The sequence below is a fragment of the Harpegnathos saltator genome, unplaced genomic scaffold, assembly GCF_003227715.2.
Source record: "Harpegnathos saltator strain DR-91 unplaced genomic scaffold, Hsal_v8.6 scaffold235, whole genome shotgun sequence".
NCBI lineage: Eukaryota > Metazoa > Arthropoda > Insecta > Hymenoptera > Formicidae > Harpegnathos > Harpegnathos saltator.
In genome coordinates, this window is record NW_020230023.1 from 531,749 (window position 1) to 660,000 (window position 128,252).

At 44.7% G+C, this 128,252-nt stretch overlaps 14 protein-coding genes across 32 annotated transcripts in view; 4 read left to right on the top strand and 10 right to left on the bottom strand.

The window, feature by feature from the left end:
* Window positions 1–19, bottom strand: part of LOC105191238 (holotricin-3) — a 1,388-nt gene extending 1,369 nt beyond the window's left edge. Inside the window, exon 1 of the mRNA XM_011154495.3 lies at window positions 1–19. This exon is cut by the window's left edge and continues 205 nt beyond it. The gene's annotated coding sequence lies outside the window, so the exon portion shown is untranslated.
* Window positions 20–3,773: 3,754 nt separating this feature from the next.
* Window positions 3,774–8,962, bottom strand: LOC105191239 (uncharacterized). The gene is made up of 4 exons (XM_011154496.2): window positions 8,284–8,962; window positions 7,151–7,638; window positions 6,295–6,716; window positions 3,774–4,758 (listed from the first exon to the last, which is right to left on the bottom strand). Exons 1-4 carry the CDS (start codon window positions 8,798–8,800, stop codon window positions 4,725–4,727), a joined length of 1,461 nt encoding a protein of 486 aa, XP_011152798.2. The 5' UTR covers window positions 8,801–8,962; the 3' UTR covers window positions 3,774–4,724.
* Window positions 8,963–15,944: 6,982 nt separating this feature from the next.
* LOC105191240 (uncharacterized) lies at window positions 15,945–18,811 on the bottom strand. 5 transcript variants are annotated; one of them, XM_011154501.3, is made up of 4 exons: window positions 18,631–18,811; window positions 17,084–17,210; window positions 16,630–16,858; window positions 15,945–16,162 (listed from the first exon to the last, which is right to left on the bottom strand). In XM_011154501.3, the coding sequence occupies exons 2-4, from the start codon at window positions 17,163–17,165 to the stop codon at window positions 16,153–16,155; spliced, it is 321 nt and encodes a 106-aa protein (XP_011152803.1). In that variant the 5' UTR covers window positions 17,166–17,210; window positions 18,631–18,811; the 3' UTR covers window positions 15,945–16,152. The 5 variants fall into 5 exon arrangements, with proteins under 5 accessions (XP_011152803.1, XP_025154497.1, XP_011152799.1 ...); XM_025298712.1 differs by having other exon boundaries at window positions 15,945–16,125; window positions 17,090–17,210; window positions 18,631–18,810; XM_011154497.3 differs by having other exon boundaries at window positions 15,945–16,125; window positions 18,631–18,810.
* A 685-nt stretch (window positions 18,812–19,496) lies between these two features.
* Window positions 19,497–24,335, bottom strand: LOC105191242 (ATP-dependent RNA helicase A). The gene is made up of 4 exons (XM_011154502.2): window positions 24,133–24,335; window positions 23,629–23,806; window positions 23,114–23,318; window positions 19,497–20,950 (listed from the first exon to the last, which is right to left on the bottom strand). The coding sequence occupies exons 1-3, from the start codon at window positions 24,269–24,271 to the stop codon at window positions 23,126–23,128; spliced, it is 510 nt and encodes a 169-aa protein (XP_011152804.1). The 5' UTR covers window positions 24,272–24,335; the 3' UTR covers window positions 19,497–20,950; window positions 23,114–23,125.
* A 601-nt stretch (window positions 24,336–24,936) lies between these two features.
* Window positions 24,937–33,681, bottom strand: LOC105191243 (uncharacterized PE-PGRS family protein PE_PGRS54). Of its 4 annotated transcripts, none has more exons than XM_011154504.3 (5): window positions 33,451–33,664; window positions 32,527–32,700; window positions 31,469–32,029; window positions 28,865–30,436; window positions 24,937–28,090 (listed from the first exon to the last, which is right to left on the bottom strand). In XM_011154504.3, exons 1-5 carry the CDS (start codon window positions 33,518–33,520, stop codon window positions 27,801–27,803), a joined length of 2,667 nt encoding a protein of 888 aa, XP_011152806.2. In that variant the 5' UTR covers window positions 33,521–33,664; the 3' UTR covers window positions 24,937–27,800. The 4 variants fall into 4 exon arrangements, with proteins under 4 accessions (XP_011152806.2, XP_011152805.2, XP_011152809.2 ...); XM_011154503.3 differs by having other exon boundaries at window positions 32,527–32,835; XM_011154505.3 differs by having other exon boundaries at window positions 27,898–28,187; window positions 32,527–32,835; window positions 33,451–33,681.
* A 6,674-nt stretch (window positions 33,682–40,355) lies between these two features.
* On the bottom strand, window positions 40,356–53,613 carry GLS (glutaminase). 3 transcript variants are annotated; one of them, XM_011154510.2, is made up of 13 exons: window positions 53,535–53,612; window positions 53,088–53,471; window positions 51,742–51,839; window positions 48,623–48,658; window positions 48,054–48,153; window positions 47,831–47,973; window positions 47,338–47,711; window positions 46,873–47,153; window positions 46,393–46,569; window positions 45,760–45,920; window positions 45,245–45,370; window positions 44,500–44,640; window positions 40,357–44,294 (listed from the first exon to the last, which is right to left on the bottom strand). In XM_011154510.2, the coding sequence occupies exons 2-13, from the start codon at window positions 53,145–53,147 to the stop codon at window positions 44,114–44,116; spliced, it is 1,878 nt and encodes a 625-aa protein (XP_011152812.1). In that variant the 5' UTR covers window positions 53,148–53,471; window positions 53,535–53,612; the 3' UTR covers window positions 40,357–44,113. The 3 variants fall into 3 exon arrangements, with proteins under 3 accessions (XP_011152814.1, XP_011152813.1, XP_011152812.1); XM_011154512.3 differs by lacking the exon at window positions 48,623–48,658 and having other exon boundaries at window positions 40,356–44,294; window positions 53,088–53,613; XM_011154511.3 differs by lacking the exons at window positions 48,623–48,658; window positions 51,742–51,839; window positions 53,088–53,471; window positions 53,535–53,612 and adding an exon at window positions 48,729–50,473 and having other exon boundaries at window positions 40,356–44,294.
* Window positions 53,614–55,346: 1,733 nt separating this feature from the next.
* Window positions 55,347–67,520, bottom strand: NKAIN (sodium/potassium-transporting ATPase subunit beta-1-interacting protein). 6 transcript variants are annotated; one of them, XM_011154517.3, is made up of 7 exons: window positions 67,157–67,518; window positions 65,698–65,835; window positions 65,265–65,345; window positions 64,901–65,092; window positions 64,732–64,792; window positions 64,132–64,165; window positions 59,098–59,229 (listed from the first exon to the last, which is right to left on the bottom strand). In XM_011154517.3, exons 1-7 carry the CDS (start codon window positions 67,208–67,210, stop codon window positions 59,220–59,222), a joined length of 570 nt encoding a protein of 189 aa, XP_011152819.1. In that variant the 5' UTR covers window positions 67,211–67,518; the 3' UTR covers window positions 59,098–59,219. The 6 variants fall into 6 exon arrangements, with proteins under 6 accessions (XP_011152818.1, XP_025154480.1, XP_011152815.1 ...); XM_011154518.3 differs by lacking the exon at window positions 59,098–59,229 and adding an exon at window positions 63,329–63,396; XM_011154516.3 differs by lacking the exons at window positions 64,132–64,165; window positions 67,157–67,518 and adding an exon at window positions 66,519–66,802 and having other exon boundaries at window positions 55,347–59,229.
* A 2,476-nt stretch (window positions 67,521–69,996) lies between these two features.
* On the top strand, window positions 69,997–70,835 carry LOC105191255 (uncharacterized). The gene is made up of 2 exons (XM_011154531.2): window positions 69,997–70,092; window positions 70,505–70,835. Exons 1-2 carry the CDS (start codon window positions 70,027–70,029, stop codon window positions 70,823–70,825), a joined length of 387 nt encoding a protein of 128 aa, XP_011152833.1. The 5' UTR covers window positions 69,997–70,026; the 3' UTR covers window positions 70,826–70,835.
* A 167-nt stretch (window positions 70,836–71,002) lies between these two features.
* LOC105191248 (retinol dehydrogenase 10) lies at window positions 71,003–97,770 on the bottom strand. Of its 4 annotated transcripts, none has more exons than XM_011154522.3 (8): window positions 97,585–97,770; window positions 79,700–79,876; window positions 75,792–76,022; window positions 74,875–75,240; window positions 74,114–74,231; window positions 73,938–74,022; window positions 73,707–73,817; window positions 71,003–71,512 (listed from the first exon to the last, which is right to left on the bottom strand). In XM_011154522.3, the coding sequence occupies exons 3-8, from the start codon at window positions 75,978–75,980 to the stop codon at window positions 71,473–71,475; spliced, it is 909 nt and encodes a 302-aa protein (XP_011152824.1). In that variant the 5' UTR covers window positions 75,981–76,022; window positions 79,700–79,876; window positions 97,585–97,770; the 3' UTR covers window positions 71,003–71,472. The 4 variants fall into 4 exon arrangements, with proteins under 4 accessions (XP_011152824.1, XP_025154487.1, XP_011152823.1 ...); XM_025298702.1 differs by lacking the exon at window positions 97,585–97,770 and adding an exon at window positions 92,263–92,807; XM_011154521.3 differs by lacking the exon at window positions 97,585–97,770 and adding an exon at window positions 81,475–81,681.
* Window positions 84,604–88,226, bottom strand: firl (firelighter). The gene is made up of 7 exons (XM_011154519.3): window positions 87,452–88,226; window positions 87,200–87,337; window positions 86,583–86,777; window positions 86,202–86,331; window positions 85,999–86,116; window positions 85,045–85,170; window positions 84,604–84,854 (listed from the first exon to the last, which is right to left on the bottom strand). The coding sequence occupies exons 1-7, from the start codon at window positions 87,608–87,610 to the stop codon at window positions 84,764–84,766; spliced, it is 957 nt and encodes a 318-aa protein (XP_011152821.1). The 5' UTR covers window positions 87,611–88,226; the 3' UTR covers window positions 84,604–84,763.
* Window positions 89,065–96,891, top strand: LOC105191256 (ATP-binding cassette sub-family A member 3). The gene is made up of 13 exons (XM_019845106.1): window positions 89,065–89,256; window positions 89,707–90,097; window positions 90,290–90,447; window positions 92,203–92,419; window positions 92,703–92,876; window positions 93,545–93,822; window positions 94,405–94,636; window positions 94,718–94,923; window positions 95,441–95,596; window positions 95,736–95,807; window positions 95,911–96,049; window positions 96,244–96,490; window positions 96,735–96,891. Exons 1-13 carry the CDS (start codon window positions 89,065–89,067, stop codon window positions 96,889–96,891), a joined length of 2,619 nt encoding a protein of 872 aa, XP_019700665.1.
* Window positions 95,572–97,913, top strand: LOC112588516 (uncharacterized). 2 transcript variants are annotated; one of them, XM_025298704.1, is made up of 5 exons: window positions 95,572–95,807; window positions 96,244–96,835; window positions 96,916–97,028; window positions 97,114–97,190; window positions 97,638–97,913. In XM_025298704.1, exons 3-5 carry the CDS (start codon window positions 96,972–96,974, stop codon window positions 97,849–97,851), a joined length of 348 nt encoding a protein of 115 aa, XP_025154489.1. In that variant the 5' UTR covers window positions 95,572–95,807; window positions 96,244–96,835; window positions 96,916–96,971; the 3' UTR covers window positions 97,852–97,913. The 2 variants fall into 2 exon arrangements, with proteins under 2 accessions (XP_025154489.1, XP_025154488.1); XM_025298703.1 differs by having other exon boundaries at window positions 96,244–97,028.
* A 4,582-nt stretch (window positions 97,914–102,495) lies between these two features.
* LOC109504613 (ATP-binding cassette sub-family A member 3-like) lies at window positions 102,496–106,046 on the top strand. The gene is made up of 8 exons (XM_025298708.1): window positions 102,496–102,657; window positions 102,911–103,123; window positions 103,208–103,468; window positions 103,605–103,918; window positions 104,263–104,475; window positions 104,506–104,741; window positions 104,819–105,035; window positions 105,736–106,046. Exons 1-8 carry the CDS (start codon window positions 102,522–102,524, stop codon window positions 105,961–105,963), a joined length of 1,818 nt encoding a protein of 605 aa, XP_025154493.1. The 5' UTR covers window positions 102,496–102,521; the 3' UTR covers window positions 105,964–106,046.
* Window positions 106,047–106,057: 11 nt separating this feature from the next.
* On the bottom strand, window positions 106,058–108,935 carry LOC105191249 (uncharacterized). Its single transcript, XM_011154523.3, has 3 exons — window positions 108,430–108,935; window positions 107,741–108,225; window positions 106,058–107,279 (listed from the first exon to the last, which is right to left on the bottom strand). Exons 1-3 carry the CDS (start codon window positions 108,497–108,499, stop codon window positions 106,188–106,190), a joined length of 1,647 nt encoding a protein of 548 aa, XP_011152825.1. The 5' UTR covers window positions 108,500–108,935; the 3' UTR covers window positions 106,058–106,187.
* Window positions 108,936–128,252: the final 19,317 nt, after the last annotated feature.

A 128,252-nucleotide genomic window follows, 5' to 3' on the forward strand; every position in this document is an offset into this window, starting at 1 on the left:
ATGACGGTGAGAAAATCGACCAGGCAGTCTTTATATACGGCGCGAGTCGTCTGTGCAAACGGGATACCCCGTTTCGCCGGAGCGTTTACGAAAGCTGCCACGAAACGGCCGCTTTCGGCCGCGACGAATCGCCGCATATCATTAGCCGACCGACGGGTCTCTTTGTCGGTGTGCGGGGCGATGATGCGCCGCCGTGTCCCTGGAGCTGGATTTCCTGCTTGTCCAGACAGAACGTCACTTTGTGACAGGCTCGAGCAGTCTTCGATAGCGCAGGAGATTCATCATGCCGATCTCACATTGGTTTTCACACGTCGGAAACGATGGAGGAGGACCGCGAGAAGACCACGGGGGTGAGTCCTTGACGCGGCGTTATTGCGTGAATCTTGTCGGCTGCTTGCAAAAATGTCAGAAGTTTCGAGTCTCGAGAGTCTCGAGGTCTGTTGCCAGATCGTTCGGGGGTGATCCCTCCTCTGCCTAGGAATGCGTAAAAAGATGCCGTGTTCAATTTATCGTTAGTTATCGTTAGAGAGAGAGAGAGAGAGAGAGAGAGAGAAAGAGTGAGAGAGAAATCGTGAAAGAGAGAGAAAAATATCTAAACGATACTTTCCCGCAACGGAGAGCCTTCGAACCGGAGGAGAACGAAGCCGAGCGGTTTGGGAACCGCTGGTCAGGATGATCGCGCGGATTGTTCTTTTTTTTTTTTTTCCAAATGGCGAAGTTCCGAAAATAAGAGAGCGAAAAAATAAAGGAGCCGAAGAGGATGAACGGGCAAAGGTTCTATCTGGGATTTTGTTTTCTTTTTTCTATAGAGCGAGTGAGAAATCGCGGGTCGAGCGGGAGAGTTCAACGATTGGTGGAGTCGTGATCGTGCGCGCATATATCTTCGGGCTTTTTTATTCGGCCTCGTCGTTTTACCTATTTTCGTCTTGTTGGCGGGAATAAGGACCTCTTCCGCGTCCCCGATAAATCACGATGTACTTCACGCGCGTAATTAATGCCTGACACGTCGCTCGCGATATTCTCGGGCGAATTGTGTCCCGAACGAGACACGAGGCGCAGGATGTATCCTCGCGGATAATACATGTCTACGGATTTTACTAGGATATGTTTTTACGCATCTCGCGCTGTTCGCGGGTCTTCGCGATGTTCGCGCTAATGCCACGCGCTAATGTTTTTCTTGTCGAGGCGACGCGCCAAAGCGCGATTAACAATGGTAAGCGCGAAAAGGAAATTCCACGCTTATTGTAAGATTACGAGAGGCGATTCGCAGATCAGTCGTAAATCAAACAATGACGTACTCCAAAGACGACGATATTTTCTCGATTTGCACGCGCGAAAATATTTTCCACCGTTCTCCCGCCCCCCTCTCCCCTAATACCTTCTCGCAATTGCGTCGTTGTATAATCCGTGTACTTAACAACATCATTTGTCAAAACGTCGCTGCGTGCTGCGTTACGCCTAAACGCCGCTCTAATCGACGCTCGGTGCCTAACGCTCATCGGAATCGAAATCACGCGGCATGCTTTAAAAACCGTAAAACGCTTCTCGCCCGGTAGATTCATTAACGGCCAAAGAGGAGACCTTGGGGCTCTCTCGGGGCTTCACGGTCTTGGGTCGACGAACGAAGGCGCGTCGGGATTCCCACCTGGGCAACCTGACAACGTAATTCCGCGATTCACGGTCCATGTTTGTCTCTCCCTCTCGTCTCTCTGTCCTTCTGTGCGTTTTCTGGACGCTTGAACTTTAATATTCCAATTGGGACATCGATCGCAACGTAAACTCCGATCGAGACAAGGAGAGAAACATATATATACTGATCAAAATTTCAAATTATGCCACGTCTGTATACAATTCCTGTATAATTTGGTTTGCAACTTACACAACTTTAAATTCCACCGATGCCCCGTGGTTCCTTCTGCCTTGCGTAACTTTGTTTATACACACAGTTCGCGTATAATAATTAGTAGGCACTTAGGAGACTCACTTAACGACGGGGAAATAAATCCCTGTGTCGCGCTGTTGAATTTTGATTTATTATACAACGAATTTAATGGCACGATCCTCAGTTGACATTTTAGCACCTGTTCATCCTGCAAGTTTATCGGACTTGGGGATCTTCATAGAGGATGGTGCAGGTTGAAAGGTGGGGCGAAAAGAATGATAATGAATGATAAATGAAAAATATAAAGATAAACATAGCGGTTGTGGAAATATCAGTAGGGATTTAAATTTGCTGAATGCAAGTAAAGAAAAGACATTCAAATTGAAATCTGCTGGCCAAGTAGCTTTAGCAAAGACATAATAATAAATAATAACAATAAATTGACATTTGCCAGCTGACTTGGGCGCGGTATTCATAGTTGTAAATTACTTACGTTCTTTGATCGAGAACATGTCAATTACAAATTCGTGTCCATGGATCGTTATTTGGCCGCTTGGATCGGCATTTCTTTCTGTACGAGAAGTAGCATAGATAAATGAGCGATATTGGAAATTCGACTATGAAGCTGTGATTATTTATTAAATAATAACGAATCGTGAACGGCGGCCTTGAATTAAATTGATTCTCAACTTTGACTCGAATATCTTTATGTTTCGGTAAGATCGCGTCAAACGTTAAAATCCGAGATATGTAATAATTGATATTATATTGACATATAATAATTGCACATACTTGGAAATGATGTTGTTGTCTACATCCTAGCGTTCTGTGACGTCTTTCGTCCTTCGGCTTTCAGGTCCAAGTCCATCTTTCTCCAGGTTGTTTCATTGGATTTTGGACAGACACACACACACACACACACACACACACACACACTGCACTTTTGCAGATACGGTTCGATGGAGAAACGAATATAATCAAGGCGTTGCCGACGGAAGGCAAATGAAAAAATTTACGAATCATTTTTAACCGGTATTTTTAAGATTCGAAAAGGGAATGCGGACTGACGCGTACTCCGCGGAATTTGCGTCACTCGACTCGAGACGTAATAATTCAGTTACAGGAAGAGTTCGCAACGCATGAGAATTCCAACAGAAATTCTCATTTCGACATCTGTTAACATCATTTAACGTCAAGAAACAAATAACGAATAATTAATACGAAGCTATGTTTATTTAGTAGCGACACGAGAAGGACGGCCTAAATTTCAGCTTGCGTTACTCACGTGGCTGCTCGTTAATTATGTCGTTGCGTAAACTTTGTCGCACTGTTACAACATTGCAAAATCTCACGGAAGTCGGACCTTGGTCCGACAGATTCCTTCAGATCGGAAAGATAGGACGAACGTTCGCACGTATGTTGCGCTACGGAGACTCGAGAGGTCTTGAAAGTGACGTCAGCTGCTTAAATTTGGGATTACCAACGGAAGGAGAAGCGAGCGTTATACGTGACAACTCGCATATCCTTTACTCGAGACGAGTGCATAGAGGAGTGCTACTAATTACTAATAATAAGGTGACTCGAGATAATCTCGCAGACTCTGGTCAATCTCAAGGACGAAATTTTCGGCGCAGCGCTCCTTCCTTCACGCAGACGATCGTTTCTCACCGAGCTTGCTTTTTCTGCTCTCGCAAAAAACGGAGCTCAGCTTTCCTGTTTGGCAAAAGCCGATTCTCCTTTTATTTTCGGCGCGAGATTAATAAACGCCGATATCTCGCCGCGGCGCTCTCAAATCGCGCGGAATGATCCCAGCGTGCGTTACGTAAAGCGGACAACCATTGTAATTTGTCATTTTTGTGGATCAACGAGTCGAAGGACACACGGTGCGTAGGATGAATAAGAACGGAGTCTTTCGTTTTTAATACTTTTTATTGCGTCAGAATTAACTTACGTGCTTAACCGGAAAGTGGACCGACGTGGACTGTCGAACGCGCGAGGGAATACTGACTTTCGTCTTAGAGACTGTTTCAAGGCTTTGGATTTCGGTGTCGTCAAGTAATCGGTTTATTGTAACATAAGTGCTCGCAAGAATCGGACGTGAAGAAGTGCAACGTCACGTTCGAATTCGGAATGTCTCTTTCGGTTAGATTTTCCACCCGAGCAGGTATTCGGCTCTCCGAGGAGAATTTCAAATCTCAAGTGGTCGACGCAGCTGTGATCGTCGCGCGGATACTTAACAGTATAGTTCTAGTTTACGGAAATACACGCTACGACTGCGAAATAACGCTAATATTGTCTCCTTGCGTGCTGCTATAAATTACGGTAGTATTACGTCCCAACTAAAGAGGCTGCTACGAGTGTGCGTTCGATTCTTCTCAAATGAAATCTGTGTCATCTAAATTTGCACACGGTAAACATACAATGGACGGACGGGAGAACAATCTCCGAAAAATCGCGAGGACGAGAACCGTGTGGAACCGTTATGACTTCGTCTGTAAATTCAGAGCGAAGCGGTAATTCGAAGCTCGTCGTGATCCACCAGAAACTGCGAAATTGCAAATTTCCACTCGCTTTAACGAAGTGCCTCGACAATTTACGACAATCGATCAATTCTTACTTTCCAATTAACTTGGTTCGTTCGCCGAAGATATTTAGGCGACGGTCGTCCGCGTGTTATTCTTCGTTAAGTGTTCGTGATTCGGAGATGAGAAAGTTCGGTGAATATAACGCGCGAGAAATCCGGCGGAGATCGCAGCTTCGGTGTGTTTACCTTTCTCAGGTGTTCAGGCGGTGACGACTTGATCTTTCAACTTGCCGATGAAATCGATCGCTCTACTAGGAGCTATTCCTCGGACGGCTGCGAGCGTCGTTTCTTTCTAACGGAAGTGCGTGCGACAAGACGTGTTAGCTTGCACGAATCTATTATTATACGTTCGAGCAGCGTATTTGTTTCGCACAACAAATACGCCACTCGAACTTAAATAATTCATCATCGAAATCGACTGCGTGTGTTTTTTAACCCTTTAACGCCCGACATTTTTTATAAGTGTTTTAAGAATTGAGTTGAGAAAATTTGAGTTTTTTTGAACTGAGACTATAAGTAGCGATAACCAAAAAAGACATCAGAATTTTATATCTACGAAAAACTACCTTTCCGATGTAAAGTAATGTAAAGTAAAATGTAAAGCAATAGTCTGCTTCTGAACGAAAAAATTTTTTTTTGCAAATACAACGGTAAAAATGATAAACATGGACACACTCAGAGATGATTATTCAGATGGAAAAACCGTGAAACAATTACACGGAAAATCAGCATCAATCGTTTACTTCTGAATAAATGAGTGCATGAAGTTTCCGCTCTTCGTTTGTTGGTCTCGTTAGTTTGGTTTTTTTATCGTTCGTTTTTTGTTCATCGGTAAATATGACTTGAATTCTAAAAGCATATACGAAATCAGCAACCTATACAGAGAAAAATGAAGGATAATCTATACGACATAACTCTGATAGTCAGCTTGACATTTTTGAGCTGAAACTTTACTATATTTGTGAGTGAAGTTTATCATCCAGAGCGTCAAGCTTACTATTTCAGAGGAATATCTTAGAAGTCACCATTTAGATAGTCAATCGTGCCTTCATTTTTCGCCGCATAAAAAATTGTAGATCACCAGGTTTCATGAAAATAAGTTGATTTCTTGATTTTCGTGTCCACCATATTGGATTCGTCATTTTGAATTTATGTATTCTTTGAATTTCACATTTTGCATCTGAGAAAGCTTCCAAATGTATAAAATTATAACAGATATCAATCTGTTCATTTATAGTGCACTTCTAGATGTCAGTAACAATGCTAACTCTATACCTACTTGGAATTTGACAAAACATGTCATCATTAAAAGTGAGCTAAAAACAGACTAAACCGAATCTACATACAATCCACATACTATTTTTTAGAAGAAGAATTCATCTTTACAGTGGTGCAAAGAAAACGAAAATTCTTTTTTGACTAAATTATGGATTCTTAAATGCGTTTCTGGTAACTATGGTTACCAGTAGGCGTTAAAGGGTTAATCCGATTTTCCTCGATGAATTCTTCGGCTACTACGTCCTGCGCTTAACGTTCGTCTGAACGCGCGACGTAATGGAACTCGTTAACACTCAAGCAATTGCACGATTCAATAAATATAATAATTTTGACAAGCATATACTTGGAAATTGCAAACATCTTAATAATCTTGACGCGTTTTAGTACTTCATAATTCAATATTTCATATTTCAGTTGGATGATTTTTAACGATGCGAAAATAATCCTTCTTCAGCAGTTATCTCGGGAAATGATTTCTTACGAGCTATCCCTGTTACCCTAACCGTGTAAAGCTGAGGAGAATCGATGTTAATAAGAAATTTCGACTTACCCAGCAGGAGATCCGCCATACGCAGTCGCCACCGAGCTGGCAACCCCGCCTTTCCCTGTGGAGTAACTATTCGCAATAGCAGTGATGGCTCCAGGAGGGGAGCCGGCGGATCCGGCGCGAGTAGCCACTCTCGGGAAGCTGAAGACCATGGGGAAGAAGTTGTTCAGATTAGGATATCCCTGACGACGCCGGTTGCCCTTAAAAGGTACGAACGGCGCGGCCGGCCCGTCGTCTTGCTCGTCAGCCTCGTCGTCGTCATCGTCGTCGTCATCGTTGTCCACGATCACGGGTGTCTTTTGCGTTTTCTTGGTGTTGTGCACCTTCGGCCGCGTCACCGACACTTCCGTGCTGGCCGCGATCGGCCCCTCCGCCGGCTGCGCGATATCCGTCGTCGACGGGATTTGCTCCGGCTCGTGGTGTTCCTGTAAATGAAAGATAATGCTGGATGCAGCGTTTGATGGAAGCACCGCGCCATGTGTATCTCAGGAATGAACCGACGTATTGTTATGCGGAGGGTTTGAAGAGTTACAAATTAATAGATCCGTAGCATAAAATGCAAAGAAAGGATGGAGTATGAGTTTCTAGTAATGTTTTAAACATTAAAGGATAAACATCACTAAATAACATAATGAAGAAAAAAGAATGTCACAGATAGATTTTCGATCGGTTTTCAACGCTCACGGGTTACGGAGATTGCTGCCTTCTTGAAACACGAACTGGACAAAATGGTTGCTACGAATTATGAACCGACTGGACTCTCGCTCCGAATCCTTCATCCCGTCTCTCTTGCAGACTTATTTGCCTCGAATACGACTTCACGTACGTTGAATAACTGCAAAACCCGCGAACACTATACCTGAGGGTTTAGAGAGTCCTGCTGATGCCGGTGATGATGCTCGTCGCGATGATGCTGTTCCTCTTCGTCGTGGCGGTGGTGCTCGCGATGGTGCTCCTCTTGTTGATGATGATGATGATGATGTTCCTGATGATACGGGTGATGCTCCTGCGGCGGCGGCTGCTGCTCCTGATGCCGTTCCTCGTCGTTGTAAACCTCATCGGACGCGGGCGCCGCTTGAGCCTCGGCACTGGACACTTCCGATTCTTCGATCGGCTCCGGGCCACCCCCGAGGTGCGGCGTATGCATCCCGCTGAAGAAGGCCTCGCCGCTCACGGCGTTCCCCTGAGCGAAGACGCCAGTCGCTTGGCCGCCATTGTTATTCGAGCGACGCACCGGCCTGTAATATCCGGTGAACATCATCGCCCGTTGCGGATAAGGGTGCACGGCCGTTCTCTTCTCTCTCAGGAACATTATGGGATTGCCATAAGCGTCCAGCATAACGGAGACTGCGGAAGAAAGGGCGGAATGCAAGCTTCTCAATTATTTATTTTATTCTGTTTAATATTTATGTTTATGTTATTTACATATAATTTGGATTATATCTTAGATTTATATTATTTTTAATTATTTCTTTTTATTTTAGATTGAGTTTACGTCGCACGTATCTCGAAACTGACTCTGGAGATTCTCCGCAGTCGGAAAAGCTGACAGGTGATCTTCCAAATCTCCAATTTTCCAATATTTCGGATTCCCCAAGTTTGAAAGATATAAGAGTAAAAATTGTTATATAGAAAACATACAATGAAAGAAAGTAATATGTTATAAAATTATCGATTATTTATAAGTTGTATAAAAAAAATGGAACAATACGAATTTTTATATTTCCTTATTATTATAGAATATTATTATAGAAAAGGCGTCTCTCTCTCTCTCTCTCTCTCTCTCTCTCTCTCTCTCTCTCTCTCTCTCTCTCTCTCTCTCAAAATATCTCCCTCAAGAAATATTATGTGAAACTCGAAAGAGAGTCGATTTTAAAAACTTTTCTAGTTTAAGAAACTGCAACATGATACCCGTAGCTTGAAAAATAATGGCGAAAGTCACTAAATAACGTATGAGAAAGTAACATAGATTTATCAATTTTCAGCTCTTACTAGGCTCGGCCGGAATCACCCTCGACTCGGCCATTGCGATCGTCGACGCGATCGCGACGAGAACGAAGCTCAAGCAACCGGCCATCGTCGCCCGGGTTCTTTTTCTCGAGTTCCTTGCCGCGCAACGACCCGCTACTTTCGACCACACTCGAGATTTCCCTGTCGAGGCTTCCTCCGGCAGGCACCGACTTCTTGCGCGGTCGGACGGAAAATCGCGGTGATCGACGGGGCTCACTTCCACCGATCTCTCCACGCTGCTGTACGCGATACCGACGATACCGACTTTTTGCACGATGCTGCTAGTCCTCGTCGACACGCAATTGCTTTTATACCATGAAACACACGGACACGGGACGGACAGGCACATGTCCGTCGACACGGGGGTATGGGTATGGGTATGGGTCGGAGGGACTCGTCGGTGGGACACGGGGGATGTGGGATCGAGCCGGATCCCCCCACTAGGCGTCGTCAGGTGGTCGCTTGTACGCCAGGATCGCCGTAAAGCAAACGCACGCATCGTTCAACGGTACGTGATCCCCATGACCGATGCGGCACATGCTGAATCTGATGCATTAATTGTGATCCGCGCCGATGGCAATCTGGATTCGAGGGATCGGACGCCGGCGATCGGGATATAGAGATGGCTGCGACGATGTCCTGCCGCGCTCAATCAAAATCCTCCTCGAGTGTGCCCCGCGTGAGCGCGCGCGCGCGCGCGCGCGCGCGAACGAAGAAAGGAGAATGCCGAATTCCGCATCGGGATGCGCGTTTATCGCGCGTCCTTCTGCCAATCAAAAGTCTCCGGGACGAGTAATTGTTCAAAGGGATCTCAGATCCTTTAGACGCTTGGATCCTGGATAATTTAGATTAGAGACGCTTTACCTTGTTATTTCTTGCTGAATTTCTGCGCGATGTTCTTTGTGATTTCAGTTCTGCCGCAGAACAGCGGAAGGAGAAAACACATCGAGCACCCGATAAATCCTGCGAGCGAGAAACAACACTCGAAGGCTGGCTCGAAGTCTCAGGCTCATGACTGAAACAAGGTGTTTGTAATGAATTCGCTTGGGAAACGGCGGGAATGTGAATGGGCGATGGTTGACGAATGTCGCGGAGGGCCGATGGCCCGTCACTTTTCCTCTTTCACGACGTGAGTTACTGAGTCACGGATCGAGGCGCGATAAAGGGATCTCTAGACGAGCAGGCTCGAGGATAGATTCATACATTTTCAATCGTTCTATAAATATGTTCCTCCGAGAGGAACGAGAGAACCCCGAGAGGTTTCTCTGCTTATCCGCCATTATTTTCTCGGTCAATACCTCCTGGAGAGGTCTTCGGGATGCCCGTGTGTTCGTTTGCAAACGCAGGTCTCACCGACTGAAGGAGCCGACAACGCGATTCTCAGGACAATTTCAAATATGAGCAATGCATATTGTGGCAGAAATAAATCAGAAGATCGACGAAAATAAAAATGACTCGCGATTAGGTGCGTTGAGATATGATGAAACGACAGTAAGGGGTAACACCGTAGCGACTCATAACGAGATGAGACCTAAACCCGAGGAAGTTTTACGACCGTGCGCGACGCGGAGCTGCATTCGTCACAAACATAAAGCGTGAATAGCAGAGCGCGGGGCCGCGCAAAGAGAGCGCGTCGCTCCCTTAGTACCGATCCGCGATCGCAGTTTCGCTCCTCTCCGCTTGCCTTTGAGGCTGATGAAGCGTGTAGAAGGGACAGTGACACGTCAAGGCGGATCCAACTGTGAGAAGAGCGAGAGCGAGAGAGAGAGAGAGAGAGAGACCGCTTGTTTTACGATTCCGGACACGACGACCACGGCCACCACCACATTGGACTCTTACGGACTCCTGATCGTCCCCAAGAATTATCGTCGCCTCTGACCAGTCGTACCCGCGGACGCTCAGCCGAGTATGACTGACATAATATTAATATTAAGAGGTTGTACGCACATCGTATGGAGACGTTACGTCAAACACGCGTCGTTATACCTGGCCGATGAAGGGACTATCCATCGCGGCAACGTTGCGTGCATCATTCGAAATCCAAGTCGAGCCACGCTAGAAACGGCTCATCGCCCAGAATCGCTCAGAAAACGGGAACGGAAATAACGAGAGCGCAGCTGAGATTGCTCGAAAAACACACTTCGTATCAATAGCGGCAGAATAAAAATCGAGGAAACGGGGAGTAAAGCAAGCGGGCAGGTCAACAATTTAAGCGACGCGTTCGAGCTGAGCTTTCGAGTCCGCTAAACGATCCAGCAAGGATCAAGACAAAAGATGCTCGAGCGCGGATCGCGATTTCGCAGGTCGGGACTCGAGCGAGACCGACTGGGTCTCAAGGAGAGAAGGGCGTCGCGAATATGCAACGGAGATGGATCTCGATGCTCCCCGACAGAAGGAACATATTCCAGCGGAATGATGCACGAATTTGGCGATACCGATCGCGACGCAGCTCAGTGCCTCGTCCTGGGCCCGGCGTGCCTCGCTTCTTGGTGCGGCCGATCACGACCGAAAATACGAGACGCGTGACTTGAAAACCGCAGCCGATTTCGGGCTTGATTCATGAAATAACGCGTTGTATCCTTCGCGTATACAACATCCGGTAGCGGTGTACAAGCGCGACAAAGTCGATAAGGCTTTCTCGGCCGGCTTGAACGTAGCGGCGAACGCTATCGTGAGCTGAAAGCAATCGAGTCGCGAAGAAGAGTGTGGAATTTTAGAGGGCCCGGAGATGCGGACGACAAAGTCGCGGAGGATCGACGTGAGACCTCAAGGTCGTGCGGTGGTACACTGCCGTAATATGATGCGCGCAACGCGCATTGTGTAATTTGGTAGAGATTTTCATAAACAGCCCCGATTCTCCGTCTTTGTTCAAGCGACGGGGGTGGAACTTGGACTCTCTCCGACCAATCGATATATCTCTCGGAACAGAGCCGATCTAACGCGATATAATTCAAGTGAGTTTAAGAGACCTTTCAATGAGACTCAGTATTACGGTGGAACAAGTTCAACGACCGCGCGGTATGTTCGGTACCGATTTGCAGGTAAGACCTTTTCGAACGAGGCCGACGACGAGCGCGAGCTCGTGGATTTAGCGTCGTTGAATTATTCAGTTTCTCCCGCGCGAATCAGATTCTCGCGTATTAACCCTGTTCAATTATTTATTTACTCGGCGAGCGCGATAAATTCATATCTCGTGTGTGCGCAGCCGACGGAGCTCTCCTCCGGCGCGGAATTAAAAGCAGAGATTCCCAGGATTCCCAGGATTTCGCGGTACGCTCTCGTCTTCTGTTTTCGCGAACGTCTACGCGGGAACGTTTGCCGACGGAATCTCATTTGGTGCCATCGCGTAAGCTGAATTAAGATTAGCCAATGTCGAATTACACGTGCTGTGCAACGACACACGCTTTCACACACACACACACACACACACACACACACACACACACACACACACACACACACACACACACGCGCGCGCGCGCGTACCGGCGATCGGAGATCACGCGCGGAGACCGTTGGAATGTCAGACGCGCGAATCATACTATTTCGGCAGTCTCGCCCGACAGATTTCGGCGAGCGATCCCTTCGGAAGCGATACCGATTAATTCGTGAAGCATTTCACATCGATGAGCGAGACGCACGAGCGAGTCCGTCGAGTGAATTCTTACGAGGCTTCGCGGAGTGTCATCATTGCCTTGAGATCACCTTGAAGCTTTTGCTCGCTTTTTCACTCCGTGAAAACTAACGCGCGAATCCCGAAGAGATTGATCGTCGAGTATCTCCGGAAAGATCGAGAAAAGGAAAACCAGCCACGGATATCATCAGGACGTCACGTTGATCTCTCTCTCTCTCTCTCGACGCGCATCTGTGAGGTCTCTCCACGTCTTTTATTATCTCTTATTATAGAGAGTTAAGCAAGCTTCAGGATTTACAGGATTTTCAGGATTTACAAGATTGTACGCTGAATCAAATAATGATCTCAATAAATACAAGGAAAATGGATACTATTAAAGCTGCGACTAAAGGGGATTTTCGGTGTTGGCAGCGCGAATGAGACTAGCTCTTGCTCGTTTGTTTGTCACACACGGTGCAGAAATAAAGGATTACCTTACCGTATTTTCGCGGACTTCGACTGAATCCGCGAGAGATTCTTCTCCAGCGAGCAGGTGAACATCCACATGATCGATTCCCAGCTGAGTTTCCACAAAGCATCGACTCCGCGCGCATCCCGCACATATACGGGTAGGCAGGCAGGCAGGCAAGCAGACAGGCAGCGATATCCTATTTGGAAACGAATCACGAATAGCAATCCGGTAAGTCCGGTAAGCACGGCGGGTTGAAAGACCGCGTAACATCTCGCCTGCGGATTGCGCTCATTTTGCAAATTTTCAGAAGAGAACAGAGGAAATTTGTGCTTGTATCGGACCGACGGTATGGCACGTATTATCTTAGACGCGTATCCTGTTCAGTGGCGTAGCCAGGACGAAAGGATAGGATCTTATCGCGGATATTCCTCGAGAAACCCGAGAAACTGCTGGCAGCGGCAGAATTACCAACGAATGACCGCGCGTCTTCGATCGAATTGAAAAAAGTATCGAAAATACGGTAAAAGAAACCGAAAAGTTTGGATCCCCGCGTCCGATCTCTTTCGCGTAACATTATTTCGCTGATCGTCTGAGAAAAGGATCGAGGATAAAACTGAGATAAAAATATAAAAGTAGTTAGCGCGTTCGAGCTACTCATTTGATCGATTGTAAATTTTCGTCTATTTTCGTAATGTCGCTCGACACTGGCTCTCGGATCTCCGTTTCGAGATTCGTTAACGCGAGCTGCGCCATTGATGCCGCGGGCTCTGATCAGCAGTCAGCGGATCGACGACGGATACCCGTTTGGGATTTAGTGTCCAGCTTTTCCAGGGAAGACATAAAATAGTCGCAGGTGCACCGTCGACCGACATAAACGCCCGCGCGTCGCACGGGCCGTGATGTACGTACACCAAGACGAACACTACGGATTCTGCATCGCGATAAGAGGTTCGACGCGAATCCGAGATCGAGCCGAAGAGGACGAGAAACCTGTGCGTCGGGCTTCGTTCTTCATCGACCGCTGAGGAACAATTGATCGGCCGGATTTGTATTCGGCTTCCAGCCTGGATCAGCCGACAATAAAAGCTCCGAAAAAGCTGCGAACCCTTCGCCGTCAAAATGAAAATTCTTCGTTGTCTCTCGCGAAATATTTTTGTCTTCATTCGTCCATTTCTCGGTAGAGAAAAATTTTTAATATCAGAGTTCTCTTGGACACATAGTTAATATTAAATAATGTCTTAAGTTAATGTTGAATAACGCCTTAGGAAGTTTTTCTAACATTCTTTCTGTGAAGATTAGAGCGACACGCTTTCGTCTTCATCGAACCCAACAGTTTTGCGAAAGGACATCGTATGAAAGGAGGAAACGAAGTATGCGCGTTAGATCTAAAGTCAACGTCGGATTATCACCATCGCTCGGCCAATTATAGATATTTTTGCTTGCGTGTCGCAACACCGAAGAAGTATGACAGACGTACGAATACTTCAGCACCTGCGAGAGTCTGGCCACGAAATCGCCATAAAATATATGATGCTGGTCGGACTTAATGTTCGGAATGCGAGATTTCCCTGCTTTCCACGCGCGAAACGAACAATCCGCCGTTCGCGACATAACACCTCGATCGTAAGTCAAAATTCAAGAGTCTTCCGGCACGCGATCGTTTTCGAGAAAAGTCGCGAGATTCTTCTTCCCTTCGCACGCATCGCGCACGCAGAGGAACAATCAGTTAGGGATGTAAAATACTGTTCCATTTGGCAGAGACGATTACTTATACGACTACTTTCGCGTACATTATCGCGTTATCGCTCACGAACGCATCACGATAACGCAAGTATCAGCTATTCGTGAACGAAAATAACAAGAATACATAAATATATACTCTCACCTCTTTTCCGGGAATTCGACGACCGTTGCCACGTAAACCATCGTTTATTTTTCACTACCGAAAACTGTGAGGGAAGTTATGCATGTGTCACGTTCTGAAAGCCGCGAGAAACTACACGTCATATTTATAACATCGATATTCTAACAGATCGACGCGATGTTTGTCATATGTGCGACGTAAGGCGATATATATCGACATAGAGATATAGATCGATTCTTACAAAAGAAAGAGCAATGATGGACGGTAAGGGGAGGATATACAAACTTCGATCAACTTCGCGACGATTCGAGAATCGGTTCGGTTATGATATACGTATGAAGTTAAGAATAAACGACAGTTCCGCGAATCGCTGATCGCGAGGACGTAACTCCTCGTGATAATGAATTACGCGATTAAAAGCTTGGATGGTTCGACGTGTTTTGGACGTGCGTGTCACGTGCTGTGGTTGAATCGGCCGGTACGGTACGGTACGGTACGGTATGCTGCGGCGCGACGCATCGCGATGTCGGCTGCCTTTTGAGCGCCTCTTGCGATATTTCAGCCAACCGATTTTTTTTCGACTCGCATACGCACGCGGAATGCCTGACAATCGGCCATTGCGGCGGTCGCATTGTGCGACCGTGATGTATTGTCTATAAGAACACATTTGCAAGAAGTGCCGCGTATTCAAATCGCATTTATCTGCATTTATCGCAAAAATTTATCCCGTGTCATTCTGCTTGAGTCTCCATTTGTATTCTGCTAATGATTATGACATGATTGTGCTTAAAGTTAGCACTATTTGCTCTTAAAAATATACAATTTACAATCGCTAATCTCGTGTCACGAGAACATTGATCGCGAACGATACGTCGTGATGACTTCTTGTAGTGTAACATAGTGCATGTAGTATGATTGGAAAAATTATTTGAATATTTATGCACTTACAAAGACAAGTACATAGCATCAGATGCGTGCAAAATTAAATATTAAATATTAAATATTGTAAATTAAGCGAATTACCGATATCTTGTTGCTCACAAGATATAGATTTAAAGAAAGACCAGGTTTCAAGTAGCTGATTTCGCGGCGGGATGGAACTAATGGGAGTCAAGAGTATTCTGGCGCAGAAAAATGAACGGATATTACTATTTACAGTCTGTAAAGTAAGAGCGTGCACGGGTTAATGTGTAGAGAAATTTATTTTTAATGATTTTTAAGTACATGGATTTGCTGTAGTCCATGAGAAGAAAAACGCTATACCATTAATAACGAGTCCAGCGACCACCACCGGCATTGATAATTGCCTGGCATCTATCGAGGCATACTTTCCACTAAGTTGACTGCGTATTCGTTCGGTAAAGACCTCCAAATGAGACGAATTTGTCGTGTCAGCTGCTTCAAAGTGCACACTCTTTTTCGTCGAAGCTTGTGCTTGAGATATGCCTCACAAAATACGGCTCACAAAAAAAACTAGGACGCTATTTGAAGCCAATGCTATTTATGCCGTATACACGCTCTTACTTTACAGACTGTATATGTAGCATCGAACGTACGTGCGAAATTAAACGCCGCGTGCACAAGTTCGACAATTACATGTCTCTCGTTCCGCGCGAAGCATGGATTTGAGAAAAGTCGAGAATTAAAAGAGTACGATCCTGTGACCGTGACCGAAATGATAAGAAACTGGGGGGTGTTATGACACAGAAGAATTTTATTGTTCCTTTTTTGTTACATGAGCCGTGGTCCAAAAGTTCGTCGAAAGAGGTGTGATCACAGATGAGGGTGTGAGGGTCGTGCGGTTGTCCTCGGGGTCGAATTTTTCACCGTTTCCGAGATTTCAGCAGGTATCCCGCGACGCCCAAATCCAGATACCTGATTGAGATTACGTATAAATCAAATTCATACGCAACTTCGCAAACAGATTAACGTTTAATTAAAATACACCAACAATTCAAACGCGTTTTAATTAATCTCGCCCCTCGATTAATAGCTTTTTCATCGGTAAACCACTCAGGATACACGTGTTTTTATTATCAAATGCAAATCTGCACTTTGAAAATTTTACACTACTCGCAGTTATGCATACATAATTGACGATAATTTAGTCAGCAGCAAGCAGCAATATCGAGTAAACACGTTCAGGATTTAGTACAATTTATTTTTGCGGGATGATTTTGCGGCGAAATATTATCAGTCAGTTGATACCTGATGAAATTCTTTCTCGCTCGCCGTTCGAAGATAACTACGAATCTAGGCGATTTAAATGGTAATCTGATCTCTATCGCGATCTCGGTATCACTGAGTCGGGTTTTGATCGATTCAGGCTTCACTCCGCCGGCAAATCGGTTTCGGAACTTGTACTTTTCGTCGATTTACCTCCTTCGCGCTGTAAGAATGTCCCGCTTCTCCCTTTTGTCTGGCGTTATACGGCTTCCATCGGCGGAAACGAGCCTGGATGCGATTGCAGTCGGCTTTTCCGGCGGACCGGTGGTCCCTGACGGCACGTTCGACAGTAATCTTTTGCCCTGACGGTTCTCTTTTGATTTCCTTCTGACGTTTAAGTCCGACGACACGATGATCTCATCGAACGTTTGGCCGAAATGCCCTACGTGATTAAACAGAAAATTAGACACGTTTTTCAGTGCCCTGTAGCATTTTTCTTAACTTTTAGTTTTTTAGTTTATACTAAAAGCTTTTGCGTGCGAGTTTACCTTTCGTGCGTGTGTAAGATACACTGAAACTCAATAAATGATTGCGTAATTTTTCAAACGTGAAACGTTTTCATAAGCGTGAAAATTCCATGATTAGTATTCTTTTGCCGTTCACTTACGCTTACCATCAGATGTCTCCTCTTGAGAGTTGATTATGACGCAGACCGAACTGAGTACCAGAAGGACTAATACTTTTATCATCTTGCAACGGGAATTTTTATGTCCAGAGGTCGAAATGTTTGTACCCTGCAAAATGAACGAACAGAAGTGAGAGGCAAAAATCGAAATATCGTTCTGATAGCAATTTGCATCATCAAATTGCACTTTTTCGACGGACGGCTGATAATTGAAAATAATGTAACGGATTCTATAATTATTTAAAGAACGCAATATTTTCACGGCCGCTCTCTATTGTCGGTAAAAATTGAACGAGGATTCAATTATAATTATTAAGTTATAATTAAAGTGAAGAGATCAGTCCTGGGAAAATCGCAAACGAAGAAGCAGATTTTTAACATATAATTGCAGAAATTACACTCTATATATGGCGAGAAATTACACTCGTTCTCGGTTCCGTAGAAAGTCGCGTTGTTACAATCGTGTTTCGTATCTCGGAAACTCTCGGTATTTATGGATCTCGAGAAGAAAGTCGTTCGGATATTCCTCGACGACGATTCCGCAATCGGCATTTGCAGGAACGCAAGTTCCAGGCGTTACTGATTGAGCTACTTTCTAGAGCAATCAGCGTTGGCGTAATCTTACGTAAAAGCGTCGTCGACAGTGACTGCGCAACTCGGCGGAGATATCGTGACTGATCGCGCTGACATTGATGTTGCGAAATATAAATTATACGCATGTACACACTACAATTAAATATCTCGGAAGATGTTATTCATCGAAGACTGTTCGCTGATGATTTTACATGAAAGCCGCAAATTAAGAAATTATTCTGATGCAACTTTCAATTACATCTTTTTACCTCTTTCCCTTTTTTTCGTTCTTCTTCGTGGAAGAAGCGCTGTAAAAGATTATTTTATCTAACGAAACGTGCCTCAAAAGACAAGATATCAGCGATTTTAAAGAAGAGGCCAACATTTCAATATTTTCACCACGTTCGCGTGGATTTCTAGACGGTCGGTCGGTCAATTTTCTCGAACGCTTGATCATTCGTGTACAAAATCTCAATGGTGCACTCTCTTTTACACAAAAAGCAAGCTCTCCTCTTACGCGCGTACATCCTAGAAAGTTAAAAAAGATCTACAATCGAACAATCGAGACAACTCCGAAATCCGAGATTCTAACCCGTTCGAAGCTTTTTAAACGTTTGAAAAATCGGAATATCTCGCGGCAAACGTGTCTCATCTACAACCAGCGCGCAAACCGCGAAGAAAATGCACCGACATTAGGTACATCAGAATAATTACATTCGCTCGTTGTCGAGTCGGTTCTCAGTTTCCGAGCAGGACAAGTCATGGCAGGGTTCAACATCGCGATCGCTTTCTATCACTCCTATCACGCGCGACGACACCCGCGACACCCTTCGCGACCTCGCAAGCGCGGCAAGACAGGGACGATACGTCCTCCTTACGATTCGATACCTCCTTACGGAACTTCACTTCTGTACCGAAGGGCCGTCGAACTTAGAGCAATACGTGTCTCGACTTACCGGCGTTAAGTTGAAGGATACTTTCCGAGTCGACAACCGCACGAGAAATGCGAGCGCATTGGCGCGGGAGCCTTCAAGAGAGCGTCGTGGCTTTGCTATAGTGCATGAAGAACAGGAACAGGCCCCGGCTGTTCCACCGCAGGAGGAGGCGCTTTAAAGGCGTCATAGACTGTAGTCTGTTGCACCGGCCGGACCACTTTCTATTTCATTTTTTTCCTCACGGATCTCTCCCTCTCCTTATCCCCTTTTCCTCTCTCGTACTCTTCTCTATCTCTTTCTTTCTTTTCCTCTCTCTCTCTCTGTGTGTGTGTGTGTGTGTGTGTCCCTCCATCTCTCTCGCTCTCTCCATTCAAACGATTCTTTCTCTTTCTTTCTCTTTCTTTCTCTCTCTCTCTCTCTCTCTCTCTCTCTCTCGCTCTCTTTATCGCTCTTTTTGCTCAGACAGAGGGACTGGTTTACCGGCTGGCAGGGCCGTAGGTGCCCAGGAGCGGCTAAACAATGGTTAACGACAGGACGGACCTTTAACGAGCCTCTTTGACGCGTTTCGAGTGTCGCATCCTCGGGATGGATGTCGCCGTGTGATTCGGGATTGTCGGGGGGGATCTTATCCGAGAGAAGAGCTCGACCGCGACGATACCCCAGGCTTGTCTTTCTTTCATAAATCGGCAAGACGAATTGTACGATCGGCTCGTTAGCTCGGGGGATGGGGACGTGACGTTAACGACGACGAGTCGAATGGAGTTAACGAATAGTTTTCGCTAGCTTCACTTTCGTCGTACAATACTCTCCTGGCGAAAAGAGAATTGGACTCCTTCTCTCTCTCTCTCTCTCTCTCTCTCTCTCTTTCTTTCCCTTTCTCTCTCTTTCTCCCTCCCCCTTCCTTTCTCCACCCCCCTCCTTCTCTCACGGACTCTTTGCCACGGTCTTTGTGCATCTCCGGACGATCTCGCGGCGCGAAGGATAACACGCGTCGAACGGTGCTTCGTGCTTTGCAAAATAACAGGGTAGCTCGTCTGGTAAGCAGCAGTTAACATCAAAGCAGAAACTTAACGAGCGAGCGTAATTTCTCAGAATTAAAGTAATTCCTCGAGCGTCTCCTCGAGCTTCTGGCCGCCGCTATGGCTGAGCGTTCCCATCGCGATTGTTTCGTCACGAAGAAATGCAACGGATAATGAGAATACGGCGGATGTGCAAACTCGCGAGAACGCACATGAGAAGCGCAATCGCGGTGATTTATTATTGGCATTACATGTAATTAAACAAAGACTCGAATCGTGCGAACTCCGTTCGGCGGGACACTTACTTGCCCTTTTACAAGCGTTTTATGCAAATGGCACGGGCAAAAGAATTCGCTTTCTCAGCGAACACGTCGGCTACACGAGTAACTCTGATCCATCGGCTTACATAAGCAAATTTACATAAACTCCCGTTCCGTTTGTTCTCCTCGGGAATCATTCTTTCCTCTTACAAATCACTCCGCGATACATCTAAATAATTAACTAAATTATAAGATTAGAATGAGAAAGTCTCTCTTTCGCTATAAATAGGCCGGCGACGCTCATCGACGAGCACATCCTATGCGTTCGTCCTCGACAGGGCACCGCTCCTTCTGGAGGTGCGTCCTCTTCGAAAGAAAGAGAGCAAGGGGAAGGGAGAGAGAAAGAGAGGAGGAACGAGCAGAGTATCGTGAATCGAAGGATCCAGCGAGGATCGCGTGTGCGAAGGATCGGCCGGTCATTGCACGGGGCTTTTCGAATCTCGATTTCAGGCCCTTCGCTCTTTACAGGGCCCTCCTCCTTTTGGCTTCCTATCCCTTTATGACGTTTATCCAGCTTTACCCTCCGTCTCGCGGCCTCATCTCTTCTTCTTCTTTTCCTCCTCCTCCTCCTCTCCTCTTCATCGTGGTCGTCGTCATCATCGTCGTCGTCGTCGACCTCCTCCTCCTCCTCCTCCTCCTCCTCGTCGTTCCTCGATCCCTCTCTTCATCCTTGTCGCTCTCTTGTCGGGTTTGTCCTCGGTCCTTGTCGCTCGCACGCGAATCGCACGGCGCTACCTCGCGATATTTTGTCGGTTTTATTTTCAGGAACATCTGGTGGCTGGCATGCGGACAAAGGAAACTTGCTCTCTCAGGAAATCTCTCAGGAGGCAAGGGGGTGGCGGCTCGTCCTGCTTTGACGCGCACGCGGTTAGGCTTATTTGCTTGCGTCTAGTGACGTAGAATGTTTGTAAACAATGGGCCCACGTTGATGGCGCGGGGCCCGATGACGATGAAATAAATTAGGGACGTTTTTCGGGGTGAATCCGCGTAGCTTGCTGGGACCTGCGGGAGAAACAGACAGAGTTGCTCGTTATCGCGTCGTTCGCTTCCACTGGCGTGATCGTGTCAAACCGATTAATGCAAATATAATGCAAATATAATGTAAATGTAATAAAGGAACGATAACAATGTTAAATGAGTAGATAATAGTAGATGCGCCGTAGAGAATGAGGAATCTCGTTCGCCGACGTTGATCTCTCTCTCTCTCTCTCTCTCTCTCTCTCTCTCTCTCTCTCTCTCTCTCTCTCTTGCGGTGGCAAAACAGTCGCACGAATTTACCCGTAATTCAAGTCGCAACGGTAGTTGCATCCTGCGGCGCGCCTGCTCCTTCATTCCCTACTTCGAGCCCGGATGAGTCATGTTTTAATGAAAAGAAATAATCCCGCGGCAATCCCGCAGCCATTGCTTAACGATTGCGTGGCGCGTGGCGAGAATCTGCGTGGATCGCCGCGCAAATTGCATACGTCTACTCGAATTACGAGCGAGACGGGCGTATCATTGTCTACTGATAATAGCGTAAGGCTAATGAAAACGCAGTTACGCAAAGGACGAATGAAAAATACAAATGGTCGACGACGGTCGGAATCGAGCGGCTTCCGGCGCTTACTTTACGATGTAACTCGCGAAACACTTATCGTTACTTACGGTTACTTACGGTAGCGTCAAGTGATCCGCGATGCGCGGGATGGCGGATCACTTGACGCTAATTCCAGAGACGCGATTTCGTCGGACGGTCACCGTAAGAAGATTTAAAAGTCGCAGCGAAGTAACCCCGATGTGCAAACACACAGCGACCCGAGGGCTGGTGAGGGTCCGCCACCACGGTGGAGGGGGGAGGAGACACAAGGGACTAAAAAATTGTAATCGATTTCGCCATGCGCATTTTCTACGTCGGCAATCTGGAACGACCTGATTTAAAACTCGCTCGCCGGAGCCTCGCGAGACGGCACCCCTCTGACTGCCTCCGGACGAACAATGGCCATTTACTGCATGTCCAAGCGTCGCAAGTGTGTGCATAATCGACACTCCGATTCGCGTGTAGGTGCATCTCTCGAGATGAAAACAGACCGGTTCGACGCTTGCCGCGCGCGCGCGCGCGAAAGAGAGTAGACCGGCAGAGATGGAGAGAAGAGAACGTCGTCGTCCTCGTCGCCGTCGCGTCGTCGTACCTACGGGGCCCAAAACAACAATATGGCGTCTGGCGTCCCTTTAAAACGAGTTAATCCGTCTGTCTGGCCGTCTGCCGATCGCCTGAGAACCAAGAAGATTCATTTCCCCTTTGTTCATTCTTTTTCACACGTAGCCCGAAAGGGCCGCGCCTCGCCTTCAATGGCACAATGCCGCGAATGCATGGTCCTCTCTCTCTCTCTCTCTCTCTCTCTCTCTCTCTCTCTATCCATCTCCCTCCCTCTCCCTCTCGCTCGCTCGCTCGCTCGCCGATTCGCGCGCGGGGCTTCTTTCCGGGCAGGTCCCACACACACGACGCGCGCGCCTGTAATCGCCGCTCACGCTCGCGCTCGCGTATGTACACCCGAGCGAAAGTGAAATACGCCCGTGTACCCGGTGCTGCGGCAGGAGATTGTTGCGTCTTCAAGCAGCGCGCGTTCGGTCCCGCCGTCGGTCCGCTCCGCTCCGCTCTGCGCCGCTCTGCGCCGGACAGATGTTTCGGGCCCGTTTCCTCCGCGATCGGTCAGCGCGCGGACAACGGAGGAGTCAGAGGGAGGAGAGAAAGAGAGAGAGAGAGAGAGAGAGAGGGAGAGAGAGGGAGAGAGAGAGAGAGAGAGAGAGAGAGAGGGTATCCGGCGAGATCTCGCGGCAATATAATGCGAATCGCGGATTCCCGGAGCCGACCCGCCCGGGCCCGGGTTCGATGACCTTTCGCCTCGAGCGAGCCCGGCCGCGATTTCGTGGGCGGCTGTGTTAGCCTCGCGTCGCGGACGTTACGGACAGCATCCTTGAATTTTGATCTCCTTTAAAAGGAAGCGCGGCCGTAAAATAGCGCGCCGGTGAATATTTTGCCTGTCGATGGGTCGTTAAGTAGGCTCCTCTGGCTCGTAAACGGTGATAAATCACCGTTGTTCTTGGCGGAACGCGTTCTTGCGCGAATATTTTTCGCGTATTGACTTAAATGCGAAGGAAACGAAAGTCTAAGTGGAGGATGCTCACTTCTGCGGAAGTTTAGTATCTTCCGCGTCCTGACGAGGACTGAGCGACGCTGAACGTGGCCGAGTACGGGCCGAAGTTGAAGCTCGCGCTCTGCGCGTTCGCTTGGCTGTGTCCTCCGTAAGGACCTCCGCCTCCGCCTACTGATCCCGCCGATGCTGTTGCGAAGGAACCTCCTTGCCCGCCGTGGTAGTGGCCGCCGCCGTACCTGCGTGATTTGGGGAGGAAGCGAAATGCGAACAGTTATATTTCTCTCGCGTGCTTCTCTCTCACCGGGAAAGAATTCCCAAAAAGTTCCGCAAAATGTTAGCGTTGAATTATCGTTCTTAAAAAATTTTTCACTTGTCAAATGAAGAAATCGATTGTTCATTTTCTTCAACAGGTGTCTTCAACGAGGTAGATCGAACATCTAAGAGTGCCAATCTTGTCAAGAAAGATGCAATGATAATACCGTGATCGCATGTAAGAATTTTTCGTGGTCGTTTTATTTGTTGAAACAAGCGATATCTTATACGTACCCTCCGCAGCCGTAACCGCGACATCCGTATCCTCCGATAAGACCGAAAGGCTTGTGCGGTTTATGAAGTTTTCTTTTGTGTCCGAAATGATAATGACGCAAACCATCGTCGTAATCGGAATAGTCGTCATAATCGCCTGATAAACCGAACAGTGGCGACCTTTGCTCCCGCGTGGTGTCTAGAAAAGAAGTAAGTTTATTTTCTGGGAGGATCGTGCACTAATATCGGAATAATAACGAAACTGAATTATCAATTATCAACGCTGTGATCCTCTCACGGATTAAAAATCCACACTTAATTCTAGCTAATTGCAATTAACAGTAAGTCGTAATTCGATGGTTCGTTATTTAAAATTAGTCAGTGAATCAATTAATCATTGACTTTGCTTAAGGTAAATAAAACACTTTCTTCTAGCGATACAACTAATCTTTCGGACATTCGTGAGGAGTTTCGGATAATGTCTTGATAATATCGATGAAATTGTTATTATTCACGGGTACCGACCTGTTTCCGACGAGTCTTTCGCAGCCACAGCAGCGGGATCCAACGTATCTGGACTTGTTGCGAGTTCCGTCGGTTTCCCGAAAATTTCTCTCAGAGAGATTACGCTCAGCAATGTAATTAAAAGTAGATCTTTCCTCATCGTGGAACGGTGACGTGTCGCTGTTACTTGTCGAACGTCTGAAAAACGATTCGGAGCTGATCTTACGTTTCGTGCGCTTTTATAGGAAATCCCTTCACTATCGAAATTCAAGGAAGGCACCGTAATGCCGTAACGTCGGTAACTAAGAATGTTAGGATGGTCCTCAGAGAGTGGACGACCTTCCGTTTCAGGGACGACCGGAAGTAGACCGGAGATAAACATACGTGTGCACACTGGCGAGATTCCGATGTGAATAGACCTCAATGTGATTTCGAACGTTCGTTCTAAAGTAACGCGTGACTGCTTGCAAGGCTGCTCTTCCGCCGAATATTCACACAGGTTTCTCAGTCTTTTAGGAGAAATAATCTCAAAATTGAAAACCATTCTTTCCTCTATATTATACTATATTAATATTATCCTATATTAATATTGTACCATATTAATATTGAGTTATGTCATATGTACTTTCGGATTTTGCAGATATAATAAAACGTTTATATTTTTATGTCGTTATAATTTTATGAAACAATATACGCGATAAATTGCACAAGATCGGAATAGCGCACGCGTTGTCTCATAAAATTTCATTGCAACATAAAATACAATCGTCTCATTTTTCGTGAGAAATCCGAAATTAATTATTACACAACTCAATAACAACGATATCTTGTATCACGAAGTCTTTATTTTTAGCCTGAAGAAAATATACATTCCTACAATGCCGTACAATTTGTTATTAACGCCAAGAAAATTCTACGTGTTGAAGGGAAAGGATAGGTTCTTTTTACAATTACGTTTAATAATACTCGCGAGCTAAGTAAGGTATACGAAATCGCTGAAGGAAATTTATTCGACGGTAATCGGGAAAGATGATAATAATAGTTATTATTATTTGTTTCCACGCTGATTCAAGGTGCGCAAGTAGTATTTAAAAATCGCTTAAGAATGATAATATCTCTAAACGTCCGTTGCAGGAAACTGTGCGGCGAGATTATACTTTTATATAATTTTTATCATCTCCAAAGGTGAGCAGCATACTCTCGCAATTTTAATTATTCATCAGTACTAGCGAAAGATACGTAAGAAAAATGTTACGAGGTACCTTGGTTTATTTATACGCGAGATTATCAATGCGAATGCTCGACGTGTAATTTTTACGATAAAAAGAAAGCGGAAGGGCTCTCGTCTTTTGTCGAATTGCACAATAGGCGCTTTGGCCCCGAGGTCGTTTACCTTTCCATTCATTCGCTAGGGGCAGCATGCTCATCGTACACGTGTCTAAAAATCATGAGCTCTAAAGTTAGCATATAAATATTTATAAAACTCTTTAAGAATGGAATTATTTCCCTTATCTCTGTTTTAATTAAATGATTGAGCAAAATCGAACGTCTCTAAACCGTGTAAAACACTGTTAGACGCGTATGGAAAAACCAAGCCGATGAGCTCAAAACAAGCTCAAAATTTATTATGCACAGCGCATAATAAATTAAACATGGTAAACGTGATCAGCGTTGCACGCACGACTGATTACGTCTTCGCGCTTACTTTTTTTATCATTTCTCTTTTATCACGTTCCAATGAAAATTGTGTCTTCATGTTTCACGGACATTATATATTATCATAAATCATTAATTACATCAAGTTACTTAAGATTCATAATGTCAATCGCCCTCTGTAAGAATAAGGCACGAAGACCAGGCAGCTTGTTAAAACGCAGACGCGGTTCTATCGAAAAAAAAAATCACAAACTTTATTGAACTCTTACATATGCGTGTTCACACACGTCGCGCAATAATATATTACATAAGAATGGATGAGGAAAAGACAGAGACGAGAAAAAAAAAAAACATACGGGAAATACATGTATATTTTCATGCGTATTTTCGCGCGATAACGCGTGACAATCAACGATAATTCCGCAAATACCGCTGAATAAATGACTTAGGTGCGATGTAAAAGAGAAAAAAAAAAACGATTATCAGTAATCACGCATTAATCGCGAGATTCGCGTGAGGAGTCGCGGGATCGCACGGACGTCGCGAACGAGTGGATCGATCGATGATCCTCCTACAGCAGCGTCGGCGTATCTCACTTCTTCATTTCTCTCTCCGCGTCTCTTCGCGATTCTCTCTTCCGTTCTTCTTGTTCGCGCTCTCGCGGAACAAGTCCGACGAGTTTTTATCCCTGTTGTTTTCGATACACGAGAGACGTCTGACGTCGTGAGAATAGAGACAAAGAGAGCTTGAGGTAGAGAGACAGAAAGAGAGACAGAGAGTGGGAGAAAAAATACCACCGACACTAATCGTCGCGACTCTCTTCTCTTTCGCAAGGTGGTAAATATGAAGAACACTCTCCCGGTTCTCAGCAATTATTCTTACGAGTGGCACAACAGAGATCGCACTTATCCCTCGAGATCTGAAGCAATGATCGAAGCGACATTCTTTCTTTTTTTATCTTAATGCATCGCACGAGGCAAAGCCGCAAATTAGCAAAAGCGAATAGACGATAGTCGTCTGGGTCGGGTTTCAAGTTTGATCGATCAGATCTGCACGTGTCGTACAATTTGTATTACTTTTATTATCGCTATATTATTGTATATATATATATATATATATATATATATATATATATATATATATATACGTTAAAACATTGTGACGCGTCTCGTGCGAATCACAGATTCAGAGTTCAAGAGAGGCGATCTGCACAGCTTCGACGTCGCATCGAAATCACACGGTAGTATATAATCTAAAAATACGCTTATAAATATATCATACATAGGTATATATAGAGAGAGAGACACAGAGTATTAAATTAAGGCGTCTTAAAAGCGTTCCTCTAAATACTGCACTATGTTACCCGCTTAGAGGAAAAATGTACAAATCGGCGTATATTATAAAAATCACACCGATCATCGTAGAACGCATGAGTATAAGAGTGATATAGTCAGAGGCGGATGCGAGGTCATCGGCGACCGGCCTATTGAACTGTTCAATCGAAAAGATTTCGTCTGTGTGTGTGTATGTGTGTGTGTGTATGCATTATATTTTCCACTTACATCCAATGAAAAGCGTTCGTCTTAAGTACTTTAATCTTAGTCGAGCACGAAAAGTCGTGAAATACCAGCCAAGATTCGATCTGCCTCCGACTTGATTCGCGGTACGAATACGAGCGAGAGCTTGTTCTCCTGGTCTGACAATCATTTCCGCTTCGAGTCAATCCGTTAAAAAAGAGTCCCAGTTGTTCGCAAATTATTCGGATTCTCGTGAGCGCACGTTCGCGTCTATAACTCGCGATTATAAATTCGAACGTTCCACGAACGCGACGCACTGCGCGACACGCTTCCCGCTGACTCTCGTCGAGGATGGTTCAAGTCACAAGAACAGAACACCCGCGTCGTGCTCGTACCGACGACCGTGCTCGCGGAACAGCGAAAGACGCAAAACGGAGTATTAAGTCGCTATTGAGCGCGCGAGGGCATTCCCTTGGAGAAGCTCGCCGGTCCGCTACGGTATCACAAGATTATCGATTAGCTGAAGATCAACATGTCCCTGGTGTCGACGCTGGCCGACGCTTGGCTCGACGCCGAGCTCTTCGAGCCCAGTCCAACTGCTGACGCGTTCGCGTTCGCGTTTGCGCTCGCCGATCCTGATCCCCCGTGGTTCTGTGCGGACGCCTTGCTGGAGCTGTTCGCCGATGCCGATCCGCCGTTGGAAGACGCGCTAGACGAGGCGTCGGAGATGACTTTGGACAAGCCACCGCCACCTCCGGACGCGATCGCGTTCGACGACGAGGACGCTTGAGCGTTGGCGTTTGAGCCTGCGGCAGGGAATAGGCAATCATTTAATTACGATCAGTCCGGACGCGAGGGCCTCCGCCATGGACGTCGCTGTCGTCTTGTCCTCGGCGTTCAGGCCTGCGAAATGGAACACGAATAGCTCGATTACGATGAAGGTCGGGACAAAGACGCAGGAGAGTGTATCTCGCTTATGAAATGAACGTGCCGCCCATCGGATCCTCCAAGTGGCGGTGAATAGTCCTTCGGCCCCTTCGACGTTCGACGGTGCCGAGTCCGGTCATCCGGCGGCGCATGCAACTTGGGTGCGAGTGGAGGGAGATGGACACGTTTCACGGTGGTGTTGAATCGTCGAGCCTGGTGAACTCGGTGTTAATCGACGATGATGTTTACGGTTTAGAATGACACCCACCTCTGGTGCGGTGTGCGGGATTAATGATGCGTCGGGGGATTACGAGGAAAAGCGCGTTCCGACGATCGATCGGCACGCGGATATTTACATGTAATTGGACGTTACGTGTACGATGAAGACGAACGTCGACGTGGGTGGGTGGGTTACGTAAGAATGGCGATAACGCGAGCGATTGATCGATCGCGGAGATGATTCGTGCTGGTTGGGACCAGTTTGCGAGCGGGATGACGATGATGCGGGCTTGTGTCAGGTTCCAACACCTTGTGATCGGGCTCCTGATTGTCGGGCTGTTAATTCGAAGTTAATTTGAGTGGGTTCTTGCGGATGAATCCAATGAGCACACAACGCAAGTGCGGTCAGGTTTACGTGTAGAACACGTATATACCTCCGAATGATCCGCCGTGTCCTAATCCTGCGCCCGATCCTTTCACGCCACCTCCGTATCCCCCGTATCCTCCGGCTCCGCCGGAGCCGCCAGCGTTGGCGTTGGCGTTAGCGCTTGCGTCAGCGTTGGCACTCGCGCCTCCGTTCCCGCCGTGAATAATACCGGGCGAACCTCCTTGTCCGAATCCGCTGTTTCCTTGACCGAAGGAACCGCCACCGCCGCCGCCGCCGCCGAATCCTCCGTGACCACCGTCGGATCCTCCACTTCCGCCAGTGGCTCCAGCATTAGCGTTAGCGTTCGCGTTAGCGTTCGCGCCAGCGTTCGCACCGGCCGACCCGCCGCCGAAACCTCCACCGTTGTTGCCGTAACCTCCGGTGCCTAACTCGCCAGTACCCTGACCGCCGAACGAGCCTCCGTCGTAGCCGCCTTGACCTCCGTGACCCCCGGAGCCTCCGATAATATGGCCACTTCCGCCAGTTGCACCAGCGTTAGCGTTAGCGTTCGCGCCAGCGTTCGCACCGGCCGAACCGCCGCCGAAACCTCCACCGTTGTTGCCGTAGCCTCCGGTGCCTGACCCGCCAGTACCCTGACCGCCGAACGAGCCTCCGTCGTAGCCGCCTTGACCTCCGTGACCTCCGGAGCCTCCGATAACATGGCCACTTCCGCCAGTGGCTCCAGCATTAGCGTTAGCGTTCGCGCCAGCGTTCGCACCGGCCGAACCGCCGCCGAAACCTCCACCGTTGTTGCCGTAGCCTCCGGTACCTGACCCGCCAGTACCCTGACCGCCGAACGAGCCTCCGTCGTAGCCGCCTTGACCTCCGTGACCTCCGGAGCCCCCGATTACATGGCCACTTCCGCCAGTGGCTCCAGCGTTAGCGTTAGCGTTCGCGCCCGCGTTGGCACCCGCCGAACCACTTCCGAGTCCACCTCCGTAGTTCGGACCGGACCCGCCGCCTGTTCCGGAAGAGCCTCCATAACCGCCGAGAGCCCCGTCGCCATATCCTCCGGGTGCCGGGGCTTCCTTAATCGGTCCGCCGTATCCTCCGGCACCGGCACCGGCGTTGGCGTTCGCGCCGGCGTTAGATCCCGTCGAGCCTCCGAAAGAATCCGGATATTGTCCCGGATAGGTGGTGGGAATTCCCTTGGGTTTGTCGTTGAGAACGTGGACGTTAACTCCCGGTGTCCCCGTATGACCTTGGAACATGCCGCCCTGGAGGAACGGATTGTGCGCGCCTATCGGTCCTTGTCCGCCGGCTCCGGCGTTAGCGTTAGCGTTAGCATTAGCGTTGGCAGAGGCTCCAGCGTTAGCGTTGCCACCCGAGTGTCCGCCGCCATTTAGAAAAAGGTTGTGATCGCCGATCGGGGTGATGCCTGATGAGTCCACCGGGTAACCACCGCTGTGCGGATATCTTCCTCTGCCTCCTTGAGCGTTAGCGTTGGCGTCAGCGTTGGCGTTAGCGTTGGCGTTCGCATTCGAGCCTGCTCCGCCCGATAAGAAGGGGTTGCCGTGGCCGCCTCCGTGAGGTCGTTGGGGGTAGTTTCCGTGAGTGATGCCGTTTCCGTAGCTGCCGGCTGTGAAAAATATCGGTCGTTAGTTCTCTCTTAGTTGTTACGTCCATTGGCTCTGAAAACTGTTCGAACACTTTGTTGGGTGTAATTCGGAAGGTAGCGTATGTCCAGTGAGACAGTCCCTTTCTGGGGCTTTTCTACGGCAAAGACTCTCATCGGACAATCGGCTGTGTTGCGAACTTTATCGCAAAATGCTTGTTTGAACCGTTTCGAGAGCCGGTGTTGGTGCGATTGATAATACATTGACAACGTTATGAATGAGACGACACAGAAACATGCCGAGATGCTGTACATGAAAGGCTGTGTGAATTAGCACGTATGGTGGGTGTGTACGAAAATCACAGGGCTCACGCTCTCAGTCTCAGCTGAAACGTTTAGCGTCCGATTCTTCGTTTTCGTGTTTCTTCAATTCGATTAAGATGAGGAAAGCGGGAAAGACAGGTGCATTATCCGTTGTGTTCGTTCCTCGCTTGCCGTTTGGCGACGGGGACGACGTGCTATGAAGGAGTGCTGGTTACGAAACACACACAGTGCAATTCGCCTCACCCGAGTCTCGGGTCGATCGAGATGCAACACACACATACGGGATACCTTTCCCCATATCTTTCACGTATCTTCGATCGCGGTCGGACGGGTCGCGGTTTGACGCGATGAAAAAGTGCGTGCGAAGTGCCATGATCAAGACGAGTGCATAGGTGAAATTCGTGCGTTACACGCATTGCTTGCACGAAAGGGAGTACAACGAAGCCATACGAATTTCCAAGTTCCAAAAGCGATTATCACTTCAGTTGTCACGCTTCAGTAATCGCCGCGTGCGCGCGCACGCTAAGACACGTGGCGAGACGTGTACGAGAAGCGTCGAACAATCAATTAAACACGATTATGCCAGCCAAGAGATATTTCGCGTTCGCCCGAACACGAAAACCACATAGCCGTGGAGTTCTCTCGGTGAGAATGCAATGGGATTAGAATCCGATCCACTCGTGACACATGACGATGACAATCGGGGGCTGACAATCGATCGTGAAGCATCACCTTGACCAGACGCCGGCTCCTCGATGACGATGACTTCGATCGGTTCTTGCTTCGATTTATGGTGATGGTAATGCGGCCGGCGGCGGTGATGTGGACGATATTTAGGTGTCGCGGGTACTTCTTCGACTACGATTATCGGTATCACGTCGTCCTGAGGAGGTGAGGAAGGACGGCCATGGGGGATCGGATAGGTGTGAGGTCTATTATACATCGGCGGCATTGGTCGAGGTTGTTGGACCGTGATGGGAATGACCTCTATTTGACCTGCCCCGGGATAAGTGGCACCCGGGTAACGAACGGGGATCGTGTTCGCACCGCCGTTCGCGGCCGCGGCCGCGTTCGCGGCCGCTTGAGCGTTGGCGTTGGCGTTGGCGTCGCCGACGGCCTTGGGTCGAGAGGGTATCGAATGAGGATAGTAAGAGGGACCAGTAAGAGCGCCTCCGATGTTGCCTGCGGCGTTAGCGTTCGCATCGGCGTTCGCGTTTGCGTTGGACTGAGAACCATAACTTCCGTAACCTGGCTGATAACCGTCATAGCCGCCGGGATAAGCACCTGAGGAACCTATGTTGAAAGTGTGTAGCTCGTTAACATTCCAATGGTGATCACTTGGGAGAGGGTGAATTTCATGTACGTGCGGGTGTAATACGAGAACGTTGTTGAGAATAAATTAATATGGTGTGCGAGAAATTATCGATAACGAGTTCGATGATGCTTAAATTATCAACGATCAGGGTAGGTTACAGGGTACAGGGTAGGGGGGAGAAAAGATAGGAGAATGAGATTAAACTGAAGAGGAAATTAAAATTTCGTCTAATAAAGATCGCGTATAATCGAATCCTTATGGAATACAGGAAATGATTGGTCACGAGATCAACGGGACCGTATAGGTGCTTAAAATGAATGCTGAGGAAATTAATTCAAGATATTAAAATGCTTGTGGAGGAGGAATAATGGGAAAATCGAAGGACGCTCGAGAAGAGATGAAAATGAAGATCACGATGAAGATCACGTATGATCGAATTCTCATTTCTGTGAATCAGACACGAATGTATATATACCTTGCGCGTTAGCGTTCGCGGAGGCTTGTGCGTTCGCGTTGGAGCCGCCGTATCCGTCATATCCGTAGGCTTGAGCATCCGCCTTCGCCAAGGCCGAGGCTGAACCGCCGCCGGCGGCGTTCGCCGACGATGAGGCCGACGCCGAGGACAAGCCGCCGCCGAAAGCGATCGGTCCTAGATGCAAACCGGCTGCTAGAGATTGAGCGTTGCTACTAGCATAGCTATCCGAGTTCTCGTATCCCTTAGGCTTGAAGAGTCCCAAAGGATTCAATATACCAACGCCGGTTGCAGCTAAATCGCCTAGTATACCTTCGTACGAATATACAAAATATACCGATCAAATCTTCAGATATTTGCCAATTATATCGTTTAAGCCATGTCCTGCGTTAATTTGCGACTTAGTTAGTTAGTTAGTTAGTTTTCCATCTATATCGCTGTTAATACTGTATTAAGATTCTCGTGTTGCGGCTTTGCGCTCAAAATCAAACGTCGGAGACAAGTTTGTCCATTTTTTATTTTTGATGACGAGCGTCTGGTTCGTAAAAATTTTAGTATCTCCGATTACGTTGGCACTTTTAAAGATACCACCAGAAGAATAACGCTTGAAGAGAGTTGTTAATTGTATTAGGGAGCCATGCACATTCTTTTTCGAGCTTGCAGCACAGATAATCGTTCGCGATCAAGATCGTTAGAAAATTTTATTTTTTTCTTTCCTAAATCATAAGCGGTTAAATAAACGTTTAAATTACGACGGTTGCCGGGTCTCAAAAGCTCCAACATATGCAAAAACTGCGTCAATTCTGCGCGTGTTCAATTCAAACCTGTCAGACTGTCGTGTACACAAATATCGAGAAAGCTCTACTAGGCGTTAGAGACACTCGAATTGCTGCGAGACAAAGAGGAACGGGATTTCTGGAAACTCACCAGGTCTTGCGCTGGAGTCCCTAATTAACAGCAGCACCACCACCGGCACCAAACACTCCAACAACTTCATGGTGTGGCCTTTCACACTTGTTACGATAAACTGATTCCTCTGTCACACACAAGGTGTCCTTTTATTTTCCTTGTCTCACCGATGTTTCGATGGTCGGAGAGTCAAGAGCGACTGAAGCTCTTCGACGAGACAACATCTTATATACGACACACGCGTGGATTTTACGTCGGCTAATAATTGACCGTCTCTCTCTCTCTCTCCCTCTCTCTCGCTCGCTCGCTCTTTCTCGCTCTCCGTCTCTCGTCGCGCTCGTCGGCATCGCGATTCCTCTGCGTTTCCGTTCAGGATACCTCGTTCTCCTCCGCGAGATCGACGTCGACGAGCCCGTGAAACATTGTATTTTGGAAGCCGGACATTTTCGCGTTAATTGCATTAATGTGTTTTCAACGTCGGCCTTTCAGAATCCGTAAGAATGAGATTCCGAGCGAACGACAATAGTTCTGCCGCCGCACGAGCGGACTCGGTCATCAAGGTTCTCTCATTTCGACGAAGCGTTTTACGCTTCTTCCATCCTGGGGTATCCCTCTTCGCCGATTCGATTAGTGGTTTAAACGCGATCTGCGTATTCACCAGGAATTTCTGCTTAATCTCGCGATGGGGGATTTCATATACCTGCGATCTGTCATAAACGAGGCTCTTTTCGCGAATTGTTTGGAACAGAACATACGTTGTGTGTGAGTTGGGACTTTAATTGAGAGAGAAAAGATATTCCGATGTAAGTCGTGTGACTCACAAAGCTACCTTTCTCACAAATCCTTCATTAATTCTTTCGCATGCATATGGATTCGATTTTTACGATTTCGACTTTGTCCAAAGAGGAGTTTTTACTTAAAGAAATATCTCACTATGAATAATGTCTCGTGCCGCACATATACTGTTAACTATTATTCCGCCGTTGCATCGTTATCGCTCTTGGCATTATCATGTACGTATTTTTACGCGCGTACGTTTATAATATATAATACCGCCAAGTCGCGTAAATAATAAATTAACAGCAAAATAAAAATCAACGGAAACATACAAACGCGTTCGGGTTTATCTGTATTTTATGCAAAACAAGGTAACATTCTCCCAGCGATGGAGTCTGCGGCATTAAGCGGTATTTCTGGTAAATTAAAGACTCACCGGCACATTATTCCCAGCTCTTACATAAGCTATAATAAATTCAATAGAAGAAAAATATTGATTCCCAAACAGTCGCGACGATATAGCGGCGTCATTTGCACTTTAAGCAGTTGACGATGCGTTCGCGTACACGTGGATTTCATTGAATAGCTGTACCTTTTTATATCGATGACTGTGACAATTTGTAATCGTGAGCGGATGATCTTATTAGAGGAAGATCTTATTGGAAATTCGAAGGGTGTTTGAAACCGCGCGGAAAATACGAAGCTTGAATTTTTCGCAGACTGCATTTTTCGCAAATACCGCGACTATGATCTCGTGAAACGCGTGTGGGCGAAATTAACGAAAGCAATATTGCATCGCGAGGAGCGTGCGTTTATTTATAATTCTTGTGGCCATTTCCATGAAAATTTGCAACTCAAAGAGTATCATGAATTTATGAGAATTATAACGGAGTAAATTTATGGCTTAATAAGTGTGGTTAGGAAAAAGTTGCGGTCATATAAATGATTAATTTATATTTAACGCGATATTGCATAGTCACTACTCAATTGAAATGAGAAAAAAATTCAATTAGAAGTAGACACAGGATAGAAGAGAAGTGCAATAGAAATTAAAAAGAAATACGGACGTAATTGATACATCTTGATGCATTAATCACAGAATTTCACATTGATCGAAGAATATGTATGCGCTAATCTCATAAGATTATCTCATAAGATTCGGTCCGGTTTTGTGTGGGAAGTATTTCGAGAGCGCGCGAGACGCGCAAAATCGTGCAAAAATTCGCTTTGTGACGCTTACGTACACGAGTCAACGCTGAACGAAAGAAGAACCATCATGCGTCTCTCGTCTCTCTCGCTTCTCCGTTTCCTCGCAAACAAATTAACATAAGTGACCGCAAGCAACGTACGTAAATACACACGTCCGTACAAGCGCCGTCTTTGCATTTTTAACGTTTCACCTACGTTTCACACATGCACACGTATACACACACACACACACACACACACACACGTATACCTACACCTACACACACATCTGCATCTATCTTAAAAGAAAGAAATCGCAATGGCACACACTCAGAGCAGAGCGATTAGCATGTAATTGAGACGTAGTTCTCCCGTGTGCTTCCCTTTTTATTCATTCTATGTTATTCTATGATCTCCGTGAGAAAACCGCGTTTAATAATCCCTATCAAAGCACCTGTGCGAGACGCGACGAGAAAAAATCTATCGGTATGCAGGGGAAAACCAATGAACGCATGGCGGTAACGACATGGCTGATGACTCGAACGAGCGAGAAGAGAAACGAAAACCGCACCTCATGGTCCTCGAGGTACTCTCTCGTTCTGGCGCGCGAATCTGGTAATTCCTGTTGGCGAGAACCTATATCAGGTCAAGGAAAGTAACGCGAAGTGTGCGTAAGGTTAAACTGCAAAAGAACACAACACATGAAAGGTGAAAGGAAGAAGATAAAACAAGTCGGGCTTTTCCCAGAAATATATTACAATTAGCTACATAAAATTATAGAATTAATTATAAATAATTAAGGTCACGTTTGTTTTGTTGAATAAAGAACTTCGGGGCATGAAGCGAATCTGCTTTGCCATGAACATCAGTAAAAGTACTTACTTAAAAAACAAGGAAAAATAAAGAGAAAAGCATTGATTGTGTACGAAAGGCGGAACTGCGGCTTTGGCCACTTTGCTCTTTTTCCGGATAAAAACTCGACGCTTGAAGATACACGTCAAAGAAAAGAGAACGGTTTTCCTGCACGCTCGATTCAGCTTAGCACCAAGGCCAAATGTCGAAGATGTCGTTGTTGCCTAACGGCATAAGTTATAGATCCTCGTTACAGTCGATGCCACACGAAAGAACGATTTTGTAAGTGTTTCGCGGAAGCGCATTTCGTAAATAACGCAAGTCGAAAGTTACCTTGATGATCACGGCGAGGTCTTCTTCTATAACAAGCCGACGCTGAGTCCATTGCGGTGAGCGATAACGATGTTAAGCGGTCAGTCAATCGATCGTTCAGTTGATCCATCGCAATCGGCGACAACCGATAATTAATTTAACCGAGCACCGAGACTGCTTCCCATAGACTCTATTTTTGAGCGAAGCCTCTTGCGAAACCAGTATCGTTCCGGTTCTTCAAGGTCAGGTTCAACGACTGGCCTCTAACCATCGTTCGGACTAACGGGCTAGCCGTGAAGCCCAGATAACGCCCAGAAATCGCGAAGCTCTCTCTCGTCGAAATCTCGCGGCTTTGCGAAACATCGGCGCATCCGTTACATCCGGTTGAGCTCGAGCCGCACTTTTGTATTCTCTCCGGCGGTGCTTTAACTGCGGACTTCTCGGTACGTGTCAAATCCCACACGTCATGTCGCCGCGGCTCTTATTTACACATTCGGGATTGTCGCGCGTCAGTAAGAAGAAATTCATCGGGAATTATTACGTAGAATCAGCTGGAATAATACCGATCGAAATAATGCCGGAAGAAGAATTATCTGCGAGGATAGCCGGCAGGCGGCCTTGTGTGCGTTACCAATCAAGAAGACGCACTGATGTTCGCGTACGTAATGCGCGCGCGTCTGATTTCCACTCGGCGATAATAGTTTGTTATGTCCGTCTCCATCATCGTAATTACCAGACCGACGCTAACGAACTACTTAATATCATCGTCAATCCAAACACGCGGCTCTCTTCCTAATCGTATTTTATTCGAATTGTAATATATCCGCGAGAGAGATTTCCATCGCATTCTAGCCAACCGGGGAATCCCCGTGACGTGGCCGAGGTTGTTGCAAAGTAAACGACATTTTTATTTTAAACTCACCTGTTGACGTCATTAGCCCTCGGTGTACTATGCGGTAATAGTGAGAGATTAAAAGATTGATTTCTTTCATTAAAACAGAAAGTAAATTTTTGCTTCGTTCTTTGGAAAAGATTTCTAAGAGAGAATGAAATATCAATTCTTACAAGCGTGTAGAACTGCTCACGAGAAAGAAAACTCAAAAATTGAGCCCGGTGGATCTTGGTGGTATGTGAAAAATTAAGGGGATTGGAGGGTCAGATTGCTGAAAAATCGTGTTTGTTTTTGATAATATTTTGTGACGAACTGAATAAATGTGCAAGAATGAAAATTTTAGGTATAGTTATACAAAATATGAAGAGTAGAAAAATTTTATTTATTAACAAATATTCGTATAAATGTACGATATATATAGCTGAAATATACTCTCCTTTTTTTTTCAAGTTATCGTTTTTGCAGTAATATCTCGGCTCTCGGTGGTCCGATCAGAGCGAATTTTAGCTAGAAATCTTGAGGAGGCTTATCATTATCCGATGAGCCACAGAAAAAAAATCGAACGAAATTAACAAAACGGTAAGCTATTATTAGGAAAAAATTCAAATTTTTCAGTTCTTTTACAATAAAAGAAATTAATATCTCGAAATGAAATATTTTGACGGAGTTGTCCATGGCTCATCTGACAGCCACATGAACAAATATTATCGCTTTAAAATTTCAAATCGATACGAAGCTCAGTTTCGAAGAAATCACTGCAAAAAGTTGAACAGTTGAAAATTTCGAGAAAAGCACGTTTAAAATTTAAGTGGACGTATATTTATATGAATATTTGTTTAAAAACACAACTTTTCTACTCTTCATGTGTTATAACATATGAACAAATATATGTAAAATCTGCATTCTTCCACATGTATTCAGTTCATCACAAAATTATTATCAAAAACAACCACGATTTTTCAGTTTCATCTGACCCTCCAGTCCCCTTAAAGCGTGAATTCCCTTCTACCTGTCGTCGAGAATTTATCTATTGAAAATGAATCACGCCGCAAAAAGCAGCGAGAAAAAGACAATGACTCGCTCCAGCGCCAGCGCGACAAATGGAGCTTGAATCAGGCGTCGCTATTACGAAATGTGCCGCACAGTATGAATCCGTACACAGAACCAACGGGGAACCTTTTGGCGTCTTCAGTGATTCATCCCGCGCGAGCGCGACTATGGCCGAACGGCAAAATTTGGCGTCGATCAGGAAAACCCAACCGTTTGTTGGCTCACGTGCTTCAACTGCGGTATTAGCGCGGTGCGCTCATATTCTCTATACTTAGATGACACACACGGCCAGTGTGATGTAACTCGTAAGTGTATATACGCGTACATGGACAGCGAGGAGTGATTAATCACCCGTTGTTTAAGATCATCTCTGATTTTCCCAGCGTTTATGCTACATGTAACTCATTATAGGAAATTAACATATTACGAGCCGTGTGCACATATTGTGTATTTCAGTCAACCGGGACTTTTACGGTCGATTCCTTCAGACACGGTTGAACTTATTGATTGAAATTATTTCTTTATCATCAACAATACCGCGTGTATACACTAGCTAAATAAATCCGTGTTTAAAATGAAGAAATGTTATCGCCTTTTGTCTTTTCAATTGTTGCGATATCCTTTTTGCGCCTGACGCAGAAAGTGTCTTAATGAGTGCTATAATGTCTGAGAATGAACATACGACTGGTAAAGAGTTGAGATAAAATCTATTCAAAATTTTCTTTACTTATTTTCAAATTTTATCTAATTCTGGAGGAAGTCTTTGAGGGAGGAATATTTATAGTCTGTAATCGGACTTTATATAATCAGAGAAAATTATATATCAATATTTGAAATATCTGTTTCCAGCGATGAAGAAATAAAGTAAAAGTGGCAAAATAAAAATAAAAATAGAACGAAAGTAAAAATAAAAGAGTAAAACTAAAAATAAAATAAATATGTATGTTACTTTGTATTCGCGTGGCGGACACGCAACTCCTACCACCGGTAGATGTACTCGATAATCAGTGACAATGTAGTTCCCCTTCTTTAATTAATAACGCCGCTGTTCGACGTCCTGTTCGACATCCGACACAGGCATCTACAAATGCGCGGGCAATACATATCTCACATCGTGCCAGCTATCACTGCGCGTGCTTTACTGCAACCGACTGCAATGGCAACGATTAGTCGCGCTTACTTGCTTGCTTACTTCGTTTCGCGTCGTCTCTTGATTATCAACTACACTCACATGTTTGGATAAAATCAAGAAGCAATGTCGCGTGTGCAATGTCGAGGTCGTAGCCAGTCTCTGTTTTTCGATATTACTTTTTGCCACTGTCACGTTTTGCATTCTCAGTCGTGATATTACGTCATGGGAGTACGTTTGATACGCTTGAGGATTTGTCTCTTTATTGCTATCGCTAAAATATTATGCATCTCGTATATTTTACGATCGTCTGATTAGCGCGTTAAATGGAAACGCTGAGAATTAAAACGTGGAAACACAATCGGCAAGTCTCAGCAAGACGCAATTTGCGTTTTTCCTTTTTCTTTTTTCCTTTTTCTTCTTTGTTAAATTCGGTTGATTGCGCGCGATTTTATGTTGCTGTCGGCCTTGTGATGAAGAATAATATTCATTATTAAAACGATAAAGAACAATTGTGATTTTAAATTAAATATATAAAATATCCGACATATTTACTCAACATAAGCGGTCGATAAATCTAAACTAGTCTCTAATCTAGTGGAGTATTAATAAGAGAAATTAATTATTTTTAACATTCGTGTTATATAGACACAAAAATTACATTAAAAATGTTAGACGTTCCCAATGTTATCATCAAGAATGACTAGGGAGGTGCGACAAATGCGACGAAAAAATCAATTTCTTAAACATTTTATTTCCTAGACAGAGCAAATACATTGGCGGATGCATCATTGACTTGATTGACAAAATTATACGAGACTGCTCATGCGAACACACGAGCAAGCCTCTCTAAGAAGTAACGTGAATATTTCCTCCAGACAATCATACAAAAATACGCAAAGATGATCTCTCGTCGTGAAACTTATCGTTGATCTACTAATACTGCAACTAATTCTCGCGCGAACGGTACGAAACGGAAAAGAAACGAGAGACTTTGTGATGTTCGTCACAAAAATTTCAACTATAAATCTCTCTCGCGTGCTTTCACGTTCTCGCGCAACGCGAAATATGCATAATATAATAATAGTAACGATATTATTGTCATCTTTTCATTTTGCTTTATTTTGTCCATTTGGAGAAAATATAAGATTAGGTCTCCCTCTCTACACGAAGCAATCCTAGCTACCGTTCAAAAATATTTGCCTAACGTCGAGTATACAGATCGCAAGCCCTGGATAATGCGCATTGCGAAAAATTGACTCTTCCAGCCTTGCGTTTGTCGGCTTGTTTATTATAATATAAGAGCACGACACTCCCCCGGGTGCCGCGATGAGGTCGTGCGATTGTGCTCCGATTTGTCCGAGAACTGTTAGACTATGGAACGACATGTGTACTTCTATATATCGTCGATGATATATTACGGAGATGTGTCGTAACAGTACATCTCCCGTCGCGTCGTGTCTCGCGTCAATATCCGTTCTTCGTGATTATCTCAACGACGTAAGTGTACTAAGAGCTATCGAGATCATCTACTTTCTCTCTCTTTCTGTCTCTCTCTCTCTCCCTCTCTCTCTCTCATCCGAGTGAAAAATGCAAACGATAACGCAACAGAAAAAATGAAAACGTATACAGTGCAGAGAGCGGATGATTCGACGAAAGGCAAATGTGTAACTTCGGTGCCTCCGAGGAATCGTTGAAACGTGTTAAAAGATATATTAGAAAAGAAAGAATCCGTTTAACGCATAATTTATGCGCAACCCGTTACGAAGAATCCCCGCGAGATAGTATCTGTAGTTCCCGACCGACTCGTAATCCGTGTATTTTACGTGCCGTTATGACAGAATGGATTATAATCTGCACAATTAAATAGAGGAATAATAAGCTGCGTCGAGAGATGACTAATTTGCCGAATCGTTGATTGTACTTCGTGTAAAATCGGAGAATCTGAAGAGCGGAGTGAGATTGGGGAAACGAGAGAGAAAATATGGAAATATATCATTAGTGTTGTTAATTAAAGCGTGCAAAATGAATCGTCAGGCGAAAACAACCCGACTCTATCCTTGAAGGCTACGTTTACTCTCGTCCAGTAAGGCAAACCCCGTGTCGAAAGCTTCGAAGAAACTTCGTCCTCTTGTTCTTTTACATATTCTATCCCATAAGAATAAATGACCGAGTGTAATCTAAAGAAATCTTTTTACAAAGATTGATGGCGAATTCACCACGTGACACCACGTTGTCCCATTGATATCTGCTGAACGAATAAACCGTACGAAAAAGATCCCATCGAATTTGAAGACCATACCGAGTCGTATCTCCGTTATTCTTCACTGATCTGATATGTAAGTCGGAAATCTTTATCGCGTTTATTATTAAGTGTACATTAAAAAGAAACATATCAAAGTATACTCTAAAGAGGGAAGAGTAGCCCCTCCGTCTCTGCGATAGTGAAGGATGCGAGGTAGAAGTAAAAATATAAATTAAGAAGAAAGATAAAACGAGCAAGTGTCGAGCCCTTCACTGCCACAGTTGGTTCCTTGAAACGTTGTGCTGAACAATGGAAAGAAACCACGTGTGGCAAATACGCACATAATATCAATCACAGTTACCGTTAATCCGAGCGCGCTTAGATAACTATACATCGCGCATAAATGGGACGAGGTCACGGCCAGAGAGTTTTAAAAACTCGTTATTGTCTCTTCAAAGTCGACGTGTGAACGAATCCCTTCAGCCCAGCGCGAAGATCGTATCGAGTTCGTCAAGTGAAACACGAGCGTTCGGTAGTGTCGCGAATAATCGTGCGAAATTAATGAGATTACGTACACCGTTGCGTTCCTTAAATAATACAATACAAAAGAAAACAGCGAAATATAGGACACTCATATAGGATAGCCAGACGTTACAATAAAACCCACGCTTGACCGATCACAGCTGCACAGTTATTGGCCAAAAATTTGTCATTCAATATCGGTGCGTTACCGGCGAAAAATTGGACACTTTCTCGCGTCGTTTATAATTTTTAACGCAGTTTGTAATTATTAAGAATAATTTTTGGGCTCATATAATATCGGAATGATAACGAAAGATGCATTCTCTGCAACAGGATTCATCGCAAAATCGAAATCATAGATTTATCTTCAGCCCGCGAGATCGCAAAATTGATCGATCGCACAGAGAGGCGGTCCTCCCTTCACCGGAAGCGGGACCATCTCAGCTTTCGAGTGCAATTTACTCCATGTCGCTACGATTATTTTACATGAGGATATCGACGAGCGGCGAACGTTGTTTGATCGGCGACTAACGCCCGGTTACAATGTTGCGTGCCGTTGCTTTCAGCGCCGAACGCACCGCCGCGAGCCGCTACAATGTGTCACGCGCGTCGGTCGGCGGTAAAAGATCGCTCAAGTGCACCGCTCACACCTCAAACGAAACTTAAAGCGGCCGTATCTCGCCGAAAAATCGACGTACGAGCGCGAAACAAAAACCATTCTTCTCGGTGTCTCGCGCGGTACAAGCTCGCGCTTCTCGCGTATGCCCTTGTCATGACACATATGTGCGATCGCGACACGTGGTGCTCGCGCCATATATCGTTCGTTGTTTATATTATACCGAGATTATTTCTGACTCGGTGTGTACGGAAATTATTTTATACTTTTGATCCCGAAAGTTAACGCTTTAGACACCGAAATATTTAGACAAGGAAATTCCGCGATGCTCAATGTGCGCTCGCGAACGCTCGGTCTAGAATTGGTTGTCGTTTTTGCACTCTTGAATTATCGAACTCGACTGTGGAACTCGACGTCGGAAACATGACACTTATTAACCCCTTGACATACAAATAAAACGGGACTTGATGCTTCCGAAAAATACTATTTAATTTCGCTCAACTGAACAGTGATGTGGAAGGTGAGAAAGAGTACATTTTATTTATCGACGCACGAGTGAAGCAACATAGTTTATTTATATACTGCACGGCGTCCGCTGAAAACAGCTTTTGACGAGTCAGACTCGTCAAAGTCTACAGTGGCACATGAAACGAATAGACGACCCTAACTCGTCATTGTATGTCAAGGGATTAATGACCCGACATAGGGTCGAACGTCAGGACGATCGGAGACCCGGTACTAACGTGGTTCCTCCGGCCGTCCTAGCTGACCCCGAGGAAAGGCATTCCGGTGGGGTTTTAGCCGGTAAGAGTCCGGCATAACTCTCGCCACCCCCAAGGGGCGAGAGTATCCATGAGGATTTTCCCATCGTGAACAAAAAAAAAAAAGAAAAAGGGTCGAACGTAAGATCTTGCATGGGTACTCTCGTTATCTACGGCGAGAACGCGTTTCTCCTCTCTGTGACCTCGTACCCCCAATCACCGCGATCGATACGCCGTCTCTCGCGCCTCTGTCTCGTCTCGCGACAGCTTCCTTTTGTCTCCACCCTCGCACAGCCGTCGCGTCTCAGTCTCGCGCAAATTCGTCGTCGCTGGTCGTTCACGGTAACGGCGATTGCACCGCTTTCTCCGCCGTTTTGCACGACTCGCTGTCATCATTGATGCACTCGTTCTGCTTGTTCTCGAGCTCGGTGTTGTGCGCGAGGGCGTAGTTGTTGAGATACTCCACCACCTGCGTGTGCCCGAAAGTCTCGGCTTCGTCGACCGGTCGTTTGCCCCATCTGGAAGAAAGATGAGACGACGCGTACAGTTCGCGAAGCTGCGCTCGCGGAGTAAATCCATGGGGAACCCGAGAGAGAGAGAGAGAGAGAGAGAGAGAGAGAGAGAGAGAGAGAGAGAACGAGAGCGTCGTCCATTAAATGGCTGTAATAATCTCGCGATCTCGAGGCGTTCGCGGGTTCGAGAGCGGCACGACGCGGCATTTACCTGTCCTTGGGATCGTGTGGGACACCGCATTGCTCGATCAGAAACTCGACGCAATCCAGATGGCCTTCGCTCGCGGCCAAGTGCAACGCGGTTCTGCCGTCGTAGTCCGACAAAGTCATGTCCATTCCGCTCAGCCGGTGTCTAAAATTAAACACGCGAGAATGTTGATAATGTTGAACGTGACTGAGAAAACACTAGCTCGAAATGTCGAGTCCGGTCCCAAAAATGAAACACAATTCTTCTTCCTTTTCGTTGAGAAATTTCCCACGTCGCATTTCAATTTATAACCCAAAAGGAATGGTCTTTATTATTCTGTGCGCGCCGCAATATTTAACGTATTCTATAAGAACTGTATCTTAATTATTTCTCTTTGTCTCATATTATAATTATGTTGCAATCACGTCATATCCGTGTTATAACTTGGATAAAAATGACAAATTCGTTCCGTAAACGATACGATTACGATAGATTCCTCTTATTGAATTGAACACGCGAAGTTATCTCGTTATTCTCCTAAGATCAGTCAGTAGAGTGACGCGAGTCTCCGTATTTTTTCGGAATTTGTGATAATCTCGTTGCGATGACCGCGCACGCACATCGTATGACACAACGCGACATCGTCTCGCCGTGTTAAAGTTCACGCCGCAGCCGGCACGCATACACGTGTCTCCCAAGAGGCATCGGACAAAAAAATACCTCACGGGCGCTCATCTTTATTAAACAGGTTCTGCAAAGCGTATCTCACCTCCTCATCGCGGTGACGTCACCGCTGGCAGCGCTGAACAGGAGATTAACGATCGAGAGGCCTTTCGTCTCATACTTGTGCCGTCTAGGATCCTTTTTGTTCGTCGCGTGCTTCAAATTGTCGTACCTGCGATCGCAACGAGCGAGTTAAGCCGAGAGAGAAAGCCCGATGAGAGCGACTCGAGAAAAATATATTCGTGTTCGTTGAGTCTCGCGCCAACGACGTCTACGATCGATGACGCAGACGTGAGAGCGACACGCGAGAGACTGAGACGAATGTCCGAAAAAATATTCCAATAGTCAAAATATATTCCAAGTTAAGAAGCATTGTAGTAAAGATATACTTAATACCGTATATATCGAATATTGTGTTTGGAATGATTGAGAAAGATATATATATATATATATATATTTCTCTCAATAATGCATTAGATAATAATCTAATCTCTTATAATATCTCTCTTCATCGTGGTTAATTCGCGTTCGTCTAACTTCCGACAAATAGGATCGTTATACCTGTGAAAATTAAATTCGCGCACGAGTTCCTCGCAAAACTGGACACCGCGGCAGGAATTTCCAAGCGGGTCTAAAGGCGGGGACCATGTGCAAATTCCCATGACATTCGGAATTACCACCAGTAGACACCCCGATACGCCGGACTTCGCCGGTATACCAACCTAGAATATGATGTAATATTAATGTTTGTAATTATGGAGGGAAAGACCAAATTTTTTTATTGAATTTAAATATGTCGAGGAAGGTTTGCGCTAAAGAGCATCGTCTTTTATTCAGAAGTAGACTGATCGATAATTTCGAGTCAGCGTTTCCTTCAACTTCGGTCATATTATCGAATTTTCATGTGTTTCTTTTTTTAACAATCAGTTTCATCCACTTATCGGTATATGAGCAAAGAGAAGTTCTGCTCTTTTCTTTAAATTTATCCATTTATAAAATACCTCACGCTAAATGTAGTATGTATTTATCAAAACTAGCATATCTCCAATTAATAAGCGACTTGTCGATTCTCCGCTACGTTTGTAAAAAGTAAATATTTGCCACATCCGTCAGCAGTTATTTACGAGCAACTACTCGTCTTGCAACAGTCCGCCCGAAGATGTCAGGCGTGAATTTAGCGTTCATTAAGCTTACTTTGAATGCGAATTGTCCGCTGTAGTCGTACATGCCGCAGCTATGCATGAGACTCAATACGTCACGGACGCTGTCCGGTTTTAGGACCTTCTCCTCGGTGATCGGACAAATACCGCCGTTCGCTAAAGTCGCAGCCATCACTGCCATCGTCTCGCAGTTCGCTTCCATGGCGCAGCACTTGCCAATAAAAATAAAATTCATTGTGAGCGACATATGCGCGCGGTTCGTGTCGCCGAAATAGAAACAGCATAGACTCCGGTTTACACCGGTCCGTGCGTCTTCCAGACTACGTCATAGACTACGTGAAACTACGATAAGTTATAAATTGCGAAACACGATCAGCTATTCACCATAGAATATCGCGTGTTTACTCGTGTTTGCTTATCGATTTAAAAAAGAATCGCGCTTCGAAAGCTGGTTTGTAACATTTTGCTTAAATTCTCCTTCTTGGTTACAAGAAAAAAAGAACGAAATAGCTACCTGGAAGTAAAAGTCCATAATGTCGCGCAGATTTGATCTGTCCGGGTAACACTGGTGCTCCCTCATGTAAAATCCTAACGCGTAATTTCGGTCGGCCGCCTCTCGCTCCGACAGGAAGACCGCGTTGTTGAAGCCGAGATTTTCGCCGCCGGCCAGTCTCTTGAAATAGTCCATTGTGAAGTCGAATTTCTCAGCCTGCGCCATTTCCGGCTTGATTAAAGCTTTCAACAGCGAGCAGATCAATATCGCGCCGGCGTTGATCATCGGGTTGTGCGGTTTCTCTAAAACGAAAAGTCGGTATAAAAAAAAAAGTTGCAAATGAAGAAACTGAAAGGTCGGCCTTGAGGAGAAGATCCGTGTTGGAAACTGGGAAGGTGATTGATCTACGCAAAAGAGACCGGGAAACAAAGTAAAATAAAATAAAACACTCGGGATGAGTTAATCGTCGGATCGAGCGACACTCACTGTTGTAATCCAACACAAGCTCGTTGAAATTTCTGCCAGACGGCTCCTGGCCGACGTACTGATGCACCACTTCTTGACCCAGACTGTCCAAGGCTATCGCATATGTCAGCGGTTTGCTGCAACTTTGAAGGGTGAACGGTATCGAGGTGTCGCCGATGCTGAATCGCTGGCCGTCGATCGTGCACAAGGAGACACCCCAATATTCGGGGCTCATTCTGGCTAACTGCGGTATGTAGGAGGCCACTTTGCCCTCGGTGTTCGTCTTGCATTTCCAGTAGAAGTCCTCCATGTGCTTCGTGAAGCCGGCCCAGTCGGGAATTATAAATTGGTGCCTGAACGCCCGCGAGATCAGGACAATGTTGGGATTTATGATTCTGGAAAAGGGCATCGAATTAGAAAGATAGTTGTATTAAAGAGTTCTCCGCATTTCTTTCTTTTCTTATTTTACTTGAAACAAACAAACAAACATCCTCGGGGCTCCTCGGAGGCTCACCTTCTGAATTGCTCTCTGTCGAGCTTTTGCGTTTCGTGCGAGACACCCTCATGGCCGTCGGTTTTGATGTGCTCCTTCTTCAGATTGTCCGAGAACTCCTGAAGTCGAGGATCGTTCTTCCGCAAGCCGGTCGTTCTTAGAGCCTTGAAGATGGTATTTTAGGGATATAAATATAGTACAGTAGTCGCAGTATAACGACCGCCGAAATAACGATTGTACGTACAGCTAAAAATTTTCCCACCGATAAGAGACCGGTATCCTCGTTCTTGAACATGTCGAACAAGACATCCTCCGCGTTCGTGGCTTGATCCTGATCTCGAGTGCTGCAAGACGTAGAACAGTCCAAGGTTATGCAAAGACAAATAACACACTCGTGACGTTTGTTAATGAAGATACAGTTGCTATAATATACGAACGAAAATACCGACATGGTATACGAAGATACCATTGCCGTTATTAATTGATCTAACTAAAAAACTTTTCACCTACATCCTACTGCTCCACATGTACCACTCGACAACGTGAGACTTTTCACTTAAAAATCTCAGACGTGTTGTGTCGTTTTTTATTTTTTTTAATTGCAAAGCTCTCCGTGCATTAATTATTATAAGCGAAAAGCGACAAAGTCGAGTATCGCAGTGAGAAAAGAAAAGTTAGAGGCAAAGTGTCGTCGCAAAATTCCCTCGCCATTGTCGCCGTAATGAAGTGACTCGAAGCGTCAAGCATTATTTTGTTAATCGCGATGAAATTAACCATGCCACGCCATGCATTAATATAGCACATAGTACTCACTACATGTAGTGGCTGTCATGAATGAAGCTGTATTCGCTGTAACGAAAAGCAAGACAAACGATCTCGCATTAGTGGTGATAATACAAGTTGTTAATGCGGCTGTTACCTAAGGAAACGCGCCAGCATCCTGGTCGACTGCTCATCCTTTTTCTCCAACCAAATCGAGCACGCGATTTTCGACTTGATCGCATAATCTTCCGAAAGTTTTGCCAGCTGGAGATTAGATTCGGCGGGTTTGGAATCGCAATCGATCGACTCGATGTAAGGCATCGTGATTGTCTCGCGCTTCAGACGTCAAAGATCAGCGCGATGATATATATATATAAACTTGTTTATAAATACTAATTGGGATATTGATTGGAGTTTATCGATTGTATTCCGGCTCGATTTGATCCTCTGTTAATTGTTCCGTTATATCTGCACAGTTATGTAGATCAGACTGAGCGTCAAGTCTAATCGTCGTCCCGACTAATAATTAAAATTATTCATGCACGTTCGCGGTGATCGACGCGTCCAACTCGCAGATTTTTGCAAAAGGGCATCTCGCGACGTGTACTCTTTACGTTGTAATCCACTGTGATCACAAGATACGTCCGAGGGAGTCACTGGTTCTCGCACATAGCATATAATCCAAGAAATTCAACGAATTCCGTGCGGGATGTGATTGACTCCTTCTTCCTTTTCTCCTTTTTACGCGAAATCTAAGAGATTCGCTCGGCAAAGCGGCTGCCTGGTCCTCGCGACGAGGTCTATTGGACGCGAGGGCATCATCGTCGGCTCTTATATTAGCCGAACGAAGAAAACAACCTTTCGACCTCCCGTTCGCGCGATGATAAAAGGCGGATCCTAAAATAGTGTCGTATTTGCGTCGGCGGAGCAGGTGGTATCCCGGCAGCGAGCGAGAACATGCAATTCGCGCCCGATAACGAACAATTGTAACAAACAGAAGCCACTGGCAAATAATTGCTTCGCACATTAGAGCCGATTAGAGCTATAAAGGCTCCGCGTGGGGGAGGAAGGAGGAGACGAAGGTCAGCCGGTCGGTAGGAAGCGGAGGATATTTATATTTCGAGACCGTCGTGAACAACAAACTGTATCTTGCAACAGCGTGGATGGCGTCTTTCGAGCGCGAAATGTCGAGCGTTCGAAGTATCTCATGTGAAATCGCAATTTTCGCACGAATGTCCGCAGAATTTCCAGTTGCTGGTTGTAGGTCTCGGATGAGAGGAAGTCGATCGACCACCGCGAAACATTCGGCGTAGCGACGGAAGACGATCGCGAAGACGATCTAGAAGAGATCGTCTCGCGACCTTGCGCTTTTTCTCCGCTCCGTTGTAGCTCCAGATAGAATGACGATCCGAGGGATCACATGTTGCATCGAGCATGTTTAAATGATGGCCAATAATAACTCCTAACGACCTGACAATTGCGACGGGTCAACAGATCGCGGTGGAAAACGCGTTGGTATCGATCGTTTCGGTTCACTCGATGCGAGACGATCACGATGCCTCCCATGTGAGAAATCTCTGCGCGACGCGCGCGCGTCGGTGCGTGTCGTTTGTAATCCGGATATACGATTACACCCCGCGCATATCTGCGCTCTCAAATTTCGCGCAGCAGCGTAACGTTACCTTCGCGTCACGCGAGCACGAGCGTATGTCGCGAATGAAGTCGCGAATCAGATTCTTTCTTTCGTCGTATCAATCTGCAGCGAAAAGTTCTTCGTAAAAATATTTGTAAATTTGCCCTGAATGCATTTTATATTTCATCCCGTTCAATTCTCACATCGCACGAGCTGTGCGCTGTCGATGTATTGGGTCTGTGCATAATTCCGTAGCGAAAATCGAATAAATTTCAAACGCAAGATATTTAGCAAAAAAAGCGATTTTAATACTAAACTAAATATATTCCATTCTGTTCAGTGACTTTCTGCCAGCTCTCCACGAGCTTCATGATCCCTCTTTCATAGAAGTCCTGAGATCTTTTGGCAAAGAAGTCATCCAAGTGGTTTTGAGGTTGAGAGGACGCCCAGGGAACTGAAGGTTTTATTATTCAAATTGTTCTGTTGCGCCCGGACCAAGTGATCGTCTGAAGGTGCAAGGTCCTATACGATGGGTCCACCAAAACATCCCACCTAAGCCGCAATAACTTTTGCCGGGTCATCAGAGAAACGTGTGGTCTAGCGTTGTCCCGGTGGAACACAACACCCTTTCTATTGCCAATTCGGGCCGCTTCTGATCGATTGCTCGCTTTAATTTGGCCAGTGCTTTAATTCGTGAGCAGCACTTCAATCGAATCAATCGTTTTGTTGGGTGGCAGCAACTCATAATAGACGATTTCTTTCCAATCCCACCAGATACAGAGCGTGAGCTTCTTCGAGTATAATCCAGCCTTTGCGACCGTCTTAGCAGCCTCCTGCCCGCGCTTCGGTCATGATCTTTTTCGACTGACATTGTTGTAGACAATCCACTTTTCATCGCCAGTGATCATCCGCTTTAAAAATGGTTCGTTTTGACGTGTGGCGTTTGAGCAGCAAATCGCAAGCTGAAATTCGGTCCATAAAATTCTTTTCGCTCAGTTCATGCGGCATCCAAGCATCAAGCTTGTTTATCATCCCAAGCTTCCGTAAATGTCTCGAAATAGTTGATTGGTTGGATCAATGTTGAGGTTATATCCGATCTCTGTAGTCGTCAAGTGTCGGTCGGAGTCGATTAAAGCCTTGATTTGATCGACATCGGAACCAGAGCGAGGAGCATCTTGGAGATGAAGATCTCCGCAACGAAATTTCGCAGACCACTTCCGACACACACTTTCGCTTACGGCATTCCCTCCGTACACGGCGCATATCTTTTTGTGAGTTTGCGACGCGTTTTTGCCTTCCCACTTCAAAATAAAAAAGCGAAATGCACCGAAACGTAATACACGTTTTTTCCTTCCCTCTTCAAAATACAATTAAACTTCGTATACGTCACGATGAATACTTTCTTAAAATGTCGGCACAAATTTCAGCTTTCACTTAATGTACGACACTTCTTCTCGAGCGGAAAAACAACTGCGAACGACATCTGTCGGAATTTCGCTACGGAATTATGCATGGACCCAATGGATGTTCTTTTTACCGTGTCTGAGAATATTCCGATTCCACTGTGGTTCCGAATGCGGCGTCCAGATATTTCGCGCTTCCGAGTCTCGTCGACGCCGGCATCGCAGCATGCTTCTGTAAAATCGCGAGTATCGTTTTGTAGAGAAGCACGGAAAGTCATTGTAGTTGCTTCGAAGTCGCGTGAGATGGAACTTGCTCGAGTGAACAATACGTGGCGACTTTATTCTCGTTGAAGAAAGGAAACAAAAAAGTAAGAACGAGAGAACGAATCGGAATAAATGATTGACGAGTCGAGCATTTGGAGATGGCCGCATGGAAGGACCGCGTCGGTTGCTAAGCAGCTCTGTATTGATCCTTCGATGAATCAACTTCTAGTACTCTAAGCGGAATCCTTCCACGTGCCACCCTAATTCGGATCAGGCGCAAACGCATGTGTGGCGCGTAACGCATGGACCTAATGGAAATTGAAGGGTCGCTCGATCGTAGGGTGGGATTCATGAAAAATTGCTCTCATCGTGCGCCTAATCACGATCAATCGATACTCGGAAAATCACATTTCCATTCCATCGCGATGATAAAAATATCTCGCTGCTAACACATTCATCTCTCGAGAATTTTCGAAAATTGACAAATAAATCGCCGATCTTCGGAGAAAACCGAGTACCTCCACGAAGAGTCGGAAAAGATCGAAAAGTCGCTCCAGCTTCGTAATTATTTCACGGATTTCGGAACGGATTTCGGAAAGCGCGGAAATATCGTTCGCACATTTACGTTATTTTCCCGATTAAAAACGTCTCAGAGAAATTCTTTAATAATCTTTATCTCATATATCTCATCAGTCTCTCCCAAGGTGACAGCGGAATAAATTTAATCAATTTGAACGCAATACGCGTACGGATATGCCAGCGATATAATTCCTCATAATTAGCGATGATTTCTCATGCGCGAGCTGCTAACCAAGCGAGGCTAAATCGAGCACCTCGGTGGCACGTCGGACGCGTGTCAGCTATGACAAGTGCAAAAGTATTTTTGTCACCGATATAGGCCATTGCCGTCGCCCACGTGGTCACGATCGTGGACATTGATCAGTCGTCGACTCGCGCGATTTCTCGGCAACGTAACGCCGAATTAGTGGCACAAGTCACCGATTGCCGTCGTGAACTCTCGCGAAGACATTTCCAGTGTTGCGTAACGCAACGTAAGCGCGAACGCCATGTTCGACGTGCTCTCTGTCTCTCTCTTTCTCTCTCGCTCGTTCGAACATTCACGCGAATGTTACAATTTTATGCGTTCCCGTCATCGTGCGAGTCACTTGCTCAAATTTGTCCTCCTCTTGTCACCTTTCGCGCGTCACGTCCTTACCTTCCCGCTGGAGTGCAATCTTCTGAGCCCGATCACTCCGACCCTCACGATTTTCAGCATCCTTGTACCTCGTAGCACCACAACAGCCTAGCTCAGCACTAAAGTCCCTCTCGCTAATGTGTCACCCGATAACTCCGTTCGACGTGACAATTTTTCGGACAGGGCAGTTGCGAGAGCAATCCGCGACGATTCGTGAGATCGCGAATATACGTTTAACTCGCGCTTAAAAAACAGTCCTTTCGAATCCTCTGCTGACGTCCGAAATTTTCCGATCGATGTCGCGTCCGCTGCTTCGTCACTTGAATCTTTTGGATATTCACTCGTACCTACACGAGTCCATATTCGCGGGTAATAACCTTTTCCGACTCGAGCTGCTCTCCACCCCTGCAAACGACAAGTCCACACCGCGAATTACCGCCGATTGACGCTCGTGCACTTTTTACTCACGACAATGACGACAACGGCGGACGATGGGAGACGACCGACCCTCGGCGATTCGACGACCAGCGTCTACTGCATCGAGGGTCGTGCGAACGCCCGTGGAAAAACCGGCCGGTGGGACATGCGCGATTTGGGGATGACACGCCGGGAGTCTCGCGATATAGCCGACGTGCGACACGTCGCCGTGAACTCGTGGTCGCTCGGTCGCGAGGCCGTCGCGCAGATTATCCTGTAGGAAGCTAAGACCACGAAACGACCTCACGACGCGTTATCTCGCTATAGAGAATTCTGTTACGACAGCGTGGAATTATATCGGCGTTGTGTGACTTGATAAAAACGTGGGCAAATATATGTAGAAAAGGGTACACCTTACCGATCCTTTTCATTTTGAAATATGTTATAAAGGACGAAATTCTGAGTGACTTTTTTTTCCTAATAGAATTATATGGGGATCGCTTATAGTTTCTGAGATATTTGACTTTAAAGCTTTATAATTGTACGTTGAAGTATATTTGAAGTAGACAAGCAGTTTTCATTCACTTTAAATATAGGAAGCAGTACATGTAAGCGTGGGAGGGGCGGAGCCCCTCCCCCGCAACCCCTCCCCAAACAAATCCTAACTTAATCTAAGTTATTGCATCTTTATATATTTTTGGACATTGTTGAAAAAAGTTCTCTTAAGATCTGTCACCTGGCTCAACTTAACTTATTACAATATCTGCATATAATTAAATGTTGTGGCTTTTAAGGAGATCTTTTCAACATCGCCCAACAATATATAAAGATGCGATAAGTTAGGTTAGATTAGGATTTTTTGGGAAGGGGGAGCCCCTCTACCACTTATATGTACTGTTTCCTATATTTCTATGTGTACACTATGTTTGGATTAACTGTTTGGATTGTACTGTAAATAACGTCAGTTTGTGATATCTGGAATTTAATTCCAGGATAATCAAAATTCCAAAACTTTAAAATCAAATATCTCGAAAACTATAAGCGACTCCCATATAGTTGTATATCAGGAAGTCACTCAGAATTTCATCCTTTATAACATATTTCAAAATGAAAGAAACCGAAGAGGTGTACTCCTTTCTGTATATTTACCTCTCCTTCAAATATACATACTTCAACGTACAATTATAAAACTTTAAAGTCAAATGTCTCAGAAACTACAAGCGATCCCCATATAATTGTATCAGGAAAAGTCACTCAGAATTGCATCCTTTATAATATATTTCAAAATGAAAAAAATCGGTAAGGTGTACCCTTTTCTATATATTTACCAAAACGTGACATAGATATCTTAAAGATAAAAGGAACAGCTATACGACGAGTGAAGTGACGAGGACTCACTGAAACATGGGAAACAATTCGATGATAAACACAACTTTAACCCGGAAACCGAAATAAATATTATTTCACGCCGTGAAAACCGCAGATATCATTGTGACGCATAAACGAGACGAGAATCTACGGGGAATTGAGGCCGATAAATAGATTAATGAACACTTATTGTTTATTGTCTCGCAATTGCTACACGATAATACATTGCGAAGTAAATGTGAAATTCGGACAATATAATTGTCATATCGAATAATATTGTATCCTATCTCAGTGTGTAATTACTCGTAATAACAAATTATCGTCGTAGACTCCTCTGTCGTTTAAAACAAGAAAAGTTAAAGCAAGATGTGATATGTGAAGGGTCGTCTTAATAAAAAAACGTCAAGTGCACTGATAGTGATAATAATAATATTAATAATATCATTAATATATTATTGATAATAATATTATGGAAAATATTGTTATTAATAATATCAATAATCATATTAAAAATATTAATAATTCATAAAATATTAAGTACGCTCCGTTACATATGCAAACGTCGTTAAAACAGCTGCTTTGCATACAAAATTATCCTACTACTTAGTCGTGACTGTAATTCACCGACTAAGAAAAATATTATTCGAAGAATTACGAGAGTATTCTTATGAGTAACGAGAGTGCGGCTTTGCAACTCGTTTTGTCACGTTACATTTCGAAAAACACATCGAACTATTAGTCTCAAAAATTAATTCTAGATTGTACAATAATCGCACGAAACGAGTGAGGCAGTTTCAGAGTTTATACATCTTAAGTTTATATCGATATTTAATACACTTTGGTTTTCATCTTCTTCTTACTCGAAATTCACGACGCACTTGCAGGCAAGTGAACTTTTCTACAATATAAACTTGTATTAATATTTGTAAAGAAAAAGACACGTCTCATATAAAATTATTCAGTTTCCAATAGACCTCTTATCGAACCACCGTCTTCATCAAATTAATTATTAGAGAGAAATTTATATTTTGTCAAGATTCTTTCTTTCGCTACCAGTAGATTCAAGTTCGAGATTGATGGGTTTCCAAAAAGTCCAAAAATAAAAATATCTCACGATGACGTGTAGATCATTAGCAAAGAATCATTTCGGTTGCGTCGGGAGTTAATTGCAATTTCTCAGCGGTACGTATATATTGTCGTAACTATATTTCGCGATTTTAAACGTTTCTGTAAAACAGACGGTATTGCACGCATCACAATATTATACGCGATTATTGCCGTTCTATATAAATTATCACTTGTCGTTAGTACAGACTGAGGCGAGTGAAAAATTGCAGGCTCAGTCCTTATTATCTGCCGAAGAATATCATCTAAGCGACCGAAGCGAATAGCCCTCTCTCTTTGAGATCGATTGTTAAGTATTCGTTCACATTTAAGAAATACATAATCTTACTCTTTCTCTCCCCTGCTTTCGACAGGCGCGTTTTTTTTTTTCTATAAAACTGAGATTGCTGTCGAGAGATGCTTGGACGATATTCCCCGTGCAGCTTGCGATATCCGATAAAAACTGGAAGACTGGAAACGTCCGGAGACATAAACGCGCGAGTCGTACGTATATGAACTGTAGAAAATAGTAGATTTGAAAATAGCGTGAATTTCAAAAACGTCAGTAACCTCTTAAATTGGCAATCGCCGTTAAAGCGTCTAAAATAGCGCGAACAGGCTGCTCGTGAAGATTCATAAGAACCGTAAGAGTGAAGTCGATTGTCTCTCCGATTGTCTGTCCGAAGACGCACTTTCGAGAGTGTCGGGCGAGATTATAAATCTATATTTACAGATGATGCGATGATCCTTTTTGATTTTATGCGCAGAACAAAAGAAACCTCAGGGTTCTATGATATAAATAGGATGAATGGGAAGATGACGAAGGGGAATAAAGAAATTATTGCGACGAAATCCTCCCGTGGAGGAGTTCTCGATAACTCGAGGTGATGACAAGAGAGTGGTTCTCGCGCTTAAGAATTCTACGCCGATTCGCTTAAGACCACCGTCTTTTAAGTACACTAATACGTCACATACGTCAGTCGGGTAAATCTATCCTGAGAGCGAAGGCAACCTTCATTGTAACCGCGTGCGAGCCGTTTCGCGAGTGACGCGATTGTTCGATTTGTACGTATATCGTAAGATCTATGCATTCTCGAAACGTAAAAACGAGGCGTCCCGCCTCGACCGCCCGCGTTTCTCCGCGAGGTCAGTTTGCACCAATCTCTAAATGAGCTCGCGTGAAATCGACCGCGCCGGATCCGCGGTCGATTGTCGCTTACACTACGTCGGCTGATCGCACCGTAAACGCGAACGAACTTCGAACTCTTACAAAGTCCTACAAAGTGCTATCCAAAGGGATAACCTGCGTGAACGAGTTTCCTCGAGTCTTCGAGGAAGTCACGTGAAGTCACGTGCTCTTCATGTACACCTGCTTTCAATACGGTTTGGCGAATCTCCAGCTCTCCTCCCCCCTCTCTCTCTCTCTCTCTCTCTCTCTCTCTCTCTCGCTGCAGCTTGAAACGCAACCAACAGTCGGATAAGAAAACTTGTTTCTGATTAACACCTTTGTCACCAGAGTTTAGTTTAGAAACCCTCCCCACATGCCACCTCGTATCCTTTTCTACATAAATGTGCAAAACAGATTTACGGTTTGATCGTGTGGACATAGGAAAATAATGCTGTCTCACGCTATATAACGCTGATCTCTCACGATAGATCGTCAGACGTCACACGTCAGACATGCGTAATATGCGTCAGACATTGGTTTAACGGACACGTTAATATCCGGAAATTAATTTCTGGAAATTAACACGTCTCTCATTGAACCGGTAGACTGTGTTCTGAGCTGCAGCGTGAGGAAACTTTCATTGAGACATGTTGAAAGCAAGTGCACACGTTGATCGCTTACCGCGGCGCATCACGACGCGATGCGATACCGGTGGATACCTGTCGCGTCGCGTCGACTCGTACGAAGTAAAGCTCTAAAATCATCGAAAAGTCGCGTCTCCCTCTTTGATCCTTCTTCCAGCGTTGAGAATAATGTAGCTTAAACTGTAACTATAACATTGTAGTGAATTAATTAGTTATAGTATAAATGTAGTCGAACAACCGTGACGGAACCATGGTGAAGGTGAATAACGGTTCAGCCGCCGACGAATCGAAGGTGCAGGAATTCTCAAAAGTGCTAAAAATCGTTTCAATCGGCACGGTGGAAGGAGGATCACAACAGCGCGCTCTCTTCAACTACGTATCGCTCTCGTAAAAGCCACTGTCGCGTTCTCTCGGCAGAATCGAAAGGATAGCGCTATCAAAAATAATACCGTTCTCACTACGAGACGGTTCTACGAGAGGTGGTCGCTCACGAGCGACCACACCCCGTTGACTGTGAGTATCACATCGTGGATCAACGGTAGATAGGATTCAGCGAAGGATTCCGTTGCTTCGTCATGCTCTCGCGACTCGCTCGTCTCTCGAACGATGCCTTTCGGAGCGAGTTGTCAACAGAGAGCGTCCCGTTAGCTCGCTTTGATTAGCGCCACGTGTCAAATCACCGTGTCCTGATAAGCGGGTGGACCGCTGAGGACGAACTGTCGCTGGCTCTGTCTGACCACGTCAGTCCGATTGGGCACCTGCGGCGTCGCCCTGACGCCGTGGTAGTTGCTGTAGCTCGACCTAGCGCTGGCTGGTCGATTGCCATACAGCTCCTCGAGGTCCTCGCCGTTCAAGCTCTGCGTGCTCGTTTGCTGGAACGTGGGGTTGCTCTGACCTTGCCACTGCATCGGGCTGAGCTCGGTCGAGGTCTGCCAGTTGTCAGTGAGGTTGCGCGTGGAGCTACTCCCAGCCTGATCCCAGTCCGACGAGCTCTGCAGTTGGCTCGGATAGCTGGACGTGTTCGAGTAGTTGTTGGGCAAGTCCTGGGACCACAAGGTCGGCGACGACACCGCCATGTTGACTGCCTCCGGCTGCCAGTTGGCGTTGCGCGAGTCGCGGTCCCAGCCGACCGACGAGATTCGATCGTAGTTGAGGGAGCCTGATTGCGAGTTGAGCGTGTTGACGTTCTGGTTCGTCAGTTGGCTGATGGACGCGGTGTTGGCGTACAGGTTCTCCTGATGGTCCATGATGCGATTCACCGGGTTCTTCCGACGTGATTGACGCACCGAGCTGCGCCGGCTCGAGCGGCGCGTGCCGTCCCGCGAGATCACCGAGCGTCGTTTCACCCTGCGCGGGGTCATCGGCTTCGGCGAAACGCTGTCGTCCTGCACCGGCGGCTCCGGCTGCGAATACTCGATGCTGTACAGCGGCCGCGGCTGCTTCTTCCGTCGCTTAGTTCGTACTGTCGAAGAAACAGAGCAGTCGGTCAGATCGGTCTCGGGCGCGAGAGGATCGATTTGCGGGTTTTCGCGAGCGGGGGGTGAAAGTCGCGGCGGGCTGCGAGAGCCATTTGGTCACACTCGCGCTGATCAAACGACGGATGTTAGGGCAGACGTCAGTCGCGCGAAAGCGAGATCGGTTATTCGGACGCGTGCGACTTTTCTGGCGAGAGACATCCGAGCGATCGTTTGCGTTACTGATGATTACGTTGATGAGATCGTTACGCGTCCTTGAGATTTCTGTCTCCTACAGCGACAGTCTTTTTTCTCGCAAGGTACCTCTTACTATGGAATATACATATCAAAAAATGATCTCTGCAAAGTATTAAAGGAAAACGTCAACGTCAAAACTGAATTGACTTGAAACAAAACTGTAGAAAAAAAAAAGAAAAAAAAAAAGAAAAAGAAAAACTGATTAAGAAAGAAGATTCCCCAGAAACCGCACAGTAGGAAGTTGTTAGAGAAGGAAAAGAAAAAAGAATGAGGGGTTAATAAATAAAAAAGCAAGCAGTAGCAGCATTGCACATTTATTGTTCCCAATTAACTGCACCAAAGTAAACAACGTGATACAGTGGTTAAATACAAAACGAATTCGTGACGGTCTTAAAAAAATATAAATATGTACTGTACAAGCTCGAAGGGGTGCTCGATAGACTGTACCTTGTGCTCCGAGATATGAATCTGAAGTGACAAAGAAACCTTGCGTCGAGGTTTCCTTCTTACCTCACCTCTCGCGCGCGCATCGGTTATATGTTATGCTCTCTTTACTTACATGTTTATTCTTGTATATATCTCTCTGATAAATAAATTTCTCTGTGTAAGTACTATGCAAAAATAGGTATATATATATATATATATATATATATATATATATATGTATATGTATGTATATATACACAGCATGACGCGTTTAATATATGATCTCTTTATCGTTACGTTCCATAAATAGGATATCGTATCAGTGAAATCGTATGCAACTAGCAAAGATAACAATCCTCATAATACGACGCACCCGGCACATATTCTAAAATACACGTCTAATTAATAAATAATTGCTGTCTCTTCACTTGTTGATATAAAAATTAAGCTGTTCTAACATACGCATCTACATCTTCCTGGCAGTCTTTTTTTTCAACATATTTATATGTATATATATATATATATACGCACTAGCTAACTTCTTAATTTATACACAAAACGATCCAAACATAGTCCACTATATAAATATATATTCCGCGTGATGTCACTTCAGATTTTGTATCGAGTCGTACAATGTAACGCAAGGATGTACGTATATATATATCTCAGTCAGCGATGTAAGAGCCGTTAAAGCGGGTAGAAACCTCTAAATGCGTTTTTGCCACGAAGCTTTCGAAATTACACGAGAAAAGAGAAAAAATCCCATTCAAAATTTCTTTCCACATACAGAAGAAAAAAAAAAACGAATAATCCACATACACACGCGTGTAATTAAGTCTAAAGAATTGGATGCTACGATCTGTCTCCTACGGAGGCTAGACTACGTCGCGGTAGAATCAGTGAAGTATCATACGTGTGACAATACTGAGCGGAAAATGACGAAAACAAAAGACGCAACCAAAATCACCATGCATTATTAAGTCTTCCTAAGTATCGTACGATAAAACTGTTCGTAGCACCGGGTCAAACTCCTAACCGATTCGCAGCTATGTATAAAATAAGCCGATCAAGTGCAGTCTACTTGCTTCGGAAAGCAATCGGCTCTCCGACGCCGTTATTCATTCGTTCAACACAAGTCGTGTATACTCATCACATGACAGTTTTTCTTTTTTTCTCTTTTTCTCTCCTAACGAAGGAGGAGTCTATTGCTCTTGACACACGGGAGAATCTACGAGTAAAACTACAGCGCAAAACAACAACGTGGAGATCCCGTCGACCTCGGGGTTTTCTCGCACGTCAACTCAACAGGGGATATGGTTGTTAGACAAAAGCTGTAGAGATACAAAACTCGCCACACTCTCAAGAGCAGTACAGTTCAGTCATGCCGTAACTTTTACCACCAAACACTCTCCTCTACGTAGCGTGCAAACAAAATAAAATCTGTCCCAATGCGAATGATTGTCAACGTACCGCTACAATCTCGAGTCTCTCTCTCTCTCTCTCTCTCTCTCTCTCTCTCTCTCTCTCTCTCTCTCTCTCTCTCTCTCTCTCTCTCTCTCTCTCTCTCAGTACTACATTATATGTAGAACGACATAAATATTCTGCGTGATCGTCTCTCATAACAACTTCTATTAAATATATATATATATATCACAGTATATGCATCAAGGCAAGTGTCTCTCCGTTAACGTATGCGTCACATGGACCGTGATGCAGGATGGTCCACGCTTATCATCCAGTTGGTCTAACTTTGGAGAAGAATTACGCGCACGTGTAAATTAAACAATAGCATTTACCTATTACTTATCGTTATAGAGATGTGTACATACAAGCGACTTATTTCTCAGCCTCTCTCGCGACAAGGGATCCCAATTCACGAGAGGAGAGCGTCAGCGTTCACCTCGTATCTCGCGTAATCGCCGAATTGATACTCGAGATCAATCCGATCGCTTTGTTCGCGCGCGCGCGTTAGACAAGAAAAGTTGGTTAAAGAAGCGAATGGTAATTGTGAAGTGATCCTACACGCGGTGTGGTAGTCACGCAAGGTCTATGAATTAGTTGGTTAAGTCACACCGATCGTTCGTGACGAACGAGCGAAACTACTACTTGAATACACACACACACACACACACACACATATAGCTCGACAATGAGTCGATTGTAATGATGCAAAAAAAATGAAAAGAAAAGAAACACTAGAACACAGTCGATATGTTACATGATAAAAGTTACACATGTAAGACGAAAGAGAACGACTCTGGTGGTTGTTAGGCTGATTGATCGATTGACTGACTGACTGATTGATCGATTGCCAAAGGGGAGGGAACACCTAAGCTAGCTGGCTACGCTAATTGTTCTATCTATTTGGCAAGTACAGAAATGAACAAACAAACGTTTTTAACACGTACCGCTCACCGTAGACGCCGTGTACGCGCGGGTTGGGCGGGGCGGGGCGGGGCGTTATAGAGAGAAAGAGAGAGAAAGAGAGAGAAAGAGAGAGAGAGAGATATATATATATATATAGAAAGAGAAGCTCGTATCTAAGCTAATTCGCAACTTGGAACACTCGGCTACGCATCCACCTCGTTAGAGACAGCAGAAGACGGCGAGGGCCATTTCGCGGACGGTCTCGTTCGTGGCTGATTTCCCGTTCGCGAAGAAGGGAAGTGTCCTTTCCGTGCCGCGAGCGAATTTGCAAGAACGAGCGATGAGCATATGTATATAGACATACATATATACATATATATATATATATGCGCGCGCGAAAGTGCAGGATGAGCCGGTCGACGGTCAAAAGTTACTCGCGTACAGGGACAAGGGTCGGCTGTCGCGCTTCGACTGGGACGATCTGTCGCGCTCGCTCGTGGATTGATGCTGCTCGACGGCCAATCTCGGGTCGGAGTAAAAGGACCTCAGGGGCTGATCGCGCACGTGGTCGGCGAAGAGCCGCGGCTTGCCGTGGCCGCTTTTGCCGGCGGCCTGCTGCTGCTGCTTCGCCGCGGCAGGGCGCAGCTTGATACGCGCTACCGGACTGTACTTGGCCGAGTGCGGGTAGTACAGCCGGTTTTTCTGATATCTCAGCTTAGCCGCGCTGTCCAACGAGTCGTACTCGTCGTACGACGGCGACACCGGCCGCTGCAAGTGGTCCAGCGGATTCGAGTAGTCGGTGGTGTAGTCCACCACCCCCGGGTAATCGCGACTCGACGAGCGGTTACTGCGGACCGTGCCGCCGTCGCCGGCGTGCCTCAGAGCGTTCGCTACGCTCGCCGCGCCGCGCGCCGAGCCGCTCAGCAGCTTCTCGCCGCCGCCGCGTTTCGGGAAGCTCGACTCGCGACAGGTGGACTGGTGCGAGCTAGCCGTGCCGGTCGGGTAATTGAGGGTGGAATTTTTTTGGGAGTAGGCGGGTGGTGGAAGAGCCGAGTAGCTAACGTACATAGGATGCAACGGTGTGTGGCCTGCCAGCCCAAAGTCGTCGCCTCCGACAAAGTCAACTGAAAGATCATTCAAGAATCCATCGTATTAGAGAAAGAGAGAGAGAGAGAGAGAGAGAGAGAGAGAGAAAGAGGGGGTGAGGAGGGGGGAAGGAAAAGGGAGAAAGAGGTCGCGTTAAACGCGTTCGATCGAGGAGATGTGTACGCGACCGATTGAGCAACCGACCGAATTGTTGTGTCGCGCCGAAAACAAAGCCGACTGTGAAGCGCTGCGCGGCTTCATCGTTTCCCGCCTTCCTCTCGTATCTTCCCCGTCGGCGTGTCACGGAAGAAGAACAAAGAGAAAGATACGTCTCGTATCTCTTTCGACAGCCTCGTTCGTCGTGTAGCCGATCTAATTGCGTGGCACAGTCTGCTTTTGTCTTTATAATCATGTTTATGAGATTCTTTGCCGCTGAAGGTATAATCGTCTATTGTACTACATTGATACGCAATACCATTCCGTTCATGCGAAGATAAAGAAACTCTGCTACTCGTGGCGGTATTGTATATAACAATAGCGATGATAACGATAATAAATACGAGTCACAACCCCAAGATGCAGAAAATTTTACACCGATATATATATATATATATACATATATACATATATATATATATATATATGTTCAAACATAATGGTACACTCTGCAACTTCATGACCGTACTAGAAAAAATTATCTCGTCGTGCTAAGATAAACAAATATAGAAATGTACAATGGCGTGCAATTGATAAACATGATTAAGCGGACTTACCAAAATGGAGGATCAAATCCACCAATGAAATCAACTGTAACCGACAACCCTCTTTTCAAGCAATAATGAATAATCGCGTGTACTTACATAATTTTTAGTGAATATCAATGTGAATTTAGTTATTTATTATTGAACAAAGTTGAAAGGGTGTGCTCTTACAAGTGGAGCGTAATTTCCCAGATGGTTTCAGTGCAAATTTCGGGTATATATACGCTACTGTGCAATTGAGAATATCAGCTAACGAAAGCACGCGTGATAATTAAGAAAAATCTAGCGCTTGTGCAATTGCAGCTTTCGTTCTTCTCTTTATTGTACTCCATTCTCCGAATGGTAAAAATGATACTTGATCAATCTTTGTATTTTCCGTTATCCAATCGTTTAAATACTTGATAATAATTTTAAAGAATCTTTTATCACGAGTATCATAATTTATCTTTTTTGAATATATAGAGCGATATTGTGAAGGGATCTCTTCCGTTGAAAACTTTACGATCAAAATGCACCCGAAGTCTTGCGAACATTCCGATGTAATTCGTCACAGAAACCTTAAACCATTTTAAGCTAATTGGATAATATAATTGCTAAATCGCGTATACTCACAGCTATCATCTTCCTCGAGGAACACTTTACTCAGACAGATCCCGCCGACGATCGCCATTAACTGAAACGTACAGAGTGATCTTCGCAACTTTCCAACGGAAATTAAGTCCAATACCAGTCTGCCGTTATGACGCGCAGCGTATTGCACGAAAGTGAATTCTCTACTTACACCTAAGATACATTGTATCGAGGCGTGCAAAATTTCTATCACTTCGTAGTCCAGCACGCAGTCAGTCACATTAGTGGGACGCGCAGGTCGGAAAAGCTCCGGCTCCATAACATCGTAAACAGCTTTGCAGCCTGGTCCGTTCACGTGCCACCATGAAAAACTGCCGGTGCCAAGGTTGAGAATATCGCTATCCTGAAAAACGATACCGCGACATTATATCCAATGCGCTTATATAATCTGATATCTTAGATAACGGTTCACGTAGCATTGCACGGACGCAGGTGTTATTAGTTCGGGATATCATGTGTATACAGTGGAGAGATATTATGTATATAATTGCATTGCCCTCTCTCTCTCTACTTACTTTGTCCAGTACTCCTACACTGAGGTAAAAGCATATTATAAATATGTTCCATCCTAGCCACAATGTGTTCCACACACAATACTGAAACAAAATTATTTATATCATTATTGTGTTATAATAGCACAATATTATTATTATTATTATTATTATTATTATAGTATTCAAACGAAGGAATATTCTTACTGGTAAACAAAACAAAATTATCATGGATATTCTTGCTCTTCTCGATAAAGCTGTACATTTTTTGTTTGTTGTCGCATGCTAATTTTCACTTCAATGGACACACATTTGCATCGTGTTTTGTTTCTTATCGCACTGATAAAAGTTACCTCGCGATTAGACCCTTCATCAGATTTCTTCGATTATGTATCGACAGAGCCTTGAATTATCTTCTTTCTTGTAAAATGCTTTTTCATAATATCTATCTACGTACCGATATGATATACTTGGGTCTGTATTGAAAGGCCCCGAAGAATCCTAGAATCACGAAGATTATGTTGAAGAAATTGACCAGTATCGGAGCCCACATAAACCCCAGGAAGTCAAACACTTGGCGCTCTATCGTGGTGATCTGTAAATAAAAGTAAAAACGGCTGATTAACCGCACGGAGTATACGTACAATAAGCGCCAGACGTGGAATGTACATAACACAAAGTAATGACCGCGGTGACAACGAGCGTCTCAACTTCTGCTTGACTCCTTTTCGTGCGCGTTCTTAATCTACGACAATTGTCCTGTGTTCTAAATACGCGGTTAATTACCCATTCTGAGTCACAGCATGATAGTGGCGACGTCTAACACACATATGTGTGTATGTACATGAAACATCGTTCAAAGTTCTTGATTTCCTATAACTTTCCTCATAAGATGATTTATTTCGTGCATTATCGCTATCGTCGACAACATTTAAATATTATTATCGAAAATAAGATGTGCAGAATAAAATATTAGATATACTCATTAAAAAAATAATACACAAACTACACAAACCTTGTGTACGAAAGTAGTAGGATGTGTAGGAAAAGTAGTGAGAAAAATGCAACAACAGAATAAACGAATATTTCTTCGTGGCCGATCTACCTTTCGCATAAACTTGTGCCAAAGTAGTTCTTACAAAAGATGCATGACAAAGATCTTTCATCATACCGGGTACGTCAATCGTGTGACGATCAATTGTTAAAAACTCGACAGTTATCCCCGGTGCCCCAGCAGTCACCCGAAGAAAAACCCCGCATCCTGCTCGTCGCAATTACCTTCTCGCGATCGTAGGATGAAAAAGCATGCGAGTCTGCTCGCTGCGTGCCGCGATGTGTACAAAAATTGCACTCGGAGTGCACTCATCCCGACGCCAGCGGCGTCCATCGGGCGAGAGAGGAAAATCCGCGAGATACGAGGCTGGAATAATTTCCTCGAGGTAAACCGCGCATGACTCAGGTCGATAGAACCGAAACGATCCACTCACGTCACCTTTGTCAGCTAGACAAAGGCGTGCGCGGCGCGTCCGTACGCACGGCAGCCGGCGATTTCGCCAAAATTTCCCGAATTTTCCGGCGAGAGCGCGCCCGAGAACGTGCGCGCGCTCGCGTTTACGCGACTAACCGGATATACCGTGACTAACGACCGTATCGCGGAATTCTCGGGAGAGGAGAACAAAAAGAAAGCCAGACGTGAGAGCGAGTCGCAGATAAGAACGCGCTGCGCTCGTATTATACATGTATGTGTGCGCAGGTAGTACTCAAGGTACTCAAGCGGCAGGCACGCACTCACGCACAGCACGGCACAGTTCGACCGCGTGTTATTGCGATTATCCACACAGCGACGCGTGCGGTTCTCTCTCTCTCTCTCTTTCTCTCTCTCTCTCTCTCTCTCTCTCTCTCTCTCTCTCTCTCACCAGTTGAAGAACGCATATCGTCAGTAGAAAGTGCCTTCTGCTACAAATTCCCATGTCATCTGGCCGCGCTCCGCTCAGTCACGAGCGAGCTCATGCGGGACGATCGGAGCACGCAACGATACGGCCGCGCACTGCATCACTAACTATTCTGGCACGTTCCGATGCGCCGTCGCCGCCATCTTCCTCTGACCCTGTAGCTCGGCGTGGACACTTGTTCCTCTCGCCCTTCGGCCGCCGAGACACTGGCGTGTGCTCCGCTCGTAGCCAGGTGGCACGCTCGTCTATCCGTTCCCCCCGTCGTTGAAATACGTGCAGGTCGACGAACGGCCAGCAACTGCCGCCAACGCTGCACATGCGAGCGTTCCTGCTACGCCTGCACCTGCGCGCGGGCGCACGTGACACGGTCACGTGACGACCGCAACTTATGAATCTAGGCGGGCCGCGTTCGATTAACGATTAGCTTCGTTGCGACACGAATTTCGACGGGAGACTTCGCGAGCGAGAGGATACACGAGAGTTTAGAGTTCAAGCTTTTGCTGCATTTGTCGCACGACGAGAAACTTCGATTTGTTTCGACGAATTTGCGTGCACGGGGCACCGGAGTCTCTCGAGACGGCCCTGCGAGCAGGCCTACCAACCGACACCGGTGCGAATTTTCCCGCCGCTGACGAAGAAGAAGATCTACGTGAAAATATATTTTTGAGTCGGAGAGACGCGCGTTGGACCATATCGATAGTTGTATCGTGAAAATACTGTGTTCACGTCGCAGGATGTCACATTGCGCAGGACCATGCACGCGCGAAGCCGCGATTTATCGTGAGATTATCGTATTCAACATGGGGAACGTGATTTGCCATAACGATGTAAAAGTCGCTGCCAACGACTGAAGAATGCTCGACAACGCGAGGTCCCTTCATTTTCGAGGATAAATTCAGCGAAACGGCTCTTCAGCGTCAACACTGTCGAAGTTACCGAAAGCTCTCCGCCTGCCGTGCTTGTGGTGCTTTCACTCATGTACACGCGCCCTCGAAGACGGTAAAACCGCACAGAATCGTTGTCACGCGATTGCTCGACACAGTCACAGCATAATCGACACGCGGAAATCTGCGACGGCAAAGACAAACCTCTCTATTGACGAGAATGCAAACCTCGTGACATAAGTTGCCACGTAAAGCTTTCGATTTCGAAGCGACAAGAGAAACAAGACGCGCTCGATTTTCAGAAGATCGCGATTGCCATCGCGTATTACTCAAGAATGAGAAGAAACGCAGTCCCGACGAGGCGGAGCGTTTCTTGGATCGTGGAGACACCAAAGTCGTCGACATTTTCCCGAAGACCCGCGCGGCCAGGAGCGGTTCTTCATGGCGAACTAACTGGGTCTGCAACGCGCAAACCTCATGTGCAAGAGCTAGTCGAGCGAAGCGTATCCGCGGAGAGCCCGAAAAATCCGGAGAAGGTTGTCTACGGAGAATCGCGAGCGCCTGATTAAGTTACCTAATTAAGAGTCCCTCTTCAATGCAGGTTGCACCTTAATATGAAATAAGAGCGCGTCTTGGCGTTGAAGCGAACAAAAGTTTCTCGCAGCAGAGCCAGATTAGCTGAAAGGAATAGGGACGCAACGCGAACGTTAAGCACGTCTCCTTAATTCCAAGCTTTTCTCACACAAGCTTCGCGCGTAGCGTTGTTTCTCAGCTCGAGAACCGGAAAGACGTACTTAACGTTTGATACGCGTTCAGACTGGAGGTCTATTCTGTAACTTTGAGCGACGTTGATCGTTATCGTTACGTTGCCATCGCGCAGTTTCTCCGCCACGCACCGACACCGTCGTTGAAAGCAACAAGATAGGCCTAGAGCTTCGTTATCACGATTACGTTCACGGCGCTAAATCCGATCGTTCGGTCTGAAACTTCGATTCCCTCCTCCTCCCTTATTTCTCTCTTCTGAGTGATGGTGTCGAACGACTCGCGTCCCCGGCGTGTGCTCGTGACTAGGGATGCAACGATTTCTCAAAATATCGATAACGATATTTTATCGTCATTCAGAACCATCGATAACGATAATATCGATAATTTTGAATAATATCGATATTTATATAAAAAAATGTATACATATAAGAGTATGTGTATAAAGAGTATACACGAAAAATTTAGAAAGATCTTTTAACAATTTTTATCTTCATATAATTTATTGTCGTATTCTTATTAGCAAATATATGACAAACCGCAGTCGTTTGCCGGAGATCATCGCATACATGCAGGAGCAGGAGATCCATTACGGTTCAACGAGATGAAAATTGAGATGAAAATGATGAAAATGAGCGAATTTACTAGACATCGACCAATCACATAATACATATCCCAGTGAATTCACTCACTTTTGTAATTTTCATCTCGGTCGTAGAGCCGTAATAGGCCCCCAGAACTGTGACTGAAAAATTACGAAATTCAGTAAAATTCATGTCGATATATCGATTTTATCGGAGACAAAAAAAATATCGATAAATATCCGATATTTGTCTCTCGATGTATCGATATGTCGATATTATCGATTTATCGTTGCATCCCTATTCGTGACGCGGCGATCACCCAGAACTCCCCAAGTCACGACTCCGCTTGATCCGCAGAGCGGATCGAGCATTTCTCCACACCGCGAAAGCCCGAAACGTCGAGTCGCGATTTTGCCCGGCGCGAATGAAAAATCTGTCTTGGTCTCGAGGAGCAGCCGAGGGACGAGGCGCCGCGCGGCCGCATTTAGCACCGAACATGCGATCGACGCAATGCATGTGCGACGGATTCTTCGCAGGTACGGCTCCATTAAGGTGCAACGAGGGCACGTTTCGCGTGCGCAAGATATACGGCGATGGTAATTGCATGTTCCGTGCGATCAGCTACATTCTGTGGCGAAATGAGGAAGAGCACCGCTCGCTCCGAGCCATGGTCAGTCCGTAATTAATGCAAACGTTGTAGCGCGCCGAGCGAAGAGCGAACGAGCAAAGAGAACGGGAATCGCGACGCTCGTGTAAAAAATCGCGACGAGAGTGACGAGAGTCATCGACGCGACGCGACACCACGTTCCCATCAAGGTCGATGAGACGTTAACCCGAGTCGAAGTCTCCGTTCTCTGAGAACAAAGCTGAGACTCTGGCTAGGGTTTCGCCGACTAGAAATCGCTAGAAATTGGCGAGTAAATCGAGTAAGATCGGCGGCCGTCCGCCGATCCGCTCAAGCGTCGTCCTCTCTCACGCGAGGCGAGCGTCTCGAGACGTCGACGGGAGCTTTGCGCTCGCAGTAATTGATTTATACGACGCGCGTACGAGAGAGCGCCCACGGGACCGTCGTCGTTTGGCAGGTTGTGCGGCACATTAGGGACAATTGGCGCGAGTACGGTGCGTTCGTGATGGCCGAGTGGAACATTTCGGAGCAGCAGAAGTACTTCGATTACATGAGCATGGTGGGCACGTACGCCTGCGAGCTCGAGTGCACGGTGGCCACCAAGCTCCATCGCATGAATCTGTCCATCTATCGCGAGCTCGCCGGCACGTACGAGATCAAGCTGATCTTCCACAATCGCGTGCACGCGAGCTACGAGACCGCGAGGCTCCTGTTCACCGGATCCTCCGAGAGCGGTCATTACGACGTGCTGCTTCCCGATTACCAGGCATTCATATGAGCGGCCCGACGCCCGACGTGCTCATGCAGAAGCGAAGTTGGGACTCGCGTAGAGCTCGCGCGCGAAAAACATTCACCGATACGACGCGAATTAGCATAATGCGCATCGTGACGGGTGTCTAACTCGTGAGAGAAATTGGCACGTGTGAAAGAAGATACAGCAAAGGAAACACACACATGGCGTTTTAAATTTATTGGTCGATCACTGGAGATCGAGAGATGATTGACAAATAAATAATAATAACAAATCGATGATGAATATCGTGCAAATGGAGTTTGCAAATGACGTGATATTGTATGCCTTTAACGTTTGGTGAGAAATGTGCGAGCGAGTTGCATTCGTGGATAAAAGGATTCGAGGATCCGTGGCGGAAAATTCTTCCTGAAAATCGCGACGTTTGATTTATTGAATCTACGGGCGAATGCCCGAGGTCTCTATCGATCCTTGCACCACTCGTGGGAAGACGCTCGTTAGACGAGCTTCGGCCATTCGTTAAAGCTTTTTTTCGCCGTCCATCTGGAGTGAATCCGCCGACATTGAAAACGCGAATTCCCACACTCATGTCGGCGCTCGGCTCTGGAATGCTTCACGCTCCATGAGCACGAACAGGATTTAAAGGGAATAATCACATCTCCCCGCGTGTGAAGCTATTGTGTGACCGACGTGATTGCGCCATACATCATGCGGCTGAAACAGAAGGACGCATAGAGTCGATTAAAAATTCCAGAGCTACGTCGCGTAAAAAATTACAGACGTTCGTACATATAATTAATCGCCGTTACATGTAGATATCATTTTGGCAAATTTAAATCTGCTCACGATATGCGCAAACAAAAGTAAAATATATTTCGACTCAATATTGCGTTATATCGGACGATAGTGTTAATCTCTGCGCGTATAATGTTGATTAATCCACTCCACTCATTAATCACACACATACAGTGGCGTGCAAAAGTTTCGAGCCATAGTATCTTTTTAAGATACATGACAATATATTGATTTGCTCTAAAAATTAATTATATAAAATAGTTGACATAACATTCTTACAAATAATAGTACAGTTACGAAATTTTGAAATTACATAGTTCCTAATTATTTAGTCATATAATGTTTACATGTGTTCAAAAGTATTGAGCCGTATTCTTTACGTTGTGACTTTATGAGCCCGGTTTGTTTATGTTTCTTATGAAACTTCTTCGTAAATATTTGCTTTAACTAAGTTTCAGTCTATTGTCTACCGCCGAAATGCCGAAACATACAAGCCTTCAGTTACGCAAAGTCGTGATTAATCTTTCTCAACAAGGAAAGGTTTCTCGCGAAATTGCTAATTGCTTATTAATTGACAAAAGTACTGCAAATAGGATTATTGCTAAATATAAGTTGACGAACTCTCTAGCTGATAAACCACGAAACGGTAGACCTTGCAAAACTACAAAGCGCGTCGATAAAATAATTAAAAGAAAGTCGATAGCAGATATTAGAAAAACTGCCATGGATATTTCTCGAGAACTACGAGATGAAAATCTTGCTGATGTTAGTCGAAGTACAATATCTCGACATCTAAAAGAAGTAGACCTTTTAGGACGTGCTGGTGTAAAAAAAACCATTAATTAGTGCAAAAAATAAGAAAGCTCGATTAGATTTTGCAAGGAAATTTGAATATTGGACTGAAGTTGATTGGCGAAAAGTACTTTTCTCTGACGAGTCATAGTTTCAGTTATTCGGAAGTGACCGTAGAAAGTATATACGACGTCCAACCAGGCACAAGATATAACTCAAGATACCAAATTCCTACCGTAAAACATGGTGGAGGTAACGTGATGATGATTTGGGGATCATTTTCTTATAATGGAGTTGGTCCATTGGTTGAGATCACGGATACTATGGACGCTATAATGTATCGAGATATATTGACACAACATATGCTGCCATATGCAACATGCCACGTGGTTGGATTTTCCAACAAGATAACGATCCCGAACATTCATCAAAACTAATAAAAGAATTTTTCATCGTGGGAAAAAATGCGAATTCTTGACTGGCCCTCGCAATCGCCGGACTTGAATTCTATTGTGGCATTTGTGGCATTTGTGGCAAGAACTCAAACTACGTACAGGAAATAAGAAACACTCCAATGAAGTTGAATTGTGGCAAGATTTGCAAACTCAATGGCAAAATTTACCTCAAGATCGCATTTCTAATTTAATAGCATCAATGCCTCGCCGTTGTGCTGCAGTGATTGCTTTTAAAGGCATGGCAGCAAAGTATTAAGTTTAAAAAAACGTTGACATTTTCTGTTATTATTTTTCAAGAATATATTTTTCTTATGCATAAGAAAACTTTTTGGCGCAATACTTTTGCACTGTTTGTAATAAGACATAATGTGACATTGTAATAAAAATAAAGTATTTAGAATTATTAAGAGTAAAGTTTATATGATTGTAGGACAAATAAATTTTGTTTATATATATGTGTAAAGTTTTTAGCGCTCATTATTATATGAATATATAATAATAATTATGTGGCTCCAAAGTTTTGCACGCCACTGTACATACAACTATATCTTTCGCAATCGCTAATTAAACTTCATACTTTCATCACTTTGAAGAAAAAACGAAAAGAGAATATTCCATCGTTCTCTTAAAATAATTTAATTCACTTAATTCATTTAATTAATTAATTAATTATTTTTAAGTCATTACTTCAATCGATTTCTCGTATCGTTTTAAATTTATTAGGATAAATTTACGTATGTGGACGTTTCTAACGTTTAATCGCTCGTTCGAATTGAAATCGTCGAGTCCGCGATTTCTGGCGCGACAGGTCGCGAATGCCGACTGCAGCCACCGGTCGATCCTCAATCACGCGGATCTCCATTTACCTTAGTCGGTATAGTATCTTGGAGCTCCAACTGACGTGCACATTGCACTGATCCTTCCTGATCGCCTGGACAACTTCCTTCGCCACTTGTTGCTCACTTTCCCTCATCGAGCTGCAAATGTCAGGTGTTAAGTTGAGTTCGCCAGATGACCGCGAAATCCCTCCCCCACTTTTCTCGTTCTTGCGGGGGAACGTCCCGAGACTCGATTAACGATTGCATAATTCGACTCACCTGTGCTCCAACGTCGGCGACACCGCGAGGAAAGTGAGGTGACTGCTGTGATTGCTCAATTCTTGACTTATACTTTCCATGAGACCTGCATGCAATGAATCACGCGTTGTCGGTTGATATTTATCATGCTTCACCGTATATAATTTCGAGCGGTTTTTATAACGCGGGCTACCCACCAGCAATCGCGGTCCTCGAAGCCATGTATCTGTCGTGCGTGGACGCAACTGGAGTGATTCCGACAATATGCGTCTTTCGGTTGCGCCGTAACATGTACGGCAAAAATGCCAGCGTCGCCTGTAAGGATACAAAGTAAGGATAGGAAGATAGAGCACAAGAAAAAAGAGCGTAAAAGAGGGCGATAGCCACGACTGGCGCGGAAGTAAGAAATCGATTAATATCGTATTGTGTAAAATGAACTTGCATTACCAACATCGAAAAAAATTTATAATTCCGGAAAAGTTGACTTTTCGGCGTATGCTTACTCTTTTGACACGATGAACACTATCTACCTTAGTAACTACCGTAAGTCTGGAGGCCTTTTTTCCCAACACCCTGTACATCATTAAAGTGCACATACACGGCCACATGAATATTTAAGGCCACGTTCCTTCTTGAAGACTTGTTTCTGACGTTTTATCAATGTACCTCAATTCATTGCCTTCCATGTCCTCGAGAAGGACATTTATTGATCGAGTAAAAGTGAATTTGCGAGGCCAACAACCAAGCCAACAACAAGAAGAAAAACAATCATGTGTTGCCTGTACTTAATGTTTAAAATATCCCCCAAGGACTCCTGCATTCCGCATGAACGGTACGCTTATGGACAAGAAAATTTTATCGTGTTATTCCAATTTTTTCTCAATGAGGACGGCCGGAATGGCGGTTAAAACTTTTTATGTGGCGGTCGATGACAATTCGAAAACCTGTCTGCACTTACCCAGTGGTGACTCATGAGAGTCGTACTGGCTGTATCGAAAATATCCTGATTAGGCTGGCCGGCGCAAGTCACTAAGATGTCGATGCCACCGACCTCGTCCTCGACCTTCTTGGCGATCTTACGGACGGCGTTGCAGTCCAGCAGGTCGCACTCGTACGCCACTATTGTCGGCTGTACCTCCCGCGACTCTTCCCCCCCGTCGTTATACAGCGGTCCGATTTCCTCCACTCGGCAGTATCGCGACTTCAGCTTCGCGGTTATCTCCTTGAGCGATCGGAGGTCGTTATCCACGCAGATCACGGAACATCCGCTCTCCGCGAATTCCTCTGCTAAGAACTCACCGAGGGTCGAGGAAGCGCCGACTATCTGCGATACGAGAAATACATTTGCGCGTTAACAAGGAAGTGTCTTCTGTTTCGCTTCGTTCGCGAAATTTTAATTTTGAACCGCGGCTATATTGTTAACTCATCATAGCAGTGCAGCAAGTCTAACTTGACGTGTTGTTGTATAAATTTGCAATATGTCAGACTCAGTAGAAATAGCCGAGTTAATAAATATTTAGATATGTATTCTTTTATTGATGAACATCTGTTTTATTATCGGACAGATTGGTAAATTTTTAAAAATGATTGTTTCCGGACAGTGGCATGTCCTCCATCAATTTCCCTTCGACATTTCATAAATATTTTATTCCTCGCTTCCTCAAGCAGGAATAACTTGAAACTTGGGTTTCAGCTTCAGATTGTTCCTTTTCCTGGAAAATTGATGTGAAATATTTACGAAACATCAGGAATGAATTTACGAAGAACATGGTACCGATTTAGAAGCCAAAAATCGAGTATTTTTCCCTGAAAGAGTTTTAAATTTCGGAAAAATGTAAAAGAAGACTTAAAAACGTTTGCGAAAAGTGTACTTACTAAAACTACATCGCCGGTTAAGTCCCTCGGAGGTTTTGGTAAAAGTGACTTTATTACACTAAGGAGGACTAAGATGGCAGATATGACAGCACCGATTAAAAATTCGGCACTGAGGAAAAACCAGAGATTGATGGAGGAGAACATTCTCGAGTTAACGATCGTTGTTTCCTCTCTGATCGGTAGTAACATCCTCTGCGAAACAGCACAGATTGATTTTTCCCGATGTGATATCTAAAAAATCAACGTGTTACGCTTGAATAAGTAATATCGTATAACGGGAACCGACGTGAACGCGATCATTTGCCGATCTTATAAACCGTGACAAATTGAAATGAATTGAAACCACTCAACAGCCACGCAATTAATTTAGCCTTATTTAGGCAATTAATCGCCTGGGTTAATTTAGCCTTTAAATCGATTACATATAATTTCCGACTTTTCCGATATAATTTTCCGTACCTTTCTAACAAACATAAACATCAAGATGAAATTAATGCCTGGAAAAAATTGCGTATCGATTATACCTCTGATTGAAAAATAACACTTATTATTAGGTGTACAACTTTGCTTCCGCCGTTTTCCTATAGATGGCTTTAGCGGTAAGTAGTGGTCGAAATAAATAGATCATAGACGTCATGCAATAAACTTGGGCATCTGTCAACATAACCCCATAGAAACATTAGTCGATTTGTGTCCGCATCATAAAGTTATTTTCGATTGAAAATGTCAGTTTACGAGCCAAATTCTCGTCATTTGCGGGAGGTTTTAATTTTCTGCTTCAATATGAAGAAATCTGCGGCTGAGGCTCATCGAATACTTATGATGAGGCCGCTATTAGTGAAAGAACGTGTCGTAAGTGGTTTCAACGTTTCAAGATGATTTTCACGTCGAAGACCGGCATTGCGGTGGAAGAGAGAAGGTTTTCGAAGATGCAGAAATGGAGGCATTACTTAATGAAGATTCGTGTCAAAGTCAAGAAGAATTGGCACGATCATTGGGAGTGACTCAACGAGCAATTTCAAAACGCCTCAAAGACATGGCAATAATTCAGAAGCAAGGAAATTGGGTGCCGTACGAGTTGAAGCCGAGAGATCTTGAACGGCGTTTGTTTGCTCGTGAACAGTTGTTTGAAAGGCAAAGACGGAAGGGATTTCCGCATCGCATTGTGACTGGGGACGAAAAATGGGTTCATTAGGATAACCCCAAGCGCAGAAAATCATGGGCATATCGCGGCTATGTTTCCACGTCGACGGCCAAACCGAAAATTCACGGCTCCAAGGTCATGCTCTGAATTTGGTGGGACCAGCTCGGCGTAGTGTATTATGAGCTGTTAAAACCGACTGAAACAATCACAGGCGATCGTTATCGAACGGAATTAATGCGTTTGAGCCGAGCATTGAAAGACAAACGGCCGCGACACAATGAGAGACACGATAAAGTGATTTTGCAGCATGACAATGCTCGACCCCATGTTGCGAAAGTGGTCAAGACATACTTGGAAACGTTGAAATGGGAAGTCCTACCCCACCCGCCGTATTCTCCAGACGTTGATCCCTCTGACTATCACTTGTTTCGATCAATGGCACACGGCCTGGTTGACCAGTACTTCCGGTCTTATGAAGAAGTAAGAATTGGATCGATTCGTGGATCGCTTCAAACGATGACCAGTTTTTTCAACGCGGGATTCGTACGCTGCCCGAAAGACGGGAGAAAGTAGTGGCCAGCGATGGACAATACTTTGAATCATAAATGTATAACCAGTTTTTTACAATAAAGCCTCGAATTTCGGAAAAAAAAACGGCGGAAGCAAAGTTGTACACCTAATATGTCCCTAAAGACCAATCATTATCTATCAGTCATTAAGTTTTCCTCGAGGACGTACAAACGTACAAGTCCTTGATAACAAGATAATAGTTAAACAATCTCATATACCAAAAAACCTCAGACTCGACGTTTCGAATGAATTAATAAAAACTATAAAGCACTAACAAATACAAATATCTCGAATCTGGCGTCATGCATCCGGCAATAGCAATTAACTTTGTTGGGAGATTTATATTTTTATCTACCTGGTCGCGACTTTAATTATAAAATAAAATTACTTAATCGTTTATAAAGGCGCAACAATAAGGTGATCGATGTTAGATGCGAATAAACTATTAAGATACAAAGAATTGCACGCAATATATTCGCAACGTGCTGCGTATACAGACTGGTCTCAGCAAATATTATATAAATTATATATATATATATATATAAATTATATATATTATATAAATTATTTTTCGAAATCTCTCACGTATCTCTCATAGTCGGCGCTATCGCCGACAGCCCATCGGTTTAAAACACGCGCAAAACTTTCCCGTTCGATCACCAAATCGATCGCGCGGTGCCGCGCGAAAGCCCCTTGCATCATTAATGCGTGCTGAAACCGAGAAAATTCTGAATGTCGTAACAAGCTGCGGCCGAACAAGCCATAAAGTCGCGTTCCGGCGTGTTTTTTCCTCTTTGTTTAAATAACGCAGAACTATCACGGGGCCGGCTCGAAACCTCCGGTCGCTCGTAATCGACATCGTCGACGGGAACAAATAATAACATTGGTTACATAAGCTTTGGCCTAGCCAGGTTACCGCCGTCTTTAGTATTTACAGCCGGTTGTCACAGACGAGAGACTTAAGACTCGTCTACAATAGCTGTAAGAGTAAGGCTGTAAGGCTGTAACGTAAGCTGTCAGCGAATGAAAATATTTCATTTCGTGTCTTGCAACCTTACAGCCTTACGCTTACAGCTAATGTAGACGAGCCTTTACAGTTGTCGTCTCGACATCGTGCAATTTGCGGACCGTGCAACATGTTTCCTATCGAATTGAATCGCTGAGTCGTCGCGTTACGCCGAGTGATCGCGAAAAGTCTGCGTGAAAAGCGCCTGATGAAAATTGTCTCTTTTCTTCCTATCGGCCGAGCCGGTAGTAATCCGTGTCAATACAAGAGCCGCGAGAACTTTCAGCTAGAGAAAACCCGTTCGAGAGAGCGTATGGTTCATTGCACGCGATTTTTTGACATTTCGTTACATAACAGCGGGCGCGGCAAGTGTTAAGCGATAAGCTTAACACTTCGACAGTATTGTTTTATCCGTGGTTCAAGGTGGTTCTTGACTCCTTTCCGCTGCGTTCGAAAGGAAAATGATTCTTTACGAGAAGAGGGAAAAGACAAAGAAAAGCAAGAAAAAACTCGTGCAGCTAGTAGCTTATAAGCGGCGGATAATCACGTGCACTTTAGTGCCACTTGCGGATACAAATACTGTGGTTTGCGTCCACTTAAGCTTCTTATATTCGCCATTTTACACCGTTCTTTTTTGCCGCGAATCGAGGAAGGGTATTAGGAATATGATCGATCGCGTGTCTCGGGTGTGCCGTGTCGACGTCAAAGTAAACGACGTGCCGACGTCGTAAGGCGCAACAATAAGGTGATCGATGTTAGATGCGAATAAACTATTAAGATACAAAGGATTGCACGCAATATATTCGCAACGTGTGAAAGTTATTTTTCCGATTTCACAAGTGGCGTGTTCTTCGAGCGCAACGAATTCGATCCACCAGCGACAGAAAAAACTAATTGCGTCCAGCCGACTCGCGCGCGTTATAATCCGATCGCGGATTGTGCGTGCGCATGCTCGTGATGTAATAATTAATTATATTCATACGCGAGGAATTAAGGAGCACACTTATTGTGTTTGTGGTGGCTGTAAATTCGCGCTACCAGAGAGAAACCCGAACCTCTGTATGCGCGATGTCGAAATTGTAGATATCGTTAAGATAGTCGGGTTCCTATTCGTGCTGATCAATATAATGCTCAACAGACCTAACAACGACGTTCCGACAAAGAACTTAAATTACGAACGATATTTACCTTTGATCTCGGCGCGAGCTGTACAAGTAGTTAGCGTTGCGCAGTTCCGAGGAAAAGTCGAGAGCGAAACGGGAGATTCGGTTCCTCTTAAACGGCTGCGTTATCGTTTTGTCGGTTGAGATTGGGACGAAGGAATGATATTTGTCATCTCACGTAACGGTTGACGGTCTTGAAGTGCTGCAAAGTGCAATAATGTAGATAGCTTTAGAATGTAATTTTGTGTATTGTCTTTGTTTCGCGATGGTCATAAAGATATAACTGCTACGTGCAATCATACGATATATACACATAATTACAAAAATTATAGAAAATATCTGATGGGAAACAAATACAAGGGGATCTATCTTGATATTTAGTTAGCAATGTTTATACAGTTTCCGTTGTGATAATAATAATAATAATAATAGGTATTAGTGATCTTCTCTCTCCACTTTAAGATGATTTTCAATAAAGATAAAATTGCTACATTTCTTGACATAATTGTAAATTGTAATCATTGTAAGTCTGACGTGAGCGATTACAATGCAAAAATCTCGTGGAAATTTTCTAAGAAAATCGAATCGCGAGATGATGTTAACGTAAGCAATAATTACAGAATGCATAATAGTTCGCAACTAATTTTTTTTAATCTAATAAGGCAAAAACGTCAATACCGGTGACGCTTACTTTTTTTACCTTGACTCGTTCCGAGGTGGCAAAATAATATATTCCAATGCAATATACATAAATCTGCACGTATATAGCGAACGTATTTATAAAATCGCCGATTTAAACAGCATATTTAGAAATGTCATATCGAGAGGACACAAGAATTGATATAAAAGCAACTTTTCTACCGATCACTCCACGTATCGAAAAGAATTTAATCAATAATCTCTCCATTTCCGATAGGTTTTTTTATCAATTATGAGCCGTTTCGCATAATAGAACATAATATATATAAATAAAACACGTACACGTATAGTCTTGAATATTTCTTCATGATAATATATATGCAAAAACGTTTTTTATAACGCAATGGAAAATTCCATATTCTTTGGATTCCATACTCTTTAATTACGTCACCATTCTCGATGTTGCATCAAAACTTCATTAATTGCAAAAGTCACATGAAACTTCATCGTTCACGCCTTTCATTCGAGCTGCATTGAGATAACGCGGAGTAAAATTATTCTATTTTACGGAGCGACATTTTTACGTCACAGCTTCGTCACTCTTGAAACAAAGAAGCAAGTCCCACACAAAGAAGTTTTGGACGAGTGAAAAATCGCGGAAAACAAAGAATATATTTCGTCGAGTATAAGGTACGATACCTTGTCTAAATCAAATCGAGACATCCACTTCACATTAAAGGATACACTTCACAGATATTAATTAAAGAAACTGTGAATAAATAAAATGGGAGGCACCTGCGACACACTTTGATGTAAGCCGAATTTTACAAAATGCGAATTGAAACGTATTGACTTAATATATATAATAACAAATATATATAACTCTGTTAATACATGATATATATATATATATATATATATATATTAATATAATGCGTATTAATAGAATATATAAAATTTATATATATAGTAATATGTGATGTATATAATATAAAAATGATGATATTATGTTATATATACACACACAACTCACACATACCTATTTGTTAATAAATTCTTCGAAAATTCGCTTCGTACTATCCGCGGAAACAAACCCACGTGTAGCGCGGCGTCGCGTACATTCAGAACGTTCAGAATCGCACGTGGAGTGAGTAACGTTACCGTGGAGAACGTGTAGATTACTGAGTCGCGTTATATCAGCCAGTCCCTTGACAGTTCCGCTAGCGTTAAGAGTCGCGTGGGAGCAACAATCCACCGGGATCGCGGATATGCGTAACGACGAACAGAACGCTGGAATCGCTTGAACTTGACTGAACGCTGCATTGCAGAAACCTGCCGGCAATAGCTGTGGTATCCGCATACAAGGTCGTCGTCTTCTTTCCTATCGTCGTTTTCCTCTCCTCCTCACAGCGTGCATTCGCGCGAATCTGTGTGGAGCAGTTTCTCGTAGAAAGTTATTTATTCGAAACTTCTTATTGGTACCTAAGTAGAAAACAAAAAGGAAAAAAGAAAAATGCGAAATAGCTTGGAGAAGAATTCGTGAAGAAAACGAAATTCGTGAAGAAAACGACAGCTCGATAAATGTCGATTTTTGTCGAGCGCAAGGTTTCACGCGATTCTTGAAAGAACGGCATCTCGAAACGCTGTCTCGATCGTTCCGGTTATACATTTCTGCGCAATTTTCTAAATGCTCCAACATTCGCATGTCAATGGAAATGATGAATATATTATATGTATAAAACTGTTTCACATATAACATTGTTCACGTGTTTGTTACTAAAGAACATTTGAATTGCTATATCTATTTCAATCTTGAATTTATCATAAATATTGATATCAATTCGTGACGTTGCTCTCTTATAACCGAGTCGTAGAGTAGTAGAGATCATGAAATTTTGCATTTCATTGCACAATTCATTTATCATCGTTACTGTTATTAATTTTACTTGCTAATACGTTACTAATACATTCCTATATGTTGGAACGGGTGAAAAAGTTGAAAAATATCAAGTAATGTATCTCTAGTGCGTTTCCTTACAGTGGTTTTACACTGCGGTAGAGCGATTTTGCTCGTTTGATTATTGCTCATTTTTCAATGATGAATTTCAAAGATAAAATACAGAACGTTCCTGATGAATATTTTTTTATTAGCAAGATATTGTGCAATGAATTTTGTCGCACTGCGAAAAATATTCTTGATAAATTCCTTCACTGCTTATTCAAGAATATAGCAATTCTAGTAATGGATATATTGTTTTTCATTAAAATCGCTGATATTTTTTTGTCGACATCTCACGATAATATTTTATTTATTGAGAGAAATTAGTTTATTGCAAACGTGCAACTTACTTTGAAACATCGCATATTTCTGCAGAGTTTTAAAGTCTTATATTTTTTATTACGTCGGACGTGTGTTGCTGTATCATCCAATGTTCACTTTCAAGAGCAAAATAAGAGTACAAAGAGCAACCTGCTTCAACTATACAGTCCTTAAAGCCGGTTTCCACTACCAAGCAAGTCAAGGCCACCTTTGAAGCGTATATATTATCAGTGAGAAAAAAGATTTTGCTGAGTTAAGAGGCTACATATACTCTGGCCCTGAAAAAAGGCTATTTCTTATAATTTTTTCTCATAAACGTAGTCTTAATTTTTTTAACCTGCTGTTTTTTTTTTTTACTAAAAAATGTCAACATTGTAGATTATTTTCAAATTTTCTATGCTTTATAATTTTACAAAATGGCTATAGTATAAACGCAGAAATTGTGGGCGCCGACCTGGAAATCGGTACCAAAGGAAACAGTTATAAAACGTATCGGAAATGCAAAAAGTCATATATTTTCTTCAAGTAATTAAAAGTAATTAAGAAACGCAGGTAGCATCGTAGCAGGTAGCTGTTTTCAAAAATTTTGCTTCTAAACAAAATGGCACATATTTGAATTTTAAGGCTTACTTTTTTACAATATTAATATTACAGTTATAAGCGAACAAAGGCATAAACAAAAAAACCTCTACGATGCTACATATCTACGTTTCAACATGTTGAATAGACATGTTAAACCTCAAAGACGTCGGTTCAGCAATTTTTGAGAAATCTTTGGCACCAATTTTCAAAACATGGTTTTGAGAAAAATGCGTCTAAAAGTTTTAGGTAAGGTTTAAAGTGAGTGAACGACAAAATTGTTTATTTTAAACGGAATCTTCGATTTTCCCGGTCCGTAAAGTAAACTCTCAATATCCAGAAACTTATCAGCAGCTGCTTTATTTAGTTTTTGCTCTAGTCGAGCCGTTTTTGTAGAGACACACGCAATATTACGTATTAGCTGCACGCAATGTATTAGCTGCCGCAGGAAAACATACAAACGCGCATGTTGCGCGCTTGCACAAAAACGGCTGTATCTCAGTCATTTTCATATATTTTTAACTTTAGGGAAATATTCTAGAAACGTCAAAGATTCAAAAAATGTAAAAATTGAAAAATCAATTTTTTTGACTCCCCCAGAGTGTATGTAGCTCTTTGACAAAACCCCAGTAACTGCTGCAAATAGTTTATGTATGATCTGCATCACTAGCGATATATACTTGTTAAAATTACAAATAACGAAAACTGATTTGTCTCGGTAACTGTTTGATTTGTTCCCCGTACAATGATCAAACAGCAAACGTTCAGTTGCTATGACAATAGAAGTCTCAGTACATGGTGACAAATAGCCGTTGCATCCTCTATTATATGCCAAACTAAATTACCTGCTCTGATAATAAATGTAATACCCTAATATCTCAGGCAAATGATCGCCACGAGCCGATGAATTTTTTGAAATTAATAGTGCGAAATCAAGATGTTGCCGCATCAGATTATAACAGATAGGCATAAAACAACAAATCTATATACCGCGTTAATAATCACTGCTCTTCTTACCGTTGTCGTCATTTCGCGGTATTGAATCGCGTCGAACTTTCACGCGCGCGCGTGATACACCGCTAGAAATAAATTTATCAAGTTTAGCATAATTATTTCTTTCTCCGCAATAACAGTTCGCGTAGTATCTCGTTCTGCAATATTTCGTTACAGGATGCATTCATAAAATGATTGATGAATTTGTAATGATGAATTTGAGATGAACTTGTAAAATGGACGCGCATATGAATTTCTCGGCATTATCTCGTAAATTCTATTTCCTTTATCTTCGCGCGCGTCAAAAATCCCAAAGTGACCCACCGCTTAACCCGTCGAGAGGATCTGCCTCGGCTAAAATGCGAGTATTACCGCAAAAATGTCTACTCCACCGCGAGTATAAATTACCATTTATTCAATTAATCCGTAACATCTTATTAAATTATCGATTTCTTAATTATTTACACATATCTGCAGAGTCCGCGCAAAATTCACATTTCTCAATATCCCCCCCGCGTGAATTCTCGAGGCCCACGCGCCGATCCGACAAAATCCAAGTCACAAGCTCATTACGCTCCTTTCCTGTCGTTTCCGATCAACATTCGCCAGGAAGTCCAGTATCAGGCGCATCACGCTCTCCGGGACGATCCTGGATAGACAATAATCTGGATAACAGAAAAAACGACGCAACTCGACCGCGTGAGATAATCGCCAGCGTATGGCCCGGCAAAGTTGATTGTCAAATAATAGCGAAAGCTAACGTCCTTGTCCAAATAACAATGTCGTTATGCAAGCCACGACACGTGCCAGTCGACACACGCCTTTCGTCATGTGCATACCTGTTGATCGCGTTCAAGGACAAAAGGCATCGCGGTATCGTGTGCTCTATGTAATTTCTCCGTATTGCCTTGATCACTTCCTGAGCAGCATGCTCGGCTGTCACGGCGCCGAAGATAGAAGGGAACCTGCGATATCACAGCTTCGTTGACTTCGAACTCACGCTCAACGTGAGTTCCGCGGAACGTGGTTGACGGACGAGCAGTCAAATGCCATCATCGTGCGAGCGTTCGCAACGTTTCCCCCTCCCCTCCGCCCCCTCTCTCTTTCTCTTTCATACGCTATCAATGATCATTGCGATGATTAATCGTCGTTAAATTAACTCGAGCGTAAATTCGAGCATTTTCGCCGGATTGGAACTAACGTCATGCAACTCTCGTCCGCCTAGGCAGAATTTTACAGCAACAATTGCTGTGGAATTTTGTAAGAGGACATACAGAGACATTCCGCTTTTGTTTCGTGAGCCGCCCCGCACTCTCGCTGCGTGTCAAATAATCGCACTTGCTTGCGATTAGGTCACGTCGAGGCGGCTAAGGATTATGCTCGCGGTTTACGAGCACGATACTCGTGTGCAAATTACCGTGCTTAACGGCGGAAGATATCGTTACGTGAACGGCGATTACGACGCATGCTTACTAGAGGATTCTAGAGGAGTAATTAGTCGCACGACGAGCACAATTGCGCGAATGTAATAACCGAAGTGTAACGAGATTACAGTCAAGCTCGCGCGCGCCTTCCGCCGTAACGTCTTATAAAACGCGGCATTTATCGTGCACTCGAATATAGAAAGTGTTAGAAAAAATGCTCTTAGCGTGCTTGTTAAAAAGAAAGGAAAATTTCCTTGTCAACGTAACGTCGAGAAAGAATCCTCCCGGTATGTCAAACGCGGCTTTCTTCTGTTCTAATTTAATTGCGAGTGTGTGTGGCTGACTTCCCTTTATTTATATAAATTTCACCTGTATTCGGGGTCTCTGGCTAGTCCCGTGTCGATGTAAAACGGGTAAATCGTCGTGAAACGAATGTCGGCTCTCCTCTCGTTGCAACGAATTTCCTCGTGAAGAGCCTCCATGAGACCTCGGAAGAAAGTTGAATTTTGTTTTGTGCAAGGTACACGCATACCGTGTGAACGAATCGTCGCGAATATCGCGACGAATAATACCTCTCACGGCGAACTTCGACGAGCAGTACGCCACTTTCTGCGACACGCCGTAAATACCGCACATGCTGCTCATCGCCACTATGTGTCCGCTGCCTCTTTGCAGCATCGTAGGCAAAAATGCTTCTATCGTCTGTTCAAGGTGGAAATTGTCGCTGGTTATATTTCTCTTCTATTTCGATATGTTACTTCGATAACACTTGGGAATTCTTTTTTTTGATCAGATATAATATGATAAGTGCGACACATAAGAGATTATTAATTTTAAAATACAAATATATATTATACAAAAAAATTGTTCTCTCCGATAAAAAAAAGAAACGTTAGTCTGAGATTTATCGCGAGTAATCGTCTTTTCGAATAATTTTCTTTCCGAGCGCGTACCCAAAAGTGTGAAAGCACGTTGACGCTGAATGTTCTCTCCACGTCGTCCGTGTCGCAACTTAAAAACGGCTTATGATACAACACAGCCGCATTATTAATGAGTATCGTCACATCCGGCACTCCGAGTTTTCTCATCAATCTGACCGTTTCTCGCACTTCCAATCTCTTTGAGACATCGACCACGAAACCATAAACCTAAGAATATTCATAGCTTATGTCATGCCTTTCTCCCCGGCGCTCGCGACCGCGTTTCCCTCTCACAAAGAAATGACCCTTTGTTCGTGAAAATTACTTTCGATATTAAATCAACTGCTAACATGATATATAACATTATGTATTTATGCAATATAAATTATTAAGTCGAGTTATAGGTGACTTTCATCCATTCTTATCGTTCTTTAAATTCATTATTTCCGCACTCATGTGTGTGAAATATTTTCCAATGATGCCTCTTGTTGAAAATATGCATTTCGTTATGATTAATAATCATGTTTCAGACTAATAAATATTGGTCATTTCCTGTGATTATTTCACGGAGAGAAGTAAATCTTCTCTGTCATCATTAGCGATTTTCGTGATAATTCGACTCAATTCACAAGTAGTCCGCTATTCATTACCTCTCCGCCGTTTTTCGACACTTCTCTCATGGTTGACCGGTTCTTGTCAATGTGGATGTCCCAGCAGACAATTATGCAACCCATTGAGGATAATTGGATGGCCAATTCACGGCCGACACCGTGACCGGCGCCGGTGATCTAATTTTGACATTCGTGAAATAATTTGTCATTATGTGACCGCGTGCGCGCGACGACTCGAAATCTCAAGCAGTCACGACGTTTTCGCTCGTTTCGTCGAGAGGCAGAACTTACGAGAACGGTTTCTCCGAGTAAGCGTTTCATGGCACGGGGCACGATCATTCTGAAAGTCGCGATTATCATCGCTAGGCTTATCTTTGCCGACAACAGAGGTAGTTCCAGAAACAGCCTCGACAATTTGATATCTCTGAAGATACGTTGAATGTTCATCATGTCGAAAATATCAGTGGACACTGTTTAACCTGTCGAACGTGATTCGATAGTAAGCGAAATTCACTGCGAAGATAAGATCCCTGTTAGCAGTTCGATGTTTTTTTGCCGAGTCTCTAAATTTTCTCGCGAATTGTCCGAACGTGACGCCCATATCTCCGCATAATTGTACCTATGACTCTCGCGTCATCGGCTGTCCTATAATTTTCACGTCGTCGATATAAAATTTTATATATAACCGCGCAGTAAAAGACGGAAAGCGGTCTCCCGTGAAACGATAAAGCGCCTCTTAATAACGATGATCGCGGTCTCTCGGGGCACTCTATAGAAAGTATACAGAATATCACAATATCCCGGTGAAAATGCAATGGAAAAGACAGACGGAGGGATTGGACAAAGAAAGGAGAAAAACACACGCATGTAAATCTTATAAACGCACCGCGATTTAATGATGCGAGTCCCCTTGAAATCACTTTCTTTTCTATGGCGAAACCTTGTCGTCCGATTCGTATCGTTCGATCAAACTTTTGCAGCTTCTTTTCGGCTATCAAACGCGATTTCATCGTCACCCAGCCAACTGTCATGGCATCCCGTATCCATGGCATTCACATAATATTTACGCGACACTGATCCTATTTTTCCGTGCGTTCATGTAAAGGTGATTTTACATTGAAGCATGCAAGAACCAGCAAGCCTGTGAAGTTGGCACCCCGAAAAGTGCGAGTTTTTATGAAATTCACGCGGCATAGCAAAATTGCCTAAATATTGTCACTTCAAATTACGTGTTAGATCAGTATTCATAGTCAGGTCATATATTTAAAACCGTCTTAAGTTCACTTTCAGATATCTCGTAGCCGATGATAATAATTTGTACGGCATCTGCAGATGAACTTAAGACGGCCTTAAATATAAAATCAGACTATGAACCGGCCTTAATATCATATAATGTCTATGATTCGTCCGTTACTTACATATAATTCTCGTTTGTCAAGGCCATCACACATAAATGAACTTAAGTAATAAGACGTAAGCAGTAAGCAAATCGACCAATCACAATCGAAATTTAAGGACACCATTTTAAAACTTACGAGAATAATTGATTGTGATTGGTCAGTTTCTTTACTGCTTACGTCTTACTACTTACGTTCATTTGTGTGTGATGGCCTTCATCAGTACGGTACTTTTAGGTTATTGGGATTTTCCAATCGCACGCTATTCGTTCGCTCAGTGTACACTCACCTTAAGACTTCGCTTTCGAGTGGCTTAGCTTTAATTTGTTTTATTTTCGTGGATTTCTTGGACGAAGCGACTGTTGCAAGATCTCAAGTTTTCTTATTTCGTTGTAAATCATACGGCTGCCTTGCCACATGTCTCTCTCTTTCTCTCTTGGTGATATATAAAAGCCGTGAAGTCGAAGGTCATCTCGGCTTGATAAATATCCTACTGGTAGAAGCGAGATGTATCGAGCAAGAAGGATCATTCAGAACCCGAAATTCAAGAGGTTTTGGACGAGATGGCGAATTCTTATGTGGAAAGCCGTGCTGATGCGATTGCACGGTCCGATAATTACCGCGCTGGAGATCGTTATAGCTGTTATTTTTTCGCTACAAATACGTTTGATGTTTGAGCCGAGCGCTCTTCGTTCGCAGGTAACCTCACTGATAATTGCAGTCACGCATGATAGATCGGATATTTGCGACCGTTTATTTATTACGCCGTGCGAAACTCAATCACCTGCGGTGGAATTCTTGCCCGCACGAAATCTTTCCTCCTCGATTTTAATAATCCTCCTCTCAATCGATAGTAATAAAATCACTCAAAACTTTAATCTACATAGGAAAATTAATATATTAATCTTTTTTTGATATCAAAGAGGCACACGTGCATATTTGAGCAGAGAAATCTACACGTTAAGAGAAATTTTTCCTACATTTCGTATCGGAAATCCAATAATATTATTTAATTCTGTATTTCTTTAATTTCTTAATTATTTCATTTCTTAGTTATTAATTTTTTATTCACATTAGCAAGCGTAAAATCGTTTTGATAAATGATGAATAATTTCAGTAGTTGTGTTGCGTCCTTGTATTTACATCAAGGGTCTAGATTTATACAGCCGGAACGATATCCTGGCGAAGTTGCCGACCGATGTGCAATGCTGGTACGCACCTAGGAATGCATTCATCGAGGAGTTGATGTCGAGAGTCTCGACGACGCTTCATACGAGTAGTAAGATCACGCACAGGTTCGCGAAAGAAAGCAATGGAATGAAACACTGCACGTTCCTTTCAGTTCGAGCAGCCGACAGCGAGATCAGTCTCGTACGTTCGCGTTACACGAGGAATGACACCTCCAAGGTGTTGTGGGCGATATTCGAAGTCGACGAGCACGCGTCGGGCAGGCCGGAAACTCTGAAATATAAGATACGTTCGTCGGAAATCGGCGAGAGCCGAATGATTATGATGCACGAGGAAGAGCCCGCCCGCGAAGGTATTTTTCACGAGTCCTACGCGTGAAAAAGTGCGTGAGCAATAATTTCAGCAAACTTTACGCACGATGCCTCGTGCTTGTGCCTTTTCTACGCTGCTACCGTCTCTGTTCCCCTACTCCCACTTGCTTGGTTTAATTATCATTGTTGTATTATGCGCGGAAAACAACACATATATCTTTGAAAACAAGCAGCATTGAAAGAAAATGGCGATGAATTACTCATATACTCGTGTTTATATATCGCCGAAGACCCGTATATGCTGAGCGGTTTTATGGCGCTGCAACTCGCGATTGAGAGAACCTTCGTGGAGATGTGGACCGATCTGACGTTACCGGAAATCGCCGATGACGTAAATGATCAAAAAATTAAAATTTCCTCACCTGTTCCTTTTATTTCTTTTACTCTTACTTTTGTTCTAATTCTAATTCTGTTCTAGTTCTAATTGCATTCTATTTGCATTCTATCTTGTCTACTTGTATAGACATTTTTTTGCTACTTAGATTTTCTCTCTCTCTCTCTCTCTCTCTCTTTCTCTCTCTCTCTCTCTCTCTCTCTCTCTCTCTCTACATATAAATATTAAACACCTATCCGCATTTCTCGATAAGAAAAATATCGCGCTTGAACCATTTGCATTTCAAAGTGGAGCTGTTGAAACAAGAAATAACAACAAAAAACGCGGATATTGATTGAGCGCGATTGATAATAATGGGCTTCTTTTTAGCTGACTGTCGGACGGTTTCCTTTCTGCAAGATAGACTTTTTGATCTTGCCGTCGGTCATTCGACCCAACATAAGCGTAATTTATTATATGATGGTAGCCGCTTTTCTCCTGCTGCCAACGACGACATTACGGAAGGCCCTTCACGATAAAGAAACTGGATTCAAAGTAAGCGTTCTCTTCCCCTCGTCGTCGGTATCATTATTCGCCGGTGTGATGGCGATCACGATATCCCTGCGATTATCTCGCGTCCTTTCACGATATTAAACTGGTCGTTTCGACGAAGCCAGGCGATTTCCTTGTATAGCAGCGACGCTCGTTGACACGTTGACTGCCGAATGCGAGTCATCTCGCAGCCGAAGTGCGAGAATAATCTTCTCGAGACAATAATTATTTGATATAATTTCGACCAGATCGACCAGAAGATAATTTATCTTTTTCGCGAATACCGACATACATATGTATGCATTCAGATACGTTCAATTTTTCCAAATATCATTTTGGCAGTCAACGCGTTAAAAAGGGAATTACATGCGGAGCGAGTCGTTTTCAAAGCTATTTTCGCGAATTTTTTTGACAGAAACGGTAAGATCAATGAACTTGAAATTTTCACAGTGTATTCATTAATGTTCAAAGTATAAAATAAATTTTATTGAATCACAAGAACCGGTTTAATTTGTAATTATAAATAAAAATATAGTCATCCGTTTGCGAACTCTATGTTTGTCGTCGATATAATTCCAGGCCTTTCTCTCTCTCTCTCTCTCTCTCTCTCTCTCTCTCTCTCTCTCTCTCTCTCTCTCTCTCTCTCTCTCTCTCTCCCTCACTACTCTGAAACCAAAAACTGAGAAAGATTTTTAAAATATACGATTGCCGTTATAGCCCGTACCAAAATGAGGGCAATGATGTAAGTTTGGAAAAATAACGACTGTACAAAAAAGAGTATCGAAAATGAAACATTTTTCAACTTGTAATCATGTTTGTCAAAAAAACGGTAATAGAAAATAGAAAAATGATAATAGAATAAAATATAACTGTGTGTTCGAGGTAGGGGCGAAAACTACATGTCTACCTTATATTGTGTAAAAATTTCAAGTTATTTAGTTTGGTAATTTTTGCATAATCGTGTCGACAATTTAAGAAAATGGTGTTTCCAGATAAACGCGTTTAAAATTTTACGTGTACTTTCCGTATAGATAGTAACAAATTTATTTTATACTTTGAACATTAATGAATACACTGTGAAAATTTCAAGTCCATTGATCTTACCGCTTCTGTAAAAAAAATTCGCAAAAACAGCTTCGGAAACGACCTGCTCCGCATGTAATTTCCCCCTTAATCCAAAATTGTTCGACGAGAGACAGACGCGTCGCGCGTTTCCTTCAGGGTCTCATGAGGCTGACGAACATGTCCTTCGCGATGTTGTACGTCGGATGGCTCAATTACCTCATGATCACCTTGCTACCCGTGACGATCGTGTGCACGATCCTGCTGTCGCCTGTATTTGTGACTGCGAACGCGCTGGTCATCGCGGTCTTCCTTGCGATGTACAACGTCATCACGGCGCTCTTCATGTTCACCATCGGCACATTCTTCAATCGCTGTGAGTCTTTCAGAGTCGTAGAACAAAAAATAAAAAAGGAGCGCGCTGTTGTACCAGCAGCAGAATTTATCGGCAGCGCCACGAATCGGAGCAAATCTGCTCGATTCAATAGCAGTATTACTAAACCAACGTATCACAGTTCATTTTAATAACCCGAGTATCAGCTTCGATAACACTGCCATCGGATCGAGATGATTCACTTCGATTGTTACTCCGAAATCCTGCCGATGCGACAGCGTCTTTTGAGCTCAATCTCAATAGTCCCGCGCCGCTTTTCCCGCAGCCACGAAGGCTTTGCTCACGTCGATCCTGTTCTGGATCTTCCTGACGCACTTCACCCTCGTCCTCGATCAATCCCTCGCGAGGGCGCCCCACCTGTGGAGGATCGGTTCGTTGATCCTGCCGCACAGCGGCTTGCTGTATGGACTGGTAGCCTTCACATCGCGCACGAGTCCGGGTGAGAACGCGCTCGCGCGACGTACACATTAAAATAAAGGAATCGCGCGATACTTGGAGCGAGACGAATGATAATGAAACGAGGAAGTCGGAGCGCGGGGTTGTATAAGAGGGGTTATTTACGTGAACAAGTTGGAACTGGTTTGCCTAAAGCACAAAACGCAAGCCACGAATGACTTCCGCTTTTTCTCTTTTTAGCTTGATTTTCTTGCAACTTGTTGCTACACGCGTCTTGTACAGGTAGATCGGAGAAAATCATTTCTCCGAGCGAAAGCTGATCGTACTCGTGAAATTATCCGTTTAAAAGTGATTGCTCTCGCAAACAGGACATTAACCTCGCTGCTTTTGTACGCGATGTCGACAGTTCGCTTAAATACTGTCAAATCGAGTGTACGGTGCCCATTTGTCGCCACTTATACGCACGTGCGTAACCGTGAAATTTACCAATCCAGGTACTAAATTTCAAGTATGAAATTTGATTTAGCGCGTAACTAGTAAAATCTAACACAATTTTGTCGTTACTGTCGACATATGGAATGCCAAAGTTCTCGAGAAGCCACCCGGTTTGGCATTTGGAGTGCGAAGGGTCAATCGCGTTGTAAAACGCAACAGTGCTTGATAAGACGCGTGATAAACTTTCGAGAAAACTTGGCGCCTTTGTATCGCCAGGCGATTACGGAAACGAGGATTTGAGAAATATCCTGGGGAAAGTGAGACCGCGCGATCACGTCGCCCCCACCTCGTATTTGTGGCCGCGATGGCTCTCCGAACTGATAACGCTTCGTGATACCTACGATATCGTACATGCGAAAGAAAAGATCTCCGTCGGAGCGATCCTGCTCGCGTGGATCCTGCACATTGTCTTCTGGTACCTAGCGGCGGTGTACTTGGACAACGTGAACCCCGGAAAATTCGGTAGCGCGAAGCCTTGGTATTATCTGTGCAAGGTAAATGGCGAAGCCTCGCGGCCAACTGCAAATTTGATAGCGAAATCTCGTCAGATCCTGCCGTTCGTTCTTGTAGAAGCCGACTCGCGATGAGGAAGAATTGAGGTACCGGGGATCGACCAATTGGTCAACGGTCGAGCATGTTCCGTCGTATATAACGGTATCGCCAATTAAAATTAGTTAAACTTTTAAAATTAGTCTGCGCCGTCTGTCCATAATAATCGAGTTCTCGGGCAATGCAAATTAGCTTGATTAATCCCAGGTTATTAACACGCTGATATTATTTCTCAGTGTTTCACTTTTTTCAAGCTTGTTGCCTTTCAGACGCGTAAAATATTAAGATTGACACTGAGAGCCTGATTAGTTGTAACAATATTGGACTCGCTTCAGAGGTCAGAAAACATCGAATTTGCGCTCTATAAACCATCCCACTTTGTTCTCTCAAATCGCGGATTATTAACTAGCAACTTGATATAAGAAAGTTAACTAGCAACTTAATGTAAGAAAAAGTAAATTTTGACGAGTAGCTGCGGGAAGCGGTGAGGTTCAACACAAGCGATGAACACTTACGAGTATTTCTAGCGTGTATCTGAAAATGCTTTGGCGCGAGATCTTACGTTAAATTTATTTACATACGTATGGGGGAAAAAGCAGCCCTCCATTCAAGTGAGATGCGTCAGCAGGAGATTCGGCAGAATCGACAATCGCGTTACCGCCGTGGACGACGTGACGATCGATTTCTACCGTCACGAGTTCAGTGTCATTCTCGGTCATAACGGCGCCGGCAAGAGCTGTTTATTAAAGATGATTATAGGTATGACGCGACGCTTTATCGTTAGTTGACGTGTGCGTGTATCGAAACGGCTTAATCGCGATCGGAGGACGTGCCTCGCAGGAATGTACAAGCCGACTCACGGTCGCGTCTACTTGGAGGGAAGGGACGAGAACGAAGGCACCGTGGATCCGATCGGTTATTGTCCGCAGGAGAACATATTGGTGGATTATTTGACGACGGTGCAACACCTTTATATGTTCGGCATGGTAAATATCGTGGTAGCACTGCGTGGTATCGCACCCAACACTCGACCCCAACACCTGACGGTAACAGCCACGAGTCCACGCGTATCACTTATCCGCACGTCCATTGATTATCCTGGATTTTCTCGAGCCTTCGACCGAAACGAGTTTTTGGCGCTAATAATTACATTAGCCTACCCGCTAGCGCGGGTAGGCACGCCAAACGTTAACCACCTCACGAGAAAATGCTGAAAATAAGCGCTACGTCGACGTGGGTGAAAGAACTGATCCATACACACGCCTTTGATCATTGCAATTTATAATTAGAAAGTGAATTCTCGCCGAGCTATTCGGTGAGCTTTAGCACAACTGGACCATATTCCCGTAATTCCACGGAGAATGTTTGTGACGTAACAGAGACTAGCGCTTAAATTACGTAATAACGTGTAATATATCAATAATATCATATTAATAATATATTATTACACATCACATATCGTCACAATAATCGCGGCGGAAAATATCGTAAAAATTCAATTCTTCGTCGAAATTTTAAAGATACATTGGAATTTCACTTGACAGTTTAATCGTCATTTCACAGATGAAAGGGATGACTTACGAGGATGCTTATAGAGAATCGTTAAAACTACTGAAGCAACTCAATTTAGAATCTGTTAAAGACTCGAAGGTAAAAAATTGCTTCTTCAGCGCGCAAAGGAGGATTTGCTTAGCGATGGCGCTTATCGGTAACACTAAGGTACATTGCGTGATCCGAAGGAACGGAAAAAGATTAATACGACAAAGTTTAAAAAAAAGAGAAAAAATTGAGAGTATACGAAATTAACGGTGACGGGTAAGCCGAGCGAGTTAAACGATCAAATTGTACATTCCGGCAGATCCTAGTCCTCGATGAGCCCACATACGGAATCGATCTCGGGCACAGAAGGCAAATGTGGGACTTACTTTCAGTGAGTATTTTCTTCGGAAGAAACCGCTTTCATTAACCGCGCAAGACATTAAACGCTCACGATAGGAATCTCTTCGCGAATAACGCGCAGTGACTATCCGCAGGATATCAAAAGAAAGAAAACGATATTAATGGCAACGAATTCCATGGAAGCCGCCGACCTCCTCGCGGATAGGATCGCGATTATCGTGAATGGAAGGATAGAGTGTTACGGCTCGAAGATGTATTTGAATCGTCGATACGGTTAGAGACTTTGAACCGCGCTCATATTTAGCCGTAATAAATTCGATCGAACAAACCCGCGATTTTTTGTTGGAACGATGAAAGTTTAAAAGAAAAGCATTAGAACAATTTATCTTAATTCGAATTAAACAGATTTAAATTAATTTCTCCCTCGTTAATTAAGCGAGATCGATTGATTAATCCTTCGGTATCAGGAATTGGTTACGTTTTGAGCTTGCTGATGCAAGAAGGTGCCGACACGGAGCGACTTCATGAGGAAGTACAAAATTTCTCGCCTGATCCGATCGCTCTGCGAAGCGTGATGGGTCTCGTAGTGCGATTCGACGTACCGCGGAACAGTCGTTTCACCAAATTGCTCCAACATTTGGAATCCAAAAAAGAGGAGCTGGGCATCGTGTCGATTACGTTGAGCATCGCGAGCATCGAGGGTCAATTACTCAGGTGTAGCCAAATGAACATTAATGAGGCACAATATCTCATTATAATTAATCTCGTTTATTTTCGTTTGCATCGAACGCAACGTTGTTCTCAGCGCGACAAGATTGTCGGACTAGCGAAAACATATTCTTCTTAGGAGCAAAATTAAAATCAAATGATAACAATTTCCAATAATACAAAGACAAATATCAGAAAGTAGGAAAGTAGAAGTTCGACATCGCGACGCTGATTTATATCCTATATTCAGGATAGGTTTATCGAGTCACTTCAAGGAACGCAGCGTGGAGCTACCCGACGCCAAGTACGAGCTTCTCGTGCAAAAGAGACGGCGAGACTTGTTACGAAAATGTAATGTAAATCTTATACAAATCGAACTAAAGGATCCACATCAGATATCCGAATAAATCGAACCAAAGTTTTATCGTTAGCCAAAACATGGGAGCGTTTGACCGGGAAAACTCTGCGGCGGCAGCAAGTTCTCGCGATGTTCTACAAGAAACTGTTGCACGTCGCTTCATCTTGGAAAATATACGCGTACTCGGTGAGCTTTTTTCTTGAGAAAAGGAAACTAGAAAATAAGTCCCGACAATTACTCGGATGATCAAAAAAAAGAACAATGATTCTAGATAATACTGGCGATCGTTACCCTGACTCTAACCACCATGATTAGCGAGTTGAGCAGTTTCGTGCTCTTCGACATGACGTAAGTCTTTTCGGAGAAAGAAAAAGTAACGATCGTTTCTTCCGTCGACACAGATGTTAACTTTCGCGATCATTAATTTATGGCACGTCCATTGAAGCCGTGTGTGATTACATCAATGTCAAGTACTCGATCAATGTCAACATTGAATAATTATCCCTCAGCGATATCATCGAGACGTTGATGTCATTTTTGATAAAATTTTACGTTAATCCTATAAATTTCGTCAGAGAGTTGAAGGACCGATGTGAGAGTTGGCCCTTCAAGTTTAACGAAATTTGCAGGATTAGCGCGGAAAGGAAATTTCACCCGGGACACTGCGCGCCAATGCACGGAGGGAAGCAAAATTATGTATCGCGCAAATTATTCTCCCTTCTACTTTCCCTCTAATTCTTACCTGTGCAGTTATATAAATCCCGAAGTAACGCGATTATCCTGTTGTTCTTGCAGCGAGAGGACTATGAATCTGACGCATTACGTACACATCAACGATCTTCATGTTCTTTATTACGCGGCCGCCGAGAAATCCGCGAGAGACTTCCTCGTCGCGTTGTACACTACCGGTCAGTCGTACAGCGACAGACATAATTATCACATTTCCAAAAACATCTCCGCCATGGACCTGATGATTCACCCCGACTTGCAGTCGATAGAGGTAACGTAGAGAATACCATAGGAACTCTAACGCCAGGTCCACACCCTTAACCCTAGAACACGCACGTAAAAAAAAAACAGTCAGTCAACACAGACGTGGGTCTCAGGGATCCAAGCCAATTTTGAATTGCTATAACTTTCTTATTTTTCAATGGATTTAAACATTTCGAAAAAGAATATGTTCCTTGAAATGTCTACTTTCATTCTGTATGATGCGAAATGCATTCTAAATAAATACAAAATTATTATGAATAAAACCTCATTCGACGCAGTTTCGCAAGAAATCGGAGAAAGGGCATTTCTTTCATGATTTCTTTTTTTTTTTTTAATGAAAACGTAACTAAAAGTAACCTTGAACCACGTTTTCGGAAACTAGAAGAGTTGAATTTTGAGGGGAAAAATAGGGTGTTGTTTTTCAAAAAGTATAATTATTCTGAAGAATGAAAATCGACAATTTTTGAAGTCTGTCCTTTCGATCATTTTTATAATTTTCGCTGATATTGGAAAGTCTAGGTAAATATAACAATAAATAGACATATGTATTATCTGAGTGAAATACGTAGGCAGTCTGAAAAGTTCTCGGCCTAACAATGAAAGAAAATTTTTTTGCCGTGAAATCCGTTTTATTTTTCAATATAATCTCCTGAAACTTCAATACATTTATTCCAACGTTTTTCCAATAATTCAATATCATTATTAAAGTTGAATTTTGCCATTGTCAAAACACTCGTGTGAACATGTGCATTGTCTTTATGGAAAACGATTCTTTTCTTCTTTAAAGCAGGTCTTTTCTCACGAATTTTTGCATCCAATAGATCCAAAAGGTTACAATTTCAGAGTTAATCGTTTTATCTTTCTGAAGATAATCGATCAACAAAACACCTTTGTAATCCCAAAAAACTGTTGCCATAACCTTTCCTGCTGATGGAACCGTCTTTGCCTTCTTTGGTGCACGTCCTTCACCGGCTTTAATCCATTGTTTCGACTTCTTCTTTTCGCTCTGGTGTGGATAGTGGTGGATCCAAGTTTCATCAACAGTTGTGCAACGACGCTTGAAATCCATTTTATTTTGCTTAAAACGATCCAAACACGCTTGAGAAATACGCATTCGGATACGTTTTTAGTCAATTGTTGGCAAATGCGGCACCCATCTTACACAAAGCTATTTCATGTGTAATTCTTCATGCAAAATATTTCCAATTCGTTCTTCTGAGATGCCTATGGCCTCAGCTATTTCACGCATTTTCATTCACCGATCGTCTAACACCATGTGTTAGACGATCGGTCTTGTTGAATGTTTTGTGGTGTTGTAGCAGTTTTTGCCGACAACCTTCGCGTGGATCATCTTCGAGGCTTGTACGACCAGATTTAAAAAGAGCAGCCCATTTTTTCACAGTGGAAAGTGAAGGTGATGCATCCTTATACACTTTTAACAATTTCGGATGAATTTCTGTTGGTGTTAAACCATCCAAAACAAAGAATTTAATCACTGCACGATATTCAATTTTTTCCATTTTAAAAAAGACAATGACACGTCAATATTAAACTGGTGCTACTACTCGAATGACTCGACAGATCGAAATAAAATTTTACACGGGTTTATATCAGAGATCAGCCACTTTCCAATACAATTATAGTTTGACAGTTTCTAATGCCATCTATGTGTCAGGCCGAGAACTTTTCAGACTGCCCTCGTAAGTAAATTGCCGTTGGAAAAAACGCTTCTTTCGTGAACAAAATCCACGTTATTCACTAAAAACAAACTGAATATTCACATAAACATTCTCAAAAGGTCACGTTCCAAATGGCGATTCCAAGCAATATTGTGTTTAATAATAAGAAAATATACTTACGAACTCGAAATTCAGCACCAAAGAAAATATTCACTTTAGCACTGGTTGCACAAAATGTTCGGGTTTAACGCACGTGGATCTGGGAGACCCGTTTCGAAAATTGAAATGTTTATGCATCAGCTGCTTTGACACGACTGACACAGACAACTGTGGGGGTGGGGGACAAGTGTGATGCCTAAACATTCCCCCCTCTCAATTCCAGACCTCAGATAACGCCAGATAAGAAATTACAGGCTGGCAAAATCGGCGATGACGTGCATGTTCTAACGTTAAGGGTTAAAACGCAAGCAATTAGCCAACCATAGTCGATTATTCTTCTTCTTATCACTCTACGCCAGAGCTGGCCACGATCTGCACATTTCGGGCGAAATTCAGTAGGTGACGCCTACCGTCCCCCTCGCACCGCTCCGCGCTCAGCGGCCTGGGCGACGATCGCGGTGCACTCAGGCCCGTCGCTGTATAAGAAATCAGCTGGGGCGTCACCACTCACACTGAGAGAAAAGTATATGATATTTAGAACTATAATGACATAGTAACTAAATTATAGTCCGAAATATCATATTTATAATAAATATTACGATAATATCGGTAATAATTATGATATAAACATAGTATGACCAACCATATAATATTTTTACTAAGAATTATAGTAAGTTAAATTAAAATTATTGTATGGATGCAAATATAAAATGGTAGGTAAAAGTAACCCTTGTATATAGTCAATATTATCAGAATATTTGCTAAATGATGACAGATGTAACTGTATGAATATTAAATCTCACTATATTTGTGAATGAGAAATTACCATATATGTGGTAAAAGTAACTAAACAATTATTTAAGACAATCATTGACTATATATTTGTGTTTATTCTACTATATTTTGCAGGTTTCCACGAACTATGAAAATATAATTGACGCCAAAATGAACTATAAAATATAGTGAGATTATAGTTGATTCAACTATATTTTTCTATCAGTGCACCTACTGAATTTCGACCGAAATGTGCAGATCGTGGCCAGCTCTGCTCTACGCGAGTAAGCGACTGTGACTGGCCAATTTCTTACCGCTGGGCTTACCCAAGATAAATCTTACGCCGAGCCTCGACGAACGTTTCGCTTCAGTAGTTCAGGGATCGTTACGTCATGTCCGTCGACGTGCATTCAAACGGAAGCGTTCGACTCATGTACTCGCCCATCGCGGTACACAGCGGGCCGATCGCGTTAAATCTCCTGCACAATGCGCTGCTGCGTTATCACACCCGATCGGAGGATCACGCGATCGAACTGACGAGTCGGCCACTGGTGAACCCGGGACAGGTAATCACCCCCTGCCGTTAATTGAGCAACGAAACTGCCGACGGCGACGGTACGTTACATCGCCGAGCAATTTCACTGAGCCGCTTTCAATCAAATTGACCTTGCGAGCGCTAGGCTATTTTCAAGAAAACTTTCAAGACACCATCTTCACAGTGGCAGCATCTGCTGGTCGGTCCGCGGAGCGTAAGAAACTGGGAGAACGCCGTAATAGCGATAACCCTGTTCCTCCTGCTACCCTCCATCGACATGGGTATACGAGAGCTGAACACCCTCTCGAAAATGATGCAGACTAACGCGGTCGGCATGTCCACTCGGATCTATTGGATCCCGACGTACATTGTCGACTTCCTCTTGTACTCGTTGTCCATAATAGCCCTCGCGATCGCGACTTTAGTCGCTTACCAGCGCACGTTGCGCTTCTCGGTCGTGGAGGTCGGTAAGAACCATCGGATCGATTAACATCTCAAATATCCTTGCAATTCTTTTCGCGATTTAGAGGAGCAGCCAAAACGCATTCACGTTTCAAAACGGCTCGTGAGTCAAATTCATATTTTGATAAAAGCAGCCTGCGAGAACGATAAAATGATGATAAAAACCGATCTGCTCTTTTTCTTTACAACAGGCGCTAATATTCCATTTCGATATTTATTCCTAATGTGTATTTCTAATGCGTTTTTCGAATACGTTCAACTTACGTCGCAGAAAGACTGCGAAATATTCTTCACTCGCGAAAATTTTACGTAACACAGTAAACGCGCACGATCGAACCGTGAATCGCCGATTAAGGCTCGGAACTGGAGGGTCAGATTGCTGAAAAATCGTGCTTGTTTTTGTGACGAACTGAATAAATGTGCAAGAATGAGAATTTTTGATATATTTATATAACATATGAAGAGTAGACAAATTTTGTTTATTAACAAATATTCATATAAATATACGTCCACTTAAATTTTAAATGCGTTTGTCTCGAAATTTTATTGTTCAACTTTTTGCAGTGATTTCTCCGAAACTGAGCTTCGTATCGATTTGAAATTTTAAAGCAATAATATTTGTTCATCTGGCTCTCAGGTGAACCATGGACAACTCCGTCAAAATATTTCATTTCGAGATATTAATTTTTTTATTGTAAAAGAACTAAAAAATTTGAATTTTTTCCTAATAATAGCTGCCATTTTGTTAATTTTGTTCGATTCTTTTTTTTTTTATAGTGCTTCACCGGATAATGATAAGCCTCCTTGAGATTTCTAGCTAAAATTCGCTCTGATCGGACCACCGAGAGCCGAGATATTACTGTAAAAACGACAACTTAAAAAAAATAAGGAGAGTATATTTCAGCTACATATATCGTATATTTATATGAGTACTTGTTAATAGACAAAATTTTTCTACTCTTCACATGTTGTATAAATATACCTAAAATTTTCATTTCTGCACATTTATTCAGTTCATCGCAAAATATTGTGAAAAACAAGCATGATTTTTCAGCAATCTGACCCTCCCCTTAATGGATGTTTCCAGTCCAGGTGCTGCTGATATTCTTGTGTTACGGAAGCTGCGCCATTCCGCTGGGTTACTGCATACAGCTTTTCACGCGTAAGCCGGAAAACGTGTATCTAACGGTGATAATTATCAACGTCATAGTGGGTTAGTAACTCGATCAGCTCGGTAACCTCGCGAGTTACTCGTTAGAGCAAGGTTTGGCGTCGAGCCGATTAAAATTGCTAGGAGATTTGAAAAATACACCTGAAGCGTCGCTGAATCTTTTTGTTTTCATTAGATTGACATGAGGTGCGATCGAGCGGATCGAAGATCGACACACGATCTGAGTGATTCGATCTCGAGCCTCGTGTGTGCGCAAGATTAAAATATAAAACAGCGTATAAAATATCTTTCGCAGTATTATTGGTCAACGGCTCTGTGATATTCCCGCTGGCCTTTCGCGCATTCAGCGGCGGCGGAAGATACATTCTCGAAGCGCTCGTACACGCGTTTCCGCCGTACGTGTTGGCTTGCGCCCTGAGCAATTACATCATGCTGAATCTGTACAACAGACAGTGCAGTTATTACAATACCTGCGACACGGAATTTTACATCGAGGATCCTTGCTGCCGTGAGTTCGATCGCAGAGACGAACGTGGTGACGGACGAATCGGTTCGCACGCTAAATAACTTCGACGTCTGTTGGAATTTTCAGAGAACTGCAAAGCCGAGCACTGTTACAAGCAGCTGAACGTAATGCTGATCAAGCAATCCGGTGCTGAATATCATCACTCGGTTGTGGACGATGTACTCTTAATGATATCCCAAATGTTTGCCTTTCATATATTGCTGCAGATTTTCGAGCAGAAAAATCGCAGAAAATGGAACATTTATTCTGTGTCTCCTGCGACGGACGATAACGTCGTAGAGCCGGAAGTCGCGGAGGAGAAGAGGCGCGTTGAAGAATACATGAAACGTAAAATATGTATATAATAGGAAGGAAGGAGAAAATTCTTTAACTTAATGCGATGTCACACGATAAGCGAAACGGTTTGTTCTCGACAGAAGCATTTTATTCCATTTCTTCTTTCATTTCTCTCCCTTCTGTTTAGAGTTTGAAGAGACAAAATCACTCCCGCCGCAAATCGCGCTCGTTGTCCAGAATTTAAAAAAGGAGTATGCGGAGAGACCGGTGGTTCGAGGAGTTAATTTCTGTGTAAGCGGAATCGCCGAAAATTCGGCAGAAACATTTTACCGTGTAAACAGAAATATTTGCATTCAGATTCACAAGCAAGAGTGCTTCGGCTTGTTGGGATTTAACGGAGCTGGAAAGTCGACGATATACAAAATGCTGACGGATCAAACGAAAATGTCGGCCGGAAAAATGGTGATGTACGGTTACGAATTAACGAAAAATCGCGAGATGGTGAGTCGCTATAACGTGTTATATAGTAACATTAGTAACATGTCGCTATATCCGACTTGAAGTTTTTTGGTCTTATATTAATCCTATACAAATTCCGTCAATGAGGAAAATCTCGAGATACTATACTGTACAGACTCTTGTCCTTTTTTTCATGTTCTTAGAAACAGGAATGGTGAAATCATATTACTGTGCCAACATATTCCACGTGTTTTATTTTATTTTTCGTTTCTAACGAGAAATATTTAATTTATATCCAAGCTTAATTTTTTTTTCTAAATTATGTTAGCCATAATTGTTGGTACTGGGGGCATCCAAATGTTCTCACGCGAGAAAATACTTTCAAGTTTATAGGTATGATAGGGTATTGTCCACAAACCGAGGGACTGAGTGACTTTATGACGGGAAGACAATATTTGCAACTTCACGCCGCACTTCGCGGTGTTCCGTACAAACATATCAATGACGAAGTGAACAAGTGGCTGGATGTCTTAGGTCACGTAACTCGGAAACTAATTAGAAGCCTTGAACTTTTTCCCTTCATTTTCTACAAACAAATAACTAACTACTATAGTAGATTATTTAAATAAGATTGCACTGAAATTAAATCAGCAGATATGTTGGACTTTGAGAATTTAATAATCGCAAATTGCCCGTGGGGAATTCAAAGAAAGATCTGCATCTTGCAAAGTCTGATTGGCAACTTGCCAATGGTGTTGATGGACGAACCTTCCGCTGGAGTCGATATAATGACTAAGCACGCTCTTTGCGAAATCTTGCAACAAGTACGAGAAATGGGGAGAACCGTACTGATTACTACGCACAGGTTCAGTTCAAAAAGCTTGATGAACAAAACTTATGTGTCAGAATTGATTCCTTAGAAATCTCTTTTATGAATCTCAGTATGGGAGAAGCGGAAGCAATATGCCTGCGCGTTGGAATTTTGGTCAGTGGCCAGTTTACCGCGATTGGATCTTGCGAGAATCTAAAGGCGAAACACGGTCGCAATTTTATATTGAGCATCAAAGTCATACCAGGCTTTCAACTTGAAAACCTGGAGAAAATCAAGAAAATCATCAACGAGGCTTTTCCAACTATAAGGTTCAAAGATAGCTACTTGGTAAATTGGATATAATTTTTCAGCAAGCCTTTTTACAGATATAAGTAAAATATTTATATTTCTTTACACATACAAACACACATACGCTAAAATGTGCAGTATTAAGAGAAAACATATACAAGGTGTAACATCAATATACAGGTCAGTGTGACCTTCCCTCATTCGGACGGTAATACAGAGATTGCCGAAGAAATCGTTCGTTGATAATGATACTTACAATGCTCCCAGTTATGAGGGAAATCTGCAGGAAATAACCGCTAGGATATACGCCTTATGAAAGGATGCCACACACTCAAGGTTATTTCTTATAATTCTATGCACTCTCGTGTGACACATCCGCAAATTATTGGCAATGGCAAATGTGCTTGTATGAAGATTATTAATGATCTGACGAGAGCAACGAGTGATTTCTTCAGCAACCTCTGCATTATCATCCGAATGGGACAAGATAATCCGTCATATTAACCTGTATGTTAATGTTACATCCCATTCAAAACAAATCGAACGCATTTAAAGATAGCACCATATCCGGGAAATATAAAATAGATTTAATTAACATTTTATTAATATGGGATATTATAGTTTATTTATAAAAAAAATTATATCTATGAAATATTACAGGATATTAAAGTTAAAGTTAAAGATTAATTGTAATTAAATTACAAGAGAAACAGATCTGTTTTTATCCGACTTTTTACAGGGTGTTCTTAAATATGAACTCGAAAGTGACATTTTGTACAGTTACGTGTTCGACAAACTGGGAAAGTTGAAACAGAGATACGTGTGGATAACGGACTTTTCGATCGGTCAGCCGTCCATGGATGAGGTATTGTTAAATTTTGTAACCGAGCAGGAAGAACCGCCCGAGAAATTAACACTTTATAGACGTATCTGTTCCCGGATTGCGCGTGTTATTCGAAAAGCTTAAATAAAAATATATGGTATTGTCTCTTTCGGATATACAATATTATTTCACTTATTAAACATACATGAAAATCTCTTGCGTTCTCTAAAACGCGTATTTCTTTTATTAATTAAATCTTAATGATTACAAATTCATTGAGCCACATATCCCCTTCGCGATTATTTTTCTTAAGTAAACATTCTACTATTATATTATTTTTATATCATTTCTATATTATTATCATATTATTATTTACTACATTCTTCCGTTTTAATTTCTGATTCACTAATATGACGACAAATTTCACTGATACGACTAGCATGAAAGAACTTCCGTTTGTCGGGTAATTTCTTCGAGGTAGGAGTGCTGTTGCTCAAGTTCATCTGCTCTTTTTGAATCTGTTTGTTTGTATCTAAAATCGCACAGTTCTCTTTGTCTCTTTTATCTTCTCGTGTAATTGTTTTTCTTCGTTTTCGTGCTGCTCGCGGATCTCGTGAGTCCTCATGACCCGAGTCGTTGGATTTTTCAAGCAGTTTTCGATTCCGTACAGAAACCTTTTTCTTGCCGTTATTAACGTCTGTTTGATGTTTCTTCGATTTCTTACGGCGCTGAATGCGACTCGCTGCGCTCGTAACTTTCGCTTCAGACTTATTGTTCTCATCCGTAACGTACCGATCGCTCCTCTTTTCTACGTTCAAGACTTCTTTCTCAAACTGCTTCGAGTCGTCTGACGGCTCTTTTGCATCAAATAATGTCTTTCTTCTTGTAAATTGTTCTTGCTTACATAAATCGATTTTCTTACTGTCCATAAAATCCCGCTTTTTATTCTCTTTGACGTCACTATTTTTGCGCTCTTCACCTTCGACGCGAAGTGAACTTTCCATCTCATTATCATGCGCAGCGCGCATGATCTCTTTATCTTGTTCTTTATTCTTGCTCGCTTTTTGCTTTTTGTTGCCTCGGTGGAGATAAGTAGACAAGAATCCTGTGGCTTCGAATGACTCGTCGGAGATCTCTTTCACGTCCGACGTGATCGGCTCCCAAAGAAATTCAGTTTGTGATTCATTAACCCACTTGAATGCGGAACTCAGGTCGTTTTTCAAAAAAGGCTTAAAATGCTTGTTCAATCTTTTGAGCAGACTCGCCGACGGTTCTTTGCTATCGTCTGTATCCAAGAGCAGTTTGTAGGGTCTCACTTCGGCAGAATTATAACACAAGTACAATATAACGTTACAAATCGCATCGTTCTCGATGTCTTTCACTCCTGACATTACCAGCTCGATCTGACTGATTCCGACGATCTGAGACACGCGAGCGTTTTTAACGTCGGCGAGAAAATTCTAAAAAATAAAAGCAGAATTTTGTAATTTATAGTTTATCAAGAAACGAACAAAATGTCGTGGTAAATATTCAATTAGCCAATCAATTTTAATTTAGCATCAGATTGCTCATTTACCAATTTATTTATTCATATATTTATAGAAGTTTATTTATTTATAGAAGAATCTCTTTTCACATACTTATGAGAGAAACGAGATTTTATGTAGAGATTTTTTGAAGGTTGATAAAATATATACAAAATATGTATAAAAAATGTATAAGATATGTAGAAAAGTCACATAAATCAAACCAGACTAGCGCGAATCTGAGTTATGCGAATTGTCGCCAATAGATATCGATTGATCTACATTCGCGCGATACGCGTACGAAACGTACAAAAGGAACAAGAAAACAATAAACATTTCGCGAACGCTTAATATCCGCGATTCGTGCGATTTCAGTCGCATTTTCAGTCAATTACCCGCAGTTCCTCCAGCTGTTTCGCGCGACAGATGTAGCAGTCCACGTGATGCTTGCAGCTCTTCAAGAACTGCCTCACGTTATTCAGATCTTCGATCGGATGCCGCGATAATATCCCTTGCACGTCGATGGACATGGGAAGTACCCACTTCCCCAGTTTTCCGCACCCGTGACTGTCCATTAGAATCTCCACCGCGTACGGCTCGGCCCCGGTGACGCTGTCTGCACCGGACACCTCGAAGACGAAGCTACCTTCGCACTTTGTGCACCGTACCCCCGTGAACCGGTACAAATCGTAGCGCAATTTCGTCCGTATGTCCAACACATTGCAACGTGCCGCGGTTTCGCCGTCGCGCGACGCGTCTGTCGGCAATTGCAATTGTCCGAACTTCGGGGTTTCGAGCCTGCTCTCCAACGCGGAGACGTACGTTCTCAGCAGAGCGATCTGGCTCAGCAGCTTTCGTCTCCGCTCGTGATCAGCTAACTCTAAACGATGGGAAGTTTGTCGATGAAATCTCGACCGCTTGAACCGCGATGACCCCCGCGTCTTTGCTCAAATCGCGCATCATCACGTTTAGCCAAAGGAATTTTATGAAACGCGCGACCACGTACTGTCAGCTGTGTAACTTTGCCGTTAAACGTACTTTTTTTTTTTTTTTTTTTTTTCACGGAAAGACAGAACAGACATACTTGCGCTGATGGAATGATCCTTATTCGATTCCACGTCCAAGGGAGGTACAGTTTTCTTTCTTTTAGCCATTGAATAAGCAAACGCGACGGACAAATGGAATATTATTATTCTTGATTTCAATCCGAAAGAGAGAAAGAGAGCCTAAATTGTGCAGCTCTTTCATCCTTTGGACCTAATTCACTTGATGCAATTAGATGTCGCGGAGGCGCACGCTTTATGCAATAAATGTCCACAACAACGACAATATTGAACCAAACGAAAGTATCTTCAACAGTATTCGATACAATGTGGCTATATTTATATCGTCACATTTGATATTTGAAATCAAATCTGTGTCGCGTAATCTCGATAACATTCGTAAGACCCGACAAGATTCGACAAGACTTATTTATATTTCTTCACTGCGCATTTAATCCCCGATACAGTCTGAGTCGCCGCGCAAATGCCGAACTTAACCTAAGGTCAAATAATATCTAACGTTTAATCTGAAGTCACTAATGATATAATTCGCACACAACTTTTTATGAACCGCTCTCTTGCGCGTGCGCGTGTACGTAGTTATTACACACAATTTATTATTATTACATATATTTCTGCCTGCGCCATTTTAACTAGCAAAATCGATCACAGCAGCACACGCGCATCGTGATGAAATGAAAAATTTTTTCTCAATGTTATTACACACGCACACGCGTGGTGTTATCGATTGGGAAAATGTGAAACAAATGTAAATATTTTATGATCAGTGATGAAAATAATCGAGAGAATCGCATTACCGATCACGATTAAAGAAGAAATTCTCCACTCGCCCGAACTATTACCGTGAGCCGGTAAACTCGACATCGAAACGCCCGATGACACTTACCAGTCACCGGTAAAATTGCAATTCTCTTCGGCACACTTTCGCGCTCACCCCTCCATACCTGAAGACACGCTACATTCGTGTGCTAATTCGTATTCAGTCCAAATAAACATTTCCCTCTCGAAACACACCAGATAAACCAGGGCACTTACCGGAGGAAAATACAAACGCAGTGTCCTCGCGATCGACATCAAATTCCGTACACATTCGCAAGTGTCGAAGTGTCCAAGGAAGATCGAGCCGCGCAGTGAATTTTCACGCAAACCACCCTCTCGCGTTTCCGCAGACCGCATTTGACAAATCGGCCGCTCAGACAACGACGTGTTATGACTCGCGCCTTTCAAGCGCGGTGATTAATTGCGACTCAGGAAGCGCGACGCGGGGCTGGGGGGGGGCTCGCGGCGGCGCACTTTTGTTACAAACATTGTGCGAGCAGCATCATGCGACGAACAAGCGCAGCGTCGCGCCACTCCGGCTCGTGTTCTTCTCTTTGCGCGAAGTGAAGGAGATAACGGGCAAAAGTAATACCCGCGACGAGACACGCGCCCATTTCCAACGTAAATACAAACGCTGGCGCATTGTTATCCCGCGAGTGTGTCGAGCCGACGTCGAGCGAGCGAGCAAGCATTATCCGAAGTGCGGGAGCGTGCATTATCAATCGGACCTTTGAACCGCGGGAGAAGCTCCCGTCGTCGAAAAATCCGTCGTCCGCCTGTCCCCCTGCTCGTCCCCCACGCCGTCCCGATTACGATAAAGTCCCCGAGAGACGCGTCGGTTCCGACCACTTAGACAGCCGTGCGTGCACCGTGACGTCAATTATACCGGTCATTAAATCCCGATGCGACTAGAAACCGCATCGGTTCGACGCACCTGACGCGCGGCCTCTAATCGAAGGAAAACAATCGCGGAAGAGGGCGGGCGATTGGGGGGCGGCGGAGGACGGGTGGGGCCGCGATCATGTGCTGTAACGTAACGACACGAGGTCTGACGGAATATGTCTGACAGAGCGACACGGCCTGAGTCGTGGGAGATTGCGGGCGAGAAACCGAATTATCGGAACTCGAACACGGCGAAGTCAGCGAGTTCAGCGGCGGGAAAGTCTCGGCGTCGCGTTCGCGTTGCGATAATACCGCGCGATCGATGTGTATGTGTGTGTATGTGCACATGTGTGCGATTCTTTCCTTTCCTCCTCCCTTTTTCTCCCAGCAGCGGTACGAACGCCACTTTTAATGAGAGCGACGAGAGCGAGAGAGGGAGAGCGTGCGCGGCGCGGTGCGTTCTTCTCGGAAACGATTTACTTGGCCGACTAATTATACGGGGAGACAAACGCGCGCCGATGGAATGTGCGCTCTCGGTCCGAATGTAAAACACTTCCGTCGTATTCATCTGCGTAAGAGCCTTTTTATCGTCGCGGTATCACGCATTATTTATCACGCCTCTCGCCCCTCCCAGTCGCCTCCTCTCCAGACAATATCTATCGCGGTAATTATTCGTTAATTATCGGTATGCGCATTACGGTAAGCGCTGTAAATAAGCCGCTCGCTGTTAGATACGCTGTTAATTTCCGCGCGCACACGCGCGCGTCTCGAGCGCGAGAGAACACTTTGTCTCCTCCCTGGAGGAGGCGAGAAAGGGAGGAGGAAAGTTCACCCGGCTACGCTGCCTATGCCCGATACTAACGGGAACGATAAATCCGTATCGTTAAAGCGCAGCGTGCGACTGCTGCCAACTCGCGAGAGCACACGAATCAGGGGTGTGGTAGTTTCGCCTGAGAGAGGAAGACAGGATGGATGAGAGAAATGCAGGACGCGGGGTCTCATCCGCACGGTGGGCCAGCATTCCAGAAAACTGTCAAAAGATACATTTTTCGACTGTTTCTGGATTTAAACAAATACATGTCATTAATATCATTTAATCATTGAATATCGTTAATTTTATTATGATTATAGAATTATAATTATAATAACAGTAATAATAATTATTATTATAATAATAACTATTATTATTATTATGCTTGCAAGTTTGCTTTTGAATATAATGAGCGATAGTAATCTTCTTAAAGAAATATAATACAGTTTAAGGATAAGAATTTTACATGGCTTAAAGAGATTGTCATAATTCTTGTACTTGTACCAGTTGTTAGTGTGAGTCGTATTCGAAGTGTTCAAAAAATCTGTTGTTTTCATCATATATATATATATATACTTACATACATATATATATATGTGTGTGTGTGTGTGTGTGTGTACGTATCGATAATTTGTCTCACAATTCGTATTTAATATTATGACTTGTCGATAAATAGTCCCAGTGTTCAAATTTCAATATTTTGATTTTTCGGAACATTGCGTATCTACCAACATTGCAATAATTATTTTGTTCTAGCTGTCGTAAAAGCAGGTAAAAGCAGACGATCTTTTCTGGATATTAAAGTACGAAGCATCAGTTACAAAACCGATTAAGTCCAATCGACGAGTCACGACGAGTACATTTTCAAAAATGCTCTGAAAGATAGCATTGATATTTTCGTGCAAGCGAACCAAGTTTTGACGCGTTATTATATGGTAATAAAATTATTTTTTTTTTTTGCAACTGTTTTTTTGCAACAATATAGTCCTGCATCAACCCTATTCTCACCATAAATTTCGACTCTCAATTCCCAGTAGAAGCGGAGATATTAACGGCACAAGTTGGAGAACTTTAACCTTCGATATCTCCTAAACGGCTAGAGATACAGTCTTGTTTTTTTGCAACAATATATTCCTGTATCAATCCTATTCTCACCATAAATTTCGACTCTCAATTCCCAATAGAAGCGGAGATATTAACGGTACAAGTTGGAAAACTTTAACCTTCGATATCTCCTAAACGGCTTGAGAAAATTATTTTTTTATAATTTATTATATACTATTAGAAAGAGAAAGAGTCATAGAATTTCTTTACATAATAACGATTATTATCCATGACTATTTTATAGCTTGTTTCATTCGATAAAAATATCTTTTGTATCAGTTAAACATGACAATCGGTGGCATTTGTTAAAGACGTCAACTTTGTGAATATCTTGCGACCTTAATATTAAATGTCTAAGAGAAAAATCATTTTACATTTCATCAGTTTGACATTAATATTATCAAATAGACATGTATTTGTTCAAATCCAGGAAACAGTCGAAAAATGTATTTTTTGACACTCTTCTGGAATTCTGACCCACTGGAGATCCGTCGCGAAATCGGCGTGTCAATCGCGGAGCGAAGTACGAGACGTGAAGAAATGTAATTTGCTTCTTTTGTTTTTTTTCGTCACAAACAATTCGCGAACATATCGACGAAGCGATCGATGGACGGTCTCGTTGGACACGCGCCGCGGGATCGGCCTGCGAGGACGAAGAGCGTTATCATCGAGCAGCCGCTTCTTCGCCGGTATCTTTCGGGAGCAACGAGCTAATCTACTCTCGTGGAAAAAAAGCGCAACGGTGCCCGCGGCGAGGTTAATTAGCAAAAATCGCAGGGGAATAGATAAGACGCTCCGCTCGCTCTCCGCCCCGCTCTATCACCCCGTCCTGTTCCCTCGCTGGGACCCCTCGTCGATCTTCTTCCTCCTGTTCTAACTCGCCTCGGCTTTCCTCGTCTGCTCGCAGCCGCTTAAATACATTCGATCGCAGGCGGCCGGAGAGGCGCGAGAGAGCGTAGAAGACTATCGAACGCATAAAAGACTTTTCGCGGCGACCAGGCCGGTCGCAATGAAGGCTCAATTTATATGGCGACCCCCGACCTCGCCTTGGTAAATGGTGCACCGCTATTTTCATGTGGACGACGTGGCCACGACGACGTCGGGTGCGCGAACGGCAGCTCAGGAGGAAAAGAAAGATGGAGCGCGACTAACGACCGTTTTTCTCGCGAGTATATTACAATATCGCTGGCCCATCGGAAGATCAGACCGATCAGACAAGCGCGGAGCGCATGAATTGGCAATTTAATTGAGATATTACTGTGATCAAAAAGTATCCGAACTTTATTTCTAAAAATCAAAATTACAATTCGATCATCAAAATTCTTATAGTCTCCATCAAAGTACTTGTAGTCCCCATTGCTTGCATCAACGCTCATATGCCAGCGTTTGATCCTGGAAACATCGCTCATACGCTGCAGACGCGGCCTTCAATTCACGCAGCGATTTTTCTTCGATGTCCTCAATGTCGATTCGAAACGCTGTCCGCGAAGTGGTTTTTTCAGTAGGGGGAACAGGAAAAAGTCGCAGGGGGCCATGTCTGGTGAATACGGTGCTTGCGGAGCGACATTCGTTGAGTCTTTTGTCAGAAATTCACGCACAAGTGTCGAGGTATGCGATGGTGCGTTGTCGTGACGCAAAATCCACGAGTTGTTTTCTCACAATTCCGGTCGTTGCTTAGGGATTGCAAACGTCACATCACGGACCAGTAGTATTTTGCATTGACATTTTGAGCAGTTGGAAGGAATTCCTGGTGCACAACACCGCGATGATCGAAGAAAACCGTGAACGTGACCTTGACTTTTGACTTTTGACAAACGGCGAGCTCTCCTCGGTCTTGCTTCATTGTTCAAACGCCATTCCGATGATTGTTGCTTTGTTTCGACGTCGTATTGGTAAACCCATGTTTCATCATCAGTTATGATCCGTTTCATGTATGTGCTGTCTCTGGATACCGTAGAAATCATCTCAGACGACACCAACACTCGATTATCTTTCTGGAGAAAATTCAGGTTTTTCGGAATCAAGCGCGATGCGACCCGTTTCATGTCCAGTACATTGGACAAAATGTGCTGACACGGTCAAAAATGATATTCCAACTTCATCTGCTATCTCTCGCACAGTCAATCGACGATTTTGTAGCACCAATTCTTTCACTTTCTCAATGTGAGCGTCATCCGTTGACGTTGAGGGTCTTCCAGAGCGTGGGTCGTCTTCAACGGATTCTCGTCCTCCTTGAAACTTCTTAAACCACTCAAACGTACTTGTTTTCGATAAACAATCATCGCCATAAGCTTTTTGCAACATTTTGAATGCGTTTGTGAACGAAATTTCGTTCGCAATACAAAATTTCAAACAAATTCTTTGCTCCATATTTTTCGACATCGTACAAATCGCCGTGCACAACAATCTTCACTCACATAAACAACCGCTACTTTCAAACGGCTTGAAGGAACGCCATAACTTTTTCACCAAATGCGAAGGACATGTGTACCAACTTAAGAAAGCAAACGGATTTGATTTACAGTTTACCCGCGATTTTTAAGAAATAAAAGTTCGGATACTTTCTGATCACAGTAGTAAGTTTCTTTCGAATAAAAAAGAAACTATCGCTGCATTGCGGCTTTCACGATGTCGCGCGTCGCCCAGCTCGAGAGAGACTAATAATAAATTGAAAATGAAAATTAAAAATGATAAATTATTACGATAAAATGGTAAATTAAAAATGAAAAAGGACTGATGATAAATTTTATTTTCTATATATATAGAAACACATACACACACACACACACACATACACTGGTATAAAAATAATCATAACGGTACAATTAAGTACATAATAACCCGATTGCACATGCCAAGTTGGCGACATTATGCCGGCCCCCGCGTCTCGTTTTGCGGAAAAGTCGCTATTGCCACGTCGAATCTCCCCCTCTGAGTGAAAAAGCGCCGATTTCGGCGTGTTTTCAGAGTCATCGGCCGCGCCCACGTCGCGGCAGTGCCGAGAGAACGCGCGTCGCTGATTGCGGCGGGAACGGGCTTCCGGCGTCGCCAAGCCGAAACTCAGACGCGCTACGTAATTCTGCCGTCGTACCGGTCGCCAAGAGAGAAAAAAGAAGCAGGATCTCGCTCGCTGCGGTCATTAGCTCTCTTTCGGCGCTCGCCCGACGTCACGTCACTGATTATCGGCGCGAGCGACAGCGCTGCTAATCTCGCGCATTTAATATCACGTGCCGCGTACGATTCTCGTGCGTTCCCGACGCGTCAAAAGTTGTCGGCCAACAACACCGTGCCGTTTAAACCGCCGATTCATTCCCAATTCATTGCCGAGGGAAGGGCAGGAGGAGGAGGAGGAGGAGGAGGAGCAGGAGGAGGAGGAGAGTGCGAGAGGCGCTCGCCGTGCTGCTTTCTTTCTCCGCGTCTTATCTCTTCATTACGGACTCCCTCCGTTATTCGTCGCTCTCGCGATTCGGATCGATACGATTTATTTAGGAATACAATCCGCCGTAAACGAGCGGAAGCTCGTCGTCGGCGGCCGTCAGGTGAAATCATAAACGTCATCGGCTGGCGTAAGCGCTCCTCCCGGCACTTCCGGTCCACCGAGGACCGAAACTGCGTACACGCACATCGACCGTGCGTTCACGGCCTCGGCCTCGGCTGTCGCGTCGCCTAGCGGACCCCCATCGCGGCCGAGAACTCGCCCAGAGTCATTTCACGCCCGGCAGAGCGCGGAAACGAGCGTTTACTCGAGATTTCGTTCATAAATCAGGACCTGCCCGAGTGTCCTGCCGACCCCGCGTCGCACCCCCGCGGCCCGCCGCGGCTCAGGGGGTTCCACCTACGGTGGTTACAATGGAATCCGGATTGTTAGGCGAAATCACCGGTGGAAATAGACGGGGCCCGATGTCGTTATCGGATAAAATTATCGCGCGGGAACGACGATCCGAAATACGATAGCTCGTGACTTTTGCGGGAGTGTGGGACGCGGGGGCGAGACGTGAGTGGGTGGCTAGGGGACGAGACCGTGAATGTCAGAGGTATCCCATCACGACGAATGTTTTAATGAGGTTTTAATGAGGCATTTCTGGTACTTTGAATGTTTTCTCTCTCTCTCTCTCTCTCTCTCTCTCTCTCTCTCTTTGAAGGTCTTCATAGACAACTTCCAATTAGCTCCAACTTGTGCACTCACTTCTATTGCTCCGTATAAATGTTACTTGCCCTGCTTTTTCTTCTTTTTTTCTGCTCAATTGCTCTTGAGGGAAATTTTCGCAGATCGCATAATAAATTTCTCTACCTGTCTGGGTTGAATTTCTGCATGATACTGGACGAGCAGAATTAAATTCATTCGTATGGCTACATTTTTCAAATATTCCAAAGATGGGCAAAACAGGCTAACAAACGTCGACCGTTTTCCTCGTTGCGTCCATGAGATATTAATATTGATCGCGAGATTATGTCAGGAACATCTATGAGGAAAAACAAAGCCTTTTTTTCACGCCAACGCGTGAAGTGAAGTGAACTGATAACTTGGCTAAGCGTGATGTGTGACCCGCCGCCGCGTGTTTTCCACTTTCACGCGCGCCGGTCGCTGCGATATATTTATTTCTTCCGCGGGAAAAGTCGACTCGAGAAGTATCCGGGAAATGTGGCGACCGTGATATTACTTTGATTTGGAGGAAATAAACAGATGACTGCCGACAGCCGGGAAGCGAGTACCGGGAGCTTAGAGCCCGTTCGGCTCGCTCGCCGTCTCTCCGTCTCTCCTTCGCTCTCCTTCGCCCCTCCTGCGCTCTCTCATACCTGTTTCAGATCATTTTCGATGTTATCCCCGCAGCATATGCCCGACATGGGGCAGATGGTAAAAAGTGTTAAGATAGCTTCTACTGCGCAGCTCGCGGATCTTTAAAGGGTCCTTCTCCGCGACTCGCCGCGAATATAATGAACTAATCACGACGACCGAATTCGTTAGCAAACTCGTTCGGATCAAAGGGGAGGGAAGAAGAGAGAGGAAGAATCGTCGGAGCAACGCGAAGAAATCCCAATTTCGCGCGGAGACTCGAACGAGACAAGTTCGTCTTCCTAAGTCGACGTCGCACGATATACGCGGCGACGATCGAATCTCACCGGCTCGTGTCGCTAAGAGGCGGATGAAAAATTGCAACAAAGGCAGAAGCTCGCGCGGTGAGAAGGTGGAGAAGCAGGAGAGGCGGCGTCGGCGGGGGCGGGGGGGGGGCGGCGGCAGCGGCCATATGATCGTGCCTTCCACCTGTACGTACACGTATACGTACCAGCACCAGCAGCCGGGGGGATACGTTGGTCCCTTATACGCCACAGCTGCCAGAATGTCGACGGTGTTCCGTTGGCAGAGAGAAAGGGACGTACAGGTGCGATCATTAACTCAATTGAATTTCGATAAGTAAAAATGTGCAAACAACCCGGGTCTCGAGGCAAAACGCCTTTATCATTTTCCCGTCGACCACCGCGGCTCCGCCGGTCGCGCGTGCTTACGCTGCGACGTCGCTCTTATTTCGCGCTGTCGCTCTCTCTCTCTCTCTCTCTCTCTCTCTCTCTCTCTCTCTCTCTCTCTCTCTCTCTCTCTCTCGTCGGCGCTGCTCTCTTCAATGTGCACATAAACCAGTAATCTAAACACCTGAAATTATATATGAAGCTTTTTTCTATCGTTAGAACACATGACGGTGTGTTTGAGCGTCTTTGTCGATTTATTATCGCAGAAGTACGCCGTATATCGAGGAAGGGTCTAAAATGGTATAAATTCGTATGTCAAGGCTATCGCGCCGGCTGCGCGCACGTGTGCGCACGTGCGACAAAGGACCGGCGATTTTCGTTCGACCGGCGAAGTTTACGAGTAACCGAAAGAATAGAAAATGAGGGAAAAAGTTAAGTACTCGCCAGCTCAACGCACGAGTATATATATATATATATATATATATGCGCCTTCCATTAGCCGAGGGACTTTATTTTTTCCTCTCTCGAGAAAAAGCAGAGAGAGAGAGAGAGAGAGAGAGGACTAGAAGCGCACGTATGCCCGATGGCACCGAACGGAAACTCGAAAGGACCTCGAGGTAGGTAAAAGGCGCGCTCTCGCGTGCGTGTGTGCGTGGCCGGCCGCGCTCGTGTGTAGGACAACGTGTCATTAAATCGAAAAGGCACTTGTGCCGCCTGCACTTGCCGTCCAGGAAGAAGCACCTGACGGCACCACGACAGGGTGGATTTTTTAACGGTCGGAAACATATCGCCACATAGTGATTCCGAAGGGTGGCGCTCCTGCATTTTAGGGAGCGATCGATAGATGATCGATAATAAGACGCGCAGGTGCTTCCTTCCCCGCGTATTGTTCCCCACTTATCCAGGCTCTCGTGCTTGATACCTCGCTCTATTCCCTTCGTTGCTTCTTCTTCTTCTTCTTCTTCTTCTTCTTCTTCTCCTTCTTCCTCGCCCTCCGCTTCGTCTTCATCATCATCATCTTCTTCTTCTTCTTCTTCTTCTTCTTCTTGTTCCGCTTCTCGCGCCTCTTCTTATTTCGCTTCACTCGCGCGCTTCACCGTCGTCGTCGTCGTCGTCGTCGTCGTCGTCGTTGTCTCGTCGTCATCGTCGTTGTTTTCTCTTTTTCTTCTTTTCCCTTCAATTCTCTTGTTTCTCCCGGGGCCGCTTTCGCCCGGCTGCATTGTATAGCCGCGGCTCTTTCATTCTCGCGTTCTCCTTGGGGCGCTTCTCTCCGTCCGTTCTTCCGCGCTCCTCCTCTTCCTTTTCTCTCACTGACCTCCATTCGCATTTTCATTATCATCCCCATCTCCGTTCATCATCGCGGCCTCGTTAATTGTTTCCTCTTGGCCATCGCCGTTCCGTCCGGCGCGGCGCGCTGTTTATTACGCCGCGCGTAACCCCCTCCGACGTACGAACGGGTCGTTTAACGTAACGTTACGTCGGGCAACCTCATACTCGGGGGCAACCCTGAGACAGTTTATTAGCAAGCGAATGAATGCACCCCGTGATAGCTCTATCGCGTACAACCGCCGTTAAAATAATACAATCCTCCCGACCCATTGTTATTTACGGCGCAATGGCTACCGCCGCGACTTGGGATCGAGCGCGTCGTAATGAGTAAGCGTGCGCTTCGGTTCCGACGCTCACAGCTTTCGACCGACCATCCGAGAGGGAGAGAAAGAGAGAGAGAGAGAGAGATGAGGCACGTGGAGAGCGAGAAATAAAACATGCCGCGCGTATGCACATGGGCGCGTTTCGTAAGTGACGAGACTCTCCCGGCGGGGTGGGAACGCGCGCCGACGACGACGGGGTGGTGGCGCTCCGAAAACGACGGTTGAAAGTCGCCCGGCCTCTCGCGTGGGACCTTCAGGTAGACGTGAAACTTTTTAGCTCTCCGCAGCGCAGCGCGCAGAGCTCTTCAAGGCGCTCGGGGTGTGCACCTGCTATACACCTGTTGGCCGTTGCTGCTCCCGCTGTCCATCAGGAGTGGGCGCGAGGCGAGCGCGCGCTGCGCAGTGCGGGAACGTCTTGGAGACCGTTAGAGGGAAAAGCGAGGAATCGGTAGGATCTCTTCGGCTCGAAGGGACAGGATACGCACCCCGAGTAGCCACAGGAAGTAGTGTGAGGGATGTGGGGAGGAGCGCGACTCCGCTAAGAATGATGCCCGGCGTGAGGGGGGAGAGGGGATTGATCGGTCGATGTTTACGCAATCGAGAAGCGCGAGCTTAGAAGAATGGGTTCGGGAACGTCAAATGTTGGCATTTTGGCGGTTTATTAATTATTTAAAAAGAAATTGGAATATTAAGGTTTAATATTGACTCTTTTTTGCCGTAAAAGCCGGGGGCTCTTTCTTGAGTTTTTGGGTTGGAATCCGAATAAATTAGAATTGAAATCTAAGAATTTTCGGTATTGAAGAAAGGTTTTCGAAGTAAAATCCTCGAGAGGTTGAAATTTTTTATCTGAACCAACTATCCTTCAGGCTATTTTCGCAACTGAGTTAAAACCCGGAAAGCATCTCCGCCAGCTGATCTGTCGAAGATTCGTAAAAATCTTTAGATAGAACGCGGAGGGTGAAAAATATCTTTTTCGCAGAATTTTCTAAAAGGAGTCTCTCGCAGCGACTCTGTCTCTTCGAAGACACCGTTTCGCGGCGTGCGCGAGAATTTCAATCGGCTTGCGCGTTTCACGCGTGAATGACACCGGGCTTTTGTGAAGGACATTACGAAACGAGAGCGCTACGCCGTCAGAGTCGTTCAAAAGACGACGCGGCGAAATTGTTTCTTTCAGCGAGCAAAAGCTCGGCAATCATACGCTATTAGCCTCCTCCATGGCTTGATGCAGCACGCGCTCAGGTAACGTCGGTTGCAGGCCAATTTTCAAACGAGCCAATGGCCACCTCGCATCGGTAACGGCGGCATTGAGGCATCACGAGCGAAGAAAGAGCACGATCGGAGGAGTATGCGTTAGCTATGTATTGCGTGTCCAACACGAAGAGGTCCTTAACCCTGCATACCTCATTATATTTTTTCCAGCAATCTCCTTATCCCTCTTTATTCCTTATCATTTGTAAAAGATTCCTTTTCAGCGATAAAAAAAAAAAGTTATTTCATGCCATTATACAAAAGGATATATCAGAATCGTAAAGACAGATTAAAATAATTTAGCAACGATTACTTTCGCTCTCACACATTTTCTGAGTCATATTATTTATATTGTAACAATGTCCCTATACATCTCTCTCTCTCTCTCTCTCTCTTTCTTTCTATGTATATATATATATATATATATATCTTTCGAGGGATCAGCGGAGCGATCGCTAACGGCTCGCAATTTGCAAGAACTGGTCGATCGCGCACACGCGCGCAGCCGAATCGTTTTCACCAAAGGCGAAAGACGGTTGAAGGGCAATTATCGTGCGAAGGGCCATCAGGTATTCCGTGGCGTGCGGAGGAGTGCACAGGCGGAGGAGGACACGGAGGAGCGCGTGCAACAAGGAGGAGGAGGAGGAGGAGGAGGAGGAGGAAGAAGAGGAAGAAGAGGGAGGGGAAGGGAAGAAGGACGCGGAGGAGGACGACGGAGAGAGGGAGACGAGGGAGAGCCTGATACACTTTTAATACGGGACCGAAGGAGAGCCCCCTGCACAGCAGGTGCACCGCAGGTGATTCTCCTCGTCCTTCTCGCTCGCCACGCGCGGGCTTCCTCTCACGATTCCTCCTCGACGACCGGCCTGTGTGCACCCTGCGTACGCGATCTCCCACAGTGGTGGACTCTCCTCGTCTCTTTTTTCATTGTCCTTTTTATCCCGCGCGGGGGGAGCCTCCTTCGCTTCTCCTCGGAAGAAAGGATCCGATCGGCAACGGTGTCCGCGCCAAATGCGCCGATTCGCATCTAATGATTCTAACGATCGTCGACTCGTCCGGCGAATTTTCAATCGCGATGCACCCCGCCGAGACCCTGTCGAGCATATCCCGATCGTGAAACCATGAGTGCAAACTCGAGGATTAAGAAGGACTAAAGGCTCGATGAAAAAAGCATGAGTTAGGAACGGCTAAGATTAAAGCTAATTTAACGAGAATTAAAATTAGGAAGGATAAAATCGTATCGTATGGCAGACGCGTTCGGTCGAAACAAAAGGCATTCGCCTTATCGGATTCGAATCGTAAATTCGTCACCGTTTCGAAGTGAAGGCTCGCTTTGACATTTTATCTGCTCGTACGTTGACATTTTATCCCTACATTGCCGCGCCCCCGTTCTCATGAAAATCCCCCCCAACCCTCTCTCTCTCTCTCTCTCTCTCTCTCTTTCTTTGTCGTCTCGGTTTCGAGACGATGCCGCTCGTGGGCCCGCTCTCGAGGATCCTCGACGATGCGTGGGAAAGAAACGGGGCGCCAACCCTTTTTTCGAGGCGACCGGGCAGGACGCTGGGGGTGGAAACGTAAGCGATACGCTCCGCGGGATCCTGTTTGAATTTCATTAAGCGACCTGACGCCACGTCGGGATTCGTTCTGGTTGACTGGCGTGTCCGCCGAAGCGATCAGGTATGCCAAAGTGGCTTTCTTGCGGGCATTCCGTGAACGGTGACGTCCGAGTGCCGCGGCTAAGGATAAACGCGATCGCACGACGAATATCTCGAATCGATCTGCGAGATCGGATTGCGCGCCGCCCGACCGGCTGATTTATCGTCGCCGCGTCATCGCCGACGTCACTGCTTCCACGTGTCGCGCGGGAAGCGGATCGATTTAATTTATTCTTATCTATCGTTATCTGCTCGTCGATCGCGACGCACTCGCACGCGAGGCACGCCGTTGCAACGTGCAGCGGACGCAATTTTAGAGAGCAACGTCTCCCTTCTCCATTCTCGCGTTTTTTACTTTGTGTACATGAACGAAAATTCAGTTGATGTGAATGAATTTTCAGGTACACCAGCAATCACCTCTGCAATGATAGACAGAAGGAGATTTCTGCTCGTCACCTTGACCGAGTTTTCACGCAGCCGAACGTTCGCGCTTTATATTAATTGCCCGCGATAAAATGGAGATGTCGCGCATCTCGTCTCATCTCGCGTTTTCGCCTGGTCCATTAGTCCCATGGTCATTAAGTTAAGCACGAGCTGAGATTTTTTCGTCACGTCGATCGGCGCACGGCAATCTCGCAAATTCGCAGCTCGGACCATCCGTGTGAGATCTACGCCATTAATGAATCCACTCGATCACGCTCGGAACCGGACCGACTCGGATTCGCCGAAGCTGCTCTCCGCACCGTTCCCGAGAGCTCTCTTTCTCTCTCTCTCTCTCTCTCTCTCTCTCTCTCTCTCTCTCTCTCTCGCTAAACAGCCTCGAGAAGTCAAGCGAAGTGAAGTCAAGAGTAAAATGAAGCCGAATGCAGTGGGGTCGAGTCGAGTCGAGTCGAGCTCTCGAAGTTTCGCTCGGCGCGGAATTAACGGGCGGTTACGCGAGCGAGCGAGCGCGCCGGCCAGGCCGTTCGAGCCGCGATCCTGACTTATCGCCGATGGGCGCGCGTGTTACAAAGTAACTCGCGGCACGAAGAAAGTAACACGTATTCCCGTATACACCGGAGCGTATTATCTAAATTACGCGAAACACGCACATTCGCGCCGACCGCTCGTGGCGTCGCGCAGATGAGTAATCCTCGCGCGCGCTCGAGCGAGCGACGGATCCGCGCCGGATATCGCCTCACCTGCTGCATAAAGAATAAACTCTGTCAAAACATTTTATCGTCGCCGACCGTCGCCGTTGACATTACCGTTGCGTAACGCAATTTACGCCGCGCCGCGCCGCGCCGCGTCGCCCGATGTCCCGTGAGGGAAAGAGAGCAAGAAGAGAAAAAAGCAGCAGCAACGAGGGGGGAGAAAGAGGAGAGCGGATGAGGAGTCGCGAGAGAGGAGGACACACACGTGCTAGTACACGCGCGCGCGCGAGATTGACACGTTACTTTCTCCGACATCGAGACCGGCGCGTCTCTACTACGTGGAGCATTTGCACGCTCTCACGAGACGAGCGCGAGAACGAAGGCGAGAAGAACGAGCGGAAAATCCGGCGGGCGTGCTACGCCCGGCGGTGGTGGCCACCTGTTGCAGGAGAACGGCGCGATAAATCGTCGATAATCGCGCGGCCGATTACGTCGCATATTATACAGCCTCGTTATACGTAGCGTATGCGCTCTAAACCGATTAATTACGAGCGAGGCCAACGCCGGACCGCGGACCGGACCGGAGCGGCTCTCCGGTGTCTCGCTTCGGAAATGGAATATGCGTGTCACAGGCACGCACAAGCTGCAGCAGTCGCCGGCGCACTCGGCGCACCCGGGGATAGCGCGAACGCCGGCCGGACCCCCATAAAAGATCGGCGCAGCTGGATTTTTTGGAAAAAATCCCGGCCGTATGCGCGCTCTCTCTCTCTCTCTCTCTCTCTCTCTCTCTCTCTCTCTCTCTTTCTGTCTCGCGCGAACGCGAGCGGACATGCGGTTGCCCCGGGGAGACAGCCACGGAGAGGAGGCCGAAGTGGCGGGATAGAGGAGGCGAAGGAGAGGAGAGAAGACGGCCTCGCTGAAGAGCGAAGAGAAGGAAGCAGAAGAAGAAGAAGAAGAAGAAGAAGAAGAAGAATACGAGAAAAGTAGTGGAGGAGAAGGAGGAGGAGGAGGAGGAGGAGGAGGAGGAGGAGGAGGAGAAGAAGGAAGAAGAAGCAGCGGCAGAAGGAGCTGCCAGGAGCGGCAGGAGAGAAGGATAAGAAGATTCAACGGAAGAGTCCGTCTGTGGCGGTAGAGTTGAAGGAGGACAGTGAGGCGGGCAAGGTGCTGCCAAGGTGGCGGTTAGGGCAGCTGATCTTCGAATAGCAGCAGGTGAATGTGAAGAAGCTCACGTGGATGGAGCGAGACAGGCACGACGGCGGTTGTGGTGGCGGCCGTGGAGGAGGAAAAGGTGGAATCCACGCGTGCATAAAAGGTGTTTCGTTATTGTTACCAGGCGAGCGGCAGCCCCTTGGATTTATTAATCTTGTTCTGCCCGCAACATGGCCCGGTCGCCGCCGCGCGACCGACTGATAGACCAAAAAAGGACGGCTGCCTCTCCAGACGCGAGCGCGAGCGCCCCGTCGAATTTCACCGCGCGCTCGAATTCCCGGCGCGTGTTTAATTGTGCCGTCTGCGAGAGAGCGGACGAGAGCGCGCGGAATTCTTAATAAGCTGTAATCAGCCGCACGGCCGATATCGCGCATTTTATCGCCTACGTGTCGCTTGAAACGAGATCGGGTTCTGCTCCGCGACGCAAGTCGATGACAAACGGCGACTTCAACGCCTTCACGGCCGCTGTCACGTGTATACGTGACTTTATTCCGCTGGCGGCTGTCACCTTGACAAGAAAGATCTCGCGATAATAACAATTTACAACTATAATATTGTGGAAGCTCTATATATGAAGCTGGCTGGCTGGCTACGGATTTATGCGCAAGAAGGATGTTTGTCTCTCTAGATATCGCGTTTGAGGAAAGTTTCGAAATTTGCCGGCGAACATTCTGTCGAAAGAAATGCGCTCTCCCCCCAGGTGTCGATATCCCCTGAAACTGAAATTCATAATTCCTCGGACGAAAGGCACTGCATGATGAAAAAGTCCGATCGCGACGAAGGTATTTTCGCGGATGAAGAAGACTTCGAGATTTTACGGGCGTCATTCATTTTCCGTAAATGAAGCTGCATGCTTCATCCAGCGTAAAGATCGATTTTCGCGTCTTTCTGCGTACAAAAGTATCAAGGAGAGCTGCGGTTGGCGGGACGAGCGATTACTTTTTACGAGATATTTTTGCAGCTGCGCGGCGTCAGGACGTAATTCTGGGCGAGAGGATATATTGACAAATCAGCGACGAGGGAGTAACAAATCTCTCGCGTTTGGAACCTCGTCACCATTAAGTTTAAAGATAGGAACACGCGCGCGGAATATTCCATCGGCGAAGCTGCCGCGCCAGCTGAATAAATCGAAATAGATTATCGCTCGTCGCTTCGCGAATCGCGTGACCGCTTGGTCTATTCTCCGTCAGTCATTCTCACGGACGTTTAAAAGCGAAAAGAAAAGCTGTCCGTGGCAGGCGACGACGGTGATGGCACAAATTCGCGCTACTGGCTACTTCTCGTATAACAAAGTGTATACGCGCCGGTCGGTCGTCGCGTGTACTCATACCCGGATTGACAACATTCTTTCCCATATCGAGCGCTCCGTGGAGGGTATACCGAACATGAAGAAGCCATGCAGTGAGATCGGAGAACACAAACAAGCTCAGTGGCCCGTGTACTCTCCTCGTCGTGGTTGCGCGCCGGGGCAAAAAACGCTCACGTATTTGCCTTCATTATGCCGGATCGCCGCCTCTTGCCAAGCCCCTACAAACCGATCCGAATATTCCGCAAAAAGAGAGGTAATTTACAAAAAAGAAAGCCAAACGACTCCGTCGCTGAGTTCGCTGCCGTACTTGCGTCTTGCGTCGCCCGCAGCGGAAATATGAGCTTGTCTCTCCGAGCGTCGGCAACATACAATAGCAAGTGCAACGTCGAGTGGTATCGATTCGTCGGCGAGTTATTTGTAAATTGTGTGATGCGTTAAATTAATTTCGACGTGCGTTAAGAATTTAAAAAGGGAAATAATTTTCTGCAAATTCACAAAACACCGAAATACCGCGAATACCGCGCGCGAGACAATCTCCCGAGATAAAGCCTCACCAAAATATTAGAATTGTCCCGCTAAGTTTGAGTATGTAATATTGATCGTAATTAAATGTTAAATCGTAATTAAATAGATAATTAAGACATATTAATATCGACACCTACGTATACTATTTCCGGAGTAATGATTTTTTTTTAGAACATCGTATACTTTGAGAAAATTATATATTCCGCGCATTGCCTCGATATTTATTTTCTGAACTCCCGGGAAATCGCACCAGAGTTTCCAAATTCCGGGAGTCGGATTTTTCGCGAAAGCAACGCATGAAGAATGTGCGACACATTCATTCTTCCGAAGATGAAACTCTTGAGCGTGATCGCGTGAACGCGATCGTGATTTATCGCGGTTTCGCCGCGTCGCGGTCGCACGACAAGTGCTCGACCGTTCGATGACGAGGGCGAACTTACACCCGCACCCTCTCGTCCATTTTGCAGGCAGAAGGTGAAAGGGGACGCGCGCCGTAGGACCGTTCGACTTCCTTGCGAGCGCCCTTTCCCATATCCTCTCGTGGTTCTCGCTTTTATGGGGCTTTCCGTTGTCGCCGCTTCCCATGGACTTCCTAAACATTGACTTCCTTAAAGGAGGCAGGGAAGAGCAGATGGCCTATTAATTCGATGGCCACGAAGGAACTGCCGCCGCCGCCGCCGCCGCCGCCGTTACCACCTCCACCGGCTCGGACACCTTGCAACGTACGATGAAAAGAACCTCGCGAGAACTACCCTCCCCTGCGCCTTCCCAGGCGGCGCGCACGCTTGTCACGGCCTATTTCCAACCGTTGACTCTGTCGAATTCCCCGATGACCGAGCGACGGTGACGATGTGGTTAGGAAGGACGGCGAAATGGGCTCATGTGTCTCCGACGAAACTCGCCGCGCGCGATGCCAAGACGCGGCGGCGAGTTGAATTTTCAATAGTGGAAATTTAGCATCTCCGAGATAAGACGTACCTGGGGTCGTCGAATGTGATGACATCGTCCACGAGCGGAGATGCCATCTTTCTTCGCGCATCTTTATCATATTTTATCATAAACATTTTATAACACGCGACGTGAGAGACTTATCATGTTCGTATTGCGCGATACATAAATTTCCAAATGGCAGTCATTTATAACACGACTTATAATTGCGCGACATTGTGTGATATCATACGATATTTAATATCATCTGATACAGTAATTAAAAATCATGACTATTGCTTTGCTTTTGCGCGAGCGCGCGCGTATCGCGCGAGTGTCGCCGATTATCATGACTGGCCTTATGAGATCGGTGTCGTGTGTGTACAACAACAACAGCAATGATGTAAAAGGCTTATAATGAAGGGCTTATCGGAGATACAATTTGCATGCTGTTAATGACACGGTGTTCCGTCGGAGAGGGAGAGGAGAGCAGGGAGGGGCAGGGAGGGGCAAAAATTCGAGTGTCTCTTAACGGCGCAATCATCGGCCGTGCGGTTGATAAAAGTTACCGAGTCATCCTCGATCCTTCCTCTCGACAGACAGAGTAAGATATACACGTCGGCGAACTGAGAGCCCGCTTTCGACCGATCGATTGCAATAATGACGTATCTGACGTTGCACTTTGCACTGTAATTCGCGTGTACGGAAAATGATATTAATAATAGGACCGGCGGTGTCCGTGGCGGGCGGTAGCGTCGCGTATCGTTCGCAAAAATCTAAATTAAGGCGATAAACATGGTCCCCCATACGTTTAAAGGTGGAACATCGTAGGTATTATCGAGAGGAGAGTGTCTCGCGCAAAAAAAAGAGAGAGAGAGGGGGAGAGAGAGAGAGAGAGAGAGAGAGAGAAAAAAGGGACACTCTCACCCTTCCGATTATTACTGCCAATCGAGACACGACACGACGTTGTTTATAGAAACCGGTTAGTTATCTTTACAATTACACAGCCATCAAATATCTATTAACGAGGCTGTTATTATCCGATCGGAGATACATGTTTAGGATTCAAGTATCGTCGCGATTAGCGGCTAAAGTCCCGCGGTAAA

Coding starts and splice junctions, on each gene's coding strand:
- LOC105191239 (XM_011154496.2), bottom strand. CDS start 8,800: ATGCGTGCGTTTGCTTTACGGCGATCCTGGCGTACAAGCGACCACCTG. Junction 6,717..7,150: donor AGGACTCTCTAAACCCTCAG/GTATAGTGTTCG, acceptor TTTCATTTACAG/GAACACCACGAGCCGGAGCA. Junction 4,759..6,294: donor TATGGCGGATCTCCTGCTGG/GTAAGTCGAAAT, acceptor CACTTCCGTTAG/AAAGAAACGACGCTCGCAGC.
- LOC105191256 (XM_019845106.1), top strand. CDS start 89,065: ATGTATCGAGCAAGAAGGATCATTCAGAACCCGAAATTCAAGAGGTTT. Junction 93,823..94,404: donor CTTGGTATTATCTGTGCAAG/GTAAATGGCGAA, acceptor GAGTATTTCTAG/CGTGTATCTGAAAATGCTTT. Junction 95,808..95,910: donor AAATGTGGGACTTACTTTCA/GTGAGTATTTTC, acceptor GACTATCCGCAG/GATATCAAAAGAAAGAAAAC.
- LOC109504613 (XM_025298708.1), top strand. CDS start 102,522: ATGTTTCCAGTCCAGGTGCTGCTGATATTCTTGTGTTACGGAAGCTGC. Junction 102,658..102,910: donor AATTATCAACGTCATAGTGG/GTTAGTAACTCG, acceptor TATCTTTCGCAG/TATTATTGGTCAACGGCTCT. Junction 103,124..103,207: donor CATCGAGGATCCTTGCTGCC/GTGAGTTCGATC, acceptor TGGAATTTTCAG/AGAACTGCAAAGCCGAGCAC.
- LOC105191242 (XM_011154502.2), bottom strand. CDS start 24,271: ATGAGGAAAGATCTACTTTTAATTACATTGCTGAGCGTAATCTCTCTG. Junction 23,807..24,132: donor GAAAGACTCGTCGGAAACAG/GTCGGTACCCGT, acceptor CTTCTTTTCTAG/ACACCACGCGGGAGCAAAGG. Junction 23,319..23,628: donor CGCGGTTACGGCTGCGGAGG/GTACGTATAAGA, acceptor CAAATCACGCAG/GTACGGCGGCGGCCACTACC.
- firl (XM_011154519.3), bottom strand. CDS start 87,610: ATGATGAACATTCAACGTATCTTCAGAGATATCAAATTGTCGAGGCTG. Junction 86,332..86,582: donor ACGTGCTTTCACACTTTTGG/GTACGCGCTCGG, acceptor CACCTTGAACAG/ACGATAGAAGCATTTTTGCC. Junction 84,855..85,044: donor TCCTTGAACGCGATCAACAG/GTATGCACATGA, acceptor TTGTCTATCCAG/GATCGTCCCGGAGAGCGTGA.
- LOC105191240 (XM_011154497.3), bottom strand. CDS start 17,165: ATGATAAAAGTATTAGTCCTTCTGGTACTCAGTTCGGTCTGCGTCATA. Junction 16,859..17,083: donor GGAGACATCTGATGGTAAGC/GTAAGTGAACGG, acceptor TTAATCACGTAG/GGCATTTCGGCCAAACGTTC. Junction 16,126..16,629: donor ATTCTTACAGCGCGAAGGAG/GTAAATCGACGA, acceptor AATCTCAATCAG/GTATCTGGATTTGGGCGTCG.
- LOC105191243 (XM_011154503.3), bottom strand. CDS start 33,520: ATGAAGTTGTTGGAGTGTTTGGTGCCGGTGGTGGTGCTGCTGTTAATT. Junction 32,836..33,450: donor GGACTCCAGCGCAAGACCTG/GTGAGTTTCCAG, acceptor ATTCGTACGAAG/GTATACTAGGCGATTTAGCT. Junction 32,030..32,526: donor CGCGAACGCTAACGCGCAAG/GTATATATACAT, acceptor CTTTCAACATAG/GTTCCTCAGGTGCTTATCCC.
- GLS (XM_011154510.2), bottom strand. CDS start 53,147: ATGCTGAAAATCGTGAGGGTCGGAGTGATCGGGCTCAGAAGATTGCAC. Junction 48,659..51,741: donor TCGGAATATTCTCAGACACG/GTAAAAAGAACA, acceptor TTTTCGTTACAG/CGAATACAGCTTCATTCATG. Junction 47,712..47,830: donor GACAGAGAGCAATTCAGAAG/GTGAGCCTCCGA, acceptor GCCCTTTTCCAG/AATCATAAATCCCAACATTG.
- NKAIN (XM_011154513.3), bottom strand. CDS start 67,210: ATGGGAATTTGTAGCAGAAGGCACTTTCTACTGACGATATGCGTTCTT. Junction 65,836..67,156: donor CGATATGCGTTCTTCAACTG/GTGAGAGAGAGA, acceptor TTTTATTTACAG/ATCACCACGATAGAGCGCCA. Junction 64,793..64,900: donor CGATACAATGTATCTTAGGT/GTAAGTAGAGAA, acceptor TGTACGTTTCAG/TTAATGGCGATCGTCGGCGG.
- LOC112588516 (XM_025298703.1), top strand. CDS start 96,972: ATGTTCTACAAGAAACTGTTGCACGTCGCTTCATCTTGGAAAATATAC. Junction 97,029..97,113: donor GGAAAATATACGCGTACTCG/GTGAGCTTTTTT, acceptor CAATGATTCTAG/ATAATACTGGCGATCGTTAC. Junction 97,191..97,637: donor TTCGTGCTCTTCGACATGAC/GTAAGTCTTTTC, acceptor TTGTTCTTGCAG/CGAGAGGACTATGAATCTGA.
- LOC105191249 (XM_011154523.3), bottom strand. CDS start 108,499: ATGGCTAAAAGAAAGAAAACTGTACCTCCCTTGGACGTGGAATCGAAT. Junction 108,226..108,429: donor GGATCATTCCATCAGCGCAA/GTATGTCTGTTC, acceptor CCCATCGTTTAG/AGTTAGCTGATCACGAGCGG. Junction 107,280..107,740: donor AACAGCTGGAGGAACTGCGG/GTAATTGACTGA, acceptor TTTATTTTTTAG/AATTTTCTCGCCGACGTTAA.
- LOC105191248 (XM_011154522.3), bottom strand. CDS start 75,980: ATGTTACTACCGATCAGAGAGGAAACAACGATCGTTAACTCGAGAATG. Junction 75,241..75,791: donor TAACCGGCGATGTAGTTTTA/GTAAGTACACTT, acceptor CTCGTATCGCAG/ATAGTCGGCGCTTCCTCGAC. Junction 74,232..74,874: donor CTCTCATGAGTCACCACTGG/GTAAGTGCAGAC, acceptor GTATCCTTACAG/GCGACGCTGGCATTTTTGCC.
- LOC105191255 (XM_011154531.2), top strand. CDS start 70,027: ATGTTCCGTGCGATCAGCTACATTCTGTGGCGAAATGAGGAAGAGCAC. Junction 70,093..70,504: donor ACCGCTCGCTCCGAGCCATG/GTCAGTCCGTAA, acceptor GTCGTTTGGCAG/GTTGTGCGGCACATTAGGGA.